The 144179-nt window shown below is 47.8% G+C and overlaps 1 protein-coding gene across 1 annotated transcript; it reads left to right on the plus strand.

Moving 5' to 3' along the window:
* Positions 1 to 18817: 18817 nt before the first annotated feature.
* On the plus strand, positions 18818 to 91536 carry LOC310753820 (inositol polyphosphate 5-phosphatase OCRL-like; the record flags this gene model as incomplete). Its single annotated transcript, XM_083595161.1, has 10 exons — positions 18818 to 18847; positions 80160 to 80213; positions 82201 to 82304; positions 83710 to 83845; positions 84340 to 84423; positions 88954 to 88995; positions 89519 to 89603; positions 90294 to 90421; positions 91239 to 91350; positions 91434 to 91536. Coding segments are annotated over 10 exons (878 nt in total), but the record flags the coding sequence as incomplete, so codon positions are not given.
* Between the last annotated feature and the right edge of the window lie 52643 nt (positions 91537 to 144179).

Raw genomic sequence — 144179 nt, forward strand, 5'->3', positions numbered from 1 at the left:
AATTAATAAAAAAACCTAACAATTTGAAAATAAGACAGGGTATAAAGGTTTTGCAAAAACAATTTGCAATGATAATAAATAAAGAAGTGGAATGGAATATTAAAAAAATGAGACAAAGGAACTTTGAATTCGCTAATAAATCAGGAAAATGGCTGGCGTGGCAGATTAAGAAAAGGAAGGAACAGAATACTGTTAATAAAATCATCATTGAAGGTACAGAAATAGATGATCCGAAAGGGATTAGAAAGGGATTCTTGGACTTTTACAGACATCTATACAAAAGTAGAGAAAAGAATAATATGAGGAAAATAGAAAGATTTTTAAAAGAAAAAGAGGTGCAGAAGATCTCGACAGAAAAAAAAGACAGACTGAACGCCCCAATAGAAGCTGAAGAGATAAAAGAGGCAATAAAAGAACTGAAAAAAGGGAAAGCTCCAGGACCAGATGGATTTACGGCAAGTTACTATAAAGAAATGAAACACATCCTACTTGTACCAATGAAAGAAGTTATGAATAACATTATGAAAGAAAGAGAAATCCCGGAAACCTGGAAAGAAGCCTTTATCACATTTATTCCAAAACAAGATTCCGATTTAACACAAGTTAAAAATTATAGGCCTATTTCATTGTTGAATACAGACTATAAAATCTTTGCAAGTATATTGGCAATGAGGATGAAAAAGGTATTACAAGAAATTATACACAAAGATCAAGCGGGTTTTCTTCCGGGCAGGCAGATGAAAGACAATATAAGAAATATAATTGATATTTTAGAATATTTGACTGCCAGGAATGAGAAACAAGCTATGTTAATATTTGTGGACGCAGAAAAGGCCTTCAATAATATATCATGGCAATTTATGTTAAAAAATTTGGAATTGATGGATGTGGGAAAAGAATTTTTTAATGGAATAAAGGCTATATATACAGAACAGAGAGCAAAGCTGATAGTAAATAATATTACTACAGAAGACATAAGAATAACCAAGGGTACAAGGCAGGGATGTCCTCTTTCCCCATTGTTATTCATCTTGGTACTGGAGGTCTTTCTGAAATCAATAAGGAAAAATGGAGAAATAAAAGGGGTGACAGTAGGTCAAAATGAATATAAGGTTAAAGCTTTTGCCGATGATCTGGTACTAACAGTGGAAGAACCATTGAAAAGTGTAAAAAAAAAAAATATTGGAAGAGATAGAGCAGTTCAGTCAAGTGGCAGGGTTTATACTGAATAAGAAAAAGACTAAAATAATCGCAAAAAATATGAATCAAGAGATGATAGAAACAATGCAACAACAAATAGAGATAGAAGTGGTAAAGAAAATCAAATATTTGGGAATATGGTTAACCCCCAAGAGTATTGATCTGTTTCAGAATAATTATATACCAGTGTGGAATGGAATAAAAAGAGATCTGGAGGTGTGGGGAAGGATGAAGATATCATTTTGGGGGAGAATTTCAACGATAAAGATGAGTGTGCTGCCAAAGATGTTATTTTTGTTTCAGACAATTCCTATAATCAAGGGGGCATCAATACTTAAAGAATGGCAAAGAGTAATCTCAAGGTATATCTGGCAGGGTAAGAAGCCAAGAATTCAATTTAAGTTATTAACGGATGCGAAAGAAAGAGGGGGCTTCGCTCTGCCAGATTTGAAACTATATTATGAAGCATCATGCCTCTGTTGGGTTAAAAGAGTGGATAAAATTAGAAAATGGAGAGTTGTTAGATTTGGAAGGTTTTGACAACAGATTTGGTTGGCACGCATACTTATGGTGTGAAAAGAAGAAAATACATAAAGGTTTTGAAAACCACATTTTCCGTAGATCTCTTATAGAAATATGGGATAGGTATAAAAACCTATTAGAACCAAAACTTCCTCACTGGCTATCTCCATTAGAGGTGATGAGTGTTAAAAAGATCAATATGAGGGGGAGATGGATAACATATGGAGAGTTGATAATTAAAGAAGCAGGGAAATGGAAAATAAAACCATATGAAGAGGTAAAAGAGTATGTATATGATTGGTTGCATTATTATCAGGTTAATGAAATGTTTAAAAAGGATATTAAAGAGTGTGGGTATGTGGAAAAAGATTCAAAATTCCAAGCAGAAATACTAAGTAATGATTATAAAATCTTATCAAAAATGTATAAAATGCTGCTGGAATGGTATACAAAAGACGAAGAAGTTAAATCGGTGATGGTACATTGGGCCAGAGATTTTGGATATAATATACAATTTGATGACTGGACAAAATTATGGAATGAAAGATTAAGATTTACAGCATGTACTGCGTTAAAGGAAAACGTTATGAAAATGGTATATAGATGGTATATCACACCAGTAAAACTTGCAAAAATGTACAAAACGTGTAATAAGTGTTGGAAGTGTAAAGAAAAAGAAGGGACATTTTACCATATGTGGTGGGAATGTAAAAAGGTGAAAGGCTTCTGGGAAATGATTTATAATGAATTGAAAAAGATGTTGAAATATACATTTGTTAAGAAACCGGAGGCCATACTTTTAGGAATTGTAGGAAATGAAATATGTAAAAAAGATTGTAAACTTTTCCAATACGCAGTAACAGTGGCGAGAATACTCATGGCCCAAAAATGGAAACAGGAAGAATTACCGACGGTCGAAGAATGGAGATTGAAATTGACGGACTTTGCAGAACTGGATAAACTAACGGGGAAGATTCGATATTTGCGAGACCAGAAGTTCACCGAGGACTGGGGAAAATTTACAGATTATCTGAAAAGTATATGTGATGAACAGACAACGCTTGTAGGTTTTCAAGATGTTCTGTGAAAATATGAGGAATATTGTCAAAAAGGGAATAAGATTGGGGAGGTTATATTTCAAAGGCAATATTAAAATTAGAAAATGTGTGAATAAATAAAAAAAATGGAAGATTGGCAGAGAAGCTGGGGGAAGTAAAAAAAAAGAAGGTTATGTGATAAATTCTGATATGGGTTATAGAAACTTGTATTTGAAAATGAATAAAAATATTATTGTCAGGGACTCAGGAGCAGGAGCACTGGGGAGAGAGGAAATGGAGAGCGAAGGGGAAGAATCCGAGGGCAGCGTAGGGGAGTATGACAGTGGCCCGAGAGATTCCATGAGCTTCTCCAGCGAATCAGAAGATTCCCAGAAGGGGGCGCCTATGGTCAGGGCAAGGGGGGTCCCAGGGGGGACGCACCAGAAACAAGGAGACAGAGGGGAACCCCAAAGCAGCAGTGGGGGATTGGGACCAGTTTCCCCACCAGAGCGTAGTGGGGGGGAAGAGTCACATGTGTCAGGGCCAGCGTCTCCTCCAGCGGGGAGAGAGAGTGAGTCAGGGCTGACCACGCCTCCAACGGAGGGGAGGTCAGTTGCAGCTAGCCCCCCCAGAGGGGGAAGCAGTGACAGCAGCAGCAGTGAAACGGTCAGGAGAAAGGTTACCGGCTGGGCGCGCGCGCCGAGTTCAAATGTACAGGCACGGGGAACAGCAGGAGACCCGGATGGGGAACCAGCTCCTAAAGCCCGCCGGAGGGAGGGGGAAGGCTCAGGGGACTCAGCGTCAGAAGAGGCTAGAAAGGGCGAGATCCCAACGGCCAGGCGGAATCAGAGGCGGAAGGAACTGAGGAAGAGGTGGAGTAAGGCTAGAATCTTAAATTGGTGTCAGGGGGGAGGAGACTCAGACGGAGCATCGGCGGTCTAACAGTTGAGACGTAGAGCTGCACGCTGCGGCTCTGGAAGTGAAACTGAACTTCAATAAAGACTTTGTACCTAACAACGAAGCAGCGTTGGTCCTTTGTGAGCTGGGACCTTGGGCAGCTCTGACAATTATATATATAAAAAAACAACCCTGCAGAGCAGTTCAGTGTTATCTCGAGTTGCAGAATAGCGAGGCGCGATGCCGAGGCGGGCGCAGGGTGGCCCACCCAAGGAGTTGATGGTAGGGGGACCTAATGAGGCCAAACTCCGTCTTCTGCAGCCTACTCCTGCATATTGTAATAAACAAAAATCTGCCCTTATTCCCTTATGGGGAACACAAGAGCCCTTCTAGAGTCCTTTGTAGGTTCTCCATCGTTCGGAGAAAATAACAGAGGCCAAGCAGAGAAGATTGAGAAGCAAAGCAGCTAGTAAGCGTGATCTTTATTGAACTGTTGCAACAGGGTGCTCCCCCCACAGGCAGGAGGAGGAGGAGGACCCACAACAAAGATGTGCCTGCCCTTATAGAGACATTTTAAATTGCCCGCCTTGGAGTCCAAGACCACCCCCAGAAACATCATACCTACATCACAGAAAGGGCTGTAGCTCAAGACCACCCCCCAGATAAATCGTACCTACATCACAGAAAGGGCGATCTACAACAGACATCTGAGTGCGTTGTTTACCTCCTGTCTGGCAGGTTACCTGCTAGTGCTCACTTGATTGGGTTCCCTGGGGAGCCTGGCCAGTCTTTTGTAATGACAAAGACTTAGTTCCTGAGCCAGGTCACAGGCTCAGCCTATGTAGGAGTGCAAATATCCAGAGATGTAGCGATCAGATGGGATTACTATGAGGAATTATAAAAGACCCTGATGCTGGGAAAGATGGAGGGCACTAGGAGAAGGGGATGACAGAGGACGAGATGGTAGGACAGTGTTCTCGAAGCTACCAACATGAGTTTGACCAAACTGCGGGAGGCAGTGGAAGACAGGAGGGCCTGGCGTGCTCTGGTCCAGGGGGTCACGAAGAGTCGGACACGACTAAACAACAACAACAAAGCTCTCCATTCCTTTTCTGCACCAAACTTGATTATCGGAGGACAGGTAAATACTAGCAAAAGAAAAGGGGAAAAAAGCTGACCTTGTCTTGTGTCTTGTGTCTTTTCTGGAATAAGAAAAAAATGAAGAGACACGAGAATTCTAAGGTGCCAGAACAAGCTTTGCTGGCTACTGGTAGTAAACAAACCAGAAGAGACAGAAGATGACCGACTTTCCATTGAAGAAGCCTTGACCCGTTTGAATAAAGGTAAAAAGAAAGATAGGGCTCAGTGCTTATGCCCCAATCCAGCAGAGAAGAACAAGACATATAAATCAGCTCCAGTACGTTTGTCTCTTGCTGGATCACAAACTGGGAATAAAGCTGGTGCATATTGGAGTGTTAGTACTGAACTGCATTGTTTCCAATATGATGTGCTTCTGAATGGGTACTCCTCTTCATCTTTTAGCTCATCAAGCCATACTTTAAAATGGTGTTTACATGTGACTAGGGTTGGGTAAGGCCCTTACCGTCAGGATGTTAATACTTGGATGCTCAGTTGAGGTTTATCCCCTTCTCTTCAGCTGTTTAAGGACTGCCCCTCTTTCTGATTTACTGCTGCTGAACTTTGTGCCATCTGCAGATTTCAACATGCTTCTACTTAACCTGACCCAAACCACTGGTTGGCTTTCATTGAGTTCTGTGGACACAGTAAAAAAAAGCTGCCATCTGGTTTCTCTCGGGATGTTCGGATTGTGGAACACAGATTTGCTCTCCACCGTAACCATGTCTCTCAGCATACCACTTTATTTCCCCCCAGATAGGTGGCTACTATTCACTTGTAGGAAGATGTGCTTATTTAGATTACAACATTGCAGTGGGAGCAAAAGCCACCTTTCTTCTCTCAAGAGGGTTAGTCGAGTTTCTGTTGTTACGGAAAAATCCAGGTGGGAGGCTGCTCAGAGCCCGTGGGTCCCTGCGGAACAAAGAAGGAGTCCAGCCACCAACCGGAGCAAATAGCGGAGACCAAAGTTTATCGCTGTCAGGGGCTCAGGAGCAGGGCAGCGTAGGGGAGTATGACAGTGGCCCGAGAGATTCCATGAGCTTCTCCAGCGAATCAGAAGATTCCCAGAAGGGGGCGCCTATGGTCAGGGCAAGGGGGGTCCCAGGGGGGACGCACCAGAAACAAGGAGCCAGCGGGGAACCCCAAAGCAGCAGCGGGGGATCAGGACCAGTTTCCCCACCAGAGCGTAGTGGGGGGGAAGAGTCACATGTGTCAGGGCCAGCGTCTCCTCCAGCGGGGAGAGAAAGTGAGTCAGGGCTGACCACGCCTCCAACGGAGGGGAGGTCAGTTGCAGCTAGCCCCCCCAGAGGGGGAAGCAGTGACAGCAGCAGTGAAACGGTCAGGAGGAAAGTTGCTGGCTGGGCGCGCGCGCCAAGTTCAAATGTACAGGCGCGGGGGACAGCAGGAGACCCGGATGGGGAACCAGCTCCTAAAGCCCGCCGGAGGGAGGGGGAAGGCTCAGGGGATTCAGCGTCAGAAGAGTCTAGAAAGGGCGAGACCCCAACGGACAGGCGGAACCAGAGGCGGAAGGAACAGAGGAAGAGGTGGAGTAAGGCTAGAGTCTTAAACTGGTGTCTGGGGGGAGGAGACTCAGACGGAGCATCAGCGGTCTGATAGTTGAGACGTAGAGCTGCACGCTGCGGCTCTGGAAGTGAAACTGAACTTCAATAAAGACTTTTGTACTTAACAACGAAGCAGCGTTGGTCCTTTGTGAGCTGGGACCTCGGGCGGCTCTGACAGTATGCTCCGTCTGCTTTGAATTAACCCTCGCAGCGTGAGTTGGTGCAGCGAGGGGCAAGACTTGGCGTTTTGCGAGCTCACGAAGATAGGCAAAGATGACTACAGAGGACAAGGTGAAAGAACTGCAAAACGCAGTCACGAGGGTGTATGCAGAAGTAGAAGCATCCAGGAAAAGAGAAGAAGAAGCAGCAGCGCTCTGTCGGGATCTACAAACCAGGTGGGAACGTTGGGGCAAAGAGGGGCTGCCAGGACCCAAGCCAGAGGGAGTTGGCCTCGGGAAGAGGGGGGGCAGGATAGTAGCCCACTTTGACGGGAACCTGCAGCAGTACCCTAACTTCAGAGCCGACATAGTTTACGCGCTCAATTTGCTTCGGAAAGACTTTAGAGATGAGGAAGAGAAAGTGGGATTAATAATTACTCATCTGCATGGGGAAGCTAAATCGTGGCTGCGGAATTTGTGGCGCGAAAATGATCCCGCCCTCCAAGATGCCGACGCATTTATCAAAGCTATGGACGCTTGTTTTAAATCAACGGTAGATGTGGATGTGGCCAGGAGGGAAATGCATGGGCTGCAGCAGGGGAAAGCCACGGTGAGACAATATCACTCACGCTTTTTTGCGTTAGTGAACGTGCTGGGCTGGGAGAAAGACTCCGTTGCCGTCAGAAATCTGTTCTGGGAGGGACTGAATGGGGCCGTGAAAGATGAGCTGGCAAGGGGAGAAAGACCTAAAGGCACCACAGAGGTCGTCCAAAGAGCACTGGCGATAGGGGTGCGCCTGGAAGACCGCCCTTGGAGCAGAGAGGAGGGACGTAGGGCAAGCACTCCAGCCAGAACAACTCCCTTCCTACCCAAAGAGACAGGGCGCGCGCTATCCACGCCTCCACTGGGGAGAGGAGAAGAGCCGATGGAGATAGGTGGTGCCAGGGCTCAGACAGCAAGCAGAGCCCAAACACTAGGAGCAGTCAAGGCGAAGACTCATAGAGGGAGCAGGAAGTGTTACATCTGCGACAGTGCACAGCACATGGCCAAAGAGGGTCCCCAGAGGATCCAGAAGCACACTGCAGCCTCAGCAACAGTAAAGGGAGCAGTTCAGCAGCAAGAACAGCTGCAGGGAAAAGAAGAAGCCTGGTTGGAAACGGAAGCACTGGGGCCCAGCCAGGCGAGTCAGTGAAGCAGTCCCCAGAGATTTTACAGCCCACAGACCCCCTCCCACCCAAACCAGTGGTGCAACTCACCGCATCGCTCCAGCTGCCCAATTGGCTCACCCTGGAAGTCCCAATCACCATTGACTCTGGGAGCAACGCAGACTTTGTAGGAGTGGACTTCATCAAGCAACATCGCATAGCACTCCTACCAGCCACGATGCCCCTAAACGTCGTCACGGTCGATGGCAGGAAGATACTGGGAGGAGAGGTGGTACAGCAAACACCGCCTATGGTAATGCAAATTGGAAACCACCGCGAAGTCATCAGCTTCAACGTCACCCACCTGTCGGACACGCCCATAGTGTTGGGTATGAGTTGGCTGGATAGGCACAGCCCGGCATTAGCATGGTACCAGCGGCAATTGACCTTCTGCTCCTCCTACTGCGCAGAACACTGCATCCGGACCAGCCAGGAGGACGAGGGGCAAGAGGATGAACCGCAGTTACACCTAGGCATGGTGCAAGCTGTACCCAACAAGTACAAGGAGTTTTTGGAGGTCTTCTGCGAGAGGGAAGCGGATAAGCTGCCTCCCCACAGGCCCTACGACTGCAAGATTGACCTCCTGCCGGGGGCGACGCTGCCGACTGGAAAACTGTATTCCATGTCTGAGGACGAACAGCAAGAACTCAGGGAGTTCATAGATCACAACTTGAAGCGGGGATTCATCCAAGAATCCAAAGCAGTGGGGGGCAGTCCCGTGTTTTTCGTGAAGAAGAAAGACACGCCCCAACGCAGGCTCGTAGTTGATTATAGGATCATCAATTCCAGGACGAAGCCCACAACATTCCCCATGCCCAAGATCGACGACCTGCTCGCGACGGTGAGGAAGGGACGACTCTTCATCAAGTTGGATCTACAAGGGGCGTACAACCTTATACGCATGCGGGAGGGCGATGAGTGGAAGACGGCCATGTTTACACCTTTAGGCACCTATGAATATCGCGTAATGCCGTTTGGTCTACAAAATGGCTCCCATACATTCCAAGCTTTCATGCATCACGTGTTAGCGGGACTCCTCTACAAGAAGTGCGTCTGCTTCCTGGACGACATCCTGGTCTTCTCGGAATCGCAGGAGGCTCACGAGGGGGACGTCAAGGAGGTCCTGCAGAGGCTACGGGAGAACAGACTTTACGCCAAACTAGAGAAGTGCCAGTTCGACATGACAGAGCTAGATTTCCTGGGCTACAAGCTGTCCGACAAGGGACTCGCCATGGACAGCACCAAGGTCCGCGCGGTGTTGGATTGGAAGAGCCCGCGCAATCGGAAGGAGGTCCAGAAGTTCGTCGGCTTCGCCAACTTTTATCGCAAGTTCATCAAGGGGTTCGCGAAGGAGACGGCGGCCATCACGGACACACTCAGCTCCAAGAAGAAGAAGTTCACCTGGACGGACCAGGCGGAGCAGTCCTTTAGGAGACTCAAGCGTCTCTTCGCGTCCGAAGAACAGCTGCTACACGTAAACCCCAGCATGCCAATGAGGGTTGAGACGGACGCCTCGGACAGAGCGGTGGGGGCGGTCCTGTTGCAGTAAGATCCGCAAGGGAACTGGAGGCCGTGCGCATTCTACTCCAGGAAACTCAGCAAGTCGGAACAGAACTACACCATCTGGGACAGGGAGTTGCTGGCCATTCATGCAGCCTTCAAGGCGTGGCGGTACTTCCTCGTCGGAGCCAGACACACAGTGCAGGTCCGCACGGACCATAAGAACCTGGAGTACTGGCGCACGGCGCGGTTCCTGAACCAGAGACACATCCGCTGGGCGGAGTTCTTTGCGGATTTCGATTTCCGGATAGAATACGTCCCGGGAGACACCAACGTCATGGCGGATGCACTATCCAGGAAGCCGCAGTATCTCAAGGAAGCAGCACCGGTGGCGGCCAAACACATTTTCGCACCGAAAGCGTGGGCGTGCGCCTCAGCCGCAGTGGAACTGGACGCGGTGCGTCGAGTGCTGCAGACGGATTCGTTCGCACAATCCAAGGTGCGAAGAGGCACAGCGAAGGACGACGAGTTCCAGATACGAGACGGACTGCTCATCCGCAAAGGGGCTCTCTACGTGCCCGGAGACGACCTCCGCGCGAAAGTCTTGCAGCAGCTACACGACGCGCCCAGCGCTGGGCACTTCGGCAAGGACAAGACGGCGGAATTGGTAACCAGAGACTTTTGGTGGCCCAAGATGAGAGGAGAAGTCGCGGATTACGTCTCCAGGTGTGACACCTGCCAAAGGGCCAAGCCAGTACACAGGAAGCCGGCGGGTCTGCTAGAACCCCTACAGACGCCGTTCGAACCGTGGGAGAGAGTGGCCCTCACTTTGCCACAGATCTGCCCAGTTCGCGAGGCAAAACAGCCATACTCGTACAAGATCAACTTAGCGTCGGCACGACATCCGCAGACCAACGGACAGGCGGAGAGGGTCAACGCCATCATGCAGCAGTACCTGCGATGCTACGCGAATCAACAACCCTCGACCTGGGTGGACTACCTACCGCTGGCCGAGTTTGCCTACAACAACACGAAGCACGCGTCTACAGGGGTGACACCGTTCTTCGCCAACAATGGGCGTCATCCTAGAACCTTCCTGGGGTTAGAGATGAAGGGGGAGGGGGAGCCACGGGGAGCAGAGCACTTAGCAGCAGAGTTACAGGAGGTCCACGAGCAACTCCGAAGGCACTTGGAACTGGCGAAACACGCCTACAAAATGCAGGCAGACAAGCACAGGAGAGTTGGGGAAGACATCCAGGTGGGGGACTGGGTCTGGTTAGCAGCCCAGGCAGTGCCGGCCAGGACGTTAGCTAAGAGGAAGCTCAAACACAAGCAGCTGGGGCCTTACCAGGTCGCGGCACAAATCAATCCAGTGGCCTTCCGGTTGACACTCCCGGAGGGCTCCAGAATGCATCCAGTCTTTCATAGGTCAGTGCTCACACCCTACAGGGCACCCCACAGGTTTCAGGCGCCAGGGAACGCGCCAGACCCACTTAACGAATCTCCAAAGAGGGAGGGGTCACGGAGGGCGACGCCACTCAACGAGGTCACGGAGATTTTGGACTCAAGGTGGGGGGAAGAGGGGGTGGAATATCTCCTCGCCAGGGAAGGTACCCCAGCCAGCGCCAACAGATGGGTACCGTGCTATGCCGTGGAGGAGCACTACCTCAAAGACGAGTTCCATGCACTCTTCCCACACAGACCTATGCCGGCAGAGTATTTCGACGACTGGCTTTCCACACCCACACTTTCAGCCAGTACGTTCCAGGGTTTTTCATCAGCTGAAGAGACGACGCCGGAAACAAGCTCCCCGGAGGGGTCACTCTCGGGGTTTGCCACAGACCGCTCCTATTGGTGGGACACTCAACCGGAGGTGGGGTGGCGCAGGGAACTGCTGTGGGGACCCTTACACGCAGTGTCACCCGAGGTACCCGGGGGAGGGAAGGACATGGACGTTTTGGGGGAGGATCCTGGATTCGAGCACAACAGCAGAGAGATGGAAGCAGAAGAAATCGACGTCGACGAGCCCATTGCGGTCTGGCCGGATCCCGCGGGCCGGCTGCACACCGGGGGGGAAGACTGGTATCCCGCACTCACACCCACAGCACTGGAGCACCCGGAACCCACACCCAAAGAGGGGGAGCGGGGAAGGGGGGCTTCGAGGGGGGGATGGATGTCAGGGGCTCAGGAGCAGGAGCACAGGGGAGAGAGGAAATGGAGAGCGAAGGGGAAGAATCCGAGGGCAGCGTAGGGGAGTATGACAGTGGCCCGAGAGATTCCATGAGCTTCTCCAGCGAATCAGAAGATTCCCAGAAGGGGGCGCCGACGGTCAGGGCAAGGGGGGTCCCAGGGGGGACGCACCAGAAACAAGGAGCCAGCGGGGAACCCCAAAGCAGCAGCGGGGGATCAGGACCAGTTTTCCCACCAGAGCATAGTGGGGGGGAAGAGTCACATGTGTCAGGGCCAGCGTCTCCTCCAGCGGGGAGAGAGAGTGAGTCAGGGCTGACCACGCCTCCAACGGAGGGGAAGTCAGTTGCAGCTAGCCCCCCCTGAGGGGGAAGCAGTGACAGCAGCAGTGAAACGGTCAGGAGGAAAGTTGCTGGCTGGGTGCGCGCGCCAAGTTCAAATGTACAGGCGCGGGGAACAGCAGGAGACCCGGATGGGGAACCAGCTCCTAAAGCCCGCCGGAGGGAGGGGGAAGGCTCAGGGGATTCAGCGTCAGAAGAGTCTAGAAAGGGCGAGACCCCAACGGACAGGCGGAACCAGAGGAGGAAGGAACAGAGGAAGAGGTGGAGTAAGGCTAGAATCTTAAACTGGTGTCTGGGGGGAGGAGACTCAGACGGAGCATCGGCGGTCTAACAGTTGAGACGTAGAGCTGCACGCTGCGGCTCTGGAAGTGAAACTGAACTTCAATAAAGACTTTTGTACTTAACAACGAAGCAGCATTGGTCCTTTGTGAGCTGGGACCTCGGGCGGCTCTGACAATCGCGCAACAGGTTCAGAGAGGAATTGAACCCCGAGAACGGGGTGACAAGGACTTTTAAAAGTTCCTATCTTATCCCAGCAGACAGTTCGCTAAACATCACCACTCCATCAGAAAAGGGGAGGGTTATACATGGTTAACATAGGAGGAATGTGTTGGGGTAACATGCAAATACAGGATATGTCTTGGGAAATCCGCTCCACTTCCCTGTGGGGAGGAGTTGTGGTGGACCACGTGGCCACCCACTCCCCACCAGGGGTGGGGGACTCTGTCCCCCGTTGCCTATGGGATCCCGGCCACGTCAGAGCCGGGCCAGCCAACCCCCAGAGGACTTCCTCTTTGGCTCGCTTCCTCAATCACCCGCCCTCCCTCCCTATTTTGCAGGTTAGGCAATGGCCTTGCTGTGGACTTTGGTTGGTCGCCTTGGTTGTCCGAGTGGCCTGGTAGGAATTTTACCACTTGGCAAATTGGCACTGGACACTTGGTTTTCGCCTACCTCGTAGCAATCGTCACAACTTTGTTAGGGTTGCGGTTAGGCATTGTTTGACCTTGTGTGGGGGAGGGGAGATGTGGCCATCACCTGCCCCTCCATGCTTAAGAGTATTCTGTTAAAGGAATCCGGGGGTGTTGATCTAGTCTGAAGCCCAGCTGGGGGGCTAAGGCCTTGACACGACCCCGACGGGAACACCAGGGGGAGCTTGAGTTGGTTCGCATCGACAGGGCTCCCCCTACCGGTGGCTTACCCTTACTGGGACTTCCTGCAGGAGTCAGATATAGTCAGGTCCAATCAATGCCTAAGCCAATACCACTCACATTCTTTAATTTCAATAAAGTTGTGGCCAAAATTTGCCCAGTAACATAAACCTAATATCTGTGTCCTTGTGTGAGTCATTTCCAACGAGGGGAGGGGGCTGCGGGGTCTCGACACCCAAGTACATTCTAAGGACCTACTGCAAGAAGACAATAGAACTTAGGTTTGCATAGTCTGCCGCCTGGGTAAGTCCGGAGGAGAGCTTTTGCCCAGCGATTGTCACCTACGGGTAAAGTATCTTCCTGTGAGTAGGTGACCTCCCGCTTGGGGAATTCTGGCAGGGACTGAGGGGTTCCCAAGTCCTTGGCCAACGACGCAGACTGGCGGTGGAATGAAGAGAATCGGTGAAACCAGTGGTTTTCTATGAATTTCCAAGTGTTTTTAGGCTTTTTTAATACAGACGGTTCTTTTCGGAAGTGGCCTGGCCTGACATTGCTACATTGTATCTAGCTGGACCATAAAGAAGGCTGATCGCCGAAGAATTGATGCTTTTGAATTCTGCTGCTGGAGGAGACTCTTGAGAGTCCCATGGACTGCAAAAAGTCAAACCTCTCCATTCTTAAGGAAATCAGCCCTGAGTGCTCACTGGAAGGACAGATCCTGAAGCTGAGGCTCCAAGACTTTGGCCACCTCATGAGAAGAGAAGACTCCCTGGAAAAGACCCTGATGCTGGGAAAGATGGAGGGCGCAAGGAGAAGGGGACAACAGAGGACGAGATGGTTGGATCGTGTTCTCGAAGCTACCAGCATGAGTTTAAGCAAAGTGCGGAAGGCAGTGGAAGACAGGAGGGCCTGGCGTGCTCTGGTCCATGGGGTCACGCAGAGTCGGACACGACTAAACGACTAAACAACATCTAGTTTTGATTGGATTAACAGGGTAACGAGGTTTCGATTGACTCAGTCCGTTGTTTTCGCAGCGGGAGCTGTCATCACCTTGTCAGCGCTCAGTGGAGCGTGCAAAACAGCTGGAGCTGAGCTGCCTCTGCAGAGTCATGGCATTGCTGCGATTGGCTGAAGGGCTACATTCAATGGCATCTGATTGGCTAGAACGTATCCTCATGCAAATACATTGTTCATTCATCAAATACATCGATCGTGTATAGCATCAGGATACGGGGTCAGAAATGGCGCTTTCTTCTCGGGGTTTTGGACTTTTGTGCGGTGCTTGGTACAACGTTGTGACGGGGCGAGGGGAGTCCTAGTGTGGCAGGGTTCCCTTAAAACAAAAACAAAAAATTTTCCTTCCAGTAGCACCTTAAAGACCAACTAAGTTAGTTCTTGGTATGAGCTTTCGTGTGCATGCACACTTCTTCAGATACACTGAAACAGAAGTTGCCAGATCCTTCTATATAGTGAGAAGGTGGGGAGGGGTATTACTCAGAAGGGTGGTGGGAATGGGTGATAGGCAGATAGCTGTGATGAGCCTGTTGACGACTCTTAACGACTGCAATAGGTCTTACAGGAAAAAGCAAGGGGTGAGAAGGTGAAAAATGGCTTTGTCATGTATAATGAGATAAGATCCAATGTCTTTGTTCAGACCAGGTCTCTCCATGGTTTTAAGTTTGGTAATGAGTTGCAATTCAGCAGCTTCCCTTTCCAGTCTATTTCTGAAATTCCTTTGTAGTAATACAGCTACTTTGAGATCTTGTATAGAATGTCCTGGGAGATTGAAGTGTTCTCCTACTGGTTTCTCTGTCTTGTGATTCTTGATGTCCGATTTATGTCCGTTTATTCTTTGGCGTAAGGTTTGGCCTGTTTGTCCAATATAGAGAGCTGAAGGACACTGTTGGCATTTGATGGCATATACAATGTTAGACGATGAGCAATTAAATAGTCCCGAGATGGTATGTGTGATGTTGTTGGGGCCAGTAATGGTGTTGTCCGGGTGTATGTGGCAGCAAAGTTGGCATCTGGGTTTATTGCAGGCTCTGGTGCCAGTGTCCGTGTTACGTCTGGTTGTAGTATTATTGTGGGTTAGGAGTTGTTTAAGATTGGGTGGCTGTCTGTAGGCAATGAAAGGTCTTCCTCCCAGAGCTTGAGAAAGAGAACTGTCATTGTCCAGGAGAGGTTGTAGATCTCTGATGATGCGTTGTACTGTTTTAACTTGGGAGCTGTATGTGATGACTAGAGGTGTTCTGTTATTTTCTTTTTTGGGTCTGTCTTGCAGCAAGTTCTCTCTGGGTATCTGTCTGGCTCTGTTGATCTGTTGTCTAACTTCATCTGCTGGGTATTTTAGTTCTAAAAAGGTTTGCTGTAGATCTCTTAGGTGAGAGTCTCTGTCTGTAGAATTGGAACAGATACGGCTGTAACGTAGTGCCTGGCTATATACAATGGACTGTTTGGTATGTTTGGGATGGTAGCTAGAGGCATGTAGATATGTTTGTCGGTCAGTTGGTTTACGGTATAAGGTGGTGTCTATGCGTCCATCCTGTGTTTTTATAGTAGGGTCCAAAAAATGTATTTCTTGCATAGATTGATTCATTGTTAGGTTGATTGTGGGGTGAAAATCATTGAATTTCTGGTGGAAGGTGTCCAGGGTCTGTTGACCATGTGTCCAGATGATAAAAATATCGTCAATGTATCGCAGGTACAAGAGAGGTTTGAGTGGGTAGGAGTTTAGGAAACGTTGTTCTAAATCTGCCATGAAGATGTTGGCATTCTGTGGGGCCATGCGGGTGCCCATTGCTGTGCCGCTGGTCATCACCGAATTTGAAGTTGTTGTGGGTAAGGACAAATTGGCAGAGTTTGGTGGCAAAGTCCGCTGTGGTTTTATCTGAAATTGTGTTCCTTATAGCTTGTAAACCATCGTTGTGTGGGATGTTGGTATACAGAGATTCCACATCCATAGTAGCTAGTATAGTGTTGTTGGGAAGATTATTTAAAGATTGTATTTTCCTCAGAAAATCTGTGGTGTCACGTACATAGCTGGGAGCACTGATGGCATATGGTTTCAGAACAGAGTCCATATAACCGGAGACACCCACTGTAATAGTGCCAATACCTGAAATGATGGGGCGTCCTGGATTTCCTGGTTTGTGTATTTTAGGTAGAAGATAGAAAGTTCCTGGTCGAGGTTCTGTTGGTGTGTTGGTGAGGATCTGTTCTTGGATGTGTGGGGGTAGCTCCTTAACAATCTTGTTCAGTTCTTTTTTGTATTCTTGTGTGGGGTCTGAGTCCAATTTTATGTAAAAGGCGGTATTGTAAAGTTGTCTGTGAGCCTCCTGAATGTAGTCAGTTTTGTTCATGATGACGACAGCTCCACCTTTGTCTGCTTCTTTAATTATAATGTCTGGGTTGTTTCTGAGATAATCTATGGCTCTCCTTTCAGCATGGTTTAGATTTTGTTGTAAGCGATGGTGTTTTCTGGTCACATCTGTTTGGATTCTGTGGCGGAAGCAGTCAATGTACAAGTCCAGTGTGGTATTGCGTCCATCAGAAGGGGTCCATGTGGAGTCCCTTTTTGTGTAACACTTTTTCGGTGGTAGTTGGTGGTCAGTGTTCTGTTGGGAGGGTGGTTGTTGTTCTCCAGTGGGTTGAGAGGTGTTGTGTTGTGGAGTTGTTGCTTGTTCTGCTTTGTCTTGTTGTTGTGTGTGTTGAAAATACTCCATCAGGCGTAAACGGCGGAAAAATGCTTCCAAGTCCCCGTAGAACTGAATCATGTGTGGGGGATTTGGCAGGGCAGAATGACAGTCCATGTGAAAGGACTGATTCCTCAGCTGGGCTGAGTGCTTGCTGTGAGAGATTGACAATATTGTTGATCTTGTTTTGATTAGTAGCCTGTAGGTTGGAAAGGTTAGAGAGTTTCTTGTTTTTCTGTTTTTTCAGTAGCTCCAGTTGAGAGTGGTAAATGTTTTGTTTTTCCTTTTGGAACTCTTGCCAAGCTTGGTGGTTCCTGATAGAGTTGTCCAATACAAGGAGTTCCTCCTTTATTAGCTTCTGTTTAGAGTAGAGAACGCTGATCAGATGTTTGAGCAGCTTCTTAGAGAAAGTGTTGCATAGTTTTCTTGCATATTCAGTGGGATACGTGGATTGTAGAGGGTTCTTAATTCTAAGACCCTTGGGTATAATGTCCAGGTTCTTGCATTTAGTAAGAAAGAAGATATCAGTCTGTACCTGTGCAAGTTTCTTGGTGAGGTTGATGGACTTCCATTTCATGCGGCTCAATGTGGTGCCTTCCATAGTTCCAGTTACAGATAGGTAGCCGTGTTGGTCTGCCATAGTCAAAACAAAAAAAAATTTTTTTCCTTCCAGTAGCACCTTAAAGACCAACTAAGTTAGTTCTTGGTATGAGCTTTCGTGTGCATGCACACTTCTTCAGATACACTGAAACAGAAGTTGCCAGATCCTTCTATATAGTGAGAAGGTGGGGAGGGGTATTACTCAGAAGGGTGGTGGGAATGGGTGATTGGCCAACACGGCTACCTATCTGTAACTCTTCTTTTGATCTTAATGTTATCAAGCAGTCTCTTGCCTTATTCTTCCTTTGTCTTGTACCAAGCCTAAATGCACTCACTATCTTGAATTCATCCTTCTCTAGGCCCTGTTGCCAAAAGTCCAGAAATTCTTTTGTCAGGAAGTCCGCCAAGTTATCTCTCTCACTTTCCGGAACTGATCTGATCCTTAAGTTTCTCTCTTTTCTTTGCAATTCGATCATAGACAAAGTCAGATCATGATCCTCCAATTTCTTAATGACCGGTGGTATCCTCTCCTGGGTAGCAGCGGCAATTTCCTTTGCTTCCTCAGCAATCTTTCGAGTTGTAGCCGAGTCCTCCAAAAGTCTTACAATAGTCTCTGTATTAGAATTTACCTTCCTTCCCAATTCATCGATACTTTTCGTGTTCAGGTCAATTTTTGCTGAGACCTCAGCCACTTGTTTATTAGTTTCCGCAACTTGTTTACTTGTCTCTGTTCCCTGCTTCGTTAAGTATTCCAAAGATACATTAATTTTGCCAAGTGCCTGTGCCAGAGCATCTTCTGTTGACATAGCTCTTACTTTTGTTTGAGAGGCAGCAGCTGCACCCGTGCCTCCGGATGTTGAAGCTCTCCGCTGGTGGGAAATATCAGTCTTGTATTGTCTACCAGATCTTAAGCTTCTTTCTTCAAATTTCCCCTTTTCTTTATCCATAACACTCTCATTCAGAGCCAAGGTCACGTCCTAAACTTGTACTTTTGTTTTAGAAAGGAAATTTCCACTGGCTCTCACTTCTAGTGGCTTAGTTGTTATTGTTGCAACAAAGTCTCCACTAGGGGGAAAAGTTCCAACTTCACTTTGAAATTTTATAACCAATGTCTCTTTAAAAAACCCCTTTTCTCCAATTAGCCACAGTTTCCAATTTATCTTCAATGCTATTTTATGTAAAAGTCCATCCAAAGACACTGTATCTTTACACAGAGTTACTGCTACAAACAATCCCAATGTGCTGACAGTCCACCATTCAGTTTCCCTGTCAAGGCAGTCCGACTCCAGAGATCAAGGCAGCGGATGTTCTTTTTAAATTCGTTCCTTTCTTACAGGCATAAAAAGTTCAATTTCCACCCCCCTTCGCTCCTGCCAAACGGTGGGGAGAAATGCTCTTCCAAACGATAGATTACTAATTTCAAGAAAATATTCACTCTTAAGTTACAGCTTACAGTCACTTTGCTTTAGATTGTCTACACAACGGGAAGGCAGACTTCCTTTTTGTACCTTTCCCGTGCTAGTGCCAAAATTCTTGTTAATTTAATTTCAATTTAAGTCCGTTAATCCTACTCACGAGTAGTTGCTTTTAAGTCCAAATTCTTGGGAAGAAATCAGCGCTCTCCGATCATGGCGATGCGGCTTCACTCAACAGGCTGGGTAGACGACCCTCAGCACCGCGCCGCTCACCCGCTGCCGCTCCGAAGCCTTTAAAAAGGCTCCTTTGCGGTTTTGGGGGGGCGCAAAAGGTGCCCGCCGGGTCTCCTCGTTCACAGGCTTCCGCGCCTGTGATTTTTAGGGGTCCCTGCTTCGCCGTAGCGGCAGGACCCGAACCCGCTGAGCAGACTTCCCCCGGAGCTCGGGGGAAAATCCGCCATTAATCGCTGGCGCTGACCGGAAGTCTTTGGGGCTGAGGAATTTCAAGGAAGCTTTCGACTTGCCCCTACCTACACCTACCTACCCACTGAACGAAGGAGCAAGAAAGCAAAAGGCAAGTTCAGCATTCCAGAGTTTTCCAAATGCCATGGCATCTCAATGGGGCTCCCTTGCCAATTGATGGTAAAGCAAGCCATTGGACAGGCCATCATGCATGAGGACAGTTTTTTGAATGGATTTGAATCACACTTTGCCTTTTTTCTAATTCAAGATAGTGCCTCACGGAAGCAGGGAGCTTTGCAGAGTCCTTTGGAGACTGTGGAAAAGATTGCGCAAGAGAGAGGCTTGGCACCAGAAGAAATTCATAACTTGCTGAACATCGCACTCAGTGCCAAGCTTGGTAAAGAAAACATGTTTGGGCTTCTCTTTCCCCTCGGCAGCAAAGTATGTCAACGGAGCTGCATTGCCCTGCCTTCTCCCTTAACAAGAACCGGGGCTGCTTCGAGCTTGTGAGAAATTATCAAGAGTGAAGATGTTCAGAATGTTAAGCAGTGTCTTTCAATGTCTTGCAGGCACAGTGATAAGCACTAGGCTAATGAAGACTCTGATTCCCATTTCCGTAATAACAGAGGATTCTCTTCTTTCAGCTGTGTCTTGGCTCTGTGCTCGCAAGTGTTCTAGTGACTTTCAGGTAACTTGGAAAGCATGGTAATGATGTCTTGGTTCTGAAGAATGATATTTCCCCCAGTCTGACTTAGTTATCCTGGTGATGATTCAGCTAGATGTTGTACACGCTGACCATATTCCAGAAAGGGTTTGTTGTCTTGGCCTTGCTTTGGCTTACTGAGATCTGTCTTCTCCCTATAGGTGCTCATTCTAAAATGGATAATTGTAACGTTTGACTTCATTGATCAGAAGGAAAATATGAATGCTCTCTATGGTTTCTTCTTCCGCTTCTTACAATATGAGAAATTGGTAAGATAAAAAGGAATGTGTTATTTTGAAGGAACTCGCTTTTATTCTGACATTAACCCAAATCAAACAATAAAGAGTACTTTCTGACCACACAACAGGACACCATGTGAAAAGTGGGGCCTTAAAAATACCTCTCCCATTTCCTTCCTTTTCCTGTCTTGTTCCTTCCCAATGGGCGCCGGTTGCAGCGCCCCCCGGGTGCACGGCATGTTCAGGCAGGCAGGCAGGCAGGCAGGCAGCTATCCGATGTCGATCCCGCCCGTTCCTCCCTCCACCCCCCTCAAAGACAGCCGCGCAGGCAGCTATCCGATGGAGGGAGGGAGGGAAATCCTGTTCTGCATAGCTATCAATTCGGGTGTGATAGTCTTATGTTTGCATACTTATGGGAAAATAAAACTAAGTTATTCTAGAGCTTGTATTTGTGTGTATTCATGGTATTATTTGTAGACCCAGTAGATGGCAGTGTGGTGTGGAGAGTGTTTTTGGCAGCTCGTGAAAGGATAGAGGGTGGAACGTTGACCGTTCAAAGGCACTATAAGCAAGATATATATATCTCGCCACATTTTCCTAGCTACGTTTCCCCATAAAAGTATACACTCGAATACATTTGTATCAAATACATTTGGAACAAGTGATTGTTACATTTAAGGAACATTCTCTAGGCGATGAGTTTGGGGGGAAATACAAAAACCCATTCGGATACATTTGGATACATTTAGAAAAGTACAGCATTTTGAGGAAAAATACATTCAGATCCATTCTTAAAGTCAATGAGAAAGATACAGCAAAAAGGATACAATACGATACAGCGAAAAAGGATCCATTCCCCAAGGCACCATTGACCTTCTTGTAGGGTGTGAAGGCAGAATATGATCTATTTGATATTGGTAGGGTCCTTCTCCTTCATTCCCCTCTCTGACCCTGACTCTCTTACGACACAGGGACCATCCCAGAGTGTGGGCACAACTTTTGCCGGTCCGGCCTGATCCAGTGCAGCGGGGCAAAAAGGAGGCTGGCTTCCTGTCCTCAAGGCCGAGTTGGAGTCCAGAGAAGGAGCCTCATCCGCAATCGGCAATTGGCTACCTTTGTCGAAGTAGCCAAGACTCTCAGTCTTCCAGAGGGAAAGGAGGAGTCTGTGAGAAGCACCAGGAGCCCCTGAAACTCTTTTGCAAGGAGGATGAAGCCCCCATCTGTGTGGTTTGGGGCAGATCCAAGAAGCACCAACACCACGAGGTGATTCCTCTGGAAGAGGCTGTCGAGGAATACAAGGTACCTTGAGGGGGAGAAATAGCTGTGTATTCTTCTTGGCAGGTTATCTTCTTAATTCTCAGATCCAGAGTAGGCATGGTATTAATTGGTGGTTGTTTATTACCTTAGAAGCAGCCAAGGGGAAGCCTGAGGGCTGCTGGGATGGCTGGGAGGAGGGAGTCAAAGTCTTTCTCTCTGCCAGGGGGGCCAAGGGATCTTCCCTTTGAAATACAGCAGCTTCATGGGACCATGGCAGGGAGAGAAAGGGTTAACCTCATCCACATCCCCCAGCAAGGTTGCTTTGTACATATTTAGAACACTACAAATGTGAATTGCACATACACAACTGTCAGGGGACTGCCATCGGAGCCAGAGGCGGAGGGAAGGCTCCAGAGGGATGCCGGAGAGGGTCCCAGCAGGCAGAGAGGCAGCCCATCTGCTGGGGAAGGAAATCAGCGTAACACCAGTGGAGAAGGGGGGCAGATGGGGGAATCGGAGAGGAGGCTCCAGGACTCTTCACTGGAGACCAGCGGAGAGAGCACGGGTGCTCCGCTGCCCACACCCTCCCTGCACAGAAGACTTCCACGCAGGGAGAGTAGGAGGAGACTTGGCGTCAAAGAACTTCTTTGCTGGAAGAAGTTCAAGAAACGCCCACTGACGAATTCTGCCAGCGACTGAAACAGCCACAAAGTGAAGGGCTGTCCAGACAGAAAGGGTTCAACCAGGTAACCTAGCCAGGAGTGGCGGCAACTTACGCACAAGCAACCCCTATAACCATTACAGCAATCCGTCAGTCCCCGACGTTGCTTGTGCGCAGCTACAGGGAGGCAGCATAATGAGCCAAACCAGAGAAGCCGGAGGGACGGAGCAAGCAGCTGGAGTGCAAAATCTGGTAGAGAGGAACCGAGATTTGGAACAGCATGTGGCTCTCCTGACAGCGCGGCTGGACAAAAGACGGACTCAGGATGCACAGGTCAGACCCACCCCCATCGCAAGGAAGGTAACGGGGGTGGTACACAAGTTTGGGCGGAAGCCCCAGGACTACAACGCGTTCCGAACGGAAATAGAGTACGCTTTGGAACTGCAGCATAATGACTTTTCTGATGATGGGGAAAGGGTGGCCTATATTGTGGGGCATCTAGAGGATGGGGCACGGGAATGGATCAGGCCCCTAATGGCGACGCAAACTGCTGCCTTGAAGGACCTTAGGTAATTTTTCCAAGCAATGGATGCGATGTATTCCAGTGAAGTGGAGCAAAGTGTGACTCGACGGGAATTGATGGGGTGCAAGCAGGGGAGCCAATCAGTTAGAGACTACTGGTCGCGCTTTGTGATGTTGATCCACCGGCTCGGGTGGGATCTGGACTCTGAACCCATTCAAATGTTGTTTGAGGAGGGGTTGTCCCCAACTGTGAAGGACGAGCTGTCCCGCGCGCCCCGCCCGCAGTCGATGGATCAGCTGACCAAGGCTGTGCTTGCGATTGGAGTGCGGCAGGAAGCGCGGGCTCAGGAGAAACGCGAAGTGAGAGGGGAACGTTGCCATGACTACCGCATTCCTGAAATACCGAGACAGCTTTCCCAGGCGGCTGAGCCAATGGAAATAGATGGCACGCGCGCGAGGTTTCAAACTCCAGTGAAGGTCGCAAGAGGGAGGGAAAGGATTGGAAAACCACCAAGAAGTGTTTCCTCTGCCAACGGCCAGGACATTTTGCCAGGGTCTGCCCTCAAAGAAAGGCCTGGCAAGGGATAGTGGGAGCTGCTGGCTGTGAGGAGAAGGGGGGAGAAGGGCAGGCGCAGGGAAACGGCAACGCCTAGCTGCCAACCAGCGGGGCCAGCAGCCAGGCCAGCAACCAATAGAAGTGCCCCAGCCTGACCCTCCCAGGGCAGCTATAGCCATAGAAGTGGTGCTAGAACTCCCGAATGGGCACCCAGTCAAGGTGGAGGGGCCGCTGGATTCAGGCAGCTCCTGCAATTTCTTCAGCAGGGACTTCGCTCTAGAGCACCAACTCCACCTGCTGCCCCTGGATTTTCCCTTGCAAGTGACCACCATCAATGGCAGGGAACTTCTGGGAGGGGAAGTGACACACCAGACCCCACCAATGCGAATGAGGGTTTCCAGGCACATGGAGACCATTGCCTTTCATGTAGCCACACTGGCAGGACCCCCAATAATACTGGGGATGAGCTGGCTGGCACTGCATGATCCAGTAGTGTCATGGCATCAGCGGTCAGTCACCTTTGGGTCAGCTTACTGCTTGGAACACTGTCTGGGGGGGGGGGAGAACCCAAGGATGACAGTGGCCAGGGTGGCTGGGCTGGCTGTGGAGCCAAAAGGGGAGGTGCCACCACAATATGCTGACCTGAAGGAAGTCTTCAGCGAGAAGGAGGCGGATAGACTACCCCCCCCATAGGCCCTTTGACTGCCAAATCAACTTACTCCCAGGGGCTCAGCTGCCGGTGGGTAAGCTGTATGCCATGTCTGACCGGGAGATGCAGGAGTTGCGGCAATTTATTGGCAAGAACCTGAAGAGAGGGTTCATAAGAGAATCAAAGGCGGTGGGGGGCAGTCCGGTGTTCTTTGTGGACAAAAAGGATACTAATCAGCCCAGGCTCGTTGTGGACTACCGGGGCGTCAACCTGGTGTCAGAACCCGTGACCTTCCCAATGCCCAGGATTGACGACATTTTAACACGGGTGAGGCAGGGGAAAATTTTTACCAAGCTGGACCTCAGGGGAGCGTACAATTTGATTAGGATGAGGGAGGGGGACGAATGGAAAACCACCATGTTCACCCCCCTGGGGGCCTTTGAGTACTTAGTTATGCCATTTGGATTACAGTCGGGCTCCGCCTGCTTTCAAGCTTTCATGCACCACGTGTTGGGGTCCCTGCTGTACAAGAACTGCGTAGCCTTTTTGGACGACGTCTTAATCTATTCAGACAATGAGAAGCAACATGTCAGAGACGTCAGGGAAGTGCTAAAGAGACTGCAGAAGCACCAGTTGTGGGTCAAGCTGGAAAAATGCCAATTTCATGCCAGAGAGGTCGAGTTTCTGGGGTACAAGTTGTCAGACAAGGGCCTAGCTATGGACCCAAGCAAAGTACAGGCGGTGCTGGAATGGAAGGCCCCCAAAACCCGGAAGGATGTGCAGAGGTTCCTAGGGTTCAGCAACTTCTACAGGAAGTTCATCAAGAACTTCGCCCACTTGACAGCGCCCATCACAGATTGTCTCAGTAGCAAAAAGAAGTTCGCCTGGACAGAAAGTGCTCAGCAATCCTTTGAAAGACTGAAGAAGGCGTTCGCTTCGGAAGAGCAGCTCCTGCACGTTGATCTGCAGAAGCCCATGAGGCTGGAGACCGACGCGTCAGACCGAGCCATCGGAGCGGTACTATTGCAGCCAGGGGCCCAGCAGGGCTGGAGGCCGTGTGCCTTTTTCTCGAGGAAGCTGAGCAAGTCGGAGCAAAACTACACGGTGTATGACCGTGAACTGCTTGCGATCTATGCAGCGTTTCGCCGATTGAGACATCTGTTAATAGGGGCGCAGCACAAGATCCAGGTTTGTACGGATCACAAGAACTTGGAATACTGGAGGACTGCGCGAGTACTCAACCAGAGACAGATTCGATGAGCACAGGAGTTCTCCAAGTTTTCCTTCGAGATCCGATACGTGCCGGGAGAGGAAAACGTAGGAGCAGATGCTCTCTCCCGGAAGCCGGAGTACATGGAAGGAGAGGGACCGCCGGAGATCCGACACGTGTTCCCCGAGAACCGATGGGTGTGTGGGGGAGCGTTGGTTGGGAAACGAGAACTGGTCGGGCTTACTAGAAACGACGGGTTCGCTCAAACTAAAATCAGGGAACTCCGGGACGGAAGGGGAAACCATGGAGGGTTTGAGGAAAACGAAGTGCTACTGTACTATAAGGGGGCGCTGTACGTACCGGGGGAGACCTTGAGGGGGAAGGTACTCAAACAACTCCACAACAACCCAACAGCGGGGCACTTTGGACAGCACAAAACCATGCTGCTTGTCACCAGGCAGTTCTGGTGGCCAAGGGTGAGGGAAGATGTATGGGAATATGTACGGGGGTGCGACCGCTGCCAGAGGGCAAAGGGAGAGAGGGCGGCCCCCGCAGGGTTACTGGAACCCTTACCCACGCCGGGAAGACCCTGGGAGGTGGTGTCCATCGATTTTATGACAGATTTGCCCAAGTCAAGGGGGAAGACAGCAGTCATGGTAGTAGTCGATCTACTGACGAAAATGTGCCATTTCATAGCTTGCTCACATGTGGTGACGGCAGAGGAAACAGCCAGGTTGTTTGTGGATCACATCTTCAGGCTGTATGGAGCTCCCTCAAGGGTCATCTCAGATCGCGGGTGTCAGAGCTGCCCAAGGTCCCAGCTCACAAAGGACCAACGCTGCTTCGTTGTTAGGTACAAAGTCTTTATTGAAGTTCAGTTTCACTTCCAGAGCCGCAGCGCGCAGCTCTACGTCTCAACTGTTAGACCGCCGATGCTCCGTCTGAGTCTCCTCCCCCCTGACACCAATTTAAGATTCTAGCCTTACTCCACCTCTTCCTCAGTTCCTTCCGCCTCTGATTCCGCCTGGCCGTTGGGATCTCGCCCTTTCAAGCCTCTTCTGACGCTGAGTCCCCTGAGCCTTCCCCCTCCCTCCGGCGGGCTTTAGGAGCTGGTTCCCCATCCGGGTCTCCTGCTGTTCCCCGCGCCTGTACATTTGAACTCGGCGCGCGCGCCCAGCCGGTAACTTTTCTCCTGACCGTTTCACTGCTGCTGCTGTCACTGCTTCCCCCTCTGGGGGGGCTAGCTGCAACTGACCTCCCCTCCGTTGCAGGCGTGGTCAGCCCTGACTCACTCTCTCTCCCCGCTGGAGGAGACGCTGGCCCTGACACATGTGACTCTTCCCCCCCACTACGCTCTGGTGGGGAAACTGGTCCCAATCCCCCACTGCTGCTTTGGGGTTCCCCTCTGTCTCCTTGTTTCTGGTGCGTCCCCCCTGGGACCCCCCTTGCCCTGACCGTCGGCGCCCCCTTCTGGGAATCTTCTGATTCGCTGGAGAAGCTCATGGAATCTCTCGGGCCACTGTCATACTCCCCTACGCTGCCTTCGGATTCTTCCCCTTCGCTCTCCATTTCCTCTGTCCCCAGTGCTCCTGCTCCTGAGTCCCTGACAGCGGGAAACAATTTACTTCCCGGTTCTGGAGGAAGCTCATGAGCTTGCTGCAGGTCGAGGTGGGCTTCTCGATGGCGAGACACCCGGAAACCAACGGGCAAGCAGAAAGAGCGAACAGTATACTCCAGCAATACCTACGCTGCTATGTCAGCGAGAGATAGAACGATTGGGTAGAGAAACTAGCGTTGGCTGAATTTGCATACAATAACGCTGAACATGTGTCCACGGGAATGAGCCCGTTCATGGCCAATTATGGGTGTCACCCCAGGGCCTTCCCGGGGAGGGGGGAGGAAGGATGGAGTGTACCTGCGGCAGAGCAGTTTGTGGAAGAAATGGAAGCCTTGCACCAGCAACTCAAGATGAACTTGGAGCGGGCCAAGGAAGTTTACAAGAGGCAGGCAGACAAGCACCGTCGGGAGGGGGAGGCCATACGGGTGGGAGACCGAGTGTGGTTGTCAACCCAAGGGTTACCCCTTAAGGGGGGGTGCAAGAAGTTGCAGCCGAGGCGGCTGGGACCTTTTGAGGTAACACAGCAGGTGAACCCCGTGGCATTCAAGCTCAAGTTGCCTGACAGCATGAAGATACATCCGGTGTTCCATAGGTCCCTACTCTCACCGTACAGGGAGGGGCGGGAATTTCCAGGGCGGGAGGGAGGAGTCACCACCCACCCGCGGGTAGAGGAGAGGGAACACCACAACCAAGCCATGGAAATACTCGATTCAAGGTGGCGAGGGCGCCAGGTGGAGTACTTGGTAGCTTGGGAGGGAGAACCAAGGTCAGAAAACACGTGGGTTCCCGCTGAGGCAATCAATGACGGGTATCTGGTGGAAGAGTTCCACAGCCTGTTCCCAGATAAACCAAAACCACTAGCGAGATTCTGGGAGGAAGAATTTGGAACCACAGACGACGAAGAGGACTTTGTGGGTTTTCCTGCCTCCGAAGAGGAAGGAGGGGAGGTGTCAGAGGGAGAAGAATCAGACTGGGAGGCCCACCCCGCGGGAAGAGATCGGAGCGGGTGGGAAGCGGGTTTTGAATCCTCAGAGGAGTCGGGCCGGGGGTGGAGGGGGTCCTGGGGGGGAGGTGGATGTCAGGGAACTGCCATCGGAGCCAGAGGCGGAGGGAAGGCTCCAGAGGGATGCCGGAGAGGGTCCCAGCAGGCAGAGAGGCAGCCCATCTGCTGGGGAAGGAAATCTGCGTAACACCAGTGGAGAAGGGGGGCAGATGGGGGAATCGGAGAGGAGGCTCCAGGACTCTTCACTGGAGACCAGCGGGGAGAGCACGGGTGCTCCGCTGCCCACACCCTCCCTGCGCAGAAGACTTCCGCGCAGGGAGAGTAGGAGGAGACTTGGCGTCAAAGAACTTCTTTGCTGGAAGAAGTTCAAGAAACGCCCACTGACGGATTCTGCCAGCGACTGAAACAGCCACGAAGTGAAGGGCTGTCCAGACAGAAAGGGTTCAACCAGGTAACCTAGCCAGGAGTGGCGGCAACTTACACACGAGCAACCCCTATAACCATTACAACAACTAAGTCCATGTCTCCTTTGGCTAGCAGGATGCCTCCTCAATACCCTGCAAAGCAGATAGCAGCAAGGGGTCAGCTGCAAGGGGGTGGGGACTGGTGGCCAGTGTTATAAGGAAAAAACGGCTCCTTTTCCCTTCTGGGGTACCTCAGAGCCCACATAGAGTCCTTTGGTAGCTTCTCTATCGGTAGGAGAAAATAACAGAGGCCAACCAGAGAATACTGAGAAGCAAAGCAGCTAGTAAGCCAGATCTTTATTACCTGTTGCAACAGGGTCTCACCCCCCCCCACGCAGGAGGGAGGAAGAGACCCCAAACCAAGTCCTTCTATAGACATTTGAAATTGCCCACCCTGGAGCCCAAGACCACCCCTCCATACATCATACATACATCACAGAAGGGGCAGCCTAGAACAGACTCCTGTCTGGCAGGAAACCTGTTGATGGGTTTACCTGTCTGTTCATGGGTTTACCTGCATATTCTTTTGTGATGAGAACTACTTACGGTATTTATGTATGTGTTTATATCTTAGACCTTCTAATTCTCCTAACACCAGGAATTGACCAGATGGTGCAGGATGCCCCCCCCCCAGTATCTGTTGGAAGCAGATTTAGGAGTGGGGGGTGGAAGCACCTACTGGTGGGGAGCACACTTCTTCTGGGAATGCTTCCTCCTCCTCCTCTTCCCACTTCTCGCTGGGGCCTCAAGATGAGAAGTCAGGCTGGAAGTCTCCTCGGAGAAGACAAAGGAGCAAGCATGGCTGCCTTTCCTCTTCTCCAGACCAGTTAGTTGGACTAGAAACCTTTCCCATCCCAGTTCTGCAGTGGTTTTCAAGCAGTGTGCTGTGGCAGCTGGGGTGCCTTGAATGATGGTCGGGGTGCCGCGGGAGACACTGGCCTCTGTCCCTCTTTCCTTCCCTCCCTCCTCGGATGCCATCTCTGCCTCCCCAAGGCTTGCCCAGCTGTTCTCCCCCAGAGAATGGTGCCTCTGGGGCTGGCCAGGGGGTGTGGGCTGCCAGGAGCTGAGGCGGCCTCAGAGGAAGCAAGCCAACTGGCGAGGGGCCCTTGCTGTTGGGAATGGACAGGCAAGTCCCAGGCCCCTGGGGGGCAGCGGGGGCAGCTCAGAGACCAAGAGGAGGACTCCTAAGGAGAGGGGAGAGGAGGCTGAGAGAGCACTCCGCAAGGGAGGCTGTTCAAGAAAGGGGGAGGGGAGGCAAGCAAGGGGGGACCTAACTGGTCTCCTGAGCCCCACAGGGGTGCCGCAGAAAGAAGGGAGTTGGTCCAGGGAGCCGTGGACCCCAAAAGGTTGAAAACCTCTGTACTTTTCTTTCCTCCAGTCAATTACTTTCCTATTATAGCAAGGCCACTGGACCCAAGAAGCCAGTAGAATATTCATCTCCTCTCTTTGTCGCCGCCTGGAGATTCGGAGGAAAGCGAGAGGGGAAATTCTGGCCTATCAAGCAGACCTGGACAAGGAAAGCAAAGACCTCCTTGGAAGTGTCCCTCTTGTTACTAGTGAGGGAACAAGCACTTCAAGAAGCAAGTCCGGACTGAGGAGGGAGGGGGAAATCTGCCCATTTCAACTTCTCCCCATTTCATCTTTCTCCATATCAGTTTGTTATTTATTTATTATTCTGAAAATGAATCAAATGCTAGGGTGGCTACCTTCTCGTATAAAGATTTTGATACGTGCTTTACCCTCATAAATTCATTTTTTGTGAACATTACCTGGCTGGGTCAACCTTGAGAAATTCAGAGGTGTGAATTTCAAAAGATTGCTGTTTTGGTCTCCATATTTTTCCAAGAAATGCGAATTAGGTAAGTTCTCCTTTGAATGCAGCTAAATGGAGTTTATTTCCCATTGTTGTTCATTATGTGAAAATAATAATAATAATAATAATAATAATAATAATAATAATAATAATAATAATAATATATTCTTTATACCCCGCCCATCTGGCTGGGCCTCCCCAGCCACTCTGGGCGGCTTCCATAGAAACCAAAAATACAGTAAAATATCACACGTTAAAAACTTCCCTGAACAGGGCTGCCTTAAGATGTCTTCTGAATGTCAGGTAGTTGTTTATCGCTTTGACATCTGCTGGAAGGGCGTTCCACAGGGCGGGCGCCACTACCGAGAAGGCCCTCTGCCTGGTTCCCTGTAGCTTTGCTTCTCGCAATGAGGGAACCGCCAGAAGGCCCTCGGCGCTGGACCTCAGCGTCCGGGCAGAATGATGGGGGTGGAGACGCTCCTTCAGGTATACTGGACCGAGGCCGTTTAGGGCTTTAAAGGTCAGCACCAACACTTTGAATTGTGCTCGGAAACGTACTGGGAGCCAATGTAGGTCTTTCAAGACCGGTGTTATATGGTCTCGGCGGCCGCCCCCAGTCACCAGTCTAGCTGCCACATTCTGGATTAGTTGTAGTTTCCGAGTCACCTTCAAAGGTAGCCCCACGTAGAGTGCATTGCAGTAGTCCAAGCGGGAGATAACCAGAGCATGCACCACTCTGGCGAGACAGTCCGCAGGCAGATAGGGTCTCAGCCTACGTACCAGATGGAGCTGGTAAACAGCTGCCCTGGACACAGATTTGACCTGTGTCTCCATGGACAGCTGTGAGTCCAAAATGACTCCCAGGCTGCGCACCTGGTCCTTCAGGGGCACAGTTGCCCCATTCAGGACCAGGGAATCCTCCACACCTGCCCGCCTCCTGTCCCCCCAAAAACAGTACTTCTGTCTTGTCAGGATTCAACCTCAATCTGTTAGCCGCCATCCATCCTCCAACCGCTTCCAGACACTCACACAGGACCTTCACCGCCCTCACTGGTTCTGATTTAAAAGAGAGGTAGAGCTGGGTATCATCCGCATACTGATGAACACCCAGCCCAAACCTCCTGATGATCTCTCCCAGCGGCTGCATGTAAATGTTGAAAAGCATGGGGGAGAGGACAGAACCCTGAGGCACCCCACAAGTGAGAGCCCAGGGGTCTGAACACTCATCCCCCACCACCACTTTCTGAACACGGCCCAGGAGGAAGGAGCGGAACCACTGTATGACAGTGCCTCCAGCTCCCAGACCCTGAAGACGGTCCAGAAGGATGTTATGGTCGATGGTATCAAACGCCGCTGGGAGATCCAGCAGAACTAGGAAACAGCTCTCACCTTTGTCCCTAGCCCGCCGGAGATCATCAACCAGTGCGACCAAGGCAGTTTCAGTCCCATGATGAGGCCTGAATCCCGACTGGAAGGGATCCAAATGGTCCGCTTCTTCCAGGCGTGCCTGGAGTTGTTCGGCAACCGCTCGCTCAATCACCTTGCCCAAGAATGGAAGATTTGAGACTGGGCGCTAGTTGGCCATCGTGGCCGCATCTAAAGATGGTTTTTTAAGAAGCGGTTTAATAACCGCCTCTTTCAGCGGGTCTGGGAAGGCTCCCTCACGGAGGGCAGCATTCACCACCCCACGAAGCCCATCGCCCAGTCCTTCCCGGCTAGCTTTTATAAGCCAGGATGGGCAAGGATCCAGGAGACAGGTGGTTGGTTTCACTCGTCCAAGCAGCCTGTCCACATCCTAGGAGGTAACAGATTGGAATTGATCCCACTCAACTTGACTAGACAGAACTCTAGCACTCTCCCGCCCCGGCCCTGCTCCCATGGTGGAGTCTACTTCTTCCCGAATCTGAGCGATTTTATCTGCAAAAAACTTTGCAAAATCATTGCAGGAGAACATGTGGCCCGTACTGGGCCCCGATGTTGCAGGTGGTTCCGCTAAATTCTGAACCACCTGAAAAAGTCTCCTGCTGCTGTTTTCTGCAGATGCAGTAGAGGCGGCGAAGATATTCTTCTTCGCCGTCGCTATCGCCACTTGGTAGGCTCGACGTTGAGCTCTAACCTGTGTCCGGTCAGATTCGGAATGAGTTATCCGCCACCGGCGCTCTAGCCGTCTCAACGATTGTTTCATTGCCCTCAGATCCGTGGAAAACCACGGGGCTGTCCGGGCTCCATGCAATCGGAGAGGGCGCTTCGGAGCCAAACAGTCAATAGCCCTGGTTAACTCCACATTCCAGCGGGCCACCAGGGAATCAGCTGAAAGGCCATCAACATGGGATAAAGCATCCCCTACCACTCTCTAGAAACCATTTGGATCCATTAAGTGGCGGGGGTGGACCATCCGAATTGGTCCCACCTCCCTGCAGAGGGGATGGGTCGCAGAGAAGTCCAGTTGCACCAGGAAGTGATCTGACCATGGCACTTCTTTCGTTTCGCTTTTACTTAGTGTCAGATCACCAACATCCATAGAGGTAAACACCAGGTCCAAGGCATGTCCGCGGCTATGGGTTGGGCCAGACTTATTCAGGGACAGCCCCATGGAGGCCATGCTTTCCACGAAGTCCCGAGCGGCCCCTTGTAAGGTTGTGTCGGCATGGATGTTAAAATCCCCTAGGACGACCAAGCTAGGTGTCTCCAGGAGAACATCCGCCACGACCTGAAGCAGCTCGGGCAGGGAATCCTTGGTGCAGCGGGGAGGTCGGTACACCAAAAGGAATCCTGTACTGCCCCTATAGCCCAACTTCCAGAACATGCACTCGGAAAACTGGGTCTTCCCAATAGGACGCCTGGTGCAAACTAATGACTTCCTAAAAATCACTGCAACCCCCCCTCCCCACCCACATGACCTGGGTTGCTGTGCGTAAGAGAAACCTGGTGGACAAGCAGTGGCAAGGACAGGCCCATCTGCTTCATCCAACCAAGTCTCTGTCACACATGCCAGGTCAAATCCTCCATCCATGATCAAGTCATGGATGGCAGTGGTCTTCTGAATCATTGACCTGGCATTGCACAGCAGCACCTTCAGGTCATGTGGGTATCCCTTGCTGATTCTAGTATCCATCCGGTCAGGACCAGACCCGGAGGCAGGAATAGTCCTCAGACAACGACTAAACCTGCCCCCTCTGTAATGACATGGTCTAGTCTTAGCGTAACTCCTCCTCCTACCCGTGATCACTGAGATCGGTTGCCCCAGTGCATCCCCCCCTGCGGGACATGCCCCAGCCATTTTGTGGGCTGGGGCCCACTCCCCGGCAGCCCTGACCCCTACCCCTAACAACAAAATAACACCTTAAACAAACAAATAAAACCAATAAAACAATACAAACAAAAAAATGTAAAAATTACAAAAACATCAAAATAAAAAATAATTCCCCAAGCCCAACCAAACATCCATCCCACCCCCACCCCCCACATACAAAAAATCCAAAAGAATTTTTTTAAAAAAAACATTTAAAAACACTCTGTGCCCCTCCGGCAGTAACAACTGTCCTAGTGAGGCCTGTCAGGCCCCGCCCTGGGCCAGGTGGTAAGTGGCAAGAGCAGGGCCCTCAGGCACTCACTCAGGGGAGTCCTCCTGGGCAGCGGCAGCAAGCAGTCCTTGTGAGGCTTCAGGCCCCACCCTGGGCCAGGTAGGTGGTAAGCGGCAAGAGCAGGGCCCTCAGGCACTCACTCAGGGGAGTCATCCTGGGCAGCAGGCAGCAAGCAGCACGCAGTCCTTATGAGGCTTCAGGCCCCGCCCCAGGCCAGGTGGTAAGTGGCAAGAGCAGGGCCCTCAGGCACTCACTCAGGGGAGTCCTCCCGGGCAGAAAAGCAGTCAAGGAGAACCCTGAGGACTTGTGAGCTGAGAGGGTGGAAACAGTTCAATTCAAATCCTAATTCTCTTGCCGATGTTTTGAAGGCTGACCATCTTCCTCACTCAGACCTGCTCAGAACCGGAGAGGAGACTGTGGAGAAGTTGAGACACCTGCGCCAGTTCCAGGAGGAGGAGGAGGAGGAGGAGGAGGAGGAGGAGGAGGAGGAGGAAGAGGAAGAGGAAGAGGAAGAGGAAGAGGAAGAGGAAGAAGAAGAAGAAGAAGAAGAAGAAGAAGAAGAAGAAGAAGAAAAGCGTCTGCTGAATCATGTGGAAGAGGTGGAGAAGGAGATTGCAGGGAGAAGGGATGAGCAGCTGGCCAGACTCTGCAGGAAACTCTCCTCTCTTGAGAGGATCATCCAGGTGGGGGCCACTAGGTGGCGCATCAGAAGATGGCTGACAATAACATCTCTCCGACCCACACGAGGTAATTTGGAGGCTATGATGGGGGTAATTAGCCTCCTTAACCCCCCCAGGATTGTGGGGGGGACGGCCCTTGCCTGCTGTGCCCTATACCACCCCCGAATTTGTGGGGGTGGGGGCACTAGGCACAAAGCCCTCCTGTGGGATTCCGGCACTCCTGGATGCCGTCCCTGATTCGCGCCGCTAGTTGCAAGCATCTTCAAAAGAAACAATTTGGACGAGATAAATTGCACATGCTTCAAGAAAAAAGGGGAGTAAAGACTGCTGACAGAAGAGATCTCTGATAACAAGACAAGAATAAAATATGAGAAGATACGTCAAGATACGGTATGACAAATGACTGAGGGGGGAGGGGGGGAAACCTGCCTTCCTTTTTCTTATGTGATTTAACAAGAATCCCCTCCCCTAATGAGTCAGAAACTAAGGACTTAAGCTGTGGATTTAAGGCTGTGTGGAGATAAACTTTCGAACCAAAGCAATGTTTCAAGATGAAGCTGGAAAGCTAAGAGTTTTGGAATGACGCAGTTAAAAATGCCGTCGCCATTTTGGGAGGCATTGTTGGAGCTCTTGGGTCTGGGAGGAGAAAGAGAGAAGTAGAGTTGTTTACATATCATGAATCAACTCCTCGGTGGGACTTAAGAGCGACAAATGCCAAATTCATGATGGAAAGAGCGATGCTATCTACGAAGGAGATATATGGAAACCATCTGGACTTAGTGGAGGAACGGGAAATCCACACAGGATTATTATTTTGCTTATCGGCTTAAGGAGACTAACAGAAGAGATCGTAAAGGAAAAATAGAAATTATATGAACAAGATATGATGTGGAATGGGACTGATTTGGACATTAACGCAGTAATAAGAAGATGATTTGAATCCCCCTTTGGATCTTGAAGTATGGGTTCCCCCAACAAAATTTAAAAATTTGGCTTTGTAATTATGTGATGTGATTTAATTTGATGTGATTGGCCAGTTAATAAAAATTATTTAAAAAAAGAGAGAGAGAGAGGATCATCCAGGTGATGGAGGAAAAGGGTCAGCAGCCAGCGAGTGAAATGCTGCAGGTAAGACGGCTCCAGGAAAAGGCTGCCTCCCATCCTTTCTGCGCCCCTTTCATGTACGCAAGGAGTGTAGGGGCTCAGTTGACGGAGCCTCGAGTCAGCTTTGTAATGGACAGGAACACCCCAGAGACCTGGGATGCTGAACTCACCTGAAGGCCGACTAGAGATTCTTCAGTCTTCTTGAGGGAAGGGGAGGGGATTTTCTGCTCCTTGCTGATGATTTGCCTCCGAATGCCTTCCCGCTGGGCAATGCTGCCTTCCTGCCCTGCCCTGGGCTTCGCCAAGGATGCAGTCAGGCCTCCTTCTGACATGAGCCAGTCTCTTGACCAAGCTTCTCTTCCCATTCCCTCCACAACTTCTGGGTGGATCCCCTTCCCCATAGATCCTGATCGGCCCCAAATGGTGCTCGGTCACAGTGATCAAAGAGCAAGACAGAGGGACTCATCCAGACTGCGCCACCTTCTCCACTCACAATCCCATATGGCCAGACGTACAAGTGCTTCTGAACGCCCTCTTTAAGGAGGCGGAGAAAGCTGACATACTGGCAAAGGCAAGAGAAGACCTATTACGGAATGATTGCCAGATGTCCCCGTCTCCCGGGGACAGTCCCTGGATTTACAAATCTGTCCCCAACAGATTGTAGATTTGTAGATTTATTAGTAGGGAAGGAATGTTGCGTGATTGGTTCAACGGCACAAGACACATCATATGGGGACTTATGACTAGGCAAAATGGCGGGTGCCACGGCAATGAGCAGCTCCTGAAGCCAGCCAGAGCCAAGTGCACTACCAGGCTGGCTCCGGGCTGCTGAGACTACCGCTGCCGCTGCCACTGCCGAGGGGGAACCAGGGATGCCCAGCGCGTCAACTGGGGGAACCGCTGACACACACCCCCCGGACCCAAATTGAGGCGGGAGCGAGAGCGCCCGGCCATGTGGCCGACTGCCCAGCGTCGCTCCAGGGCCAGTAAAAACCCCGGAGCCAACCCAGGGAGAAGGAGAAGGAAGAGAGAGAAAGAGGAAGGAGAAAAAAGAGGGGAGCCCCGACCTTGCGGCCGCTGAGGAAGAAAGGTAGGAGAGCACCAGGAGGGCAAGGACACGGGGCCGAGCCAAGGCCCGACCCGAGCCTACTCCAGGGCAGATAGCACTCCAAGAGATCAGGCTGGGGCCCAGAGGAAGGCCACGCGACAGAGGAGACCCAGAAGAGAAGATATTACTTGTTATTTTTTAAAAAAATGATTTTTAAAAAATAACATTTGTTTCTCTTTTGGAAAAAAAAATGTCCCCGGATTCTTTGAAAAAAAATCTGGTAACCTTACCTTAAATCCTAACCTTCTAATTCCAAGTCTCTTCTTTCTCAATATCCCCATTCCGTTAACCGCACCAAGCAACAAGCTGTCAAATACAAGTTTAAAACACAAGCTTTCCTTTGCATCTCGCAGAACTTTAAATGTAATTCGTGGGTTTTTTCACCTGTCCTCCAAACTTAGGTCGTTTTGCCTTCCTTTAAATGGGAAATCAGTAGTCGAGCCATACTTTTTGGTAAAACGTTCGTCTGGATCCCGGAAGTCCTACCTGAGAAGAACAATGGGAGTGTCCGCTAGCGCCAGCCGCTTCTCCTTCTGCAAGCAGCGCCACCCGAATTCCCACCTGGGATGAGCCGCTTGGCGCACTAAACTGAGCCGCCGGAGAAAGACTGGGGCGGGCGGCAAGTGGGAGGGGGAAGTCGTGCGCTTCTGTCCCGTGAGAAAAGTGCTGGGCTCTGTCTCTCCAGTTGCGCTTCCTCGGTTCAGAGGTGGACTATAGCAGCTGGGCTGGGCTGCCACAAAGCCCATCAAGGCCACAGGCTGCTAGCATGACTCATCCCGGCTTTCTCATCTGAGGGGAAAGGGTGCGCGGTCTTAAATGCTGGCCTTGGCAACTTGGCTGAGCTACCTTGGGCCAGTCCTTGGGCCAGCTTAGCCTCCCACCCCAGCCGCTCCAGGATGGGAAGTGCGTCCCGAGGGAAGCGGGATTCAGGCGGAGGAGGACGTCGGGTTGGGTGGGGGTTGCCAGGAGCAGCACGATGTCCCTCCAACCCTCGGCTTCCACTCTCCAGGCAGGCGCCCAACGTGGCCAGCTGGCAAGGGCTCTTTCTTACTCCAGCCTTGGCGTGCAGATCCCGGGTTCAGCCCCAGATCTCTGGAGCGGAAAGGCTCTTGGGCGTGACTATGAAAGGCAGCATCTGTCAGAATAGGTCATACTGAGCCAGTACAGATGAACGTGACTATTGGTTCGCTTCCTCGGCATCCCAGAACTGTGAAGGTTGCCTCAAATGTTGAGCCGCACAGCTAAGCAAGAAGGAGTGGAGTGTCTCCGGGGGGAGCATAGCTCCCATTCCCTTCCAAACACACAGACAGGACAGTGTGGTGGCACCCAGGGAATAGTTGCAGCAGCCGGATGGCTGGCTGAAACACACACCATTGCACTCTTTTTGAATGGGATTCAATCTGAATCAGCCAGTTAGTGAACTTGGTGCTCCTGTGCAACAAACCCACTACAAAATTGCTCTTCCCCACACACTTCCAGGTCCCTCCAGCTGGGCTTTTCGAGTGTGATGGGTTTTTCTCACTCCAGAGCAGTTTGTCTTTAAGCTGAAGGTCAGCAGGAAAGCAAGGGAGACTAAAAATTTTGCATTTGTTGATATAATAAGGTTTTAATAACTCTAATAATGACTAACTGTGTGGAAATGACTGGAAAAAAGAAAAAAAGGGGAAATCAAGGCTTTCGACTCTTGGTTTTCTGGAAGAAGATCAAAAGACTCCCCTGGACTAGAAGAGACATCTCATTAACAACTGGCGAAATGCCAAAGAACTTTGGATATCTGCTTGGGAGGTTTCTGATGCAGTATTAATTTAACAAGGAGCCAGGAGTGAAACCGAAAGTAGACTGACCAGCTAGCTGAATCCAATTATATTGCTATGGGGTGGGGGGGGGGAACCTCTAACATTTTACTTTTCGATACTTGTACTTCCAGGGTGAATTGAATGTATGGAGGGGGGCGGGTTGGAGGAGCGGAGGAAAGAAGAGCTAACTTGTCCGTGGCTAGGGGGCGCAATCTGGACGGTTCTGCCGGGGCGCAAGATCACCTAACTACTGCTCTGCGCCTCTGGACCAGGGGTGGATGGTGCTCATTGGGACTGGGAGGGTGGAAGGCAAGGAAGCCAACAGTAGGTGGCGCCCGAGCCAAGGAGTGGCAGAGCAAATGCGTTCTGTATCTGAGATGGAGTGGGAAGGGGCTGGCAGCCACCGCAGCCATCCCCTGTCTGCCCTCATGGACCGGCCAGAATCCACTGGGCAAATGCTCATCTTGCCAGAGTCTGGGTCTTCTGCTGTTGCTCTCTCAGAAACCGTGCCCAGGTGGGATGTTTCGTTTTTCGTAGCTGCTTCATCCCTGAGGAAGTTGGAGGTGACGCAACTCCTGCATCTCTGACATGGGAAGGTTTGGAGGTATTTCAAATTCCACCCTTCTTCCTTGGCTCCCTGGAAAGAAGGCTTCTTTACATTTTGAGCACATTTCACAGGCCAGGAGCCAAGCACCCCTTCCCGAGGGGGAGAAGAGGCCCAGAAAAGATGAGCCCTTCCCAGCCCAAAGGCGTTCTCCTGAGATTCAGCTTCCGGGCTATGGCTAACCAGGTTAGGAGCAGGAATATTGGGAGCGGGAAGGAACTGATGTCATCTGCCAGAGCAGCTGGCTAATTGAAGGGAATGAGGTGATAACAAGGCTTTCAAATCTGAACTCTTGTTTGCGGCTGATTAGGATAGAGGGAGGTGGAGAACAAGGGCAATCGGAAGCAGACTCTGGGTAGTTGGTTCCTTCTCTTTGTTCGGGTTCCTACGTCACACCAGCAGTTTAAATGGCAACACTCCTTTGCAAGATTGGCCACCTTTTTAATTGTTATGGAAAATCAATAAAATGATAAGTTGCCCCTGCCGAAGGGTTGCATGACATCTGGCTGAAGACTTTTTGTGCTAAAAGTTGAAGCTATGCTGGGGTGTGTGTGTGTGTGTCCATGTGGCCGCTGTGTATTCAACATTCCACCCCCTCCAAAGAATCCTAAGAACCTTAGTTTTCCTTTCACAGTGCTACAATTCCCAGCACCCTTAACAAACCATTGTTCCCAGGACCTTTGGGGTGTGGGTGGGAGGAGATGTGCTTTACGTGTGCGGTGTGCAGGCATCTCCCAGCACATGTGTGGGGGGATTCAAGACTAACTCTTATGCTTTTCTTCCTTAGACCAGCTTGACGTTGAAAAAGAGGTTCTCTGGGTTGAGGAACACACGCAATTTCACAGCGAAGCAGAACATGGGCCGAATGGTCACTCTGCCATTGCATTTGGTGAAGTCAGACTGGCTTTGCAAAGGAGCTTGCCCCTGAAGCCAGTTGGTTGTCTGCCTCTGGCTGGCTGGCGGCTTGGCATCACCAAAACACAAAGAGACAGCCCCATGCAACCTCACACCCAAAGATTTCTGCCCATGCTTCAGACATGCAGCCCTAAGAGCAGCTCTGACTCCCACTCTAGGCCCCTCTGCCCCAGTCTTCCTCCTGATGTAGGCTACAGGATCTGGGAAGTCTGATCCAGCTTTGAGGTGTGGTTCCATATGGCCGTTAGTACTGTTGTGTTTTTGCCAGAGAGCCACGTGGTAAGGAAGATCTCCAAGCACGCTTCCTACGAGGTCCTCTTTAATCCTCAGATGTGCCCACAAAGGCATGATCCAGCACCCTCATGCCACAGCTGCCTCTGGAGTGACCCTCCCTCCGGTAAGAAGCGTGCCTCACAGCTGAGTGCCTGGTTGTTTGTGTAGGGCGGAGGCTGGGAATCTTGTGGGCTCCCAGATATTGCCAGATCCAATGGCCTTCTGCCTCAGCCAGCATGGCCGACGGTCAGGGGTGATGGAATCCAACAACATCTAGAGGGCCGACTCTGGGGTCGCGGCGCTCATCTCGCTTTACTGGCCGAGGGAGCTGCCGTGCAGCTTCTGGGTCATGTGGCCAGCAGGACTAAGCCACTTCTGACGAACCAGAGCAGCACACGGAAACACCGTTTACCTTCCCACCAGAGTGGTACCTATTGATCTACTTGCACTTGGACGTGCTTTCGAACTGCTAGGTTGGCAGGAGCAGGGACCGAGCAACGGGAGCTCACCCCGTCGTGGGGATTCAAACCGCCGACCTTCTGATCTGCAAGTCCTAGGCTCTGTGGTTTAACCCACAGCGCCACCCATGTCCCACTGTTAGTAGTACCCAGTGGCCATTTGTTTTTCATGTCTCCTTTTATGATATGTTTATCAGTATGTGGTTAGCAGCTTCAGATGCTACTGTTTTACAGAGGCTGTTTCGCTTGCTCTTTTTACCCCTTTACTAGACAGGCTGTATTTCTGTGCTGTTTTCAGAGTCGGGAATGCCCATTCCTTCACGGCCAGCATGGAAACACAGAAGGCTGCTTCCGGAGGCGGCACCAACGGCAATGGCGGTCTCCTTCTAACCGGGAGGGAGAAGCTCTGCGGAAAGTGGGTCTGTCCGCTATGGCGAAGCGGAGACCCTTCCAAAAATCACAGACAGGAGAAGCCTGTGAGCGTGGGACTCGGCGGGCACCTTTAGCGCCCCCCGAATTGGCAAAGGAACCCCGTAAGGGGTCCCGGAGCGTAACGGGAGGCGCGGTGCTGAGAGTCGATTGCTACTTCCGTGGGGCGAAGCCACACAGCTGTTGCCGGAGAGCGCTGACCTTTTTCCTGTGACAATTCGGCTGCTAAACAACTACCCGTGAGTAGGTGAAGCTTAAGAAATTGGGACTAAAGGGGAAAAAAAGGGATCAATTTGACACTGAAGCGGGAAGGTGTAAACAGGAAGTCCACCTTCCGTTTTTGTACACAGATCAAAGCAAAGACGTTTCTAAGCTCAGACCTGGAGAGCGGAGCTTTTAAACTTCTAAATCTAAATCTTATAACTCTAAGATCAAAGGAGGAGCGAGATAAAATATTGAACCTGCATTACCAAACAACCCTTCGAATCGAAGATTTTCATATTGAGATCTTCAAAGACATTCCTAAGAGTATTTTGGACGCAAGAGGACACTATAAGGACCTGGTGATATTGCTGAAAAGGAACTACATACCATTCAGGTGGGAGTTTCCCCAAGGCTTGTCTTTTAAATACAAGGGGAAGAAGAGAAGAATAAAGACTGTGAGTGATAAAGACAAGTTCCTGGGAGAACACGAAGAAGACCTACAGAAAGAGACATTTCCAGGACAAGGGCATCCGTCACTGGACACGGACACGGTACCACCGACAGACGAGGAACAAAAACAGGGAGCTGTAGGAGGAAGGAGTAAATAATCCCATCATGGCTCTGCAACTTCTAACCTGGAATTGTAACGGTTTGAACATTCCCAGAAAGAGAAAAAATAGATTTCACGCCTTAAAGAAAGACCAATTGGACTTGATTTGTCTACAAGAGACTCATGTGACAAGAGCACATAGAAAATTATTAATAAACAAAAGATTGGGACAGGAATTTATATCTTCAGACAGAGTAAAAAAGAGAGGAGTGGTGATCTATGCAAAAGAAAAGTTGCAACCGAAACAAATTTTTAAAGATGATCAAGGAAGATATTTGGCAATTGAAATTCAATCTCAAGGAGAGAAGTACTTGATAGTGGGAATCTATGCACCAAATGAAGGGAAAGCTGAATTTTTTATGAAGTTGCATGAAATTTTGATGGACCATATGGATTACAACTTAATTTTGATGGGAGATATGAATGGAGTAGTTTCAACAAATATGGACAAAGCACAAAGACAGGTGTGATGGGATGTTGAGCTGCTTGTGCGTAAAGTTCCTAATCCCTCAGTGTTTGGCTAAGTCCACAAACCACTGTCTGTAACGGAGCGCCATAAGCATGGCTCCGTCAGTCGCTGGCAGAATCCGACAGTGGGCATTTACGGAATTTCTTCCAGCATAACAGCTCCTTAACGGAAACACGTCTTCTGGACTCTCTACGTGACAATTTCCGGCGAGGAGTGGGTGTCCCTAATGGAGGTCCTGAAACCTCCTCGCTGTTCTCGCTGGAATTGTCTCTGAGCCAATCTTCTGACTCGCCTTCCCTTGGAGCTCTTTCTTGCCCCCTGCTGGTTCCCTCCTCCGCTGATAAGTCTCTCTCAACCTCTGGGAGCCCCTCCACCACCTGTTCTTCCGATGACAGTTCCCTGACATCCACCTCCCCTCCAGGGCCCCCTCCACCCCCTCCCCTCCCTTCCTCTGCTGGAGGCGAGGGAGCAAAACCCCTGAAAGAACTTCCCTCATCTTCCGAAGTCTCGAACATTTTCCTCCACCGGTTGCTGTTTTGGGTTTCTAAGTACTCATCCTCCTCGGAATCTATTCCTTCTTCCCACTCTGACCCCGTGAATCCTTCCAATTCCTCCTCCTTGTCGGTGGTGCCAAAGTACTCTCTCCGGAACCTCGCTACTGACTGAGGTTTCCTGGGGAACCTTTGATGGAACGCTTCGAGCAAGACCTCGTCATTGACTTCCTCTGCCATCACCCAGGTGTTTTCTGACTCCGGTTCCCCTTCCCACGCTACCAAATACTCCACCTGATTACCCTTCCACCTGGAGTCGAGGATTTCCGCCACATGGTTGCTGCTTTCCCTCTCTTCTAAGACAGGTCCCTGTGGGAAAACCCCTTCTTCCCCCCCCCCCATACGGTGACAGTAATGACCTGTGGAACACTGGATGCAGTTTCATGTGGTTCGGTAACCGGAGTCTGAAAGCTACGGGGTTAACCTGTTGAATGACCTCAAATGGTCCCAATCTTTTGGGTCTTAATTTCTTGCAACCCCCCTTGAACGGCAGTCCTTGGGTGGACAGCCACACCTGATCCCCCACCCTTATGGTTTCACCTTCCCTTCTGTTCTTGTCTGCCTGCTTCTTATATTGTTCTTTGGCCCTTTCTAAGTTGAGTTGGAGTTGACGATGGATCGCTTCCATTTCTTCTACAAAAAGTTCTGCGGCTGGGACGCTCCATCTCTCCCCTCCTCCCCCTGGAAATGCCCTGGGGTGGCACCCATAATTAGCCAAAAAGGGGCTCATCCCGGTGGACACATTCTCCGCATTATTGTAGGCAAATTCCGCCAGCGCCAACTTTTCCACCCAATCGTTCTCTCTGTCATTGACATAACACCTCAGATATTGTTGGAGGATACCGTTTGCTCTTTCCGCCTGCCCGTTGGTTTCTGGGTGCCGGGCAGTCGAAAAATTGACCTCCACGTGCAGTAAGCTCATGAGCTTCCTCCAGAACCTGGACGTGAATTGTTTGCCCTGGTCTGAGACCACCCTCAAGGGGGCGCCATGCAGTCTAAAAATATGTTCTACAAACAATTTAGCTGTCTCTTCCGCCGTGACTGCATGTGAGCAAGCTACAAAGTGGCCCATCTTAGTTAACAGGTCTACTACTACCAGTATGGCGGTTTTCCCCTTGGATTTCGGCAGATCAGTCATAAAATCTATCGATACCGCCTCCCATGGCCTCTCTGGTGTGGGCAACGGTTCCAACAACCCCGCCGGTGCCCGCCTTTCTCCCTTGGCTCGCTGGCATTGGTCACACCCTCTTACATACTCCCTTACATCTTCCCTCACTCTGGGCCACCAAAATTCCCTGGTAACCAACCACATGGTTTTGTGTTGCCCAAAATGCCCTGCTGTAGGGCTGTCGTGCATCTGTTTGAGTACTCTCCCTCTCAATTCCCCTTCGGGTATATATAGTGCCCCTTTGTAATACAATGCCCCGTTTCTTTCTTCAAAACCTCCGGAGTTTTCTCCCTCCCTCCTTAGACCTTGGAGCTTATTCTGGGCGTATTCATCATTCTGCGTCTCCTCTACCAGTTCCCTTTGCCCCACCAACGCCGCCCCACACACCCAGTGGTCCTCTGGGATGATATGTCTCTCTTCAGGTGCTCCCTCCCCCTCCAAATACTCTGGTTTGCGTGAGAGAGCGTCCGCCCTGACGTTTTCCGGGCCTGGCACATAGCAAATTTCAAAATAAAATTTGGAGAACTCCTGTGCCCATCTCACTTGCCGTTGGTTGAGCACTCGTGCCGTTCTCCAGTACTCTAAATTCTTGTGGTCCGTGCATACTTGCACCTTGTGTTGTGCACCAATTAGTAAGTGTCTCCATTTCCGGAACGCTTCGTGAATGGCGAGTAGTTCTCGGTCATATACCGTGTAGTTCTTCTCGGATTTGTTTAACTTCCGCGAGAAGAAGGCACACGGTCTCCACTCCGACTTATCCTTCCCCGGCTGAAGAAGCACCGCCCCCACCGCCGGATCTGAGGCGTCAGTTTCCACTCTCATGGGTTTTTGTAAATCCACATGCAGGAGCTGTTCTTCCGAAGCGAAGGCCTTTTTCAATTCTTCGAATGCTTGCTCCGCTTCTGCCGTCCAAACAAATTTCTTCTTGCTGCTGAGACAGTCCGTGATGGGAGCCGTTAAATGGGCAAAGTTCTTGATGAACTTCCGATAAAAGTTCCCAAACCCTAAGAATCTTTGCACATCCTTTTTCGTTTTCGGTCTCTTCCATTCCAGTACCGCCTGGACCTTGCCTGGATCCATGGCTAACCCCTTGTCTGACAAGCGGTACCCCAGGAATTCCACCTCCTTGGTGTGAAACTGACACTTCTCTAATTTCACCCACAGTTGGTTTGCTTACAGTCGGCTCAACACTTCTCTGACGTCCTTTACATGCTGCTCCTCATTCTCTGAATAGACCAATACGTCATCTAGGAAGGCCACACAATTCTTGTAGAGCAGAGGCCCCAGCACGTGGTTCATGAACGATTGAAAACATGCTGAGCCTGCTTGTAATCCAAAGGGCATAACGAGATATTCGAAAGCCCCTAGGGGGGTGAACATCGTTGTCTTCCATTCATCCCCCTCCCTTATCCGTATCAGGTTGTATGCCCCCCTTAAGTCCAGTTTAGTGAAAATTTTTCCCTTCCTCACCCGGGTCAAAATGTCATCAATCCTGGGCATGGGAAAGGCCACTGGTTCCGACACTGCATTTATGCTCCGGAAGTCCACTACAAGTCTAGGTTTATTCGTGTTTTTTTTGTCCACAAAAAACACTGGGCTGCCCCCCACCGCTCTGGACTCTCTGATGAAACCTCTCTTCAGGTTTTTGTCAATAAACTCCCTCAACTCCTGCATTTCCCTGTCTGACATGGCATACAGCTTGCCCACAGGGAGCTGGGCTCCAGGGACTAGATTGATCTGGCAGTCAAAGGGTCTATGCGGTGTTAGTTTGTCTGCTTCCCTTTCGCTGAAGACATTGCTCAGGTCAGCGTATTGTTTGGGCACCTTTCCTTTGTCCGTTACTTCTGTTCCTGCTAGAAAGGCCTTTGCCCCTTCTGCAGCCTTGCCCTCTTTGCAATGTTCTAGGCAATGTGCTGACCCAAAGGAGACCACTCTCTGATGCCAACCCACTAGCGGATCATGCAACGCTAGCCAGCTCATCCCCAAAATAATGGGAGCCCCTCCCAAGGTGGCCACATGGAACGCTATTCTTTCGGTGTGCCTGGCTACCCTCATTACCATTGGGACGGTCTGTAAGCTGACTCCTCCTCCCAACAGCTCTCTCCCATCGATCGTGGTCACCTGCAAGGGGTTGCTTAAAGGGATAGTCTGTATCTGGTGTTCTGCTGCAAACTCCTTGCTCATAAAATTACAGGAGCTGCCTGAGTCCAATAGCGCCCTTATCTTTAAGGGATGTCCGTTTGGCAGCTCTAGCAACACCTCTATCACTAGGGCTGGTCTCGGAGGTTCTGGCGTGGGCACTTTTACTGCTCCTTGGCCTGACTGCTGTGCCCTGATGGTGGCAGTCAGGCGCTGGCTTTTACTTGGTCCTGTCCTTCCTCCTCCTTCCCCCCAACAGCTCCTGCCATCCCTTGCCATTCCTTTCTTTGTGGACAGACTCTGGCAAAATGACCTGGCTGCTGGCAGAGATAACATTTCTTGGGGCTCTTCCCCTCCTTCTTCCGCCCTTCACTGGGATTTGAAACTGCCCGCGCGCGCGCTGTTCCAACTTCCATCGGCTCTGCGGGCGGGAAAGCTGGCTCCGGAATCTCTGGAATGCGGAAATCTCTCCAACGCTCCCCTTTCCCTTCCCGCTTTTCCAAGGCTCTGGCCTCCTGGCGTGCTCCAATGGTCAGCGCTGATTTGGTCAGCTGGTCCATAGACTCCGCCCTGGGCGCCCGGGAAAGTTCATCTTTCACAGCCGAGGAAAGTCCCTCTTCGAAAAGCATTTGAATGGGTTCCGCTGACAGATCCCACCCCAATTTGTGTATCAACATAGTAAACTCAGTCCAGTACTCACGGACAGATCGGCTCCCCTGTTTACAAGCCATCAACTGTCTGCGCACCACTCCCTGTTCAATGTCGCTGGAAAACATCAGGTCCATGGCGCGAAAAAACTTCCGTGCGTCTTTCAAGACTTCATTATGCCCTGCCATCAGGGGTCTAACCCAGTCTTTCGCCCCTCCTTCGAGATGGCTAATCACAAACGCCACTCGCGATTCCTCATCGGGAAAGTCATCAAACTGCAGATTAAGAGCATACTGCATCTCTGTCCTAAAGGCTTGATAGTTCCTGGGATCCCCCCCAAACTTCTGCACCAATCCTGGCATCTTTCTTGCTTGTGGGGGGGCCTTTGCCTTTTCTGCATCCTGAGCCCTCCTCTCATCGAGCCTCGCCGTTTGCAGCGCTAGCTGGACCTCCAACACCCGGTACCTTTCTTCGAGGCTTGGACCGGCTCCAGCTCCTCCTGCTTCTCCGGTTCCGGCTGGGTTGCTCATGATGCCTTCTCTGCACAAGCTGCTTTCAGGGACTGTCGGATTGCTGTGATGGGATGTTGAGCTGCTTGTGCGTAAAGTTCCTAATCCCTCAGTGTTTGGCTAAGTCCACAAACCACTGTCTGTAACGGAGCGCCATAAGCATGGCTCCGTCAGTCGCTGGCAGAATCCGACAGTGGGCATTTACGGAATTTCTTCCAGCATAACAGCTCCTTAACGGAAACACGTCTTCTGGACTCTCTACGTGACAATTTCCGGCGAGGAGTGGGTGTCCCTAATGGAGGTCCTGAAACCTCCTCGCTGTTCTCGCTGGAATTGTCTCTGAGCCAATCTTCTGACTCGCCTTCCCTTGGAGCTCTTTCTCGCCCCCTGCTGGTTCCCTCCTCCGCTGATAAGTCTCTCTCAACCTCTGGGAGCCCCTCCACCACCTGTTCTTCCGATGACAGTTCCCTGACAACAGGTAATAACAAAAGATGGAAGACTACCAAAGACTTTTTTTGAAATGACTGACAATATGGACTTGATTGACATTTGGAGAACAAAACACCCATTAGAAAGAGAGGGAACCTTCTTTTCTGAAGCCAAAATGACATGGACAAGGATTGACCAAATTTGGGTGACTAGCAGTATGGCGCCGAACATAAAGAAAGTAGAAATCTGCCCAAAAACTTTCTCCGACCACAATGCAGTAAAGATGGTGATGAGGCAAACAACAACTGGTTCCTTCAGATGGAGAATGAATGACACCTTATTCAGAGATGAGGAGATTTGCAAGAAGGCCCAAAAAACTTTGAAAGACTACTTTGAAATCAACTTAAGGTCTAAAGTAGAAAAAAGAATAGTATGGGACGCAAGCAAAGCCGTGATGAGAGGGTTTTTGATTCAGCAAAATACATTAAAGAAAAGAAAGCAAAATGAGAGGAAGGAGAGAATTTTGGAAAAGATAAAAGAAGGGGAAAAACAATTAAGATCGAAGCCAAAATCCCAAGAGATTTTAAGAGAAATTAAATTTCATCAAACACAATATATGGAACTGATGAATCAAGAAGTAGAGTGGAAAATTAAACAAATGAGACAAAAGACTTTTGAATCTGCTGATAAATGTGGTAAGTTATTGGCTTGGCAAATAAAGAAGAGACAAAAACTCAACACGGTAACAAATATAGAGGTGGAAGGAAAGAATATAAGCAACCCAGTGGAAATTAGGAACTGTTTTCAGAACTACTTTAGACAACTCTACACACAAGGGCCGCAGAATGAAATGGATATACAACAATTCCTCGAGAAAAATGGGCTGAAAAAGGTTTCGCAGGAAAGTAAAACAATTTTAAATCAGGAGATATCAGCACAAGAAATAGAAGATGCCATTCAAGGCATGACGTTGGGCAAATCCCCCGGGCCGGATGGATTGACTTCTAAATATTATAAAGTTTTGAAGGAAGGACTGATACAGCCTTTGAAGGAAGTCTGTAATGAGATTATGGAGGGGAGAAGGGCACCTGATACGTGGAGTGAGGCCTATATCACACTTATACCAAAGACAGAGACTGAAAAGACTCAACTTAAAAACTACCGACCCATCCCGTTATTGAATGTGGATTATAAAATCTTTGCTGATATTTTAGCAAAGAGACTGAAAAGAGTTTTGATGGAGGAGATTCATGGGGACCAAGCGGGCTTTCTCCCGAAAAGGCATTTGTCGGACAATGTAAGGAATATAATTGACATTTTGGAAAAGTTGGAAGTGAATATAAACACTAAGGCGGTTTTGATTTTTGTGGACGCCGAGAAAGCCTTTGATAACATTTCTTGGAGTTTTATGTTGAAGAACCTCCGGGGGATAGGGGTAGGCCAAGGGTTTGAGAATGGTATAGGTGCAATATACTCTGAACAGAAAGCGAAACTAATTGTAAATAATGTGGTTACAGAAGAGTTCAAGATTGAAAAAGGGATACGTCAGGGGTGCCCTATCTCCCCACTACTTTTTATATCGGTCCTGGAGGTTTTGCTTAATATGATTAGGAGGGACCAGTTGGTTAAAGGGATTCAGGTCGGAGCTAAACAATATAAATTGAGAGCATTTGCAGATGATTTAGTACTTACATTGCAAGAGCCAGAAGCTAGCACGAAAAGAGTTTTGGAAATAATCCAAGAGTTTGGTCAAATGGCAGGATTTAAATTGAATAAGTCTAAGACAAAGGTTTTGGAGAAAAACTTGACACAGGTAGAAAAAGAAAGGTTTCAGAACGAGACAGGGTTGACTGTGGTTAAAAAAGTGAAATACTTGGGTATAAATATGACAGCTAAAAATGTGAATCTGTTTAAAGATAATTATGAAAAAACTTGGAGAGAAGTGAAAAAAGATTTGGAGATTTGGTCCAATTTAAAGCTTTCCTTGTTAGGCCGAATTGCAGTTATAAAAATGAATGTATTGCCAAGAATGTTGTTTTTGTTCCAAGCATTGCAAATAATGGATAAAATGGATTGTTTCAAGAAGTGGCAAAAAGACATATCTAAATTTGTCTGGCAGGGCAAAAAGCCCAGAATTAAATTTAAGATATTAACGGATTCAAAGGAAAGAGGGGGGTTTGCCCTGCCAGACTTTAAATTGTACTATGAAGCGGCAGCTTTCTGCTGGCTGAAAGAATGGCTGCTTCTTGAAAACACAGACATTTTGGATTTGGAAGGTTTTAACAATATTTTTGGGTGGCATGCATATTTGTGGTATGACAAGGTTAAAGCACACAAAAGTTTTAAAAACCATATTGTCAGAAAAGCACTATTAAATGTCTGGGTTAGATATAAAGACTTGCTGGAAAATAAAACTCCAAGGTGGCTGTCGCCAATGGAAGCTAAGGCAGTTAAAAAGTTAAATATGGAGTCCAAGTGGCCAAGATACTGGGAAATTTTGGAAAAGGAAGGGGACAAACTGAGATTGCAGAGCTTTGAGAAATTAAAAGGGAAGGTGAGAGATTGGTTGCACTATCATCAAATAAATGAAGCGTTTAAACTGGACAGTAAAATTGGCTTCCAGGTGGAAAAATCAAAATTGGAGACAGAACTGTTAGAACCCAGTACTAAGAACTTGTCAAAAATGTACAATTTGCTGCTGAAATGGAATACACAAGATGAAATGGTTAAATCAGCCATGATTAAATGGGCTCAGGACATTGGTCATAATATTTTGTTTGCTGATTGGGAAAAGTTGTGGACCACCGGGATGAAATTTACGGCATGTAATGCCTTAAGAGAAAATATTATGAAAATGATATATAGGTGGTACATAACCCCAGTCAAGCTTGCAAAGATTTACCATTTGCCTGACAATAAATGTTGGAAATGTAAAGAAACTGAAGGTACATTTTTTCATCTTTGGTGGACTTGCCCGAAGATTAAGGCATTCTGGGAAATGATCTATAATGAACTTAAAAAGGTATTTAAATATACTTTCTCCAAGAAACCAGAGGCCTTTCTCTTGGGTATTGTCGGCCAAGGGGTGTTAAAGACGGATATAACTTTCTTTATGTATGCTACAACAGCAGCTAGAATACTCATTGCGAAGTACTGGAAGACGCAAGAGCTACCCACACTGGAAGAATGGCAGATGAAGGTGATAGACTACATGGGCTTGGCAGAAATGACGAGCAGAATCCGAAACCAGGGAAGAGAAGCAGCGCAAGAAGAATGGAAAAAATTCAAGGACTATTTAAAGAAATATTACAAAGTTAATGAAAGTTAGAATGATGTTGGACTGGAAAGTAAATGGTTACTATTAGCAATGGTTAAGACAAGGAGAATAAGGAAGATTAGTTTAAATCTAAATTAAAATAAGGGAAGATTTGCTGAGTAATCGATAAGAATTTGGAATACAGAAAAGGGAGGCATGAGGAAGTCGGGGAAGAAAGGTACAAGAAATTAGGATATGAAATGGTACATGTTTTTTGTTTTGTTTTTGTCTTTGTATGTTTATGTATGTTATGTTTATATGGAAAAAATTCTCGAATAAAAATATTTTAAAAAAAAAAGAAAAGCTTAATAAAAAATTATAAAACAAAAAAAAAAATAAAATAAAATAAACTTCTAAATCCGGACATTAAAGCGAAAGAACTCCCCCCCCCCCCCAGGATAGTGGAGGGGGGGGAGAGGGGAAAGTGACTTTGTTTCTTCTGGGGAAAATAGAGACAATTGCCTAACTCCTGGGACGGACTGCCAGGTGCATTAGAACTGTTGCATTGAGAGTTGCACTTTCTATGGACATTGTAACTTTTTAATGGTTAACTCTGCAAAGGAGATACTTGTTGAAGGTCTCCTCTGGACTTGAAACTCTTGCTTGCTTTTTCTCTTTTTTCTTGAGGGGGTTTAAGAAAGTTGGAAAAGACTTTTTTACTACTGTAAATTGAAGGACTGCTACAGTATCCCCCTAGAGGAATACTGAAGTTGTACATCCAGCTGGGGGATTTTTCCACTCTGGACTTTGGGGATTTTCCACGGCAAGATCTGTCTGTGGGAACAACCTTGACGCATAGACAGAGGTGGGATGACGGATAGAACAACACGTTCGGGAAAGGCCAGAGTGCAGCAGCCCAGCACAGTTTCCCAGCAACGCAGACCATCTGTTCCTGGCCCTCCTGTGACACAGGGGGAAGACTTTGCACAAGTTGAGCCAAAAGGAATGGCATCAGAAGGGGATTTTACCTCTGTGCTAAATAAAATTTTTGAAAAATTGGAAGGCCTAAGCAAACAAGTTACGGAACAATCAACTAAAATAGACAATTTGGGACAGAAGGTGAATTCTAATACAGAATCTATTGAAAACTGTTGGAAGAATCTGTGTCTAATAGAAAAATAGCTGAGGAAGCAAGAGAAAAAGCAGTGGCTGTAGAGGAAGAAATAAAACCTATGCGTAAACAGATTGGGGATCATCAGTCACTTCTGTCTATGATTGAACTGAGGGAGAAACAGATTAATTTAAGGATCAGGGCAGTACCAGAACTTGAAAAGGATAATTTAAGTGACTATCTTACGCAGGAATTTGGAAAATTTTGGAATTTGGAGTTGGAGAAAGACTTTAAGATAGTAAGTGTGTTTAGACTTGGAAGAGGAGGAAGGAAAAACTGGGTGAGAGACTGTCTGGTTACCCTTCGAACGAAAGAAGAGAGAGATAAAATACTGAGTGCGCACTTCCAGAAGACTTTGGAGATAAACGACTCGAGAGTGGAGATTTTTAAGGATATACCGAAACATCTATTGGACCTTAGATCTAACTACGGTGATCTGGTGACCCTACTGAGAAGAAACAGAATTGTTTTCAGGTGGGAATTCCCCCAGGGATTATCCTTTAACTTGAAAGGGAAAAAGTTCAAAATAAGATCGTTGGAAGATAAGGAAAATTTTTTGAAAGACCACGAAGAAGACCTGCAAAAAGAAGCGATAGAAGAATTAAGAGCTTTAAGAGCAGGAGTACTAGACATAGCACCACCACCTTTGGGACTGGAAAAACAAAAAGAAGTGATACCACCGTCAGAACAAGAAGAACTTTTGGGAGCAGTTGGAGGAAAATAGAATAACTACATCATGTCTCTGCAATTATTAAGTTGGAATATTCATGGATTTAACTCCCCGGAGAAGAGGAAGAAAATCTTTCATTTACTGAAAAAGGAACAATTGGACTTAATTTGTTTACAGGAAACTCATGTGATAAGGCTTCACAGGAAAGTACTGATTAATAAAAGATTGGGTCAAGAGTTTATTTCATCGGACAAGGTTAAAAAGAGAGGAGTTGTTATTTATGCTAAAGAGAGCCTATCACCGAAATTTGTTTTTAAAGATGAACAAGGAAGATGGGGGGCAATTGAAATTCAATCACAAGGAGAAAATTTTTTTTTTTTTTTTTTTATAATATATTTATTAAAGTTTTCAAATAAAACATATCTCAAATAAGCACTTATCGTTGTCCATTTAACATCTTTCAATTGTTACATGGGACTCCCCCACACCTCCCGCATACACTTACATCATTATTAAATTATTTTCAAGCAAATTATCATTTAACTCATCTTAATTAATAATCTTAATTTGGTTTGACATATAATTCGACTTTAAATCTATTTTAATGGTAGACAATTGTCTGCACTGGCATCCTATTCAGCACTCAGCCAGATTACAATATTTTTGTAAATAAGTCTTAAATTTCCTCCAGTCTTCTTCCATCCTTTCTTCTCCCTGGTCTCGAATTCTGCCGGTCATCTCGGCTAGTTGCATATAGTCCATCAGTTGCATCTGCCATTCTTCCACAGTGGGTAGCTCCTGAGTTTTCCAATTCTTGGCAATTAATATTCTTGCTGCTGTTGTTGCGTACAAAAAGAATGTTCTGTCCTCTTTTAACACACTCTGGCCGACAATACCCAGGAGAAAGGCCTCTGCTTTCTTAGTAAAGGTGTATTTAAACACCTTTTTTAATTCATTATATATTTTCTCCCAAAAGGCCTTCACTCTAGGGCAGGTCCACCAGAGGTGAAAAAATGTTCCTTCATTTTCCTTACACTTCCAACATTTGCTATCAGACGAATGGTATATTTTAGCCAGTTTGACAGGGGTCATGTACCATCTATACATCATTTTCATCACATTTTCCTTCAACGCATTACATGCAGTGAAGTTCAGCCCAGAGGTCCACAACCTTTCCCAATCTTCAAACATAATATTATACCCAATATCCTGCGCCCATTTTATCATTGTTGATTTTACCATTTCGTCATGTGTGTTCCATTTCAGCAGCAAGTTATACATTCTTGAAAGTACCTTAGTCTTAGGTTCTAACAGTTCAGTTTCTAACTTTGACTTTTCCACTTGGAATCCTAACTTTTTGTCGTTTTTAAACACTTCTTTAATCTGAGCATAGTGTAACCAGTCTCGCACTTTGTCTCTCATCTTTTCTAAACTCTGCAATTTCCAGTTGTCACCATCCTTTTCTATTATCTCCCAATATTTTGGCCAATTGGCCTCCATATTGGCTCTTTTCCGAGCCTTAGCCTCCAGGGGTGACAGCCACCTCGGAGTTTTATTCTCCAGTAAGTCTTTATATTTTGTCCAGACATTAAAAACTGATTTTCTGACAATATGGTTCTTGAAGGCCTTATTTATCTTAGCTTTATCATACCATAAATATGCATGCCATCCAAACGCATTATTAAAACCTTCCAAATCCAAGACATCCGTATCTTCAAGAAGTAACCAATCTTTTAACCAGCAGAAAGCTGCAGCTTCATAATACAACTTTAAGTCTGGCAGGGCAAAGCCCCCTCTTTCTTTCGCATCTGTTAATATTTTAAATTTGATTCTGGGCTTTTTGCCCTGCCAGACAAATTTAGAGATATCTTTCTGCCACTTCCGGAAGCACTCTGTCTTGTCTACAATCTGCAGTGTCTGAAACAAAAATAACATTTTTGGCAATACATTCATCTTGATGGCAGCTATTCGGCCTAGCAATGAAAGTTTTAATCTTGACCAACTATCCAAGTCTCTCTTAATCTCTGACCAACATTTTTCATAATTATCTTTAAATAAACTCAGATTTTTTGCTGTTATGTTTACCCCTAGGTATTTAACTTTTTTAACCACATTTAGTTCTGTCTCTTTCTGAAGCTGTTCCAACTCAATATCTGTCATGTTTTTCCCCAGAACTTTAGTTTTTTGCTTATTTAACTTAAATCCTGCCACTCGACCAAAGTTTTGAATCAGTTGTAGTACTCTTTTCAAACTAGACTCCGGCTCCTGTAATGTCAGAACTAGGTCATCTGCAAAAGCTTTAAGTTTATATTGTTTCGCTCCGACCTGAATCCCTTCCACCAACCGGTCCCCCCTAATCATATTCAGGAGCACTTCCAGAACCGAAATAAACAGTAATGGGGAAATCGGGCAGCCTTGTCGTGTACCTTTTTCAATTTTAAACTCTTCTGTAACCACATTGTTAACTATCAGTTTAGCCTTTTGTTCTGAATATATTGCCTCAATCCCGTTCTCAAACCCCCGTCCCACTCCCATTTCTTTTAAGTTCCCCTTCATAAATTTCCAAGAAATGTTGTCAAAGGCTTTCTCCGCGTCTATAAAAATTAAAGCTGCTTTGGTGTTTATGTTTGTTTGTAAAAGTTCCAATATGTCTATAATGTTCCTTGTGTTAGTAAACATATGTCTGCCCGGGAGAAAGCCTGCCTGGTCTTTATGGATTATCTCACTTAAAACTTTCTTAAATCTTCGTGCCAAAACATCTGCAAATATTTTGTAATCCACATTTAAAAGGGAGATGGGACGGTAATTCTTAAGTTGTGTCTTTTCAGTTTCTGACTTTGGAATCAATGTGATAAATGCTTCTTTCCACGATTCAGGACAAGGAGAAAATTTTTTGATTGTGCACCAAATGAGGGGAAATCTGAATTTTTTAGGAAATTGCAAGAGACATTGCTTGACTACATGGACTATAATATTATCCTGATGGGAGATATGAATGGAGTGGTATCTACAAATATGGATAAGTCGCAGAGACAAGTTGTAACTAAAGATGGCAGACTACCAAAAACCTTTTTTGAACTGACTGACAATATGGACTTGATTGACATTTGGAGATCCAAGAACCCCCTTGGAAGAGAGGGAACATGTTAGGATATTTCCGTTCCACCTTAAAAGGGAGCAGGATGTTTGTGTCACAGCCTGCGTATTTCCTGCTCACAGGATGTTTATGTTTGTCTGTTCCTTTCGTTTTCTGTCTGTTTTTTGCCTGAGCAGTCGGAGCAGACGGTCATGTCTTCTTTTGTTCTGACCTACGCAAAATAAACTGTAAATATGCTGTCCTGCTGTGCAACTTTTGCTGTGTGAATTCTGCTGTTAGAGTGTGCTCTAAGCCAGAGGCTTAGTGTTGCTAAATTGCTGATACTGCGTGACTACGGGAGGTCGATGGATCGTCCGGCACCGAGCTTGGGGGCTCAGATGGACTCTATCTCCCTGGCAGTATCCCAACAACAGGTTTCGGGCCCAGATTCACGGCACTTGCAGGAGAGTAAGACTGCGACAGACTGCTGAGGTATGTGTGGGAAGAGCAAAAGCAAAGGCTTTTCTGTTTGCCGCGGCAAGAGCTTTTGATGTCCGGCTGGCCTAATTGGCCTGGGAGCCGAGCCAAGCAGGCTTCGTGATTTATGAGAGCCAAGATAAGGAGTCTCTGAAGTGAAGAAGACTCACGGCCAAAGTTAAGAGCTGGAATGGAGTTTTTCGAAGCCTCTGAAGCTGCTGAGTGCCCAAAGTTAAATCGGAACAATTATGAGACCTGGGCAAAATGGTGTGAGAGTTTGCTGCGTCAGTTTGGAGTGTGGCAAACTGTGTGTGAAGCCCCTCCAGTTCCTCTGACAGGGAGATGGGAGGCTCAGAATTCGAGAGCCATAGACGTAATAGTCTTGTCCGTCTCTCTGGGGGAAATTGCTACGCTAGCTGGCAACACGACTGCACGTCAGATGTGGAATGCTTTGAAGATAGCCCATCTGCCAGTCATCCCAGCCCAGAGTTTGACTGCATCGGAGGTCCTGGCTGTTTCCCAGAATGCGAGTGAATGCAGGGATGCCGAGGGCACCGGTTGCAAGCTGCAGGGGGAGCTGACTGTGATGTCATCCCAGGCAGCATTCCAGCCTCCAGGGGGAGCCAAGGAGTCGGCAGCTGAGAGCTCTGTTTCCCATGGGAGCCAAGGTCAACTTTGCAGAGGCCGGAAGGCCAGAAGTAAACAAAGGAAAAAGCCTGCAGATGGCCCGAAGCAGAAGGGGGGTGAAAGGCCCACGCCAGTGGAAAACAAGGCATTGTTTGCTGGCACAGCTTCACCAAAGGCTAAAGGCAAGTCTGATGGCCAGGAGCAGGGGGGCAAGCAGCAAAAGCCCACGCCAGTGGAAAACAAGGTTTTGTTTGCTGGCACTGCTTCACCAAAGGCAAAAGCCAAAGCCAGGTTTATAGTGGATTCAGGGTGCACGCGCCATATCGCCAAAGACCGCCATCTGTTCATCTCCTTCACACCTCAAGATGGAGAGATCCACCTGGCTGATGGAAGGACTTTGCAAGCTGCAGGAGTTGGGACTGTGAAACTTGCAAGTCTGCATACTACCATCAGAGATGTACTTTTTGTTCCAGGAGCTGCGGACAATTTGCTTAGTGTTCCACAGCTCAATGGGCGTGGTTTTGAGATTACCTTCAAGAGGACTGTCTGTGTCATCAGAAAAGGCAAAGAGGACTTTTTGCATGCAAAGTTGTTGGATGGTTTGTTCTGTCTAACTTATGATGACAATGCTGTTATATCTAATGCTGATTCTTGTTGTGTTGCACAAACTAACAAGGTTCTTCATGCAGGATGCATTCACGATGCACATAGAAGATTTTGTCACCTCTCTTGGCAAGCGCTAGCCAAGATGCCTGAGTTGGTTGAAGGTTTGGACATCAAACCTTGTAAATTTCACATGAAATGTGTATCTTGTGCAGAGAACAAGGTGAAGGTTGCTCCAAAAGGCAAGGAGTCTAGCAGGCAGGCTTCCAAACCCTACCAGCTAGTTCACGCAGACCTGGTTGGGCCTCTAGCGCCCTCTTTGGGAGGAGCAAGGTACTTCATGGTTCTAATTGATTCTTTTTCCAGGTACATTCATGTGTTTATGCTCGAGCAGAAATCGCAAGCATTTCCTCGGTTCAAGGCATTCTGTGCTTGGTTGGAGAATGCTCATGGTAAACGTATTGGCTGTCTGTTTACTGATCGGGGCGGGGAGTTCACTTCTCAGCAGTTTGAAGCTTTCCTGACTGAGAAGGGAATCCAGCATGACTTGTCAACGCCTAGATCGCCATGGATGAATGGGCTTGCGGAGAGAGCAAATCAAACGTTGCTGCAAGGAATAAAAACCTTGTTGCATGATGCCAACCTCCCTGAGAAGTTTTGGGGGGAGGCTCTCTCGAATTTTGTTTACTCTTTTAATCGCAGACTGTCATCACCTATTGGCTGCACTCCCTATGAGAAAATGTTTGGTAAGAAACCTAACACCAAGCACTTGAGAATCTTTGATTCTGACATGTGGGTACACACCCCACAAAGCAACAAGCTTGGGAAGCATGGGGCACATGGTTTGTTCATGGGGTACGATAAAGGTGCATACAGAGTATGGATGACTAACTCAAAATCCATAAAGTTCACAAGGAGTGTTGAGTACAATCCTAAGTGGGGGGAAAATGTGGGAATTTTCCAGAGTTACCCAGAGGAGGATGAAGGTGATGTGAAGAAAGCAGATCATGCTAAGAAAGCTGAGGAAACTGAGGATGATGATGATGATCAGAGTTCGGATTCCAGTTCAGTGGGCGGCGCTGCTGCTGCTGTCAGTGACAGTGATGACACAGCAGACTACAAGAGCGCAAAGGCCTCAGTCAGACCATCTGATGCGTCTGACAATGAACTGGAAGAACCACTGTTCACCATTGGTCACTTTTCTCCTAAGAAGGAGGAGATGAGTCCAGAAGACTTGCGTCTAGTTCGCAGGTCTGAAAGGGCGACCAAAGGCAGACCTCCAAAGAGATTTGCTGATGAGTTTGCTAAGACGGCAACTGCTGTTCTTAGTAGCTCAGAGAAGGTGTGGGAACCTTCAAGCTTCAAAGAGGTCCAGGAGTTAACCTCTAAAGATGCTGAGCCTTGGCTTAATGCCATGAAGGCTGAAGTTGATTCCTTGAACAGGAACCAGACTTGGGAGCTGGTACCGGTAGTCCCAGGGATGAGACTGGTTGGCAGCAAATGGGTCTTCAAGGCCAAGACAGACCAGAATGGCAAGGTTGTCAGACACAAAGCCAGATTGGTTGCCAGAGGTTTTTCACAGGTACCAGGGCAGGATTACCACGAGACCTACTCACCCACGGTCAAATATGAGAGCATTCGGCTAATGCTCAAGATCGCTGCGGAGGAGAAACTGCATGTTTCCCATCATGACATAAATACAGCTTTTTTGTACGGGATTTTAGGGGAGGAGCTGTACATGCTTCCACCTGACGGGATGCAGATACAGAAGGGAATGGTCTGTAAACTGCGGAAATCCTTATATGGTCTCAAGCACAGTGCCAGGTGTTGGAACACAAAACTCACTGAAACGTTGCTTTCTCTAGGTTTTCACCAGGGCAAAGCTGATCCGTGTGTGTTTGTCAAGGAGGAGGGGCAAAACAAACTGTATTGTTTATGTTTTGTTGATGATCTTCTGATGTTTTGGAAGAATCAGGCTTTCTACCAAAGCACCCTAGCTCAGCTGAAGGAGCACTTTGACATGAAGGATCTTGGTGAGGTATCCAACTATCTTTCTCTGCAGGTGGAGAGGGACCAAGCAGGTAATTTTCTGGTACACCAAACACAGAAAATTGCTGATGTATTAACCAGGTTGAATTTGGTTGATGCAAACCCAGCAGACACACCGATGGTGACAGGTTACCAGGTAGACAGTACTGCTGAAGCGTTTTCTGACACAACGCTGTACAGATGCATTCTAGGCAAGTTGAATTTCATTGCTAGATGTTCAAGACCTGACATTGCTGTAAGCACTAACCTGCTTAGCAGACATGCTAACAATCCTACTGTTCAGGATTGGAAAGCTCTGAAGCGCATAGCCCGGTATTTGAAAGGGACTATGCACTACAGGCTGAGGTTCACCAGTCAGAAGACTGGAGGTCTTGAAATCTTTGCAGATGCAAGTTTTGGAAGTGACACCACGGATGGTACAAGCACTTCTGGAGTATGCTACATGTACAACCACTGCCTGTTTGACTGGTTGTGCAAAAAGCAGACGACAGTTAGCCTAAGTTCCTGTGAAGCAGAACTCAATGCTCTGTCATTTTCACTCATGGATTGTGAATGGTTGATGCAACTGTTTAAGGACATTGGGGTTTCTGTGAAATGTCCTATACAAGTGTATCAAGACAATAGATCTTGTTTGGCTTTGCTGAACTCGGAGAGTTGCAAGCAAAGGACCAAGTACTTGCAGATTAAGCTACATCGTGCAAGAGAGTGTATTCAAAAAGGACTCATTCAAGTGTCCTACATGCCAGGAAATGAAATTCCTGCTGATCTGTTGTCTAAGGTTGTTAACAGAGAACAACTTAAGGTTTACGTACAAAGGTTGCAATTGGGTTGAACCACAGGTACTACAGGTTACACGGAAAGGGGGAGGATGTTAGGATATTTCCGTTCCACCTTAAAAGGGAGCAGGATGTTTGTGTCACAGCCTGCGTATTTCCTGCTCACAGGATGTTTATGTTTGTCTGTTCCTTTCGTTTTCTGTCTGTTTTTTGCCTGAGCAGTCGGAGCAGACGGTCATGTCTTCTTTTGTTCCGACCTACGCAAAATAAACTGTAAATATGCTGTCCTGCTGTGCAACTTTTGCTGTGTGAATTCTGCTGTTAGAGTGTGCTCTAAGCCAGAGGCTTAGTGTTGCTAAATTGCTGATACTGCGTGACTACGGGAGGTCGATGGATCGTCCGGCACCGAGCTTGGGGGCTCAGATGGACTCTATCTCCCTGGCAGTATCCCAACAGAACATTCTTCTCTGAAGCCAACATGACATGGACAAGAATTGACCAAATATGGATAACTAGAGGACTGGCACCTAAGATTCGAAAAGCGGAAATTTGCCCAAAAACCTGCCACGACCACAATGCAGTGAAGATGGAGATGAAATTAACACCAATCGGTTCCTTCAGATGGAGGATGAATGACACCTTATTTAGAGATCAAGAGGTCACTAAGAAGGCCCAAAAAATCCTGAGAGACTATTTTGAGATAAATTTGAAGACTACGGTTGAAAAAAGAGTAATCTGGGACGCAAGCAAAGCGGTTATGAGAGGGTTTCTGATTCAACAGAATGCATTAAAGAAGAGAATACAAAATGAGAAAAAAGATAAAATCTTGGAAAAAATAAAAGAAGGAGAGAAGAAATTAAGAGCGAAACCAAAGTCGCAAGAGATTCTGAGAGAAATAAAATTATATCAAGTACAATACATGAAAATGATAAATCAGGAAGTTGAATGGAAAATTAAGCAGATGAGACAAAAGACATTTGAATCAGCTAATAAATGTGGGAAACTGCTAGCTTGGCAGATGAAAAAAAGACAAAAATTAAATACTATTACAAATCTGGATGTGGAAGGAAAGAATATACAGAATCCATTGGAGATTAGAAAGTGTTTCCAGAGATATTTTAAACAACTATATACACAAGGGCCACAGAAAGAGACTGATATAGACCAATTTTTAAGAACAAATGGATTACAAAAAATCTCTCAAGAAAATAAGATAATGTAAGGACCAAGCGGGCTTTCTGCCGGGAAGACACATATCTGATAACTTGAGGAATGTAATTGACATCTTGGAAAAGTTAGATGTGAACATAAATACTAAAGCTGTTTTGATATTTGTGGACGCGGAGAAAGCCTTTGACAACATTTCTTGGAGTTTTATGAAAAAGAACTTACAGGGTATGGGGGTAGGCCAAGGTTTTGAAAATGGTATAAGTGCAATATACTCTGAACAAAAGGCTAAATTAATTGTAAATAATGTGGTTACGGAACAATTTAAGATTGAAAAAGGGACACGACAAGGGTGCCCAATCTCCCCTTTACTTTTTATATCGGTCCTGGAGGTTTTGCTGAATATGATTAGAAGGGACCGGTTGGTTAAAGGCATACAGGTCGGAGCTAAACAGTATAAATTGAGAGCATTTGCAGATGATCTAGTCTTGACGTTACAGGAGCCTGAATCTAGTACCAAAAGAGTTTTAGAATTAATTCAAGAATTTGGTCAGGTGGCAGGATTTAAATTGAACAAGACCAAAACTAAGGTTTTAGAGAAAAATATGACATTGTTTGAAAAAGAGAAATTTCAGAATGAAACAGGTCTGTCTGTGGTGAAGAAGGTGAAATATCTGGGGATCAACATGACTTCTAAAAATGGGAACTTATTTAAAAATAATTATGAGAAATGCTGGTCAGAAGTGAAAAAAGATCTCGAAACATGGTCAAATTTGAAGCTTTCCTTGATGGGTCGAATAGCAGCTATAAAGATGAATGTATTGCCTAAAATGTTATTTTTGTTTCAAACATTACAAATTGTGGACAAGATGGACTGTTTTAAGAAGTGGCAGAAAGATATCTCTAAATTTGTCTGGCAGGGCAAGAAGCCCAGGATAAAATATAAGATTTTAACTGACGCAAAAGAAAGGGGTGGCTTTGCCCTGCCAGACTTCAGACTGTACTATGAATCAGCAGCATTCTGCTGGTTGAAAGACTGGCTGCTTCTTGAAAACACGGACATTTTGGATTTAGAAGGTTTTAACAATGTTTTTGGATGGCATGCATATTTGTGGTATGATAAGGTTAAAGCTCACAAAGCATTTAAAAATCATATTGTTAGGAGATCTCTGTTTAATGTTTGGATCAGATACAAGGATTTATTGGAAAATAAGACCCCAAGGTGGTTGTCACCAATGGAAGCGAAAGCTCAGAAAAAGCTCAATATGGAGGCCAATTGGCCAAAATATTGGGAAATTTTGGAACAAGAAGGAGATAAACTGAAACTGCAGAGCTTTGAGAAACTAAAAAATAAAGTCCGAGACTGGCTTCATTATTTTCAGATAATGGAGGCTTACAATTTGGACAGGAAAATTGGCTTCCAGCTGGAAAAATCTAAATTAGAAACAGAAGTGCTAGAACCTAAAACTAAAATTATGTCAAAAATGTATAACTTGCTGCTGAAATGGAACACACAGGATGAAACGGTTAAGTCAGCTATGATTAAATGGGCACAAGATCTTGGACACAACATCATGTTTGCTGACTGGGGACAGTTATGGACCACAGGTATGAAATTTACGGCATGTAATGCCTTAAGAGAGAATATTATGAAAATGATATACAGGTGGTACATGACCCCAGTCAAGCTTGCAAAAATATATCATTTCCCCGATAATAAATGCTGGAAATGTAAGAAGGTTGAAGGTACATTCTTTCACCTTTGGTGGACGTGCCCAAAGATTAAGGCTTTCTGGGAAATGATTTATAATGAAATGAAAAAGGTATTTAAGTATACCTTCCTGAAAAAACCAGAGGCTTTTCTCTTGGGCATAGTCGGCCATTTGGTGCCAAAGAAGGACAGAACTTTTTTTATGTATGCTACAACGACAGCAAGAATACTTATAGCAAAGTACTGGAAGACTCAAGATCTACCCACTCTGGAAGAATGGCAGATGAAGTTGATTGACTGTATGGGACTGGCAGAAATGACCGGCAGAATCCGCGACCAAGGAGAAGAGTCAGCAGAAGAAGATTGGAAGAAATTTAAGGACTATTTACAGAAATACTACAAAATTAATGAACTCTGAAAAGATGTTGGATTGAATTTTTGTGGTCTCTAGCTGTTATGATAAAGATAATAGGGATTAAAATTGTTTAAGTCACTAAATTTAAAAAAGTTGAGTGGAAAATAAGGTGTTATTTTAAAAGGAATGTTAAGAGATTAGGATTTGCTGGATTAACAAGTTGAACTAGAAAACAAGAAGGGGAGGTACGAGGAAGTCAAAGAAACATGTTATTGAAAAATTGTTATGGAAATTGACTTGTTTTTAATATTTTTCTTTTTCTTTTTCTTTTTGTGTTTATATAAAATTGGAAAATCTAATAAATATTTATTGAAAAAAAAGAAAATAAGATAATGTTGAATCACAAAATTACAGAACAGGAGGTTGAAGGTGCCATTCAGAATATGCAGTTGGGCAAATCTCCAGGGCCGGATGGTCTTACCTCCAAATACTATAGATCTCTGAAAGATTGGTTAATTCAGCCACTAAAGGAGGTTTGTAATGAAATTCTGGAGGGGAAAAAGGCGCCAGAGTCGTGGAAGGAAGCTGACATTACACTCATACCGAAAACTGAGTCTGAAAAGACACAACTTAAGAACTACTGTCCCATATCCCTGCTTAATGTGCATTACAAAATTTTTGCTGATATTTTGGCTAACAGATTAAAAAAGGTATTAACTGAAGAGATACATAAAGATCAAGCCGGCTTTCTTCCAGGTAGACATTTGTCTGACAATACGAGGAACATAATTAATATTTTGGAGAAGCTGCAAGTGAATATCAATACCAAAGCAGTTTTAATTTTTATAGATGCGGAAAAAGCTTTTGACAATATTTCTTGGAATTTTATGAAGAAAAATCTTCAGGGAATGGGGGTGGGCCAAGGGTTTGAAAATGGTATAAGTGCAATTTATTCAGAGCAAAAAGCTAAGCTAATAGTCAATAATGTGATGACAGAGGAATTTAAGATAGAGAAAGGGACACGACAAGGCTGCCCAATTTCCCCATTGCTTTTTATTTCGGTCCTGGAGGTTTTGTTAAATATGATTAGAAGGGACCGTCTGATTAAAGGTATTCAGGTTGGAGCCAAACAATACAAACTGAAGGCTTTTGCAGATGACTTAGTTTTGACGTTACAGGAGCCAGAATCTAGTACGAAAAGAGTATTAGAACTGATTCAAGAATTTGGTCATGTGGCAGGATTTAAACTGAACAAGTCAAAAACTAAAGTTCTTGAGAAAAACTTAACACCGATTGAGAAAGAGAGGTTTCAGAAGGAGACTGGTTTGACATTAGCTAAGAAAGTAAAATACTTGGGGGTTAATATGACTGCTAAGAACTTAAACTTATTTAAAGATAACTATGAGAAATGCTGGACAGAAGTGAAAAAAGATTTAGAAATATGGTCAAATTTGAAGCTTTCCTTGTTGGGTCGAATTGCAGCTATAAAGATGAATGTATTGCCAAAAATGTTATTTCTGTTTCAGTCATTGCAAATTTTGGACAAGATGGACTGTTTCAAGAAGTGGCAGAAAGACATTTCTAGATTTGTCTGGCAGGGCAAGAAGCCCAGAATAAAATTTAAAATACTAACTGACGCAAAGGAAAGAGGTGGATTTGCCCTGCCGGACTTTAAATTTTACTATGAATCAGCAGCATTCTGCTGGTTAAAAGATTGGCTGCTTCTTGAGAACACAGACATTTTGGACTTAGAAGGTTTTAATAATGTTTTTGGGTGGCATGCATATTTGTGGTATGACAAGGTTAAAGCACATAAAGCATTTAAAAACCATATTGTCAGGAAAGCATTGTTCAATGTCTGGATAAGATATAAAGACTTATTGGAAAATAAAACCCCAAGGTGGTTGTCACCAATGGAAGCGAAGGCTCAGAAAAAGCTCAATATGGAGGCCAAATGGCCGAAATATTGGGAAATTTTGGAACAAGAAGGAGATAAATTGAAATTGCAGAGTTTTGAGAAATTAAAAGATAAAGTGCGAGACTGGCTTCATTATTATCAAATAAGAGAGGCCTATAATTTGGACAAAAAAATTGGCTTCCAGGTGGAAAAATCAAAATTGGAAACAGAATTGTTAGACCCCAAAACTAAGATACTTTCAAGAATGTATAACTTGCTGTTGAAATGGAATACGCAGGATGAAATGGTTAAATCTGCTATGATTAAATGGGCACAAGATATTGGTCACAACATTATGTTTGAGAGCTTGTAGGGCAGCAGCTGAAGAAGGAACAAAAAGGGTTCTCTTGTGTGAGTTTCTTGTGGCTGATTAGCTGCTTTCTCTGTGCAAAGGTCAGAGGGGGCAGGGCTTCTGTTGAGGTAGGTGATTAGCTGTGGGAGGAGCTTGTCAGAGCTTGTAGGGCAGCAGCTGAAGAAGGAACAAAAAGGGTTTTCTTGTGTGAGTTTCTTGTGGCTGATTAGCTGCTTTCTCTGTGCAAAGGTCAGAGGGGGCAGGGCTTCTGTTGAGGTAGGTGATTAGCTGTGGGAGGAGCTTGTCAGAGCTTGTAGGGCAGCAGCTGAAGAAGGAACAAAAAGGGTTTTCTTGTGTGAGTTTCTTGTGGCTGATTAGCTGCTTTCTCTGTGCAAAGGTCAGAGGGGGCAGGGCTTCTGTTGAGGTAGGTGATAAGCTGTTGGAGGAGCTTGTCAGAGCTTGTAGGGCAGCGGCGCGCGCCTAGTGGCGCGCGCAGTTTGATCCATCTTTTAGATTTAGGGGAGCTAGTCTCAAACGTTTGTTGGGGGAGATATAGGTTTATTTGGGGGGATTTATTTGTCCTGTCTTCACGCTTTTTATGGTGGAGGACCGCTGTAGTCACCCCCAACGACACCTTCTCAAGATGGAGGGTGAGGGAACAGCTGCAGTCGCCTGTGGTTCCTGCGCAATGTTTGCCATCTTGCCAAAGGTTGCAGGCAGCTTTACCTGCAGCAATTGCATGTTGATTGCCCTCTTAAAAGACAAAGTCCAGCAACTGGAGGAACGTGTAGCTACGCTCCAAAGAATTAGAGAGCTGGAGCTCTTCTTGGAAGCAACAGAGCACACCGTCTCCACCAAGGAGGAGACAGGGGACTCCCCTGAGAAGGAGGCTAGTTCACCAACACAGGAGCCAGATATATGGAGAAACGTGACTCAAAGAAGTAGGAGGCCCAGGGTTCGTTCTGATTGTTTAGAAATACGCAATCGCTTTGAGGTCCTTTCCCCTAGCATGGAAGACGAAGAGCAGACTCCATTTGAGGATCTCTCCCTCATTACAGTTGATCAGGTATATGAAGACGAGCAGCAAAGGCAGTCCTCAGGGAATGTGCAGGCGACCTTGGAACGGACAGCTCACGGAAGAACCCCGACCAGACCTAAGAGGAGGCGTGTAGTGGTGATAGGGGATTCCCTACTGAGGGGAACAGAAGCAGTGATCTGTGGGCCTGACAAGATGTCTCGGGAAGTGTGCTGTCTCCCCGGGGCTAAGATCCAAGATGTAACTGAACGACTGCAAGGAATCATAAAACCCACTGACAAATACCCCTTCCTCTTGGTTCATGTGGGAACCAATGACACTGCAAGCAATAGCCTCCAGAAGATCAAAAGAGATTACGAGGCTCTGGGCAGGAAATTGAAGCAATTAAATGCACAAATTGTCATCTCATCTGTCCTCCCAGTTGAACGACGTGGCCCAGGGAGAGAGGGAAAAATAGTGGAAGTGAACAACTGGCTTCGCAAATGGTGTAAACAGGAACGGTTTGGATTCTTAGATCACGGAATGCAGTTTCTTGAAGATGGACTTCCGGCAAGCGATGGGCTGCACCTCACAACGGTTGGGAAGAATGTTTTTGCAAAAAATCTCAGAAACCTCATCAGGAGGGCTTTAAACTGACTAATGTGGGGGAGGGAGACAGTGCTCCTGAAGGTAGGAGTCTATCAATTGATGAAGATGATCATCCAAATGTCATAGACCGAATGGAGCAAACAGCACGCAGACCTAGTGGTGGGAGGAAAAAATCCTTAAATAAGAGACACGGGGGAATGATTAATGGACTTCAATGTCTGTACACTAATGCGCAAAGCATGGGAAATAAACAAGATGAGCTTGAGCTCTTGGTACAGCAAACTAAATATGACATAATAGGAATCACTGAAACCTGGTGGGATAAGTCCCACGATTGGAATGTAATAATGGAGGGATACAATCTATTTCAGAGAAACAGACCAGACAAGAAAGGAGGAGGAGTGGCGTTATATGTCAGGGATAAGAGAGTCTGTGTACTGGTCCAGTAAACGCTTCCGCTGCGCCACCAGCAACAGTTCTCTTTGCAGAGCATTAACTAAGTCCAGTGCAGAGATTCTTGTTGCAGTACAAGCTTCAAAGTCTCAGCAGCAAAGAAATAACAACACAGGGAAGCCTGTCTTTCCAAAGACAGGTTTATTGCAGAAAGATAACAGAAACACCTCCGGAGCTTTCAGACATTTTTGCTTCACGCCCCACAGGCAGAGAAAACAAACACTCTTTATATACTGAGCAACTTAACAACTTAACGAGCTTGACTACTTAAAGTCACATGACATTGCTAACTTGCCAGCGTCTTAGGTTTCACACCTTAACACCCCCTCTCGCTGGCAATACAAAAACAAAATTACTTCAGACCCATTTCTTCACAAAAGTTTTCATGCCGCTGAAACCCAAGCGGTTTCGTAAAACCATCAGCTTGATTTTCATGACTGGGACAGTAATTTAATTTAACAATTCCTGCTTTTACCGTTTGACAAACATTTTGAAAGCGGATATCCAAATGTTTTGTACGACCTTTAAACTGCCCATTTTGTGCTAACTTAAGACACGGTTGATTATCACCCCATACAGTGATTGGAGTGATGGCCTTTTCATACATCTCTTGTGCCAAGCATTTGTAAAATTCTAGATCTCTACATAACTCAGATAAGGCACAGAACTCAGCTTCTGTTGACGACAAAGCAATCAGGTTCTGTTTCTTGGATCTCCACCCAATCAGAGAGTTACCAAATTTTATTACACAGCCAGACACTGATTTTCTATCTTTTAAATTTGCCCAATCACTATCTGCCCAACAAGTAATCTGTGCTTGTCCTTCAGAAGATAATTCAAGGCAAAAATCTTTGGTGTATTGTAAATATCTTAACACTCTTTGAATTCCTTTCCATGCATTTACACTAGGTTTTGAAGCTTCTCTGCTGAGTAAGTTAACAGCGTAAGCAATATCTGGTCTACTCCATTGCGAAAGATGAAGTAAGCTTCCCAGTGCTGACTGAAAGATTTCAGCACGCTTGAATTCAGCACTATCCTTGAACTCATTGTCTTTTACAAAACCCATTTCCATTGGTGTTCTAACACCTGCACACTCCGTCATGCCAAATTTTTTCAACATTTGCAATATCTTGCCTTTTTGATTCAGTAGAAAACTGCCATTTTTGGTCCTATCTATCTGAACACCAAGATAGACCTTCACATCACCAAGATTCTTAACTTTGAAGTGTTTATTTAACTCTTTGGCTAGTTTTTTTACTTGTTCTTGTGTCTTTGAAGTATAAATCAGGTCATCTACATAAACCAGCAAAGATTCTTGAGCATCTCCTGAACCTCTGAAATATAAGCAATTGTCAGCCTTGCTCCTGCTAAAACCAATGCCTACCAAAACGTCATTCAAACACTCATTCCAATTATGAGCAGATTGCTTGAGTCCATAAATAGATTTATGTAGTTTCCATACCTGATTTGATTTACCAACTTTCAATCCTGGCGGTAGCTCCATATAGAGTTCTTCAGCCAAGTCTGAATGAAGATAAGCTGTAGAGACATCAAATTGATTCACTTTGAACCCTTTCTGAGCAGCAACTGCTAATAGTGCCCGTAGGGTTTCACTCCTTGAAGTGGGTGCATAGACTTCGGAATAATGTAACCCCTTTCTTTGCGTAAAACCTCGAGCTACAAGCCTTGCTTTGTACTCTGGTTTCCCCATCGCTGTTGTCTTTATCCTGTACACCCACCTACAACTTACTGCCTTGGTACCTTCTGGCAGTTTGGTGATGGAAAACACACCTAGTTCTTTCATAGAATTCAACTCTTTTTGCATGGCCTCACGCCACCTACTGGCCTCCTCCTGGGGTAATTGCTCAACCTCCTCAAAACTTTCAGGTTCGCAATTTGCCAAACCAGCCCAAACACTAATAGCTTGGTACCTTTCAGGAGGTTTACCTTTGTTGGTACGCTTGGAACGCCTTAACAGTTCCTGCGATGTTCCTTCAGTTTCTCCCTCTGACCCAGAATCACTAGTCGTCACCTGTTTGTCACTAGTAGTTGAAGAACTTTCTGATTCTGACTTTACACGTCTCTCTTGCTGTGCAGGTGAACTTTTAGAGCTAGAAGATTCTGACTTTACAGACTTGGGTGAACTAGACGATTTCTCACCCTCGTCCTTAGACTCAAATTCCTCAGCCTGTTCTGGAACTAATACCTGCCCAGGGGCCTGAGTTTCATTGTTACTGTTCACCACATCAAATAGTATGTCAGGATTTCCATGAATTTTATTCCAACCATCCTGTTCACAAAATTCTGCACTTCTGCTGATTGTGATTTTCGTTTGATTGCCTTCTACATTGACAAATCTCCAACCTTTTGTGTTTGCTTGATAACCACAGAAAAACATTTCTTTAGATCTAGGATCGCCTTTCCTACGTTGTGCCCTAGGCACCAGCACATAAGCACGACATCCAAAAACTCTTAGATGATCAATTTTTGGTTTTTTCCCAAATAGCATGAAGTAAGGAGTGTTGCCTACTGTGCTATTGTATACTCTGTTAAAAGTATAATTCGCATACAGTGCAGCCTCAGCCCAAAAACGCTGTGGAAGTCCAGAATCAAACAGCAAAGCAGCAATGGCTTCCTGTAATGTACGAAATTTTCTTTCGGCAACTGCATTCTCCTGTGGTGAATAGGGATTGGTAAGTCTATGAACTATACCTTTCCTTTTTAACCACGTCTCCAGCGTGTGGTTCACATATTCCCCACCATGATCTGATTGTATTTTACGTACCCTGGTGTCAAATTTACATTCGACTTCTTCAATCCAATCCATCAGGATGGAAGCTGCTTGTGATTTTTCTTTCAGAAAGAAAACCCAACTAGCCCTTGAAAAATCATCCACCAAAATTTGCATAAATCTCGCACCTCCAAGCGATTTGACTGGCATAGGGCCACACACGTCTGTGTGCACAAGTTCAAAGGGTTTTTTGCTTACTCTATCAGATCTAGGATAGTTACATGTCTTAACCTTAGCATGTTTACAAGCACAACAATCCAGAAAATTTGGACAGGGTTTAATGTTACACTCCTCAGCTAAATCTGGCATCTTGCTTACATACTTAAAGCATATATGAGCTAACCTTCTGTGTAGTAGATGTGCACAACCTGTATGAGGAGCCTTATTTACACACTTAGCTTGCGCTTCACCTGTTGAACATCTACCTGCTGCTAACTGCTCTTCATCCAAAACAAAAAGCCCATCCTCACAGGGAATTTTAACTAGCTCCTTCCCCTGTTTCGAAATGGTGCACACATCATTTTCAAACTCAACCTTAAAACCACTTTTTACCAGGCATGACACACTCAAAAGTCCATTCTTCATTCCTGGAAGAACAAAAACAGGAAGGTTAGCTTGCAAACAATTAACATAAATTGTGCCTTTAAGGTTCATTTCTCGTTTACTATTGTCTGCTATAGTCACAGTTTTTGCAACTGGCAATGTCTTGCAGTTCATCAAGCTGCCACTAGATGTCGCTGGAACTAAACTGTGACTTGCTCCACTGTCAATTATCCACTTCAAGGTTTGTTGGCTCCTTTTAGGACTCTGTTGTGCTGCCATTGCAGATAGTCCCTTATCAGCACCTGCTCCCCCTCTGGATCGTTGATTCTTGTAGTTCTCACGTCGTCTTCCCCTGTAGCTCCGGAAACTGGCCTTGGACTGTTGAAATTCCTGTTGCTTTTCTGGACACTTTGCTATCAAATGAAACCTGCTGCCACATCGAAAACATGACTTGCTGGCCATAGCAGACACTTGTGAGGCTTCCTTACAGCTCTGCCTGCTAGTTCCCCCACACTGGGAATTATCTGAACATCCAACCCTTGGGGTATTTGAATTATCAATACGTTTTCGATGATGTTGATATTCTTGCTCACACAATCTACCAGTCACATAATTCATATTCAGCTGGTCCTCTGGCAAAACTTGTAAAGTTAGTACTAAGTTTTCAAACCCTGCATGCAGGCTGCTAAGCAGAGTATAAACTTTAATATTTTCAGGAAAATTCACACCTAGAGATGACAGTCGGTTGAAATACTCAGTCATCTGTGACGTGTGTTCAACCACACTATCCCCTGGCTTCAGTTTCAACTCATACAAAGCACGTATAATGTTCACCTTCTCTCCGGGCGTGGCTCTATGGTGAATTCGCCTAAGAGCTTCCCAAATTTCAAATGCAGACCTTAAATTTTCCACATGAGGTAATTGGGAATCGTCTATCGATACCATCAACATGCACCTAGCTTTAGTGTCCATTTTATCATGTTCCCTGTTCTGAGCATGTGCAGCAGCCTGTTGCTCTGCTGTGGCATCTGCTGCAACAGCCATAAACGGCTTTCGCCTCTGGACATAGTCAGCCCACACTTCTTTGGCTTCCAACCAGACTTGAGCCCTCTTAGACCACTGCACGTAATTAGCAGAGTTCAACTTTGTAAAGGGAACCTGGAAATTTTCCACTGCCATTCTTGGGGTCTGCTGCTACTCCCTCTGTGTGCCCTTGCTTCTCTTTCCCCTTGGGATTTGTTTTACTCACTTTTCAGACACCTCCAGCCTCCTCTGACGCCTTTTAAACTTTTTTCCCTCCGTCTCTTCACTAGCAACCTACCACCGTTCTCTGTTTTTATTAACAAAACAAAAACACAACGGGAGGTCAAGCTAGCCTTTTGCAGCTAATGAAGCTGTAAATCTTCACTTACGCAGCTCTCTCAACTTTCTGCAGCCTCTCAGTTCCTTTAAGAGCTGGATTTACGACCAAGCTGGTCTTCTCTCATCCGAAAGCTGCTTTCACTTTCTCTGCACACAATACAGCTGTAGAAACGTAGAAGGAGCCATAACCTAAGAGAGTCTGTGTACTGGTCCAGTAAACGCTTCCGCTGCGCCACCAGCAACAGTTCTCTTTGCAGAGCATTAACTAAGTCCAGTGCAGAGATTCTTGTTGCAGTACAAGCTTCAAAGTCTCAGCAGCAAAGAAATAACGACACAGGGAAGCCTGTCTTTCCAAAGACAGGTTTATTGCAGAAAGATAACAGAAACACCTCCGGAGCTTTCAGACATTTTTGCTTCACGCCCCACAGGCAGAGAAAACAAACACTCTTTATATACTGAGCAACTTAACAACTTAACGAGCTTGACTACTTAAAGTCACATGACATTGCTAACTTGCCAGCGTCTTAGGTTTCACACCTTAGGTGTATACCTGTGAAGAGATCCAAGGTTTAGAACCTCAAAGCCAAAGTGAGAGCATTTGGGTCAAAATTAAGGGAGAGAAGAATAACAGTGACCTCATTGTGGGAGTTTACTATAGATCCCCAAGCCAAACGGAGGACATAGATGATGCCTTCCTGGAACAGATGGCCAAGCATGCAAAAGGAAGGGAGATAGTAGTAATGGGGGACTTCAATTACCCGGATATTTGTTGGATGTCAAACTCAGCCAAGAGCATAAGGTCAAACAGATTCCTCACTGGCCTTGCAGACAACTTCATTGTCCAGAAAGTGGGAGAAGCAACAAGAGGAACAGCCATTTTAGATCTGGTCCTAACCAATGTTGATGACCTGGTTAGTGGGGTAGAAGTGGAAGGATCATTAGGCGCGAGTGATCATGCTCTTCTGAAGTTTACTATACAGCGGAAAGGAGCAGCCAAGCATACTAGGACTCAATTTCTCGACTTTAAGAAAGCCGACTTCATAAAACTTAGGGAAGTGCTTGGTGAGATCCCATGGACAGTAATACTAAAAGGAAAGGGAGTTCATGATGGCTGGGAGTTTGTTAAGAGGGAGATAGTAAAAGCACAACTTCAGGCAATACCAATGAGACGGAAACATGGAAGGTGCCTAAAGAAGCCAGGGTGGCTATCTAAAGAACTTTTAACTGAGTTAAGATTAAAAAAGGATGTGTACAAAAAATGGAAAAGGGGGGAAACCACCAAAGAGGAATTCAAACAAATAGCCAGCACGTGTAGACACAAAGTCAGAAAAGCTAAAGCACAGAATGAACTCAGGCTTGCTAGAGAGGTTAAAAGCAACAAAAAAGGCTTTTATGGGTATGTTCGTAGCAAAAGGAAGAACAAAGAAACAGTGGGGTCACTCAGAGGAGAAGATGGTGAAATGCAAACAGGGGACACAGAAAGGGCTGAACTCCTCAATGCCTTCTTTGCCTCAGTCTTCTCCGATAAAGAAAACAATGCCCGACCTGAAGAATTTGGAGCAAATGATTCAGCAGAGGAAACACAGCCCAGAATAACTAAGGAGATAGTACAAGAATACTTGGCTAGTCTAGATGTATTCAAGTCTCCAGGGCCAGATGAACTGCATCCAAGAGTATTAAAAGAACTGGCAGATGTGATCTCAGAACCACTGGCAGTCATCTTTGAGAATTCCTGGAGAACAGGCGAAGTCCCGGCAGACTGGAGGAGGGCAAATGTTGTCCCTATTTTCAAAAAGGGGAAAAGAGAGGACCCAAATAATTACCGCCCAGTCAGTCTGACATCAATACCAGGGAAGATTCTGGAGCAGATCATTAAGCAAACAGTCTGTGAGCACCTAGAAAGGAATGCTGTGATCACCAATAGTCAGCATGGATTTCTGAAAAATAAGTCATGTCAGACTAACCTGATCTCGTTTTTTGACAGAATTACAAGCCTGGTAGATGAAGGGAACACAGTGGATGTAGCCTACCTTGATTTCAGCAAGGCATTTGACAAGGTGCCCCATGATATTCTTGTAAAGAAGCTGGTAAAATGCGGTCTTGACTATGCTACCACTCAGTGGATTTGTAACTGGCTGACTGACCGAACCCAAAGGGTGCTCATCAATGGTTCCTCTTCATCCTGGAGAAGAGTGACTAGTGGAGTGCCACAGGGTTCTGTCTTGGGCCCGGTCTTATTCAACATCTTTATCAACGACTTGGATGATGGACTCAAGGGCATCCTGATCAAATTTGCAGATGACACCAAACTGGGAGGGGTGGCTAACACCCCAGAGGACAGGATCATACTTCAAAACGACCTTGACAGATTAGAGAACTGGGCCAAAACAAACAAGATGAATTTTAACAGGGAGAAATGTAAAGTATTGCACTTGGGCAAAAAAAATGAGAGGCACAAATACAAGATGGGTGACACCTGGCTTGAGAGCACTACATGTGAAAAGGATCTAGGAGTCTTGGTTGACCACAAACTTGACATGAGCCAACAGTGTGACGCGGCAGCTAAAAAAGCCAATGCAATTCTGGGCTGCATCAATAGGAGTATAGCATCTAGATCAAGGGAAGTAATAGTGCCACTGTATTCTGCTCTGGTCAGACCTCACCTGGAGTACTGTGTCCAGTTCTGGGCACCACAGTTCAAGAAGGACATTGACAAACTGGAACGTGTCCAGAGGAGGGCAACCAAAATGGTCAAAGGCCTGGAAACGATGCCTTATGAGGAACGGCTAAGGGAGCTGGGCATGTTTAGCCTGGAGAAGAGGAGATTAAGGGGTGATATGATAGCCATGTTCAAATATATAAAAGGATGTCACATAGAGGAGGGAGAAAGGTTGTTTTCTGCTGCTCCAGAGAAGCGGACACGGAGCAATGGATCCAAACTACAAGAAAGAAGATTCCACCTAAACATTAGGAAGAACTTCCTGACAGTAAGAGCTGTTTGACAGTGGAATTTGCTGCCAAGGAGTGTGGTGGAGTCTCCTTCTTTGGAGGTCTTTAAGCAGAGGCTTGACAACCATATGTCAGGAGTGCTCTGATGGTGTTTCCTGCTTGGCAGGGGGTTGGACTCGATGGCCCTTGTGGTCTCTTCCAACTCTATGATTCTATGATTCTATGATTCTATGACTGGGAACAGTTGTGGACCACCGGTATGAAATTTACGGCATGTAATGCCTTAAGAGAGAATATTATGAAAATGATTTACAGGTGGTACATGACCCCAGTCAAGCTTGCGAAAATTTATCATTTGCCCGATAATAAATGTTGGAAATGTAAAGAAAATGAAGGTACATTCTTTCACCTTTGGTGGACGTGCCCAAAGATTAAGGCTTTCTGGGAGATGATATATAATGAAATGAAAAAGGTATTTAAATATACCTTCCTGAAGAAACCAGAGGCCTTTCTCCTGGGCATAGTCGGCCAATTGGTGCCAAAGAAGGATAGAACTTTCTTTTTTTTAATAAAATATTTATTAAGGTTTTAAAAGTTTATATAAAATAGAAAAAACAAAACAAAAAACAAAAACAGTAAAAATACATACAAAACATACAAAACACATACAACAACAAGTATAATTTCAATCCCTTATATTCATAAAACTTACTTTCCCGACCTCCTCATACCTCCCCTTTCTGTATTCCAGTCTCTAATTAATTCAATTCAGCAAATCCTTCCCCTAATTTCTGTATAATTTTTAACCTTTCTTTTCTTAATCACATAATCATTACAGCTTATAACCACTTAATTTCTGAATCAACATCGTTCTAACCTTCAATAATTTTACAATGTTTCCTAAGATAGTCCTTAAATTTCTTCCAATCTTCTTCCGCCGTCTCTTTTCCCTGGTCTCGGATTCTGCCGGTCATTTCTGCCAGTCCCATATAGTCTATAACCTTCATCTGCCATTCTTCCACGGTGGGTAGATCTTCTAAGGATAGAACTTTCTTTATGTATGCAACAACAGCAGCAAGAATACTTATTGCAAAGTATTGGAAGACACAAGAGCTACCCACCCTGGAAGAGTGGCAGATGAAGGTGATGGATTATATGGAATTGGCGGAAATGACTGGCAGAATCCGTGACCTGGGAGAAGAGTTGGTGGAAGAAGACTGGAAGAAATTTAAAGACTATCTTCAGAAACATTGTAAAATTAATGAATCTTAAAATGATGTTGGACTGAAAATAAGTGGCATTAGCAACAAATTTAATAAGAATATGCAAAAATGAATTGATAAATGGATGGAAATATAGAGTTATAATATGTTAAGATATAGAGTTAGGATAAACAAAAGAGGGTAAGGATTTGCTGACTTGATTATTTAAATGGGAATACAAAAAGGGGAGGTGTAAGGAGGCCAAGGAAGTAAGATAACGAGTTAGGGTTACAAAAATGGATTTGTTTTTATTTTCCTTTTCTTACTTTATGTATTTTTCTATGTTTCTTTTATTGTATTTTTTTCTTTTTATATGATCTTTTAAATTTATATCTTTGTAAAACTCCAATAAATATCTTTAAAAAAAATAAATGGAAACACAGAAGGCTAGCCATTTAGGAGGTTTGCAAAGAGGACAAGGGTGTTACGGGGTAATCTTCTAGCAAACAAGCTTGGCACAGCAGATCTGAGAGGTGGGTTTCTGCTCCCGGAAAGCCAGCCTGGAAACCAGGTTGCCAGGTGAAGGAAGAATGGAAAGATCAACCAACTCACTTGCCTTCAAAGAATTTCTGGTTGCCTGTGGCTACTGGGATAGTGCTTAGATATCAGGCTGGCTGACACATCTTAAAAAATACAAGGAAAAGGCTTTTTTTCTTTCATTAGCAAAGCTCCTTTGGGGCCCCGAATAGCTAAGCTGAGGAGGAAGTGGCTGGTATTACTTGTTTGTTCTTGGTCCTGATCTTGCCTGCCCTTGCACACTCCTGTTGTCTTTGCATATTTAACCAGCACGTCTGTTCCGATGGGAGTCCTATTCCTGCAGTTCCACATCCTTCTCTTTGGCACTTGGGCATTCGGTTCCAGGAGCTGGACCTGAGCACAGAGGCTTTCTTCTACTTGGACTCGACAAAGGAGCAAGAGTGGCTGACAGCTGTGGAAAAGGCTTTGCGTTCCAAATCCAAGTACAAGAAAGTAAGTCCAACCCCACCCATTTCTTCAGCAGCCAGACAGCTGTCAGGAGCTGGAGTGAGGAGGAGGAGGAGGTCAGCAAGAAAAAACTCCTGGTGTCAGTGGTGTTTTATTCAAAAGAAGCCAACATTCTTTATTCAAAGAAACCCAAACCGTGCAGGCCTAGTGATCACAGAAACCTTTCCCAACAGGTCTTGCCCCAGTGAGGTAGTTGTGAAGGCTGAAGGTTGCTACCCTCCCACCACTCTCTGAAGTCTCCTCCTCCCCCTGGTCCTTCCCAAGCAACCTGAGACTCTGACACCTTGCCTGTCTTTGCTCCATCCTCTTAATTTCTCTGTGTTCTGGGAGACCAGCAGGGAGGGGAGCTGATCGCAGCAGGATGGGGAGACCCCCTGGCTTCTTCAGCAGCCTGCCTGATCTCTGCCTCTTGACCCCCGCCTCAAGCCTCCACTTCTGCCTCGGATTCTGGACTGCTGTTTGCCGTAGAATCTTCCTGCCCTCCTGCCTCTTCAGTTTCCAACACCTCCTCTTGCTCACAGTCTGCTCCCTCTTCTCCCTCTGACGACCCCCCACCAGTTCCCTGGCTCTGAGCCTTCTTCCCTTGGGGGATCCCCAGTTGGTGCCACCTGCCACTCCTATCTGCATCCAGCCGGCCCAGGACAGCAAGCAATGAACAGAGCTGATAGACATCCCAGTACCTTGCATCTTCTAGGTGCAGCTGGTGCTCATCTTTGTCAGGAAGGACCAGCTCAGCCGCATCAAGGAAGTGATGAGGGAGACAGTGGGCACAGGCATCATGGGGAAGATGGGGAGTAGACCCTGACAGCGGAATTCCCCACGTCTATCTTTCTGTCTGTCTATCTGTTTTTCTAATCTCTGCCAACCAGTTCCCCCCTCTTTCCTGCTTGCTCACTAACAGCCATCTTTGCTCCGCCCCTGCAGGGTAACAAGGGGTGTGTGGACGCGAGGTTTGTCTGCAACAATACCAGCTTCTGCATGGTCAATTCCCACCTTGCTGCCCACGTGGAAGACTTTGAGTGCCGAAACCAGGATTACAAGGATATCTGTGCCCAGATGAGCTTCCTGCCCCCTGACCAGGGTCTGCCGCAGCTGACAATCATGAAAACGAGTGCGTTTTGAGGGCTTGGAGGGAGAGAGCCTTGGCTGATGTAACTGGAGAAGCAAACTGAGTCATGTTTCTGTAACTTTCCTGCCTGTGTGTAGCTCAGGGTAGGCAGCATTTGTTGTTGTTTAGTTGTTTAGTCGTGTCCGCCTCTTCGTGACCCCCTGGACCAGAGCACGCCAGGCCCTCCTATCTTCCACTGCCTCCCGCAGTTTGGTCAAACTCATGCTAGTAGCTTCGAGAACACGGTCCAACCATCTTGTCCTCTGTCGTCCCCTTCTCCTTGTGCCCTCCATCTTTCCCAACATCAAGGTCTTTTCCAGGGAGTCTTCTCTTCTCATGAGGTGGCCAAAGTCTTGGAGCCTCAGCTTCACGATCTGTCCTTCCAGTGAGCACTCAGGGCTGATTTCCTTCAGAATGGAGAGGTTTGATCTTCTTGCAGTCCATGGGACTCTCAAGAGTCTCCTCCGGCACCAGAATTCAAAAGCATCCATTCTTCGGTGATCAGCCTTCTTTATGGCAGGCAGCATAATGCTCTCCAAATGTTGATAGACCAAAATTCCCATAATTGCTAAGAATTGGCCTTGCTGACTGGGGCTCATGAGAGTTCCACTTCAGCAACACCAGGAGGGTGCAGTGTCGGCGATCCCTGCTGCTGCAGCTGCACCACTAAGGTTTCTACTAGAGCAGCCAGTAGAGAGCAACATAAAGCGAGTGGCAGAGATGTATTAGATTAGATTATAGCAAATGTGGGCAACTTCTCCAGTGATCGGGGTGGGAGTTGCAGTTTGTTAAGGGCAGTAAGGCGAAAGCAGAGCGGCCATTTTGCATGGAGAAGGTTCCAGGCTCAGTCACCAGTGTGTGCAGATCGGGCTGGGCATGATCTCTGCCTGAAAGCTGCTGCCAGTCCATGTAGTCAGTCCTGAGCTTGATGGGTCAATGGTCTGCCTCAATATAAGGTAGCTTCCTATGTTCCTGTGTACTACAGCAGGGTTTGGAGGGCCACAAGCGCCCTGCCCATGAATTAACGTACCAGGGGAAATTCGGAAAGTCTTTGCTGAAAGGACATCAAAGCAGGGGCCAGGTGAACCTCTTTGGGAGATTATTCTGAAAGGTCGGGTGCCATGACTGAAAAGGCCCTGCCATGCTTGAAAGAGCAGGAGTTCCCTGGGAAAGGGATTCTAGTCAGTGGAGAGGCAGTGCAAACATAAGTGGGCCTTCTTCTGGTACCCTTTTCCCAAACCTTGAAACACTTGAAAGGCCAAATGGGATGCTCTGAATTGGGCCTGGAAGCAGTTCAAGAGCCAGTCTAGTTCACAGAGCACTAGCCTAATATGATCATACTGCCCAATCCTAGTTATCAGTCTTACTACATATTGCAGGAAGTGGCAGCAGGCTGCCCCCCCGCCCCCCGACCCCGTGAGCTAGCCTGTAGCTGTGGTTGCTTTGCTTTTTTCCAGCATTGTCATCTGATCACTAAAAATGAGCTTCAGAGACTTCTGACCTACGACCAGGTGAGAGACATCTTTGTGTTATATGTGGTGGTTTAGGATATTGCCCTGTTTATTTCCTTTGTCTGGGATACCCCAGCCTAGGCTAGAGAAGCCACTTTCAGGCAGTTAGGAGCAAAGAACATAGGATGACTGCGACGTCTACAAATGCTTTTTAAGGTTGCAGGTTTGTGCAACCTGAATTAGAAGCAAGTCCCAATTAAGTTGGAGGGTTGCCTTGGAATAAGTAGGACTGCTCTGCAGTTTCCCAGTTAGAGGGCTTTCCTAGCTCAGCACACGCTCCAGATGTTGTTGGACTCCCATCAGCCCCAGCATAGCTGCTGTCCAGCAATATCTAAAGGTCTAAGGTTTCCTGCTCTAGGTTTTGCATCTGTCTGGAAAATCTGCGTTGCTCACATGTTCTTATCAGCAGATACTTCCATTAAGTCCAATTAAATTGCTGGTGCTTTTTGTTTTACATTTTTCTCTCCAAGGTTTGTGTGTTCATCATGTTGACGACCTTTCTCCCACTTGGCATAAGGATCATTGGTATTTTGTGTTGAAACAGAGGCCTGATTGCTGCACCTTATGGTGGATTTAAACTCTGTGAGCGTAGTCATGCCTTAGCCCTTTGAGAAGGATGCTGCAAGGAAGGCAAGGGGGGGCAGCCTCAGACTTCCAACATACGCAAAACCATCATAAAACATTAAAAACTTCCCTAAAGGCTGTATAGTTACTTATCTCCTTGACATCTGACGGGAGGGTGTCCCACAGGGCAGGTGCCACTACTCAGAAGGCCCTCTGCCTGCTTCCCTGTAACTTTGCTTCTCACAGTGAGGAAACCGCCAGAAGGCCCTCGGTGCTGGACCCTGATGCCTGGGCTGAACAATGGGGATGGAGACACTCTTTCAGGGCTGAGGCCATTTAGGGCTTTAAAGGTTGGCACCAACACTCAGAATTGTGCTCAGAAACGTCCTGGGAGCCAACGTAGGATGCGAAAGGATGGTTTTGCAGTTGCTCATAGTGTCGGGGTGTATTCTGGTGGTTGTTAACAGTTTGTATGGATTATTGGTACATATAACATTGCATATTGTAGGTATGGCTAACCTGTGGTCTGCCAGATGTTACTGAGCTGCAGTTCCTGTTGGCTCCAGCCATCATGGCCAGTAATCAGGGATGATGGGAATTGTAGTTCTGCAGCATTGTGAGGGCCACGTGTCTGCTGCTCCTGAGTTAGAGGATTTTCCTGTCGTGTGATGCAGCAAAGTAATTTAAGATGACATGGGGCAAAAATGCACAAGCATCCTGTACCTTTAATAATTGTGTATAAGATAGGATTTCAGCAGGTATACCCCTTTTTTTGCACTTGGCTAACCTACTAGTAGGGACGCGGGTGGCGCTGTGGGTTAAACCACAGAGCCTAGGGCTTGACGATCAGAAGGTCGGCAGTTCGAATCCCCGCGACGGGGTGAGCTTCCCTTGCCCGGTCCCTGTTCCTGCCAACCTAGCAGTTCGAAAGCACGTCTAAGTGCAAGTAGATAAATAGGTACCGCTCTGGCGGGAAGGTAAACACCGTTTCTGTGTGCTGCTCTGGTTCACCAGAAGCGGCTTAGTCATGCTGGCCACATGACCCGGAAGCTGTATGCCGGCTCCCTTGGCCAATAAAGCGAGATGAGCGCCGCAACCCTAGAGTCGGTCACAACTGAACCTAATGGTCAGGGGTCCCTTTGTTGTTGTTGTTGTTGTTTAGTCGTTTAGTCGTGTCCGCCTCTTCGTGACCCCATGGACCAGAGCACGCCAGGCACTCCTGTCTTCCACTGCCTCCCGCAGTTTGGTCAGACTCATGTTTGTAGCTTCGAGAACACTGTCCAACCTGGGGTCCCTTTACCTTTAACCTACTAGTACTTCACCTTGGTCTTCCAGCACAACAGTGGCTGTTAATAGATTCCATTGTCAGGCAACAGGGGGTCTTTTGCTTCTCTGCTGATAAGCGATTTCTTTTTGGCTTTAGCTAAACATTCAGCGTACCCAAAAGACAGCTTTTGCTGATTTCACAGAGGGAGAGATCAAGTTCATCCCGACGTACAAATTTGACTCTAAAACAGATCCTGCTTGATAGTTGAGCCTTTGTAAGTAAGTCCTCTCAAACATTCTTCTGCAAGGCTTGTTTGTTTTTCCTAGTCTGCTGAGATGCTAGTAGTGTCCTGCCTTTCCATCCTCCTGAGCAGGCTAGTAAAACATATATTTTAAACATGGCTTTCTGCTAAGCAAGCTGTTGGAGGAGGGCTAGAGTTGAGGGCTGGACGGACTTCCTTTCCTCTGCAGCCAGAATGGACACCAAGCCACAGAGGAAGAGAGAGATCCAGCTCTCCTTCACCTGCTCACTTTGCTTGCATGGAATTCCGGGTTGCCAAAGGCTGCTAGGCGAGTTGTGAAATGCAAGGCTGTGATATGTTGTCTTCCTCAAGCCATCCCTGCTCTGGAAATGTTTTGGCTCCTTTCCCCCACATTTGTCCTGATAACCAGCATCCTCTGTTTCGTGGTGTGTATAAGCGGTGTTGCAGTTCCTTGAAAGGTGCAGCAGGCTGAATGAGAATCCTCTTTGTGTCAAGGAAGTCTGGGAATTAGACTTGGTGCTCTCTCATAAGAGCATGAGAGCAGCCCTGCTGGATCAGGCCATTGGTCCATCTGGCCCAGCGTCCTGTTCTCACATTGGCCAATGAGATGCCTCTTGGGGAGCCCACAAACAGGACCTGGGTGCAACAGCACGCTCCCCTCCTCCAAGCCATACTGCTTCTCTTGGTGGAGTATGTTCTGTGGCCATTATGGCTAGTAGCCATTGAGCCTCACCATCCATGATTTGGCATATTCTTGTGGTTCTTGACAACTGTCAGAAGCCACCTAGGCCTGCTAGTTTCATTGCTCTTGCTGTGGTAATGGGGAAATCAAAAGGACAGGCGGAACATGTAGTGACGAAGCCGGAAAAGGGCAGGCTCCTTTGGGCAGCATTTCAGGTGCCAGAAAGGGTCTTTTGGATCACTGAAAAAATAGTGTCTGAACAAGAATAACGGGGCCCCTTGCTTTGGGGAAGGATCATCATTTGGTGGTGTGCCATATGCTTTGTATGCAGAGTCTCAAGTTGAAAGGCACCTCCACCTGAAAAAGGATTGGGCCACAGAGAGCTGCTGCCAGCCAGAGGAGACTTAATTAATGAATTGTGGGGTTGGAAGGGATCACGAGGGTCATCTAGTCCAACCCCCTGCAATGTAGGAATCCAAACTGGGGGAGGTCAGAAATTCATTCTGACCTGGTAGATGGCAGCTTTTGATTTCCTGACAACTCTCTCCATGAGGCAAAATGCCTGCACACCTGCAAGGTCCGCCCCTTCAGAAGTTGGACTCCCAAGCCCCATCATCTCCAGCTCTTGACCGTGGTCAAGATCACAGGCCGTGTGTGGAGCCAAAGTTGGACTGTGTGAGCCTTGTGTGTTGCCTCAGCCAGTCCAACTGTCTCCTTGCAGTGGGAAGTGCCGTGTGCCAGCATGGTGTGAGCCAATCCTCTGGAGAGGAGGCAGCGTGAATCAGCTCAGCTACCGAAGCCACATGGAATTGAAAAGGAGCGACCACAAGCCCGTCAGCTCCCTCTTCCTCACAGGGGTAAGACCTGCCCTGGCCAGGGCTATCGTCTATTCAGGGTTTTTAGTTGCCTGCTATGTGGCACCTCCTCGAATCTGGGCAGGCCCTGACCAACAACCAGGCCCCTTTCCACAGAGCTCCTCCTTGGCCAATGACTTCCGGTGCAAGGAGTGGGCAGGTTTTGGCTCTGTTAAATCCCTAGGCTTCCATTCTCCACTCTTCTGAGTACACGCTGCTCCTGCAGGCATGGCAGACCACATGGGATGAACTGTATACCTTAACCGTTGGCTCCATTCATGCAATGGAGCTTCTGTGGTACTTGGCTTGGAGCATTTGGCTTCAGCCCATTGGCTCTGGAAGTCACAGCCGCTGCCATCCTGGGGAAGCTCTCAGAGTTACAGTACTTGCCTCTTTCAGGGCTGGGAACAGGGGGGTGCATCAGGCCTTTCTGCTCTTAACTCATGCCCCCCCTTTCAGTCCGTAGCTCCAACAAATGTGCTCTGCCCCCCCCATAGGTGAAGGTTGTGGCTGACCGACGGTACCGGAAAGTGTTTGAGGATATTGTTCAGTTGATGGACAGGATGGAGAACGAATTCCTTCCCTCCCTGGAGGGAGGTAAAGACTAATAGGATCCTCTCCAACCCCTTAAAGAGGGTTTGCTGCAAAAAGACCAGGGGGGAAAGAAGCCCTTGGCCCATCTAGCTCAGTCTTGAGCGGTTCCCCAGGATTTCCGGGTGATCTCTCCCAGCCCTACCTGGAGATGCTGGGGATAGAACCTGGGACCTTTGCATGCAAGGCCGATGCCCTTCCACTGAGCGGCAGCCTCTTCCTCTTCCTCGCAGGCAAAGACTCCAGGGGTAGCCAGCGTGGTGCCCTCCAGATGCTGGACTACAACTCCCATCATCCCCAGCCAACATGGCCAGTGGCAAGTGCAGCAATATCTGGAGAGCCCCACGTGGACCTGTTGCATGTGCAGTCCCCTAAATGAGAGCCCGGGGCCAAGGACAAACTTCCCCCTGGAGCACGTTTCCTTGCCTCTGCTGAAGGCAAGCACTCTCTTTCCTCCCCCCCCCCCCCTTTTGCTCTGCAGTTTCCGTTTGAGAATGTGAAGTTCCGGCAGCTGCAGAAGGAGAAGTTCCAGATCACAAACAACGGGCAGGTCACCCTCCACTTCTCCTTTATCCCCAAGCTCAGTGACAGCCAGTATTGGAAGCCATGGCTTTGCGCTGAGCCCTGCGAGGGATACTTGGAGCCCAGCGCGTCTCTCTCTGGAATCAGAGAACTGTAGAGTTGGAAAGGGACCCCAAGGGTCATCTAGGGAAGGCCTTCCTTTTCTCCCCCTCTTCCCAACCCTCCTCCCTCAAACCTTGGGAGTTTGGTAGAGCAGGGGAGGCTTAACATTTGTGGGCTGCATTGCCCCATGCTCAAGCCTCCAAGGGCCACACGTCAAAGCAGCGGAGCCCAAAGTGTAAAAGTGTGTGTGGCCAGCTTTAAACAAACACACACACACAAATGAATTGAAGCCAAACAATGCTGGAGGGTCCCCAAACACCTTTTGGCATCGCAGGGAACCAGTGAGAGCAGTCCGTCCAAAAATTACTTTTTTAAAACAATGCGTATTTTTATGTTGTGGAGGCACAAAAATATCTTGGGGAACATATAGAACTAGCCAAACTTTTAAAAACTCAATGAAATGTAAACTAAAAAAGAAAGTTACATTGGGGGCGCAAAAATCCTTTCCCTTTTTATATTCTTTTGTTAGGATCACTTTCTCTTACCCTCCAGTATCCTGTCACCATCTTCTGTGCAGCTGCTGCTTTGGAGGACTAGAGAGGAAAGTGGGGGGGGGGGGGACTGAGTCGCTTCTTCTCCTAATTCTTGAAGTTAAGGTTTCCCCCATACACCTGTGAGAACAGGATGCTGTACTAGATGGGCCATTGGCCTGATCCAGCAGGCTCGCATTGTGTCCTTCTGTTCAATTCTTCACTGTCTTCACTTTTAATTTACAGACAAGCAAACCTGGCTGTGCCAAAGAGTGTATCTACCTGACCTCCTCCCGTTTTAGGTGAGACGGTGGACATTTCCCTGGATGTGTACGTCAGCAAGGAAGAGAAGATTGAGGCTATCTTTGTCCTTCACCTTGACCGTGGCAAGGACTATTTCCTCACCATCAGTGGGAGCTACCTACCAAGCTGCTTCGGGACCTCCTTGGAAGCCTTGTGCTGGATGTCTACCCTTCCCACCCTGCTTCCCTGCTTGAAAAACAGCTGCTCTTCCACTCAGAAATGTGGGGGCTGGGGGTCCTCCGCTGCATTCCGCTTCAGCTTCTGTAGCTGTGCATCCGCTTCCTGTGTGCTGTTCATGCCCTTTGTTTGCCTTGACTGAGTCATCCCAGGTTCTGGTCCTCCCACCTGCCCTTTCGCAGGGCCACTGAACCGTGTGCATTTCCCTGCCATCTGCCCAGATACTGTTCAGCCAACGGGCTGTTTCTTTCTCTTCTCAGGGCCTGTGCCATTAACACCCTTGGTTGTCTTTTGCTCTTGCCTTCCTCCTCTGATCTCAGGGAGAAGACAGCTTCCTAGAAAAGGTAACAGTTGGTTTGCTATCCTCTAGATGTTCTTGTAGCGGGCTCAAATCAGGTACAGGCAACGCCCCGTTTACACGGGGGTTGCGTTCCGAGGTACCGTGCGTTTAAATGAAATTGCGTATATTGGGGACAGCATTGGAAAAGCCTGCAAACACCCTCTAAACTTCCGGAAGCCCTTTGGAAAGGCCTTTTGAAAACCAGCAGCCTCCCTGCAAAACTCCTTGCTCCAACTCTCCACAGGCCTGAGAGGTCGGTGCCAAAGCTCCTGGGAGGGAGTCGAGATGCTGTTTCCATGCCACTTTGCCGCTTTTGTGCTCTTGGGGGGGACATTTTTGCCCCTTCAAGTGCCCCTTCCAGCTTTGCGGCAGTGTGCATGTGCCTCGAAGGCACGTAAATGGAGTTGCCCTTGTCAACGATCAGCAGCTGCTCCATGCAGTGGCAGCTGGTCCCTTAGGGCAAACCAGGCACTACCCCACCAACCTCACCTGCCTGCCTTCTGACTCAAATCCAGTCCAGGTGGTGACTCTAGCTCTCTGCGTTTTTCTCTTCCCTAGTCTCAACGTGGCCCTTGTAGAACTCGGCAGAGGAGAACGGAGACGAAACCAGAATTTGCCAGCACTGCTTGTAACTGATTTTGCGCTGCTTGACTCTGGGTCCGCTTGCGATTGGCAGCACGGGAGGCAGAAAGCCCAGTCTCATGATGCAGGCGCCAGCCCCCTCTGGCCCCAAGAGCCAGTTTTCTCCTTGTTTCTGTGCTCAGCCACTGCTGCACAGGCTATGCCACTCTGGCTTACTCTTACCACCTGAGCACTGGCATTTGGGAAGCGGTAGTGGCTGCTTTGGGGTGGCTCAGGGAAATGTCACTCCTCTCGAAATCAGATATACTTGGGTGTATTATCCTAGCCACAAGGAGACAGTGGTGACTGTCAATTTGGACAGCTGTAGACATTGAGAATCATGGAGGATATGTTTATCAGTGGCTACCGGTCAGGGCTATTTCTTGCCACTATTATCACAAACCACATGCTTTTGATTACCAGTTTCTGGGGAACATGATGGACAGAGTGCTCTTGTCCCCGTGTCCCTATGGACTCCCAAGGGCATGTGGTTGGCCATTCTGGGAACAAAATGCTGATCTAACCCAGCAAGGCTCCTGTGTTCTTTAGCATGCACCAGCTACTCTTGCACTAAGACTCTGATACAGTATGTGTCATTCCCCACATCAATACTCTCTCTCTCTCTCTCTCTCTCTCTCTCTCTCTCTCTCTCTCTCTCTCGACAGGGGCGGGGAGTATTGGTGGCGGGGGGGGGGAGGGGAGGGGGGATGAACTGGGTCCTAATCAACAGCTGCCCTGGGGATGAGGGGATCAAATTCTCCATCCTTGTCAACTCCTTTTAGTGATGGGCTGCTTGCCACTGCTGTGCTCCTAAAGCTCTCTTGCTCCCCCCTCCTCTCTTTCTCTTTCTCTTGAATGTGGTAGCTTGAGATAGAACTAACCACCCTGAACATTTCTGGAGAGGAAGATGGGAAGGAGGCAGGAGGCATGGTTCACCAGCTGCTGTGTGCTGCATTGCCCAGACAAAGTCGTGGGCTGGGGCTCCAGCTGTTGCTCAGTTTCTACCACTGCCTCTGCAACGTGCTCTAGACAAGGGGTGGTGAACATGTGACCCCATCATCTCATCATGCTGGCTGGGGCTGCAGCCCATCAACCTATGAAGGCCCATCCATGTTCTGTTGCTGTTTTTGTTACTTATTTCCTGCCCTTCACCCTAAGGTCCCAGGGCAGGTTCCAGCAATTTAAATAAAATGTTAGCCAAACCTCATGTCCACAGCTGCATATTCAGTAAGCTTTTGGGTGAACTGCACATCCGGAGTGGGAGGATTACGAGCTGCATATTAATAGGGGGAGGGGGAGCTTGGATTTGGGGTGCGAGCAATTTGTTTTTTGTTTTCCCCCTTGAGATGCTTGCTGTGGCTAGGGCCGGGCAATACGTCAATATAGATATATTTTCAAATCAGCTTGAAGTCTAGATAGTGAGACTGGTTTCATAATTTCTGACCTGGCAATATATTGCAAATCATGATGTGTGTGTGTACTATGCAAAAAACACCATGTGGGGGGAAACTGTGAAGCCAGACAATGCTTCTCTAGATTCCTGCAGCCCCTGTGGACTCTGCCGGTTCAGCTTTCCCCTGCCCTCCTGCAGGGGGCAGCAGAAATCACAATGCGGGGGAAACCGTGAAGCCAGCGAATGCCTCTACATAGCTCCATCTTATTTCAGACATCGTGATATATTGGTGTATTGCAATGTTTAGCTAGTGATATATCACTGTGTTGAAAGCCAGCTATCACCCAGCCCTAGTTGTGGCCTCAGAGGGCAAGACTTGTCCACCCAGCTGGAGCAAGGAAAGAATGCATACAGGCACACATTCTGTCAGGCTCTCATGCCAGTCCCCCTTGTCATTGGACCTCCAGGAGAAGCAGTTTCTGGATATCGTACCCCAGGATGGTGATGACTCCACTGAGCGGCCAAGGAGATCTGCCTTTTGGTGGACCACCTCTTCAAGAATGCCTGCCACCAGGTGAGCTGAGGGGGACGGTACCATTGAAAGGATGGGTGTGGGCTGGAATCCAGTACCAGTTTTGGGGTGTGCAGGTTCCAAACGTCCCAATTGATTTATATCTTAGCTACCGACTCGCTCTTACAAACTCCTGCTGTGAGTATAGTGGCACCTTGGTGGAGCGGCAGCGGGTGGGACATCCAGCATACGGTCTTCCTTAGAGCGGCTCAGAAGAACCCAAGTGTTCCCAACCATTGTCTGTCTCTCCCTAGCAAAGCGGCTCTCTGAGACTGGCCACTAGAAGAAGCGGGGAATGATTTCACTCTCCCATTGCCCCAAATCAGGAGAAGGGTAGTAGGAATGCTACTGTGGAAAGCAGGCGGGATACAATTCTCAGCCCTTGCGCCAGCTCTCTTGGTGATGGGCTTCTCTCCACTGTGGCATTCCTCGACCTCACATTATGCACCCCAGGGCTGGATTGTTCTTCATGCTATCCAGGATGTACCTCATCCCTTCCGAACGCATGGGTGGTACTCTGCTTCAGGAGGACCTCTTCCAGACCCCGGGGACACAGGACGAGCTGCAGGAGATAACTGAGTGCCTGGACACCAGCATTTCCGAGACGATCCGTATCCTCTCTGGGGGACATTGTTGGGGAGCAGGGCTGCTTGGTGGTTTTCTTTCGCTCTTGGCTGGAGTGGACCTCACTTTTATATACCTGGTGGCTTAGGTTCCTAGGCCAGCCCATCCTTAAGGCTCTGGGACACAGCACAATGAAATGCCCACAGTCAAGTCCAGTCATGCATCCAAACAGCTTCACAGCTTTAACCCCCATTTGAAAACATCAGCCTGGCTAGATAGAGCAGAGGTGGGGAATCTTGACAGGCCCGCAGGCCCCACATCTAGCATCATACGTGGTGTCAAGGTAAAGACATGGCTGCAAAGGAGCTTCAAGGGTGCGTTCAATTGTTCTTTGGCAAGCAGGGTTTGTTGACCGCACTTTTGGAGTTGACCACTAGTATTTGCTGTTTGGATTGAAACCATGCCTGCAGAAGGACATTTCCTCGGCAGATCAGCTTTGCAGGCAGCTTCGTCAAGAGGGGAGGTGTGGGATAATTACAGTGGGGTGGCTCAGTTGGTAGAGCGTGACACTCTTAATCTCAGGGCTGCGGGTTCAAGGTCCACCTTGCGCCAAAAGGGGAAACTTGCAAGGTGGGCCCAGATGTATAAGGACCAAGCTTCTTGCTTTGGACCAGCCTGGGAAGGAGGCAGGCTGCAGGTAACAGGACAGAACATTTCCCTTGCCAGGCTGTCAATAGCTGGCAGTGACCACTCGGTGGCCGAAGCTCTGCTCATCTTCCTGGAGGCAGTGCCAGAACCAGTCCTTTGCTATGAACTGTATCAGCGCTGCCTTGAGTGCTCACATGACAGCCACCTCTGTTGCCAGGTCGGCCCCAGAGCCCCATCTCTTCCTGGCTGGTCTGTGGTGTGTACAGAAGCATAGAATCAGAAGGGATTTCCAAAGTCATCTAGTCCAAATGTTGCCGCGAGTAACAGGAAATCCACTAAAACATCCCTGAAAGCCAGTAAACCGGCACACTGGCAGGAGGGCTAGTCTGGTCTGGGAAGCCTTGTTAACTGCAGAGGTTGCTGATGTCTCCTTTGATAACCATCCCTCTCGGTTGTGGAGGGGGGTGGGGTGCGCACATGTTGCCTTTTTGCTTTCTGACCAGGACTTGTAACAATAGCCCACCTGTTTCAGTGAACCTCGCTTGAATTTCCAACCCAGGAAGCGACCATATACTGGGCCATCTAGCTCAGTATTGTTGAAATTGACAAGCAGTGGCTCTCCAGGATTTCAGACAAGGGATGTTCCCTACCCTCCTGGGAGATGCTGGGGGTGGAGCCTGAGACTTTCTGCATGAAAAGCAGGTGGTTTACTGCAGAGCTATGGCCCTTCCCCCAAGATATCTCAGTTGGTAGAGCATAAGACTCTTCATCTCAGTGTCCTGAGTTCGAGTCCCACCTTAGGCATTGCAGGGGGTTCGATTAGTTAACCCTTGTGGTCCCTTCCGACTCTACAGTTGTATTATTCCCCAAAGTTCCCAGCAGAGTTCTAGTCCGGTTACCATTTTAAACATTCTTTTTTTTTTATGCCAGGTCTAAACCTGCAAACATAACAAGTACACCGTGCTAGTGATCCATGCCCCTCCTCTAGCAAAGCTCTGCACTGAAACTCCAAACCGCCCCTCCCTGTCTTGCAGGTGATCTGCCAGTTGCCGCGGTCGCACCAGAACGTGTTCCGCTTCGTGGTGGCTTTCCTGTGGGAGCTGCTGAAATACTCTGAGAGCAACAATGTCAGTGGCAACATGCTAGGTAAGGCCTGCCTGTCCTGGCTGGGAGCTGGCCTTCCTCCTGCTCCCGCCTCCTCTCATGCAAATGTTTTCGCTTCCCTGCAGCCACCCTCTTCGCCAGCCTCCTGCTACGGCCTCTGCCCAACGTTCTGCCGAGTGCCATCGGCTTCCTCCTGGGCTTCCTGCTGGGGGTGGATGACTGCGAAAGGTGCCAAGCGTGACTGGAGACGAAGTGGGGAGGGAAGAGGCAAGGCCCAGCCTCTGTTCTCTGGTGCCTGCCCTTCCCCTTGTGCCATCTTGCCATGTGCCAGCTCCCTTCCCTGTGCTTTGCCCTTTCCACCTTTTCCTCTTGACTCCTGACACGGTTGCACACTTGGCTTTCCACATGGTTCCAGGGCATTGGCAGCAGGTTCAGGGTGCTTGGGGAGGGACCCTGTTGGAGGACAGTCATTCCCCTGCCCATCCTACTACCACCACTGCTGCTCTCAGTCCCTGCGCAGTAGTCCACGCTCTCCCCTTCTGCTGCAGCTGAGCATGTGCTACTCTTGGTGGGTACCAGGCATAAGGATTCCTGGCCTGTCCTGGGATTGCAGGACCTCTTTCTCTGTCCCCCCAGCCTTGATGCTCATCAAGAAGGGGCAGGGCAGCCACTGTGGCCCACGTACGCCTTAGCCTGCTCTCTATAGTTCAGCTATCTGTCCCCATTCTGCCAAGTAGAGTTCTAGGGTGTTCATTCTTCATGAGACACTAAGCACTGCCTAAAGGGACCAGGGAGGAGGAGGGGGCGCAGGCTGGGAAGCAGGAGGGGAGCTGAGGCAGTGGGTACAGCTGGGTTGGGTTGGGCTCCCCACCCGACCCCAAGTTCTGCAACTTTGTCTTTCTGCTTTTCTGTCCTGGGTTCCTGTACTTGGTGCACACACACTCTTAATTTATTGGGAAGCGGTTGTTTCAAAATGAAAGATCCGTTGTGCAGAGATTGTTCTGGTGTTTGGAGGGGAGCTACACTTGCCTTGGCTGGTTTCTCCACTGCTCTGAAGCTCAGCCAGACTTTCCAAATGTAGCCGCCTTGGGCCCTCGCAGCACACATGAGGGAGAGGCTGTGGAGAGGGGGTGCTGCATGGGGCATCAGGTTGTGCAGATACCATGGAATCTGACTTCGCTCTTCACAACAAGGCTTGCAGGTGCAGAAAGAGGGCTACATTGCTTCCCCAAGGTGTTTCTCAATTGCTTTCCTTCCTCATACTGCTTGCAGCTTGCAAGTTTCAGCCCAGCAGCAGCTGGCTGCGAATTATTGAATAGACTCTTGAGGGGAGGTCTGCCCTCCCCTCTCCCCATTAAGCTTTGTCTCCAGGGCTCAGTGGTAGGAGGGAGAGCAGAGGAAGAAAAAGAACTGGGCTTGGCTTGAGGGGGTTATGAGAGCATATGTGCACCTGGTGCCAAGGGATAAGGCTGCAGAACTGAGCAGAGCACACTTAAGAGCAGGAGGAGCTGAGCCCTGCTCCCGCCACCACCACCAACAGCAACTCCTAGATGTCCACTTGTTCTTCTCAAGGGAGTCCCAAAAATGACCAAAGGAGACTGGAGCTCTGAGAGCAGCTATGGAGACTGCAGAGTCTGGATGGGAGCTCTTTTATTACTTATTTTCATTTGAAGTGGGATGGAGTGGAGGCTAGATGGATCACTTTGAGGGGGGGGAAGCAGGTGCTGAGCAGTGGAACGGGATTGGGAACTTCCCCCTTCCCCACTGAAATAATCCAACTGGGCACCCTAGGAATTGGCAGGGCCAACCTGCGCATGAGGCGTTGCAAGGCCATTGGCTCAAGGGGGGGCAGATCAAGGTCCATAGAGCACCATGCTTGCAGCCATGCCACTATTGTGACCACGGTCAGGCCCTTGTGAGGGTTTCGCCAACACAACCTGCTCCTCTCCAGCCTCCTTTCCTAAAGGAGAAGCAGAGGCAAGGCTCAGGGTGTTTCTGCCTCAAGCAAGAACATCCTCAGCTGGTCCTGGCAGTGGACATTAGAAATTGCTTTCGATATGAAAAAGAGTGGAATGCAGGAAAGTGGGGGGAGGGGAGTGTGTTAAAGGAAAAGGGAGGAGTTTTCCAAACTAAAATGGGGGTTGAAGACAGAGCTCGATTGAGTCACAAAAGGGGCTTCTGCCAGCCCAGTGGAATTTCCGGCTCCCCACATCCCAGTGTCTTAAAACACAAGAAGAGCTTGGGGAGTCAATTTTGTGCATAAGGTAGATGTTTGGCATGGTCTGTCCTTGATGTGAAAAGAGGATCCTTTCAATATTTACTTTGGTGAACTACAGCTCCCACAACAACAACTCTGAAGGTGACGCAGATGTTCAGAGCGGGGTGCTGATAATGCCAAGGTCCTAAGTTTGATCCCTGTATAGGCCAACTGCATTATTCCTGCATTGTAGGGGATTGAACTAGATCAGTGGTTCCTAATTGGCTAATTACTGAGGACCCCTTATTTTTCAAAAGCCAAGCCGCAGACCCCCTACTTTTGAAAAAATTGATAACTCTATGGTAGTTACCTCTGCAAAGCAATTTTTTGAACAAAATGTGGGGTAATAAGCAAAGGATTTTAGGTATACTAAAAACAACAAGACCACCCATAAAATGTATGCTATTGCCATGCCAATATGAGAGAAAATTAGTTGGAGGGAGGCAAGGGATGGGGCCACGGACCCCTGATTGGGAATAACGGAACTAGATGGTCCTCGGTGTCCCTTCCAACTCCACAATTCTATGATCCTGTGTCTTAAACACAAATCTTGAGGAATAGTGTGTGTGTGTCTGTGTGTTTTTCTGTCTGAACTTTCCCAGCCTTTGCTTTATTCTGATTTGCGCTTGCGTCCCTACTCCCCACGTGTAGAATTGCTATACCTTGGGATTTTCCTGGACATTCAAGCGTTTCCTGCATGGACACTTGTTTCCAACGGCCAAATCCCGGCGGATGGCAACCCTACCCACTTGTGCCAGATTGCCTGGCATACGTTACAAGCATCTAGTCACATAGATTCTCCAGAATCCCGGGCCTAGCCCACCTGACGGGAAGAGTCCGCGACCAGAAGGAGGAGGAGTACCAGGAAGAATGGACAAAATTCAAAGATTATTTAGCTAAATATGTCAAGATAACCTAACTGGAAAAGCTTGCAAATATGAGATAGGCTTAGGGTTTAAATATGTAAGGATAGGAATTAAGATGTTTCAAGCTAGATTAGAAAGAATGAAAGATGTGAAGTGATCAAGTTATATATTTTTTTTAAAGAAGATTGATTTTGGAAAACTGTTAAAATGAAATACAATGAAATTCAACCAGGGGGATTTGAGGAAGTCACTTAACAATGTTATCAAGATTGGTTTAATTACAATTAGGATGTATGTTTGTTTGTGTTATGTACTGAGTTCAATAGGATCCAAACTGCAGCAGTCTGATTGGTCCTAGAACAATAGGATTCAGAATGCAGCAGTCTGATTGGTCCTAGAACAATGCAGCAGTATGATTGGTTGGCAGGAACCACCCAATCATGCTCCAGATAGAAGTGAATCCACAACCTGATTGGCTTACAGTAGAATTCCGGAATTAGCCAATCATGTGCAGCCCATTGTGTAAATAATGTATATAAAGCAGATACTTTGAGGAGACATTCATTCATTCCTCCTCACCACTATGAGCTGAATAAAGAGCATGAAATCACTTTGCGACTCTGAGTATATTTCAGTTTGTTTGTTTGTTTGTTTGTCTTAAATTTTTTTTGGAAAATTAATTAAAAAAACTGAAAAGAAAAACACCATAGATTATCCAGAATCCCAAGCAGCGACACTGTGAAACTTTCATAGGAATAAAAGGTAGGGGGAAAGGAGGCACAATGTCAAGCAGGCAGCAGAATAAACCCGAGCACTGTGGGTCTAAAACCGGCCCCTGAATCTCTTGCTCCCCACTCTGCCCTTCTAACAATACCATTTTTTTGCTTGCTGGATGGCTGTGTGCAATGAGACCTCAGTCACTGAGGAAGGGTGCTGGCCCAGTGGTAGAAGTATGTGCTTGGCATGCAGGCGATCCAAAAATCAATTCAAGAGCAAAATTCCAGTTCTCATGTTTTCTGTCGAAATGGCTAATTTAAAGGGGAATAGCATGGTGCCTTCCACAGAGTCAGACCATTGAGCCGCCGAACTCCTTAAGGGAGGACCAGAGCTCACTGGTGATGCAGGTCCCAGAACAGTCTCCAGCATCTCCAGGTGAAACTGAAAACATCACCTGCCTGGAACCTTGTAGAGCCACTGCCAATCAGTACAGACAGTGCTGAGTTAGGTAGCTATGATCCATCCACCATCACCCTTTGCCCGAAGCAAAGGCACATCGCTGGTCCAAATCTTTGAAAGACTTTCCCTGCTCACCAAGCCACCTGCCCTCCTTTATGCATTGCCGATGGCTTATCAAAGGGATCCTCACTGCAAGTCTCATCAAGGCAGACAGCTTGATGAAATCTTGGTGCCCTTTCTTACAAAATGCTAACAGGGACAATGGCACCAGTTGCCCTCTGGACTCACAGAGTGCAGCTTACTTTGGAGCCATCAATTGTACACATTTGGAATGGCCCTTGAGAAAGGATAGTCTGCCTATAGTCAGCAGCTTACCCCCTTGTTGTTTGTTAAAAACTTGAATAAAAAGCATGCTTAAAATAAAACAGGAAAAGTGAAATTTTGCTGGTTTCTTGAGAAAAGAATAATGCCTCATTATTTGTATCTGCTTTTAAATGTTGTTTCTCTTCTCTTTGTAATGAGTTTTACTGGGTCTGTGGTCATTTTAAGTTGCTTACCTTCACTAAAATATATAAATCTACTCGACTGGAAACTTTTATTATCCAAATTCAAACCCACTTTGGATAGCAAAATTCCTGGAGTGGGGAGGAGGGTTCAATGTTCTAATAGATTAGATATGGACAGTCCTTCAGTACAGCAAAACTTGACACTTTGAAACCTTTGAGTCCTTTCCAAAAGGACTTCACCCACTATTTAGGGGGGAAGTATGTCAGAACTGACCTTCTGCAGTACTGATTCCACATTCTTGGACTCCTAATCTTACACGTAAATTAGAGCTGGAACCATCTCAGGCCCTATGGCTCTTGAAATGACCATGACCTATTGAGCAAAACCACAGACTCCACCTCTCTGGTGACTAAACCCCACTTGCGTTTGCAAAATAAATTAACAACAGAAGAAAATCATGGAAGAAATAAAATGGCTTTTGAAATTAACAAAGGCGATTCCTTTTATCCACATGTATTACGGGACATGTTCAAAGCGCCCCTCAGGAGAAATTCTGTAAGCAAAGGTAGCAGATACACAAGGACACATTGCTAAAAGAAACAAAGGGATTTGGAGGGACCATGAGTGAACAGGTAGTACCAGAATGTACAGAATTGTACCTAGAAAAAGGTTACAACTGGATTACCTTTTTGTAAACAAAAACAACAACAACCCCCAAAATAAAACTCGGAAGCAGCAGGACTCCTTAGGAACTCTTCAAAAAACAAAACACAAAACTGCATATCCCTACCTAGTCACCAAATGTGAGGGGAAACGTAAACCAGCGTCTTACACTGCTTTAAATGATAGCCAGATTCTGCAATTTTTTACCACACCAGAAGTAAAAGCACGGGGCATTAATAAGTTTTTGAAAAATCATGCACTTCATTTGTAGGCAAGGGAAAGCTTTCTGAAATGTACAAAATCTTACTAAGACACACAATCTGTTGAAATGACCAAGCAGCGGACAAGATTCGGGGACAGTGGTGTGCCGCCTGGGGAAATGTTCCTTTCCATTCACCTTAAGCAAAGATGTGGTGACCTTGTGCATCCATAAATAACTTTCAGAAATGTATTTCATTACTTCCCAAAGCTTCTCAATGGGCTACCAAATGGCATTTCTTTCTATTTTGGATGAAACTGGGGAAGCAGCTTTAGAAGAAGGGGTTGCTGACATTCACTGGCCTGGAAAACACCTGATGCCAATATGATGGCAAATTGTGGGTGGTGCATTGATGGAGAAACTAAGGCAACAAATGGGGACATGACGCCACCGGTGTTCTAAAGATACATTTCATGTAAAGATTATGATGGGCTTCTTCAAATGCCCATAGCCTCTTACAAGCAGAGGTTTTAGATCAATTTTCTGTAAACCTCTGTCATAAATAGTTGTCACTGAAAATACGACCCAACAATGCAATGCTGGACTCATCCCTCCCGTCAGCGTGCCTGGAAAGCACGGGTCCCGGTAGTTTCCGCCTCACTCTGCTCCTTTCTCTGTGAAAGCCTGCTCTTTAGCTTTCACATCGGAGCAAACCTCAACCCACCCCCTCCCAAAGAAACCTTTTTTATGAGCCCCCCTACTCTGCGTGTGCTTTCTTTGGCTCCTGTCTCAATGTGCAGAAATTGAGCACATGAATTTTCCAGCATCGGGAGTTTCCCCCAAGACAGTGTTGAGATCAGGCGTGTTTGTGTGGCTCCACGCTTGCAGTTATTGGGGCTTTGGCTAAGAGGAGTGCATGCACTTTCAGCAAGACATAGCTAGCTAGCTAGCTAGACAGTTTACCTCCCTTTGCTACAGTTTAAATTTCTGCATGCCATCTGCTGTTGTGGAACAAGTCATCCCCATGATCCCTCTAGCCCAGTGCTCTCTCGGGCGGCCCACAGAAGCTCTCAAGGGTTTCAGACAAAACATTTGTTCACTTCAGCATATAGCAGTCCAAAGAAATGTATGCTCTAGAAGGTCACAGGCTCCCCCGTCTTTGGGGTAGAGGTTTGACGTCTGAGACTAGATCTGCAGGACTCATAAACATTTCACTCTGTAGAGATGAGTAGTCGGCACCGTCCGAGTATAGGAGGAGGGGGGTGGGGGTGGAATACGGGGGTGAGAAATAGAAGAATGCGTTCCATCTCCTACACGAAGTCAGAGCCAATTATGAAGATTGACCAGTTGCTTATAGATCAAATGCCTGGATCATGCAGCTGCAAAGAGGTCTACCCAGCCGCTCCCACAGGCAACATGGAATTCTTCTGTGCAATTTACTGTGTTGTTGTTGTTGTTAAAGATGTAAGACAAGCCTATATTGCACTTCATTAAAAATGCCAGGTCACTTCACAACAATATACTGATGGACTCAGTAGAATCAGCAATCAGTACTGGGGCAGGGGCCTTGGCTGGCACCCTGAAATGCACGGCCCCTGCGCCAGTCCTGAGGAGGCTCAAGGCCAGGGGTCAGCAACCTTTTTCAGCCGTGGGCTGGTCCACCGTCCCTCACAGCATGTGGGGGGCCGGACTATAATTTGGAGAGAGAAAATGAACGAATTCCTATGCCCCACCAAGAACCCAGAGGTGCATTTTAAATGAAAGGACCCATTCTACTCATGGAAAAACACATTGATTCCCGGACTGTCCGTGGGCCGGATTGAGAAGACGATTGGGCCGCATCCGGCCCCCGGGCCTTCGGTTGCCTACCCCTGCTCAAGGCAATCACTTCCTGCACTTCACGTTAACGCAGAAGACGGCCCAGTTGTGCTCAGATGCTCAAAATTCCCTTTTCACCTTTGAACCTTTGGAGGGTCTGTTTCAGTTGGCATCGGGACAGCTCACCTAGCAGTGCAGCTGCCTTTATTGCAGAGGCAGGAAGTTTCCTTCCTTTCATATTCAGGATTTCTGTACTCACATAGAAATAATAAAATGGTTTCTGCTGTTTGTTAAAAGTCATGAATGAACTCTCACAACTCGTTGATAAGGTAGCTTGCTTGTGTTTCGAGAAATCGTATAAGAGGAGCATTCATAGGAAGTTGCACTTGACAGAGTCAATCTAGCTTAGCACTGCCTACACTGACTGGCAGCAGCGCTGCAGGGTTTTCAAACAGGGGGCAGTCCCAGCCCTGTCTGGTGGAGATCCTGGACTGAACCTGGGATCTCCTGCATGCAAAGCAAGGCCTCCCTCAACTCGGGAGGCGTGAGTTCTCTACTGTATTTCAACAAATGCTTTCACTTTATCATTTCATTTTCATCTGTATATTTTGTGCACATATTTTCCTGTATGTTTTAGACAGAGAGGAGTAGCAATAGGGTTAGAGGCAAGGGTCAGAGTTAGTGTTGTGTGAGCATTTTAAAGCAGTTGAGTTTAAACAGGAGGGGATTTCACCTGAAGAGATGGCCAGCATCGTGAATCTGTAAGTAGGATTTCGACTGCTTCTTTTTTGTAATCTTCTGGGGCGAGGGTTTGGGGTCCCCCACACGGCCAGCATCCCCATGGAATTCAACCCCTTCCTGAACAGCTTAACTTCTCTTCCCACCTGCCTTCCCATTCTCCCTCAAATCTCATTGCAGCTCAGCTGGTTAGAGGGAGCTGCAGATAGCACCAAGGTTGCAGGTTCGATTCCCATAAGGTACAGCTGCATATTCCTGCATTGCAGGGGGTTGGACTAGATGATCCCCAGGGTACCTTCCATGATCATTATTTTGGGATGCTTTTTATTACATTCGTAGCCCACTTTTCATCCAAGCAGTTCAAGGTGGCATTTATGGCTTGCCTTTCCCCCTGTTTTCCCCCTCACAACAAACCTGTTAGGCAGGCTAGGATGAGAGTGACTGGACCCAACATCAAACAGTGCACTTCATGACTGAGTGGGGATTTGCACTCGGATCTCCCAGGTCCTCCTAGTCCAGAATTCTAGCCACTATACACCCCCCTCTCTCTACCCCTTCTCCGTTTCTCAACTCTTCAGCCATCAACTGCAACAGACAGGGGTTCTGTCAGTCTTCCTGTCAGTCACTCTGACTCTAAGAGAGTTTTCATTGCATTCTTTGGCTCATCTATGCCTTGATGCTTTGACGACCTTCCTAGCAGCCCCCTTCGCTCTCCAGGCAGGGCTGCTGTCCTAAAAGCATTATGCTGAGGGCTCTTTTAAATGCTGGAAATGCTTCTCTTATCTTTCCTTTGCTGGGGGTGGGGGGAGTGTTGGAATCCCCCCCCCCATACATGAGATGCACCACTGTGTTCCTGTGGAGAGCCGTTTGGGGTCTGTGGGTGCATAAAAAAACAAAAAGAGCCCTATTGCGTGGCGAGTTCCAAAGTGGAAATAAAGACACATGACACAATTATTTCAGGTTAATGGGCTAAATATGGCCACAACTTTATTGGTTACAGGTGATGAGTGGTATTGGCTTAGGCATTGGTCCTAACTGACTATCCGGCTTCAGCCTGTCCGCTTGAAGTCCGGGAAGGGTTAACCACCAGTAGAGGGAGTCCTGCTGATGCACATCAACTCGCAACCCCCCCCCCCCCCAGGTAGGCGAAAAACCAAGTCCGGCAAAAGAGGGAGATCCCCGGCCGCGCCAGCGATAAATAGGGCTGGTCACGCCCCCTGAGCCAGCCAATTCCCTCAGTCGTACTTTCCAGACTAAGGAGAGCCCACTCAGTAGCTGCAGCATCCTTGCTTGATGCAGACCTCCTGGGTCATGTGGCTGTGAAATCCTGCCACAGCACAAAGATGGCCATACTGCAGGCTTGGAAGGAGTCGTTGCCACCAAAGACAGGATCCATAAAGCCTCCTTGTAAATAGGGTGGAATGGGGGCCAGGTCAATTTGGTGAATCAGTAAATGTGGCAGAAATTCATCTCTCTTCTCCTTCATTCTCTTCCAGATGACATAAGACTTGATGTCAGTTTCGATTATGGGGAGAAGACACAAGTTTCAAGACTCAGCGATGATGGAGTGGCAATTTTTGCTTGCTGTTTCATTGTGTGTTGTTGCTAATTGTGATCATTGCTGTTGTTTTAGAATTCTTTCCTATGCAATATTACTTTTTTATTGCTTTTAAATTGTTGCTTTTTAAATTGTCCTTGTAAAGGAAAGTGTTCTGCTAATGTTGATTGTATTCTGAATTGCTTCAAGAAGCCTCATAGCAATGAACACTATTAAGAGTAATAATTATTTTACCTGCCTTAATTATAATAAAGCATTGACATGCATATTTAAAATTAGCGGTTAAGGTCTTAAACTACATATTTTAATAGTTTCACATCTGTATTCTTTACTGTGTTCTAGCTTATAGATTTTAATTTTAACCTCCATATATATGAGAGCCAGTGTGGTGTAGTGGTTAAGAGCGGTAGTCTCGTAATCTGGGGAACCGGGTTCGCGTCTCCGCTCCTCCACATGCAGCTGCTGGGTGACCTTGGGCCAGTCACATTTCTCTGAAGTCTCTCAGCCCCACTCACCTCACAGAGTGTTTGTTGGGGGGGGGGTAGGGAAAGGAGAATGTTAGCCGCTTTGAGACTCCTTAGGGTAGTGATAAAGCGGGATATCAAATCCAAACTCTTCTTCTTCTTCTACATGTTCTCTATCTCTGTATAAGTCCATATTCTGGTTTGTGGCTGTAATAAATTGATTCGTTCATTCAATAAAGCTTCGGTGGTTTTGAAATTCAGTAAATTGTCTCTGCCTCCATTTTTTGGTATTGAGGGAAACGCTCTATAAAATAATCAGAAAACATCAGGGTTGTAGTCAACATCAGTCCTTTCCACAGCAGACCTATTTAAATTGATGGGCACAAATTACGTGGCTGTGTTGATTTTGACGCATCTCTTCTGAGTAAAACTCAGTTGACTACTGTAGGGATAATCGCGGAGTGGGGAGTGGGGTCCAGAGGGAGCACACTCCCCACCAGCAGGCAGCCACAGTCTGCCTGCACGCGTCACCCTGGGGTGCGTAGCATACTCCCCCTCACAGACAAAGTCATGGCTGTCTGGAACATCGTTCCCTCTGTCTGACCTTTTGCGGTCCCAGCAGTCTGCGGTGTCCTGTCTGTAACCTTTGTCCCTGAGACCTTTTGTCTCCTTCGTCATACACTGTGCAAGGGGAAAATGACGCGGTGGAAACAGGTGCCAAAATAACTTTGTACCACCCCACGATCTTGGGACCAAAGGTGTGTAAAGGTCACAGCCCAAAATGTATCTGCCTAGCTTGCATATTTGTCTCAATAAAAGGAGGCTCCACAGGACTGGTCAGCAGCTCGCTTCAGCCCACCTGTACGCAGCTCACATGATGATCAACTCCTGTCTTGTGCCTTCACTTCAGACTACTCCTCACAGGATATCATGGAATTGTAGAGTTGGAAGGGACCACAAGAGTCATCTAGTCCACCCCCTGCAATGCAGGAATATTTTGCCCAACGTGGGGCTCCAACCCACGACCCTGAGATGAAGAGTCTCACACTCTACTGACTGAGCTATGGGCAGATAGCTTGTTTGATAAATGTGTCCCTTGGAAACATTTTGGTTTTATCCTCTCTGCAGGAGTTGCTATGCCTGATCATTCCATCTAGTTCTGTCGAAAGAGAGGTGGGGGTTGTTTTCTGATTTCTTAATTGTGAATATTTGGGGGGGAGGGGAGGCATAGGTGGAAAGGAGATACTCAGATGGACCAGAGTGAAATGGGGCCGAGTGAAATTGGGGCTTCGGGATGGCCTGGGGAAGTCTAAAAGTGTCACATCCAAACCAAAACTCTTGCTTGTTGGATGCCCCTGCCTTCTGTCATCATTTGAGCTTTCCTCTGCTTCCCTTTCAAGCTGCTGTCTGGAAGGAGGCCAAAGCCCACTTAAACATAAGAATAATTATAAGAAAGCATTCAGTCAACAGCCAGAGTTGAATGAAGACGATGTGCTAGGAGGAGAATGAGCTAATTAAACCATTCTGCAACACACACACACACACACACACACACACTGCACTCCGAACCCCAGTGCTGTTATGAGGACAATGGTCACAACCACACATTTCAAGAAGCATTGCACTAAGAGTCACAGATTCACCCAACACATCCTGGGAACCTCTGTTTGCTACAGATCTAACATCTCTCAGCACCCTTGTCAAACTACAGTTCCCAGGATTCTTGAGGGAAAGCCTGGACTCTTTCAAGTGGTGTAAGAGCTTTAAATGTGTGGTGTGGAATTCCTCCAAAATAATTGGGGAACTGTGCAACCCTCTCTCTCTCAGGCTACGGTCCTGCCCCAGGCTCAGGAGGAGGAGGAGGGCTCTTTATTAGATTAGGTTTGTATTCTGCCTTTCTATTTTCATGCTCAAGGCAGCTAAACCGTCAGAACTACATAAATCAATTATAATAATCAATACAATAAGAATAGCATTAAGAATTATTTACCAAATCTAAATAATCTGATAGAAAATTGAGGGAGGGGTGATCTCTCCATCGGCTGCAGTCTTTGGACACAACATTTCAATGAACGTTATTGTTGTTATTATTATTATTATTATTATTATTATTATTATTATTTATTTCATTTCTATAGCGCTTTATATTTTCAAGAAAAAATTCAAAGCAGTTTACAGCATATTAAAACATAAATAAAACAATCTGAAGAATGTCAAATATAGAGTATACAGTTAAAGCAACATAGTTAACCAAAAACTGAAATATTAAAGATTTCAAAATAAAACATTACAAAGGAAGTCAACTACAGAATACATATTTAACACAAAGTTAACAAAAACAAAACAAAAAACTTAAGCATTCCCCCCCCAAAAAAAACAACAACATTGCTAAGTAAAGTCAAATATAAAATGCACATTTAAAACAGCAGAATTCCCAAGAGAATAAAATATGATCATAAGCATGACACGGCTGTTTAGCAGGCACAAAAAGATGGGGCAAAAGAATCCAATAGTTTGGGCTTCTTGTCAGGCCGAGCGATGTCCCTCTGGTCTCACCAGGAGCCTCTTTAGTAGAGCTGGTGTCTGGGCCCTGCCCCCCAGGCCAGGTGGAAAGGGCCTTGCAGGAAGCGGCCTTCACAACTCACAACCGGCCAAGGCCATCATGATGACACACAGTTCAATAGGGCAAGGTTTCTGGCAGGTGGGCATCTAAAGCCTACCAGACTGTCCACGCAGACCTTGTTGGTCCACTTGCAACCTCTCTAGGTGGAGCAAAGTACTTCATGGTATTGATTGATGCTTTTTCCAGGTACATTCATGTGTTCATGCTCAAGCAGAAATCAGAAGCGTTTCCGAGGTTCAAGGAATTCTGTGCTTGGTTGCAAAATGTCCATGGAAAGCAACTGCAAAACCACTGGTTGGCTTTGTGGGAATGTTCAGGGATGCAGGAGAGGATATATTGTGAGATTATATCCTAGTCCAACTTGTGCTAACAAGTTCCCAAAATATCAGCAGAGTTTATAACATTCCCCCTTTTAAGTTCGCAACGGTAACTTCTGCACAGGTTCGCTAGAACCTCTATAATAATTACTCTGGTAATTTCCCCCTTTTGTTTTTTTTGTTTTTAAATAATTTTTTATTAAAGGTTTTTATAACAACAACAGACATATAACAAATACATAAACAGACAAAAACAAAAACAAAACAAAAAACATGTACCATTTCATATCTTAATTTCTTGTACCTTTCTTCCCCGACTTCCTCATGCCTCCCTTTTCTGTATTCCAAATTCTTATCAATTACTCAGCAAATCTTCCCTTATTTTAATTTGAAGTTAATCTAATCTTCCTTATTCTCCTTGTCTTAACCCTTGCTAATAGTAACCATTTACTTTCCAGTCCAACATCATTCTAACTTTCATTAATTTTGTAATATTTCTTTAAATAGTCCTTAAACTTTTTCCATTCTTCTTGCGCTGCTTCTCTTCCCTGGTTTCAGATTCTGCTCGTCATTTCTGCCAGGCCCATGTAGTCTATCACCTTCATCTGCCATTCTTCCAGTGTGGGTAGTTCTTGTGTCTTCCAGTACTTTGCAATAAGTATTCTAGCTGCTGTTGTAGCGTACAAAAAGAAAGTTATATCCATCTTTAACACCCCCTGTCCGACAATACCCAAGAGAAAGGCCTCTGGTTTCTTAGGGAAAGTATATTTAAATACCTTTTTCAGAAGAATCATTTGCTAAGGTACTGGCGAGGATAAACGACTCTTTGGAGGAATTAAAAAAGCAAGGCGCAGAAACTAAAGTACAAGTTGCTGAAACAAATAAGAAAATTGAAGAAATCTCTGGGAAAATTGACTTAAACACAAAAAGTATAACTGACCTTGGGAACAAAGTGAACTCAAACGCAGAAGCAATTGGGAAACTACTGGAAGATTCATCTACAACACGAAAGATAGCTGAGGAAGCTAAAGAAATTGCAACTGCTGCTGAGGAAAAGTTTCCACCAGTGTACAAGAAGCTGGATGAGTATGAGCTGGCACTCTCTATGCAGGATATGCAACGTAAGGAGAGGAACCTAAGGATTAGACTTGTGCCGGAAAAGGAAGGAGACAACCTGGTGGACTACCTGACAAAAGAATTTTCTGACTTTTGGAAGCAGGAGCTGGACAAAGAAGAATTTAAGATAGAAAGCGCATTCAGATTGGGAGCAAGGCAGAGGAAGAACAGACCCAGAGACTGCTTAATAACTCTAAGATCAAAGGAGGAGCGAGACAAAATATTGAACCTGCACTACCAAACAACCCTTCAAATTGAAGATTTTCATATTGAGATTTTTAAAGACATTCCCAAAAGTATTTTGGACGCAAGAGGATTCTACAAAGACTTGGTGACACTGCTGAAAAGGAACTACATACCATTCAGGTGGGAATTTCCCCAAGGCTTGTCTTTCAAATACAAGGGGAAGAAAAGAAGAATAAGGACAGTGAGTGATAAAGACAAGTTCTTGGGAGAACACGAAGAAGACCTACAGAAAGAGACGTTTCCAGGACAAGGGCATCCTTCATTAGATACGGATACGGAACCACCGACAAACGAAGAACAAAAACTGGGAGCTGTAGGAGGAAAGAGTAAATAACCCCATCATGGCTCTGCAACTTCTAACCTGGAATTGTAACGGTTTGAACATTCCCAGGAAAAGAAAAAATATATTTCATGCCTTAAAGAAAGACCAATTGGACTTGATTTGTTTACAAGAGACCCATGTGACAAGAGCACATAGGAAATTATTAATAAATAAAAGATTGGGACAAGAATTTATATCTTCAGACAGAGTAAAAAAGAGAGGAGTGGTGATTTATGCAAAGGAAAAGTTGCAACCGAAACAAATTTTTAAAGATGACCAAGGAAGATATTTGGCAATTGAAATTCAACTCCAAGGAGAAAAGTATCTGATAGTGGGAATCTATGCACCAAATGAAGGGAAAGCGGAATTTTTTAAGAAGTTGCATGAGATTTTGATGGACCATATGGATTACAATTTAATCATGATGGGAGATATGAATGGAGTAGTTTCAACAAATATGGACAAAGCACAAAGACAGGTAGTGACAAAAGATGGAAGACTACCAAAGACCTTTTTTGAAATGACTGACAATATGGACTTGATTGACATTTGGAGAACAAAACACCCATTAGAAAGAGAGGGAACCTTCTTTTCTGAAGCCAAAATGACATGGACAAGGATTGACCAAATTTGGGTGACTAGCAGTATGGCGCCGAACATAAGGAAAGTGGAAATCTGCCCAAAAACCTTCTCCGACCACAACGCAGTAAAGATGGTGATGAGGCAAACAACAACTGGTTCCTTCAGATGGAGAATGAATGACATCTTATTCAGAGACGAGGAGATTTGTAAGAAGGCCCAAAAAACTTTGAAAGACTATTTTGAAATCAACTTAAGGACTAAAGTAGAAAAAAGAATAGTATGGGACGCAAGTAAAGCCGTGATGAGAGGGTTCTTGATACAACAAAATACATTAAAGAAAAGAAAGCAAAACGAAAGGAAGGAAAAAATCCTGGAAAAGATAAAAGAGGGGGAAAAGAAATTAAGATTGAAGCCAAAATCGCAAGAGATTCTAAGAGAAATTAAATTTCATCAAACACAATATATGGAACTGACGAATCAAGAAGTAGAGTGGAAAATTAAGCAAATGAGACAAAAGACCTTTGAATCTGCTGATAAATGTGGCAAGTTACTGGCTTGGCAAATAAAGAAGAGACAAAAACTCAACACGGTAACAAATATAGAAGTGGAAGGAAAGAACATAAGCAACCCAGCGGAAATTAGGAATTGTTTTCAGAACTACTTTAGACAACTTTACACACAAGGGCCGCAGAAAGAAATGGACATACAACAGTTCCTCGAGGAAAATGGGCTGAAAAAGGTTTCGCAAGAAAGTAAGACAATATTGAACCAGGAGATATCAGCACAAGAAATAGAAGATGCCATTCAAGGCATGACGCTGGGCAAATCCCCCGGACCGGATGGACTGACTTCCAAATATTACAAAGTTTTGAAGGAAGGGTTGATACAACCTCTGAAGGAAGTCTGCAATGAGATTATGGAGGGGAAAAGGGCACCCGATACGTGGAGAGAGGCCTACATTACACTTATACCAAAGACAGAGACTGAAAAGACCCAACTTAAAAACTACCGACCCATCTCGTTATTGAATGTGGATTACAAAATCTTTGCTGACATTTTAGCAAAGAGACTGAAAAGAGTTTTGATGGAGGAGATTCACGGGGACCAAGCGGGCTTTCTCCCAAAAAGGCATTTGTCGGATAACGTAAGGAATATAATTGACATTTTGGAAAAGCTGGAAGTGAATATAAACACTAAGGCGGTTTTGATATTTGTGGATGCCGAGAAAGCCTTTGATAACATTTCTTGGAGTTTTATGTTGAAGAACCTCCGGGGGATGGGGGTAGGCCAAGGGTTTGAGAATGGTATAGGTGCAATATACTCTGAACAGAAAGCAAAACTAATTGTAAATAATGTGGTTACAGAAGAGTTCAAGATTGAAAAAGGGACACGTCAGGGGTGCCCTATCTCCCCACTACTTTTTATATCGGTCCTGGAGGTTTTGCTTAATATGATTAGGAGGGACCAGTTGGTTAAAGGGATTCAGGTCGGAGCTAAACAATACAAATTGAGAGCATTTGCAGATGACTTAGTACTTACATTGCAAGAGCCAGAAGCTAGTACGAAAAGAGTTTTGGAAATAATCCAAGAGTTTGGTCAATTGGCAGGATTTAAATTGAATAAGTTAAAGACAAAGGTATTGGAGAAAAATTTAACACAGATTGAAAAAGAAAGGTTTCAGAATGAGACAGGGTTGACCGTGGTTAAAAAAGTGAAATATTTGGGTATAAATATGACAGCTAAGAATGTGAACCTATTTAAAGACAATTATGAAAAAACTTGGACAGAAGTGGAAAAAAGATTTGGAGATTTGGTCAAACTTAAAGCTTTCCTTGTTAGGTCGAATTGCAGTTATAAAAATGAATGTATTGCCAAGAATGTTGTTTTTGTTTCAAGCATTGCAAATAATGGAAAAAATGGACTGTTTCAAGAAGTGGCAAAAAGATATATCTAAATTTGTCTGGCAGGGCAAGAAGCCCAGAATTAAATTTAAGATATTAACGGATTTAAAGGAAAGAGGGGGGTTTGCCCTGCCAGACCTTAAACTCTACTATGAAGCGGCAGCTTTCTGCTGGCTGAAAGAATGGCTGCTTCTTGAAAACACAGACATTTTGGATTTGGAAGGTTTTAATAACATTTTTGGGTGGCATGCATATTTGTGGTATGACAAGGTTAAAGCACACAAAAGTTTCAAAAACCATATTGTCAGAAAAGCACTATTAAATGTTTGGATCAGATATAAAGATTTGCTGGAAAATAAAACTCCAAGGTGGCTGTCGCCAATGGAAGCTAAGGCAGTTAAAAAGTTAAACATGGAGTCGAAGTGGCCAAGATACTGGGAAATTTTGGAAAAGGAAGGGGATAAATTGAGATTGCAGAGTTTTGAAAAATTAAAAGGGAAGGTGAGAGATTGGTTGCACTATCATCAAATAAATGAAGCGTTTAAATTGGACAGTAAAATTGGCTTCCAGGTGGAAAAATCAAAATTGGAGACAGAATTGTTAGAACCCAGTACTAAGAACTTGTCAAAAATGTACAATTTGCTGCTGAAATGGAATACACAAGATGAAACGGTTAAATCAGCTATGATTAAATGGGCTCAGGACATTGGTCATAATATTCTGTTTGCTGATTGGGAAAAGTTGTGGACCACCGGGATGAAATTTACGGCATGTAATGCTCTAAGAGAAAACATTATGAAAATGATATATAGGTGGTACATAACCCCAGTCAAGCTTGCAAAGATTTACCATTTGCCTGATAATAAATGTTGGAAATGTAAAGAAAAGGAGGGTACATTTTTTCACCTTTGGTGGACGTGCCCGAAGATTAAGGCATTCTGGGAAATGATCTGTAATTTCCCCCTTTTGATCCCTCTTAAAATACAAGACACGACACAGTCTTTATAAAAGTATAAAAGAGTTTACTCACGTTCTGTTCACAATATGATCCCAGAAGGCAGACAGGCTTAAAAAGGTAAAATACATTTAGAATCTATCTTATAGGAAGATAATCCTATCCTCCTCTCTTGGCTGAGAGCCAAGAGGGCATCCTGCTTCTTTGAAAGATGAAGATGAGAGAGGCAAGAGGCAAGAGAGAGAGATGGCTGCCTGCCCTGTGCTTTTATCATTTACCTGCACAGGTGAGGCCACACCCACCTCTGGTCACATGCGGAGGAAGTCCGTCCCCAGGACTACCTGCTTGCTGGACAGACATCCCTCCCCATGTTCTAACATGTACACTCTAGGAATGTTGTCACTGACTGCTCCTGTGTTTACATCCCACAGGCTTTCATTGAGTTCTGTGGACACAGTAAAAAAAAGCTTGCCACCTGGTTTCTCTCGGGATGTTCGGATTGTGGAACACAGATTTGCTCTCCACCGTAACCATGTCTCTCAGCATACCACTTTATTTCCCCCCAGATAGGTGGCTACTATTCACTTGTAGGAAGATGTGCTTATTTAGATTACAACATTGCAGCGGGAGCAAAAGCCACCTTTCTTCTCTCAAGAGGGTTAGTCGAGTTTCTGTTGTTACGGAAAAATCCAGATGGGAGGCTGCTCAGAGCCTGTGGGTCCCTGCGGAACAAAGAAGGAGTCCAGCCACCAACCGGAGCAAATAGCGGAGACCAAAGTTTATCGCGCAACAGGTTCAGAGAGGAATTGAACCCCGAGAATGGGGTGACAAGGACTTTTAAAAGTTCCTATCTTATCCCAGCAGACAGTTCGCTAAACATCAGCACTCCACCAGAAAAGGGGAGGGTTATACATGGTTAACATAGGAGGAATGTGTTGGGGTAACATGCAAATACAGGATATGTCTTGGGAAATCCGCTCCACTTCCCGGTGGGGAGGAGTTGCGGTGGACCACGTGGCCACCCACTCCCCACCAGGGGCGGGGGACTCTGTCCCCCGTTGCCTATGGGATCCCGGCCACGTCAGAGCCGGGCCAGCCAACCCCCAGAGAACTTCCTCTTTGGCTCGCTTCCTCAATCACCCGCCCACCCTCCCTATTTTGCAGGTTAGGCAATGGCCTTGCTGTGGACTTTGGTTGGTCGCCTTGGTTGTCCGAGGGGCCTGGTACGAATTTTACCACTTGGCAAATTGGCACTGGACACTTGGTTTTCGCCTACCTCGTAGCAATCGTCACAACTTAGTTAGGGTTGCGGTTAGGCATTGTTTGACCTTGTGTGGGGGAGGGGAGGTGTGGCCATCACCTGCCCCTCCATGCTTAAGGGTATTCCGTTAAAGGAATCCGGGGGTGTTGATCTAGTCTGAAGCCCGGCTGGGGGACTAAGGCCTTGACACGACCCCGACGGGAGCACCAGGGGGAGCTTGAGTTGGTTCGCATCGACAGGGCTCCCCCTACCGGTGGCTTACCCTTACTGGGACTTCCTGCACAATGGGCAGGAGTCAGATATAGTCAGGTCCAATCAATGCCTAAGCCAATACCGCTCACATTCGCCGAAGAATTGATGCTTTTGAATTCTGCTGCTGGAGGAGACTCTTGAGAGTCCCATGGACTGCAAGAAGATCACACCTATCCATTCTGAAGGAAATCAGCCCTGAGTGCTCACTGGAAGGACAGATACTGAAGCTGAGGCTCCAAGACTTTGGCCACCTCAGGAGAAGAGAAGACTCCCTGGAAAAGACCCTGATGTTGGGAAAGATGGGGGGCACTAGGAGAAGGGGACGGCAGAGGACGAGATGGTGGGACAGTGTTCTCGAAGCTACCAGCATGAGTTTGAGCAAAGTGCGGGAGGCAGTGGAAGACAGGAGGGCCTGGCGTGGTGTAGTGGTTAAGAGCGGTAGTCACGTAATCTGGGGAACCGGGTTCGAGTCTCCGCTCCTCCACATGCAGCTGCTGGGTGACCTTGGGCCAGTCACACTTCTTTGTAGTCTCTCAGCCCCACTCACCTCACAGAGTGTTTGTTGTGGGGGAGGAAGGGAAAGGAGATTGTTAGCCGCTTTGAGACTCCTGAAGGGGAGTGAAAGGCGGGATATGAAATCCAAACTCCTCCTCCTCTTCTTCTTCTTCTTCTTCTTCTTCTCTGGTCCAGGGGGTCACGCAGAGTCGGACACGACTAAACGACTAAACAACATCTAGTTTTGATTGGATTAACAGGGTGTTATGTACTGAGTTGAATAGGATCCAAACTGCAGCAGTCTGATTGGTCCTAGAACAATAGGATCCAAAAGGCAGCAGTCTGATTGGTCCTAGAACAATAGGATTCAGAATGCAGCAGTCTGATTGGTCCTAGAACAATGCAGCAGTATGATTGGTTGGCAGGAACCACCCAATCATGCTCCAGATAGAAGTGAATCCACAACTTGATTGGCTTACAGTAGAATTCCGGAATTAGCCAATCATGTGCAGCCCATTGTGTAAATAATGTATATAAAGCAGATACTTTGAGAGGACTTACATTCATTCATTCCTCCTCACCACTATGAGCTGAATAAAGAGCATGAAATCACTTTGCGACTCTGAGTATATTTCACTGGCGACGAGGATGGGATCCCGCTGAGCTGACTGCCACACACAGCACCGCAGCACCGCCACCTGCCGCACCGCTGCCTTGCACCGTGTATCCAGGCTTCAGCTCCGGGACACAAGGAACTCAGAATGGCAACCGACAGCAGCTTCTTGCCGTTCAACCCAGCATCTGGAGACTGGGAAGCGTACGCCTCCCGTTTCACCTTCCTCCTAGAAGCCAAAGGGGTCACCGATGAAGAAGACGCCAAGAAGAGGGCAATATTCTTCAGCATCTGCGGAGAGGAGACGTTTGAAATTGCCCGGGCTCTCCTTGCACCCGAAGACGTCGCTACTGTTCCATACAAAACAATAATGGAACAGCTGAAGGGGCACTTTTCGCCACAGCCCTCTGTGGTGGCTCGTCGAAATGCCTTCTATGCAAAGCGGCAATCCCCTGGGGAAACCATAACTGGGTTTGTGACCTCTCTCCGCCAAGCTGCCCGGTTCTGCAACTTCTCAGAGCTGGAGAACATGCTTCGTGACTGCCTCGTCGGTGGCCTGAAGGATGAGAAGCTGCAACGACGCCTCTACGCTAAGAAGGACCTAACGTTCCAGGTCGCTCTGGAGGAGGCCCTGGCAACGGAAGCTGCCGAGAGGTCGACGCAAGAGGCACGGCCGAGCCAGCCGTCCCAACAGAGGGTCCACCACGAAGACCTCACCGACGACTCAGGATCCAACAGGGAGGAGGTGCACCGAGTACAGCAGCGCACTCAAGCAGCCCACATACCACAGCTGCCTCGACGAGAAGCAGGGAACTGCGCAAGCTGTGGAGACAGTCACGAGAGGAGGACCTGCCATTTCCGCAACACAGAGTGCAGGCAGTGCAGAAAATTGGGACACATCGCCCGGGTGTGTCGAGCTCGGCCCACCCGACGCCAGGCATCAGATGACCAATCCAAGAGCCCCAGATCCCAGGGCCCAACACACCAAGGCAACTCGACGGAGCTCACGGACTTCCAGGTATACCAGTTGCCCCACCCCAACGTAGAGAAAATTTATGTAGAGGTACAGATAGAGGGGGGCCCATGCCGCATGGAGCTTGACACGGGTTCAACTCTATCCATAATCTCGGCAAGGACCTTAAGGAAACTGTGTCCTACTGGGGGTCCCAAACTCAGGCCGGCCCCATTCACCCTCCGGGACTTCCAGAAACGTAAGGTCCCCACAATGGGGGTGGGGACCTTCAGGGTGCAATACCGAGGGCGGACGCGGCAACTGGACTTGCTTGTGGTCAAGGGCCCCTACATTAGCTTACTGGGATTGGCATGGTTTGGACCACTGGGGCTAGCCGTCACCGGGGTGAACCACACGAGCTTACAAGTGGACGTGGACGCCATATGCAAGGAATTTCCGGGGGTTTTTGATGGGAAATTGGGACAGTATACGGGCCCCCCCATTGCTCTACAGCTTGACCCCGCAGTACGACCAGTCAGGCTCAAGGCCCGCCGGGTCCCGTTCGCCCTGAAACCCCGTATAGACGAGGAATTGGACCGACTCGTGGATCAAGGAGTGCTGGAGCCGGTGCCTAATGCCCCCTGGGAAACCCCAATCGTCACACCCGTCAAGCCGAATGGTTCGGTCCGCATCTGCGCAGACTACAAATGTACCATAAACAAGGCCCTCACGGCCCATGCATACCCAGTGCCAGTGGTCAGCCATGTCCTTGCCACCCTGGCTGGGTCGAAAATTTTTGGCAAGCTGGACTTGGCCCAAGCATATCAACAACTGCCAGTAGATGAGGCCACAGCAGAGGCACAGACGATTGTGACGCACAGAGGAGCGTTCAGGGTAAAGCGGCTGCAATTCGGTGTCAGCGTGGCACCAGGCATATTCCAGAATCTAATGGACTCTCTCCTTAAAGGGATTCCTGGCGTCACCCCCTTCTTCGATGATGTGTTGATTGCCGGGCCCACACCAGAGGAGTTTGAGGACCGCCTCCGCACCGTTCTGCACCGTTTCCAGACGGCGGGTCTCAAGGTGAAGCGGGAAAAATGTCTACTAGGAGTGCCTCAGGTGGACTTTCTGGGATTTATGGTGGACGCAGAAGGGGTCCACCCGACTGGGGACAAGGTACGGGCCATTTGTGATGCCCCAGCGCCCAAGAACAAGACTGAACTTCAGGCCTTCTTGGGACTATTGAACTTTTACCATTCCTTCCCCACAAGGCGGTGGTAGCGGAGCCCCTACACAGACTCCTGGACAAGCGGGCCCCTTGGGTGTGGGGCCAGCGCCAGGAGGCCGCATTCCAGGCAGTCAAGGACTTGCTTGTCTCAAACTCGGTCTTGGCACACTTCGACGAGAGGCTGCCGGTGGTGCTAGCATGCGACGCCTCACCCTATGGCATTGGCGCTGTCCTGGGACACCAACTCCTGGATGGAAGAGAGGTACCGGTGGCATACTTTTCCCAGACACTCAACGCAACTGAGCGGAACTACTCGCAAATCGACAAGGAGGGTCTGGCAATCGTGAAGGGAGTAAAAAAATTCCATGATTTCTTGTACGGGCGGCCCTTCACCGTGGTGACTGACCACAAGCCCTTGCTTGGCTTGTTTGCCCCCAAAAAGCAGACCCCCCAAGTGCTGTCTCCTCGTGTCCTCAGGTGGTCAATTTTCCTTGCCAGCTACCAGTATGCACTGATTCACCGCCCTGGGAAGGCGATGGGCCATGCGGACGCCCTCAGCAGGCTACCACTACCGGAAACAGGCCCCGACCCAGCACCTGCACAAGAGGTTATGAGCCTGGAGCTGCTTCCCGACCGCCCCATTCAGGCACAAGAAGTTGCACACCATTCCAAGAAAGATAGGGTCATCTCCCGGGTCCTGGACTGGGTGTGGAGGGGATGGCCCAGCAGCAGCCCCGGGCCAGAATTCGCCGGCTACACAACCCGCAAACATGAACTGTCGGCCCACAAGGGGTGCCTGTTATGGGGAAGCAGGGTCGTTGTTCCCCAGCCCCTCCGCAAAAGGGTCCTCACAGCCCTACACGAGACACACCCAGGGGTAGTAAGAATGAAGGCCCTTGCCAGGAGTTATGTGTGGTGGCCGGGGATCGACGGAGAGATAGAGGCCTGGGTCAAACACTGCCAGGCCTGCCAAGAATCCCGCCCAGATCCCCCAAGGGCCCCAGTCCAGTCCTGGGAGTCCGCCCGAGCACCATGGTCACGCCTGCATGTGGACTTCGCTGGCCCCTTTCAGGGGAAAACATTCTTCATAGTGGTGGACTCCTACACCAAATGGCTGGAAGTCGCACTGGTACCGTCCACTTCTACGTCCGCAGCCATCCGGGTACTACGCAGGCTGTTTGCAACCCACGGGCTCCCTGACACTCTCGTCTCAGACAACGGGACTGCATTTACGTCAGGAGAATTCCAAACTTTCACAGCGCAGAACGCCATCCGCCACATCCGTTCGGCGCCATTCCACCCTGCCACCAATGGCCAAGCAGAACGCATGGTGCGGACCACCAAGGACACCCTTCGCCGCATGACGCAAGGGGATTGGGAGTACCGCCTTGCCACATTCCTCCTAGCACAACACAGCACCCCCAGCTCAACGACTGGCCGGAGCCCCGCTGAACTACTAATGGGTCGGCGCCTTGCAATCAGATTGGACCGCCTTCACCCCGATAGAGCTCAGGATGAGGTAGTGGTGGGGGAAGGCAGGAACCCCCGGACCTTCGAGGCCCAGGACCCAGTGTACGCAAAGAATTTTGGGGCAGGCCCAGCATGGGTACCCGCCACAGTCACCAGGGTCACTGGTCCCGTGTCGTACGAGGTGCTAACGGATGGGGGGCAATGCTGGCGCCGCCACTGCGACCAGATACGGCGACGATTCCCGGGAGAAAACCAGGAGGAGGAAAGGTCAGAGGAGTCCCAAGGGAACAGAGGGGCAGTGAGGCCCATAGAGCAGGAGGGGCCAGCAGGAGAGGCAGAATCAGTAAATACAGAGAGGACCCACGAGGCCGAAAGGACACCGGAACCAGAACCACGACTGAGCGAGCCGGTTGCACCAGACCAAACAGGCCCATCACAGCCAGCATCCTTGGAACATGAGCCAGAACCTGAACCCCGGACCAGGGAACACCCCAGGCCGCAACGCACACGTAGGCCACCGGCGTACCTCGAGGACTATGAATGCGACCTCCCGGGCAGGACTGGAACTTAGAGGGGAGGGGTATTATGTACTGAGTTGAATAGGATCCAAACTGCAGCAGTCTGATTGGTCCTAGAACAATAGGATCCAAAAGGCAGCAGTCTGATTGGTCCTAGAACAATAGGATTCAGAATGCAGCAGTCTGATTGGTCCTAGAACAATGCAGCAGTATGATTGGTTGGCAGGAACCACCCAATCATGCTCCAGATAGAAGTGAATCCACAACTTGATTGGCTTACAGTAGAATTCCGGAATTAGCCAATCATGTGCAGCCCATTGTGTAAATAATGTATATAAAGCAGATACTTTGAGAGGACTTACATTCATTCATTCCTCCTCACCACTATGAGCTGAATAAAGAGCATGAAATCACTTTGCGACTCTGAGTATATTTCACACGGTAAGGAGGTTTCGATTGACTCAGTCCGTTGTTCTCGCAGCGGGAGCTGTCATCACCTTGTCAGCGCTCAGTGGAGCGTGCAAAACAGCTGGAGCTGAGCTGCCTCTGCAGAGCCATGGCATTGCTGCGATTGGCTGAAGGGCTACATTCAACGCCATCTGATTGGCTAGAGCGCATCCTCATGCAAATACATTGTTCATTCATCAAATACATCGATCTGTATAGCATCGGGATACGGGGTCAGAAATGGCGCTTTCTTCTCAGGGTTTTGGACTTTTGTGCGGTGCTTGGTGCAACGTTGTGACGGGGCGAGGGGAGTCCTAGTGTGGCAGGGTTCCCTTGAGGTCATCGCCTCGGGCTCTACGTCTCTTACTCGGGAGTAAGACTTCGTTCATATGCCCCCCCTCCATTCCGTAACACTCTTCAAATGGACTTCATGGAGTGTGCACTCTTGCAGGGTCTGCTTCCAGAAACTACTATTGCAGATGGATATATTTTGGCAGAAATGGTTTACAAATATGCACGATGGCAAGCAGGCAGACAGGAACAGTTACAAAGCAACCTTGGTCCTGCCTAGCCTGCAAGCTGTTTCCAACTAGTGAACTAGAAACCTTTCAGCAACCTTTACAACCATCTACAAACCCCGAAGTTTGTAGGATTCTCTTCTTTCAGCTGTGTCTTGGCTCTGTGCTTGCAAGTGTTCTACTGACTTTCAGGTAACTTGGAAAGCATGGTAATGATGTCTTGGTTCTGAAGAATGATATTTCCCCCAGTCTGACTTAGTTATCCTGGTGATGATTCAGCTAGATGTTGTACACGCTGAGCATATTCCAGAAGGGGTTTGTTGTCTTGGCCTTGCTTTGGCTTACTGAGATCTGTCTTCTCCCTATAGGTGCTCATTCTAAAATGGATAATTGTAACGTTTGACTTCATTGATCAGAAGGAAAATATGAATGCTCTCTATGGTTTCTTCTTCCGCTTCTTACAATATGAGAAATTGGTAAGATAAAAAGGAATGTGTTATTTTGAAGGAACTCGCTTTTATTCTGACATTAACCCAAATCAAACAATAAAGAGTACTTTCCGAACACACAACAGGACACCATGTGAAAAGTGGGGCCTTAAATACATTTGAATCAAATACATTTGGAACAAGTGATTGTTACATTTAAGGAACATTCTCTAGGCGATGAGATTGGGGGGAAATACAAAAACCCATGCGGATACATTTGGATACATTTAGAAAAGTACAGCATTTTTTTTAAAGAAATATTTATTAAGATTTTACAAAAAACAGATATGCAGAAACACATAATAAAAAAACAAGAAAAAAATAAGAATAAACACACACAAAAAAGATACAAAAAATTAAAAACAATTCTTTTTCATAATTTAAAACTCATTTGCTTGTTTCTTTGACTTCCTCACACCTCCCCTTCTTGTATTCCCATTTAAATAATCAAATCAGCAAATCCTTACCCTCTTTCATTTATCTTATCTCTATATCTTGACATTTTATAACTCAGTATTTTCATCCATTATCAATTCATTTTTGCATATTCTTATTAACTTTGTTACTAATACCACTTATTTCCAATCCAACACCATACCCTTCTTCCATATTCTTAAAGCATTACAGCTGGAAACCACTTAATTTCTATCCAACAACCTTCTAACATTCATTAATTTTGCAATATTTCTGTAGATAGTCTTTAAATTTCTTCCAATCTTCTTCCACCGCCTCTTCTCCCTGGTCCCGGATTCTGCCAGTCATTTCTGCCAATCCCATATAGTCCATCATCTTCATCTTCCATTCTTCCAAAGTGGGTAAATCTTGTGTCTTCCAATACTTTGCAATAAGTATTCTTGCTGCTCTTGTAGCGTACATAAAAAAAGTTCTGTCCTTCTTTGGCACCAATTGGCCGACAATGCCCAGAAGAAAGGCCTCTGGTTTCTTCAGGAAGGTATATTTAAATACCTTTTTCATTTCATTATATATCATCTCCCAGAAAGCCTTGATTCTTGGGCACGTCCACCAAAGGTGAAAGAATGTACCTTCATTTTCTTTACATTTCCAACATTTATTATCGGGCAAGTGATATATTTTTGCAAGCTTGACTGGGGTCATGTACCACCTGTATATCATTTTCATAATATTCTCTCTTAAGGCATTACATGCCGTAAATTTCATACCTGTGGTCCACAACTGTTCCCAGTCAGCAAACATAATGTTATGTCCAACATCTTGTGCCCATTTAATCATAGCAGATTTCACCGTTTCATCCTGAGTATTCCATTTCAACAGCAAGTTATACATCCTTGACAAAATCTTAGTTTTGGATTCTAACAGTTCTGTTTCTAATTTTGATTTTTCCACCTGGAAGCCAGTTTTCTTGTCCAAATTATATGCCTCCATTATCTGATAGTAATGAAGCCAATCTCGCACTTTGTTTTTTAGTTTCTGAAAACTCTGCAGTTTTAGTCTATCTCCCTCTTGTTCCAAAATTTCCCAATATTTCGGCCATTTGGCCTCCATACTGAGCTTTTTCTGGGCTTTTGCTTCCATTGGTGACAGCCACCTTGGTGTTTTGTTTTCCAATAGATCCTTATATCTTATCCAAACATTGAACAAAGCTTTCCTGACAATATGGTTCTTAAATGCTTTATGTGCTTTAACCTTGTCATACCACAAATATGCATGCCACCCGAAAACATTGTTAAAACCTTCTAAATCCAAAATGTCTGTGTTCTCAAGAAGCAGCCAGTCTTTCAACCAGCAGAATGCTGCTGATTCATAGTAAAGTTTAAAGTCTGGCAGGGCAAATCCACCCCTTTCCTTTGCATCAGTTAATATCTTAAATTTTATTCTGGGCTTCTTGCCCTGCCAGACAAATCTAGAGATATCTTTCTGCCACTTCTTGAAACAATCCATCTTGTCCACAATTTGCAGTGTTTGAAACAAAAACAGCATTCTAGGCAATACATTCATCTTTATAGCTGCAATTCGACCCAACAAGGAAAGCTTCAAATTTGACCAAGAAAAAGTACAGCATTTTGAGGAAAAATACATTCAGATCCATTCTTAAAGTCAATGAGAAAGATACAGCAAAAAGGATATGATTCGATACAGCGAAAAACGATACATAAATCACAGAAGGGGCGGCCTACAGCAGACTCCTGTCTGGCAGGAAACCTGTTGATGGGTTTACCTGTCTGTTCATGGGTTTACCTGCATATTCTTTTGTGATGAGAACTACTTACGGTATTTATGTATGTGTTTATATCTTAGACCTTCTAATTCTCCTAACACCAGGAATTGACCAGATGGTGCAGGATGCCCCCCCCCCCCCAGTATCTGTTGGAAGCAGATTTAGGAGTGGGGGGTGGAAGCACCTACTGGTGGGGAGCACACTTCTTCTGGGAATGCTTCCTCCTCCTCCTCTTCCCACTTCTCGCTGGGGCCTCAAGATGAGAAGTCAGGCTGGAAGTCTCCTCGGAGAAGACAAAGGAGCAAGCATGGCTGCCTTTCCTCTTCTCCAGACCAGTTAGTTGGACTAGAAACCTTTCCCATCCCAGTTCTGCAGTGGTTTTCAAGCAGTGTGCTGTGGCAGCTGGGGTGCCTTGAATGATGGTCGGGGTGCCGCGGGAGACACTGGCCTCTGTCCCTCTTTCCTTCCCTCCCTCCTCAGATGCCATCTCTGCCTCCCCAAGGCTTGCCCAGCTGTTCTCCCCCAGAGAATGGTGCCTCTGGGGCTGGCCAGGGGGTGTGGGCTGCCAGGAGCTGAGGCGGCCTCAGAGGAAGCAAGCCAACTGGCGAGGGGCCCTTGCTGTTGGGAATGGACAGGCAAGTCCCAGGCCCCTTTAATATATCAATAACAAATCAACACAATGACACTATAATGATACAATCTGAATCATTAGGGGTGCATTGCAGCAGTCAATGCAAATCTCCATGAGTCGCCTGCAGCCAGAAGCTCTGCAGCACAGGTGGTTCTGATGATTCCCCTGTAAGGAAGGCTTACAATGTAGGAGGCTTTGGGGCTTTGCGAGGGGGGGAAAGTGGGGACATCATAGAAGTATGCATGATGTGGGAAAGGTGCAGAGCGATGTTTCCTCCTCATAATATCAGAACCTGGATCTCTTTAAGAAAGCGGAATGATGGCAGATTCAGGCCAGACACAGAGTGCCTAGTGACACTGAAATTTCCTCCTTCCAGAGGCACTGACGGGGATGGCTTTAAGAAAGGATTCGTCAAATTCATGGAGGGTTAGACCATGTTGCACCTCCAGCCGCAGAGGCACTCTACCTCTGCTTACCAGTTGCGGGTGTCCCCAGTGGGGAGAGTGGGGCTGCATTTGGAGTCTGCTTGGGGCTTCCCTTGGACATCTGCTGGGCTGCTGAGAGCTGGACTAGATGGGCCTTGGTCTGATCCTGCAGGGCTGTGACAATAAGAGCCTGGAGCCTGGAGTATGGCTTCGCAAGCAATTCAGGGAACAGTAGTGCAGAGTTGCATCTCCCTGGGAAGGGGCACGTGCTCAGCAAAGCTGTCTCTTGCTTCTGGTCCTAAGAGTTGGGGTGGGGACATGGAGGAAAGGGGTGCAGCCTTCTGTAGAGGCCGGAGTCTCTCCCCTGCCTCTCTCTGCCACCTCTGAGGTGCCCAAAAAGGCAGATAGCAGAGGAAGCGAACCAATAGTCACGTTCATCTGTACTGGCTCAGTATGACCTATTCTGACAGATGCTGCCTTTCATATTCACGCCCAAGAGCCTTTCCGCTCCAGAGATCTGGGGCTGAACCCGGGATCTGCACGCCAAGGCTGGAGTGCCAGCTGGCCACATTGGGTGCCTGCCTGGAGAGTGGAAGCCGGGGGTTCGAAGGACATTGTGCTGCTCCTGGCAACCCCCACCCAACCCGACGTCCTCCTCCGCCTGAATCCCGCTTCCCCTGGGACGCACTTCCCATCCTGGAGCGGCTGGGGTGGGAGCGCTCCCCACCCCCCTTTCCAGACTCTCCTCGTTCTTCTTCTTCATGCCTCGGGTGTTTTCCTGAGTGTATCTTCAGAACAACCTTCTGTGAGGGAGGCTAAGCTGGCCCAGCCAAGTTGCCAAGGCCAGCATTTAAGACCACGCACCCTTTCCCCTCAGATGATAAAGCCGGGATGAGTCATGCTAGCAGTCTGTGGCCTTGACGGGCTTTGAGGCAGCCCAGCCCCCTTTTCTGCAAGCAGGCTGCCTCCGGGGAGGACCAGCACTTTTCTGACGGGACAGAAGCACACAACTTCCCCCTCCCACTTGCCGCCCGCCCCAGTCGTTCTCCGGCGGCTGAGTTTAGCGGCTCATCCCAGGCGGGAATTCGGGTGGCGCTGCTTGCAGAAGGAGAAGTGGCTGGCGCTAGCGGACACTCCTATTGTTCTTCTCAGGTAGGACTTCCGGGATCCAGACGAACATTTTACCAAAAAGTATGGCTTGACTACTGATTTCCCATTTAAAGGATGGCAAAAAGACCGAAGTTTGGAGGACAGGTGAAAAAACCACGAATTACATTTAAAGTTCTGCGAGATGCAAAGGAAAGCTTGCGTTTTAAACTTGCATTTTACAGCTTGTTGCTTGGTGCGGTTAACGGAATGGGGATATTGAGAAAGAAGAGACTTGGAATTAGAAGGTTAGGATTTCAGGGTTAGATGGCTTGGATATTTGTGGTAGATCAAGTCAGAGTAAATGCGCACCTTGAGAACCACTGTATTAGACGTGTGTGGCGTATTAAGAATCTGAAAATAGATATAAAGTTAGTTTATACACAAAGGCTCTGTTTCACCAGAAGACCCTTTTTATAGACAAAAGGGTGACGGATAAAGAGAAATGGTTAATCTACTGAGAGTTCTTAAAGTGGAAACGGGGAGATTGTAAAATTTAAACAAGGGGTTTCTCTTTTACACTTAATAAAAGAGGGTTGGGGTGTTGTTTATGGGTTCTTTTTCCGGGGGGGGGGTTGCTGTTGCTGATGATAATTTTTTATCTCTTTAGTTTGGATTATATGATTTCCATGGAATCTTATTATTTAAGTGGATTTTTTTTCAATTTCGTTGTGTACTTTTTGATATTTTGTTCATTGTTTACGACTAGTTTTGTTATGTTTGCAGTTATGTAATATTTTAATTTTTTTGTAAGCTGCCTTGCACATGGTTTGAAATTTGGAAAGGCAACATACAAATAAATGATTGATTGATTGATTGAGAGATTCTAGTTGGAAATGAAGACTTGGGGTATGGAAGAGTGGAAGACGGGTTTTGAGATACAATTGTGCACATCATGTGATATCAAAAATGTACAAACTTTTGTTGAAATCCTAAATGGAAGAGGAACAGATTAAAAAGTGCATGATTAAAGGGGCAAGATTTTCTCTTTTTTTGGTTATATTGTACCGTTGGAATAGTGGTAACATATGTGGACTAAAGAGTTAAAATAATAATTGAGTTATGACTTAAAATAGACTTTTAAATATATATATATTTCAGTATTGTTGGCATCTAACTCCCGAGAAGTTATTTAGAATACATGTAAACATACCAAATATTTGTTGGAAATGTCAAGAAGATGAAGGGACAGTTTCTCGTGCTTGGTGGACATGTGAAATAGCTTAAAACATATGAGATACAAATACATACATTGTTTTTGAAGGTTCCTATTCAACTGTTGGGACTTACCGATATACAGAAAGCCTTTCCTGACTATAGCGCTGCAGCAGCTCCCAGCCAAGTGCTAGGAAATGTTCCCCAGCAGATGGCATGCTAGGAGGTCCTGCACCACTGGGTTTTTCAGGCATTCAGAGAAATTGTGGATTTTAGGACTTAGAAATGGGTCAGCAGCTTCATTTGGCAATGCCAGAAAAGACTGCCCCTTCAAATTCTGTTTCTAACGCGTATAATAATTTAATAATTATATTTTTTAATTATTTCTACCCGGCCCATCTGGCTGGGTTTCCCTAGCCACTCTGGGTGGCTTCCAGCAAAAGATTAAAAATACATTAAAACATCAGTCATTAAAAGCTTCCCGAAACAGGGCAGCCTTCAGGTGTCTTCTAAATGTCGTATACTTGTTTATTTCTTTGGCATCTGGTGGGAGGGCATTCCACAGGGCGGGCGCCACTACCGAGAAGCCCTCTGCCTGGTTCCCTGTAACTTCGCTTCTCGCAATGAGGGAACCACCAGAAGGCCCTCAGCGCTGGACCTCAGTGTCCGGCCTGACCGATGGGGCTGTATTGAAGCACAATAGGGGGTGGTGTAGGGACTTTGCGCAGGTGATTGATGGTCAAGAAAAGGCAACCTTTGTGCTGTTTTATGTCAGGAGCTGGGAATTCTAGAAGTAGTACTCCTTTTTGCACGTTCTTACTTCCTGTACTGCTTGAATGGAAGAGGAAAACTTCACTTACTAATTAATTATGTTAAGCGAGGCAAATGTTAGGTCAGGAAGCTCAGCGCAGTATACCTGAAGGAGCATCTCCACCCCCATCCTTCAGCCCGGAGGTCCTCCTCCGAGGGTCTTCTGGTGGTTCCCTCCCCGCGAGAAGCGAGGTTGCAGGGAACCAGGCAGAGGGAGGGCCTTCTCGGTGGTGGCAGCCTCTCTGTGGAACGCCCTCCCTACAGGTGACAAGGAGATGAGCAACTATCAAACCTCTGGAAGGCAGCCCTTTATAGGGGGGCTTTGAATGTTTGTTGTTTTAATATGTGTTGGAAGCCGCCCAGAGAGGCTGGGGAAACCCAGTGAGGTGGGTGGGGTACAAATAACACAATTACATTTATAGCCCCCATTTCCTGCAAGGAGGTCCAGTTGGTGTGCAGAGTTCTCCCTCCCCCCCCCATTTTATCCTCACAACAACCCTTTGAGGTAGGTTAGGCTGAGCGTGAGTGCCTGGCCCAGGGTCACCCAGTGAGCTTCAGGGCTGAGTTTGAATGCCTGCCCCCAGCATTCCTCCTCTGCAAGGCCTGCCTCCTCCCATGACAAAGTCTGCTCACACACTCTCAAGCCCCCATGGATGGCTGAGGCAGGTAAGGTTGTGTGTGTTGGAGGAGGGCAGGAGCAGGCAAGGTGAGCCATGCCCCCAAAGGAGGCAGCTGCAGCAGCCCCCTCCTCCTGCTGCCCTCCAGGAACAGGGCGGGGAGGGACCAGCCCCCAGGAAGGACATGTTTGCCTCCCTCTGCAGTGCTCAGAACAAGAGGGGAATGAGGCCACCCAGGCCCTCTGGAGCACAGAAGGGCTCACCATCCTTGACTTTCCCCCTTCAACTGCCTTTTTACCCAATCCCTCATTTTGAGGAAGTCTCCTCTTTTGAAGTCAAATGTGTCTGTTCTGGATTTCCTTAGCAATTGTCCACTTCCATACTGTGTATGTTGAATTTGATAGCACTGTGGTCACTGTTCCCATTTGATTCAACCACACCTACATCTTGTCAGTTGAGAGCATCAGGCAGAGCACCCAGCACCTACCAAATCCTTTTTTTATGCCAGCAGGTCTTTCTAACGGAAGTCTGATGTCTTCAATGTTAACTTTTTCTGCAATGTATTTCTCGTGTGTCACTTCAGAGATGATTATAGTCAAGTGGTGTATAAGCTGTTTAAATAGTAAATGGTTGAATGCAATTTTAAAAATAATAATTGTATAACAAGGGGGAAAGCATACTTGTATCTGACCATATCTTAATGGACACAGACTTTGATAAATAGCATCCTAGCCATAGGCTAATTTTGTGGAGTTTAAAGCTAAGCATACAAGTTCCCAAAGCATGCTTTGAAATCCGTATGAACTCTAGTATGCTGTCGGGGGAAGAGGAAGGATGTGGTCGGCTGAAATGAAGTCCGATCCTGTACAGATAAATCACTAGTGGAAGCGCCAACAGAAACGTGTACAGATTCCACACGATCATGAGGAAGCCTGAATCTGGGCAGGACCTTGTCTCTTTGCCTGTCATTTGTGGCTGCTCCACCCAGGTCTGAGACGCCTTCCGGAGTGAAACAGTGATCGGGGGGGCGGGGGAGGCAAGAGGATGGAAACCCCTCCGCGGGTACTTTGAAAACAGACTCCTTTTGTCTGGATCTTCCCCGCGCAAAGATGGGTCTGTATGCATTTTGAGCAGAGGAGGAGGGTCTGTGGAACTGCCCACCACTGCGGTGTACTGTTCCCAGGATATTAAAAATATATATATATTCAAAGTTATAACAAGACATATTATCCAAAAATATATCCTTAGTCCCCCCCCCATTTTTCCTCCCTCCCCCTTCCCCCTCCCCCCCAGAACCCACCCCCCCACTCCACCTCCCAACTTCCCTCAGTTCCAGTCTTTGATTTCTCTAATATTGCTGTTTTCTGCATGTTACAAAGTTGTATAGATCCTCAAACTGTAGAGCTGATTATTATCAGTAAAAAAAAATTGTGGATGTTTATTCAAAACCTGCCAAGGAGTCCAATTCACTTTGTTGCATCTTCAGAGACTTTGTAAAAGGTTCCCATTCATCCTTAAAGTCACAGTTATCCTTGTCCTGTAGCTTATATGTCAATTTTGCCACTTCTGCATAGTCCATCAACTTTTCTCGTCATGATTCTTTAGTTGGGGTTTCTTCAGTCTTCCATCCTTGTGCAACCAGAACTCTCGCGGCCGTTGTCGCATACATGAAGATGTTTTTCAACTTTTTTGGCAGATCTTTCCCTACAATCCCCAACAAAAATGCCTCGGGTTTTTAAACAAATGTTAAATGGGGCATTTTCTTCAATTCATTGTATATCATTTCCCAAAATGTTTTAATTACCTTACACTCCCACCACATATGATAAAATGTTCCCTCCTTTTCCTTACACTTCCAACATATATTTGAACTAGTTTTGAACATTTTCCCTAACTGCACTGGTGTTGTATACCATCTGTACATCATCTTCATGTAGTTCTTCATGTACTGTTCCCAGGATAGGTAAAGATCATTCAACAGTTTTCAAATTGAAAAACGGTCTTTCATTTTGAGATCCTTTGTAACACCATCCACTTCATTTAAGCACAACCTACGACCCTTGAGGTTTTTACTGAAGCAAAATGATTGATTCCATCCCTGCATCAAACAGCTGTGATTTGAGGATCGTCTGTTTCATAGCAGCTCCTGTGCCCCTTCCCTCTGCTGCATTTGGCATGAAATTGCCGGTGATTTCCCCAGGAGTAAAAAGGCCTACCTACTCTGGGCTTATTCTTGGGCATTACTTTGCAACAAAGAAGAAAGCTTTTCGTCTTCTGTTTCTTTTCATTTTTATGTTTTCAAAATGCTTGATATCTGACACTGTGTTTTCTTTGTTTTTCAAGCTTTCATAAAAAATAGCCTTTGAAACCAGCTGGTACAGTGGTCAGAAGACTTGCCTTCGTGTCCACAGAATGGAGAAGAAAAGTTCGCCCAACAAATCCCTGGGTGCGACCCCAGAGACCTCCGGCTCCCACCTGGCTGAGCCTTCTCATTGCCAGCTCACTTTGATGCCCTCTGTTCCCAGAGATACCACTGGAAGAGCTGCTTCCCTTAGCCAGGAAGAGTCGGGGTCCCAGCAGCCTTCCCAGCAGGCCTCCCACATTTCCTCCTCCTTGGGCAGTGCTCCATTGCAGGTCCCCGAGCAGCTTTCCGAAGAAAGGCCCCATGGCACTGGCCAAAGTGCTTCCCTCCCATCTCTGGATGAGGTTTCTTCTTCCCAGTGCACCACCCAGGGAACGGGTCACCAGCATGCAGCGACATTCTCTAGCCTGCAGTCTGGGAGTAGGAAAAGTGTGATCACCTTTGCGGGGACCCAGGCTGTTTCCTCTACCTCTAAGTCTCCAGAGGGGTCTGTCCCAGCTCCGAGCACAGCTGATCTGGCTAAAGGCGGCCAGGGGCAAGGCCAGGTAAGTCCAGATTGAGAGGTAGGGAAAGGGCTTTGAGGCTGTAATGCCCTCCTTGAGTCTCTCCAGCTGGTTTGGACAACTGCCCCCATCCCTGACCCCTGGCCATACCGCCTGGGCCTGGTGAGAGATGGAGCCCCAGAACACCTGGAGTGCACCAGGCTGGGGAAGGATGTCGTGAGGTGGAAGGCAAAAGGAAGGCAGACAGCCCATCCCGGGGTCGGTCCTTTTCCTCCTGCGTGCCACATTTCCAAAAGGCAGCTTCTAGCTTAATGGCTCACCTGAGCCGCCATCCTTTAAACTGGGGAAGCAGCAGCGGCTCATCAGAACTCACAAGTTAGGAAGTCCTATGTTATAGTCCCCATCTTCTTGTTATGTCCTGTTGGTGGGGAGGATCGTGCCGTTTTCCTGTGGGTGGGCAGCCAGCCAGCAGCAAGCTGGCAGGTGGGCCCAGGGAAATGGCTTTGTTGGGGGAGCCTCAGAACTCGTCCTCTGCATGTTTGTTCCCTGTTGCCCCAAAGTGGGAACTGTCTTGCAATTCAGGCTTGTGGCACACAGGTAGAGAAGGGGAGCCGTTTGTCTCTTCAGATGCCTGGGAGAAGAGAGCAGTGGGTGGGGGCAGCCTCTGCTCCCCCTTCTAGAAAGGAGGCCTTTGCCAACATGGGTGCAATTCTGCTCCATGTGGGGAAAGTGTTTATCCATCATGGATTTGGGGGGATGCTGCTGCCAGCCAATATGGGCTTTGAAGGATATTTTTTTACTGTAGGCCTGTTTATTCTGCTGCATTTCAATGTTTGCCTATTTTCGGACCTAGTTGTAAAGTACCTTGAGATTTCCACATAATAGGTTGCAGGTAAATACTCTAAAAATAATAACTCCCATTCGGAACCGGCGAGACCAGAGATTTACCGAGGACTGGAATAAATTTACAGAGTATATTAAGAATATATGTGAAGGTCAATTAACGTTTGTAGGTTTTCAAGAAGTTCTGTGATAATAATGGAAATATTGTTTTATAATAATTGTTAAGATTAATTTGGTTAAAAAACAAAACAATATAGATGCAAGAAATGTGAATAATTGTGAAAACATGAAAATTTCCAGATAGACTGAAGGAAGTCTGAAAGTGGAAAGATTAGATTTGGATGTATAATTCAAATAGAATGTTCTGTTTTTTTATTATTATTTATTGTTAAATTTGAAAATTTTATAAATAAAAAAATAAAAAAATAATAATAACTCACACCCCCATCATGTCACAAAGTCAATTGACACAGAGCTTAAAATAATGCCAACGAGATCTTCTACCTGGAAGTGCAACATCAGCCCTTCAACACATCAGCATGATGTGCAGTTGTCACACGGCTACGACTCATAAGCCATGAATGCAGGTCTGAATAGTGCCCCTTTGGAAACCCCCACACTCCATGCAGAAAAAGAGCATCTGCCCCTGAAATCCTTTCAGTATAAAGTGTATGAATGACAGGCAGCTAAAAAACTGTCTCCTCGGCTATTTGGCTCATGTGTCTCATAGAACAAACTCCGTGGACGAAAACAGCCTTGCCAGGAATGTGAGCCAACTTTAATCCAGCCTGCCCTGAAATATCTCAGAAGTGAAGCAGGAGAAAGAGGCCCAGTTTATGGCGGTGAGCTGACTTGGTTTTGAGTAGGAGGGTGTGCACTGCAGGGGACTGGTCTGCTTTTGTGAATAGGCTGGACTACAAAATCTCTGGCTGCTCTTATATTCTTTTCCTGCAAGGCTGCAGTTAGGTTAGTGAGTGGCAGGCTATTGCCTATCTTGTGTATCAGCAGCACTGTAGAGTCAGGCCAGATGGCAAATCCTGATAGTTGGGGTCGGGATGCATATGGAATGGGTTCGGGAAAGAGGGGTGGCCACTTCCAATCTACCAGGAAGCATTTTTCTGCTGGAGAAACAGCTTGCACCAGCAGAGGGAGGCAGCACTTCACAGAAAACCTCTCTGTCACACAAGCAGTCCTCTACAAGGAGATCCTTGGGCTGGGAGGGGGCTGGAAGTGACCATATTCCAGATGAGGGGGAGCATGAAGCCAGGCTCTGGGCTTTCGTTTCGTGTTGGAATGGAGATGTAAAATCACTTCTTTTGTATTCAGGTCAGGACAACAGATCCACACCTGGGAGCTTGATGGCAACTGAAGGGGTCCATGGTGATCCAGGGCAAGCTGCACTTGCTGCTCAGGTAAGGCCAGAAGGAGGCTTACCAGGCGTCCCCGGTTGCCAGGGAGAGTCCCCGGATTCAGCAATTTGTCCCCGGCAGAAATTTGTCCCCGGAATGTCCCCGGATTTACGCCTGGGGACTTCCTGCGCTGCAACATGGCTGACGCCATGGCAGCAAGCAGCATCGGAGGTCCCGACTACATCCGGGGACATTAATTAAATCCAGGGACATTCCAGCCAGTTCCAGCCAGCCAATCCGCTGGCTGGGGGGGGGGTGCCCCGACCTTGCTGCAGCCGCCGCCGCTGAGGAGACGGAGAGCCAGACCCGAGAGAGCACACCCAGAGGAAGGTATGTCTGCTTTAATGTCTCATTGCTGAGCAAAAAACAGCGTTCTTGGATGTTCCTGTGGCGTACACCCCTCCCCCCTTTCTCCAGCTGGACGGCTTGTCTTTGGGGCTGTGAGGTAAAGCACAGCAGAGGGGATCCCCTGTCCCCCCCCCCCATTTTGTGGGAGAGCTTGCTTGCAGATAGGGATAGCGCGCGGTTGGAGAGCCTTTTATTTGTAATTGCTCTGGTTGCTTAGAAGGGTAGTTGGCGGATGAAGTGAATCAAGTCAACTTTAATCCTTTAACCTGCCAGAAAAAGGGCCAGTTTGAAACAGAGGCTGCCTAGTTCACAGAGTTCCTGAACAAGCATGCATGGAAACACCGGTTTCTATAATGACTGAAATGTGCTTCATTTGCAACTAAGTAGAGCCTCTCTGCTAATGCAGAGCACAATCCACAGCTTCAGGCAAGGCCATTTATATACCCAGAATCCAGAGCAGCCTTTTCTCATACTCCTCTGAAGTACCACCACTGCAACACCAGCGCTTGGCCTTCTGGCACCTGCAGGCTAGGGAAAGAGCTCTTTAGCACCCTGGGGTGGAGCTCCTTCTCAGCAATAGCACTGTCTGCTCATTCCCAATTTCTTCAACCAGTGCCTCTGTGCCTTCTGTAAATGTCTGGAGTAAATGTCTAACAGGAAGTGTCTGTCCTCTCCAGGATGTTGAAATACTGAAGAAGGCGCCCAATAGCCCTAAGACGGGGGCGGAAACAGTACTTAAGGATGATCAAGCATTGCGTATGAAGGTCCAGGAGCTTGAAGAAAAATTCCAGCCGTTGCCAGCAATACTCCAGGAGCCACAAGGAAGAGGTATTTTTGAGAATCCTGTCTTCACAAATTCCGGGGACATGGCCCTCCCAGTGTTAAGGTGGGGAGGTGGGGTTGGGAGTTTGCAGATTAGAGTCAAAAGTTAAAAATGTAAAGGCTAATGGAATTCTATTTAAAAATCAAAAGTCGCTGTGGTGGTTCAACTTATAGTGTGAGACAAAAGACAAGATGGAAAAGAAAAGATAAGGAAGAGAGAAAAGAGATAGAGAGAAAAAAGAAGAAAGAAAGAAAAAGAAAACACAAAAAATCCTACTGAAAATAGTTTGTTTGTTTGTTTGTTCAGAAAAGAGAAGGAAAAGAAAAAAGCCATTGGAATAAGTAAATAGAAAAAGGGGGGGAGAGGGGATGGAAAAGTATATATATTATATATATTATATATATATATATAATTCTTTAATGAGAAATTAAAAAAAACTTTTTAAAATTTTTAAGTGATAGCAGCTCTTTTGGCTGAGGTGTGGCATGCAGCTGAAACAGTATTTCAGGAAACTCAAGCATTCGGTGTGAATCTCCAGCAGCTTGAAGAGAAACTCCAGGCGTTGCCAGCAACACTCCAGGAGCCGCAAGCCAGAGGTATTTTTGAGAATCCTGTCTTCACAAATTCCGGGGACATGGCCCTCCCAGTGTTAAGGTGGGGAGGTGGGGCTGCGGGTTTGCAGATAACAGTCAAAAGTTAAAAATGTAAAGGCTAATGGAATTCTATTTAAAAATCAGGTCAGGACAACAGATCCACACCTGGGAGCTTGATGGCAGCTGAAGGGATCCACAGTGATCCAGGACAAGCTGCACTTGCTGCTCAGGTAAGGCCAGAAGGAGGCTTACCAGGCGTCCCCGGTTGCCAGGGAGAGTCCCCGGATTCAGCAATCTGTCCCCGGCAGAAATTTGTCCCCGGAATGTCCCCGGATTTACGCCTGGGGACTTCCTGCGCTGCAACATGGCTGACGCCATGGCAGCAAGCAGCATCGGAGGTCCCGACTACATCCGGGGACATTAATTAAATCCGGGGACATTCCAGCCAGTTCCAGCCAGCCAATCCGCTGGCTGGGGGGTTGCCCCACCTTGCTGCAGCCGCCGCCGCTGAGTAGAGGGAGAGCCCAACTCGAGAGAGAAGAGACCCAGAGGAAGGTATGTCTGCTTTAACGCCTCATTGCTGAGCAAAAAACAGCGTTCTTGGCCGTTCCTGTGGCGTACACCCCTCCCCCCTTTTCTCCAGCTGGACGGCTTGTCTTTGGGGCGTTGAGGCAAAGCACAGCAGAGGGGATCCCCTGTCCCCCCCCATTTTGTGGGAGAGCTCGCTTGCAGATAGGGATAGCGCACGGTTGGAGATCCTTTTATTTGTAATTGCTCTGGTTGCTTAGAAGGGTAGTTGGCGGATGAAGTGAATCAAGTCAACTTTAATCCTTTAACCTGCCAGAAAAAGGGCCAGTTTAAAACAGCGGCTGTCTAGTTCACAGAGTTCCTGAACAAGCATGCATGGAAACACCGGTTTCTATAATGACTGAAATGTGCTTCATTTGCAACTAAGTAGAGCCTCTCTGCTAATGCAGAGCACAATCCACAGCTTCAGGCAAGGCCATTTATATACCCAGAATCCAGAGCAGCCTTTTCTCATACTCCTCTGAAGTACCACCACTGCAACACCACTGCTTGGCCTTCTGGCACCTGCAGGCTAGGGAAAGAGCTCTTTAGCACCCTGGGGTGGAGCTCCTTCTCAGCAATAGCACTGTCTGCTCATTCCCAACTTCTTCAACCAGTGCCTCTGTGCCTTCTGTAAATGTCTGGAGTAAATGTCTAGCAGGAAGTATCTGTCCTCTCCAGGATGTTGAAATACTGAAGAAGGCGCCCAATAGCCCTAAGACGGGGGCGGAAACAGTACTTAAAGATGATGAAGCATTGCGTATGAAGGTCCAGGAGCTTGTAGAAAACCTCCAGCCATTGCCTGCAATACTCCAGGAGCCGCAAGCAAGAGGTATTTTAGAGAATTGCGTCCCGCGGCGACCCGGAAGTAACGGAACGGGTTACTTCCAGGTTTCGCTGCTCGCGCATGTACAGACGCTCAGAATGACGTCACGCGCATGTGCAGAAGCGGCAAATCGCGACCCGCAGACGCGGGTTGCGTTCTGCTCATGATGCGAACGGGGCTCCGGGACAGATCCCGTTCGCAACCAGGGGTACCACTGTAGTTGAAATGCCTGGCTTGTTCAATGGCTTGTCCATTTAGGAGCCATTTCTGCTTCCTGGGCTGTGCCCCCAATACTTCGGCTTTTGTCTTGGAATAATTTGTATTCAAATCTTTGTTACGACACAGTCTCCCAAAGTTCTTTAGTAATCGCCTCATACCCACTTGCGTTTGTGCTAACAACACCGTATCGTTGGCATGTAGCAAAATGGATACATTATGGGATAAAACTGAAAGAGGGAAATATCTGGCCATTTGGGTTCCTTATTACATCATTTACATAAATGTTAAAAAGCAGAATTTTAGAAAGTATTTCAAAGTGTTTAAAATGATTTAGGAATTACAACGTTAACTTTTTTAAAAAGATATTAAATTAGTTTTAAAAGCCTTTATGTGTAACTGCTGATGATGTTGGGGGGTGGGGGGTGGCGGCAGCTGTGCTTCTAAGACTCCCTTAAAACTGATTTACAGTGCTGGCTCTTGGGGATTGAAAGGGCACATAAAGAGGCCTTGCTCCAAATTAAAGAAAAACCAACAAACAACCCCAGTCAAACAATTAGAAAAACCAGCCTGTGGAGCTCAGATGAACAAGTCCCACTTTGGTGCAACTTGACCGGAATGACATGCACAGATGCTCCCTTCTTTTTCTCAGTGATAGGAGCTCTTTTGGCTGGGGTGTGGCATGGAGCTGAAACAGTATTTAAGGAAACTCAAACATTCCTTGTGAAGCTCTGGGAGCTTGAAGAGAAGCTCCAGGCGTTGCCAGCAACACTCCAGGAGCCGCAAGCCAGAGGTATTTTTGAGAATCCTGTCTTCACAAGTTGCGGGGACATGGCCCTCCCAGTGTTAAGGTGGGGAGGTGGGGCTGCGAGTTTGCAGATAAGAGTCAAAAGTTAAAAATGTAACACCTAATGGAATTCTATTTAAAAATCAGGTCAGGACAACAGATCCACACCTGGGAGCTTGATGGCAGCTGAAGGGATCCACGGTGATCCAGGACAAGCTGCACTTGCTGCTCAGGTAAGGCCAGAAGGAGGCTTACCAGGCGTCCCCGGTTGCCAGGGAGAGTCCCCGGATTCAGCAATCTGTCCCCGGCAGAAATTTGTCCCCGGAATGTCCCTGGATTTACGCCTGGGGACTTCCTGCGCTGCAACATGGCTGACGCCATGGCAGCAAGCAGCATCGGAGGTCCCGACTACATCCGGGGACATTAATTAAATCCGGGGACATTCCAGCCAGTTCCAGCCAGCCAATCCGCTGGCTGGGGGGGTGCCCCGACCTTGCTGCAGCTGCCGCCGCTGAGGAGAGGGAGAGCCAGACCCGAGAGAGCACACCCAGAGGAAGGTATGTCTGCTTTAACGTCTCATTGCTGAGCAAAAAGCAGCGTTCTTGGCCGTTCCTGTGGCGTACACCCCTCCCCCCTTTTCTCCAGCTGGACGGCTTGTCTTTGGGGCGTTGAGGCAAAGCACAGCAGACGGGATCCCCTGTCCCCCCCCCCCATTTTGTGGGAGAGCTCGCTTGCAGATAGGGATAGCGCACGGTTGGAGATCCTTTTATTTGTAATTGCTCTGGTTGCTTAGAAGGGTAGTTGGCGGATGAAGTGAATCAAGTCAACTTTAATCCTTTAACCTGCCAGAAAAAGGGCCAGTTTAAAACAGCGTCTGTCTAGTTCACAGAGTTCCTGAACAAGCATGCATGGAAACACCGGTTTCTATAATGACTGAAATGTGCTTCATTTGCAACTAAGTAGAGCCTCTCTGCTAATGCAGAGCACAATCCACAGCTTCAGGCGAGGCCATTTATATACCCAGAATCCAGAGCACACTTTTCTCATACTCCTCTGAAGTACCACCACTGCAACACCAGCGCTTGGCCTTCTGGCACCTGCAGGCTAGGGAAAGAGCTCTTTAGCACCCTGGGGTGGAGCTCCTTCTCAGCAATAGCACTGTCTGCTCATTCCCAACTTCTTCAACCAGTGCCTCTGTGCCTTGTGTAAATGTCTGGAGTAAATGTCTAGCAGGAAGTGTCTGTCCTCTCCAGGATGTTGAAATACTGAAGAAGGCGCCCAATAGCCCTAAGACGGGGGAGGAAACAGTACTTAAGGATGATCAAGCATTGCGTATGAAGGTCCAGGAGCTTGAAGAAAAACTCCAGCTGTTGCCAGCAATACTCCAGGATCCGCAAGGAAGAGGTATTTTTGAGAATCCTGTCTTCACAAATTCCGGGGACATGGCCCTCCCAGTGTTAAGGTGGGGAGGTGGAGTTGGGAGTTTGCAGATAATAATAATAATAATAATAATAATAATAATAATAATAATAATAATTTATTATTTGTACCCCGCCCATCTGGCTGGGTTTCCCCAGCCACTCTGGGCAGCTTCCAACAAAGATGAAAGATACACTAAAATGTCACATATTAAAAACTTTCCTGAACAGGGCTGTCTTCAGATGTCTTCTGAATGTCAGGTAGTTGTTTATCGCTTTGACATCTGCTGGAAGGGCGTTCCACAGGGCGGGCGCCACTACTGAGAAGGCCCTCTGCCTGGTTCCCTGTAACTTGGCCTCTCGCAGTGAGGGAACCGCCAGAAGGCCCTCGGAGGTGGACCTCAGTGTCCGGGCAGAACGATGGAGGAGGAGACGCTCCTTCAGATATACTGGACCGAGGCCATTTAAGGCTTTAAAGGTCAGCACCAACACTTTGAATTGTGCTCGGAAATGTACTGGGAGCCAATGTAGGTCTTTCAAGACCGGTGTTATATGGTCTCGGCGGCCGCTCCCAGTCACCAGTCTAGCTGCCGCATTCTAGATTAGTTGTAGTTTCCGGGTCACCTTCAAAGGTAGCCCCACGTAGAGCGCATTGCAGTAGTCCAAGCGGGAGATAACCAGAGCATGTACCACTCTGGCGAGACAGTCTGCAGGCAGATAGGGTCTCAGCCTACATACCAGATGGATCTGGTAAACAGCTGCCCTGGATACAGATTTGACCTGTGCCTCCATGGACAGCTGTGAGTCCAAAATGATTCCCAGGCTGCACACCTGGTCCTTCAGGGGCACAGTTACCCCATTCAGGACCAGGGAATCCTCCACACCTGCCCGCCTCCTGTCCCCCAAAAACAGTACTTCTGTCTTGTCAGGATTCAACCTCAATCTGTTAGCCGCCATCCATCCTCCAACCGCTTCCAGACACTCACACAGGACCTTCACCGCCCTCACTGGTTCTGATTTAAAGGAGAGGTAGAGCTGGGTATCATCCGCATACTGATGAACACCCAGCCCAAACCTCCTGATGATCTCTCCCAGCGGCTGCATGTAAATGTTGAAAAGCATGGGGGAGAGGACAGAACCCTGAGGCACCCCACAAGTGAGAGCCCAGGGGTCTGAACACTCATCCCCCACCACCACTTTCTGAACACGGCCCAGGAGGAAGGAGCGGAACCACTGTATGACAGTGCCCCCAGCTCCCAGCCCCTCAAGACGGTCCAGAAGGATGTTATGGTCGATGGTATCAAACTCCGCTGAGAGATCCAGCAGAACTAGGAAACAGCTCTCACCTTTGTCCCTAGCCCGCCGGAGATCATCAACCAGTGCGACCAAGGCAGTTTCAGTCCCATGATGAGGCCTGAATCCCGACTGGAAGGGATCCAAATGGTCCGCTTCTTCCAGGCGTGCCTGGAGTTGTTCAGCAACCGCTCGCTCAATCACCTTGCCCAAGAATGGAAGATTTGAGACTGGGCGATAATTGGCCATCGTGGCCGCATCTAAAGATGTTTTTTTAAGAAGCGGTTTAATAACCGCCTCTTTCAGCGGGTCTGGGAAGGCTCCCTCACGGAGGGCAGCATTCACCACCCCACGAAGCCCATCGCCCAGTCCTTCCCGGCTAGCTTTTATAAGCCAGGATGGGCAAGGATCCAGGAGACAGGTGGTTGGCTTCACTCGTCCAAGCAGCCTTTCCACATCCTCGGAGGTAACAGATTGGAATTGATCCCACTTAACTTGACTAGACAGAACTCTAGCACTCTCCCGCCCCAGCCCTGCTCCCACGGTGGAGTCTACTTCTTCCCGAATCTGAGCGATTTTATCTGCAAAAAACTTTGCAAAATCATTGCAGGAGATCATGTGGCCCGTACTGGGCCCCGATGTTGCAGGTGGTTCCGCTAAATTGTGAACCACCTGAAAAAGTCTCCTGCTGCTGTTTTCTGCAGATGCAATAGAGGCGGCGAGCATAATTAGAAAAACAATTAGAAAAACGTCTAATTAGAAAAATTAGACATGCACAGATCCTCCCTTCTTTTTCTGAGTTAAAGCAGCGATTTTGGCTGAGGTGTGGCATGCAGCTGAAACAGTATTTAAGGAAGCTGAAGCATTCCGTGTGAAGCTCCAGGAGCTTGAAGAGAAACTCCAGGCATTGCCAGCAACACTCCAGGAGCCGCAAGCCAGAGGTATTTTTGAGAATCCTGTCTTCACATGGCCCTCCCTCCCAATGGGTTTCAAGTCCCATCATCCCTGATGAGCGCTGGCCATGTTGGCTGGGGCTTAGGGGAGTCCCACCACAGTCTGGAGCCCAGTTCAGTGCGCCTTTGTGGGCAGCTGGTAGCCATGCCAGGGTCGCCTTCGCTGCGTGGAAGGGGTGGCCTCCCCCCCACCCCCACCCCATGCGCAGGAGACCAGAGGCCAGTAGCAGACTGCGCATGTGCCTCGGAAGGGCACAAAGGTTTGCTGCCTCCTTGTGTGCCCATTTTGTTGCCAAAAAGAAAAAAAATACAGCATATGGTTGCACATACCAGGCACCAATTTTAATGGTGGTTCTTTGGCTTTTCCTTCAGGTGAGGAACACGAGGAGGAGGAGGAGGAGCAGCAGGAGGAGGAGGAGAAGGAAAAATAAAGAAAATGGGGGGATATATATTTTCCTATATATTTCTATTCTTAGTTCTATGTATTGCTTCTTTATTTAATAAAATTTATTTTAAAAAGCCTGCAAAGTGGTTTACCAAAACAAAAAACAAAAAATCCACCACAGCAGTAAAATCAAGAAAAATCAACAATCCTACTTTAAAACATACAAAAGCTAAAATATTAAAAGAGATGAAAATTTCTTCAACTTCCTAAGCTTCTAGGTATGCTTGCCTAAACAAGAATGCTTTTAGCAGGTGCCTGAAAAGCGTCTAGCAAAGGCACGTTGTCAGGGAATCAGGAGCAGGAGCACTGGGGAGAGAGGAATTGGAGAGCGAAGGGGAAAAATCCGAGGGAAGCGTAGGGGAGTATGACAGTGGCCCAAGAGATTCCATGAGCTTCTCCAGCGAATCAGAAGATTCCCAGAAGGGGGCGCCGATGGTCAGAGCAAGGGGGGTCCCAGAGGGGACGCACCAGAAACAAGGAGCCAGAGGGGAACCCCAAAGCAGCAGTGGGGGATCGGGACCAGTTTCCCCACCAGAGCGTAGTGGGGGGGAAGTGTCACATGTGTCAGGGCCAGCGTCCCCTCCAGCCGGCAGAGGAGGTGAGTCAGGGCTGACCACGCCTCCATCGGAGAGTGGGGGAATGGAGTGCCCGGAGACGACCTCCGCGTGAAAGTCTTGCAGCAGCTACACGACGCGCCCAGCGCTGGGCACTTCGGCAAGGACAAGACGGCGGAATTGGTAACCAGAGACTTTTGGTGGCCCAAGGTGAGGGGAGAAGTCGCGGATTACGTCTCCAGGTGTGACACCTGCCAAAGGGCCAAGCCAGTACACAGGAAGCCGGCGGGTCTACTAGAACCCCTACAGACGCCGCTCGAACCGTGGGAGAAAGTGGCCCTGGACTTTGTCACAGATCTGCCCAGCTCGCGAGGCAAAACAGCGGTGCTCGTGGCCGTAGACATGTTCACCAAGATGGCGCACTTTATTCCGTGCGCGAAGGTGGCCACAGCGGAACAGACCGCCAAGCTGTTCATAGACCACGTGTTCAAAGCTCACGGCTTGCCGCGGTCCATCCTGTCCGACCGGGGTCACCAATTCGTCTCGAGCTTCTGGCAGAAGCTGCTGGGCATCCTGAACGTCAAGATCAACTTAGCGTCGGCACGACACCCGCAGACCAACGGACAAGCGGAGAGGGTCAACGCCATCATGCAGCAGTACCTGCGATGCTACGCCAATCAACAACCCTCGACCTGGGTGGACTACCTACCGCTGGCCGAGTTTGCCTACAACAACACGAAGCACGGGTCTACAGGAGTGACACCGTTCTTTGCCAATAATGGGCGGCATCCCAGAACTTTCCCGGGGTTAGAGACGAAGGGGGAGGGGGAGCCAAGGGGAGCAGAGCACTTAGCAGCAGAGTTACAGGAGGTCCACGAGCAAGTCCGAAGGCAATTGGAACTGGCGAAACACGCCTACAAAATGCAGGCAGACAAGCACAGGAGGGTCGGGGAGGACATCCAGGTGGGGGACTGGGTCTGGTTAGCAGCCCAGGCAGTGCCGGCCAGGACGTTAGCTAAGAGGAAGCTCAAGCACAAGCAGCTGGGACCTTACCAGGTCGCGGCGCAAATCAATCCAGTGGCCTTCCGGTTGACACTCCCGGAGGGCTCCAGAATGCACCCAGTCTTTCATAGGTCAGTGCTCACACCCTACAGGGAACCCCACAGGTTTCAGGCGACAGGGAACGCGCCAGACCCACTTAACGAATCTCCGAAGAGGGAGGGGTCACGGAGGGCGACGCCACTCAACGAGGTCACGGAGATTTTGGACTCGAGGTGGGGGGAAGAGGGGGTGGAATACCTCCCCGCCAGGGAAGCTACCCCAGCCAGTGCCAACAGGTGGGTACCGTGCTATGCCGTGGAGGAGCACTATCTTAAAGACGAGTTCCATGCACTCTTCCCACACAGACCTATGCCGGCAGAGTATTTCGACGACTGGCTCTTCACACCCACACTGTCAGCCAGTACGTTCCAGGGTTTTTCATCAGCTGAAGAGACGACGCCGGACACTAGCTCCTCGGAGGGGTCTCTCTCGGGGTTTGCCACAGACCGCTCCTAATGGTGGGACACTCAACCGGAGGTGGGGTGGCGCAGGGAGCTGCTGCGGGAACCTTTGCAAGCAGTTTCACCAGAGGTACTCGGGGGAGGGGAGGACATGGGCGTGTTGGGGGAGGATCCTGGATTCGAGCACATCAGCAGAGAGATGGAAGCAGAGGAAATCGACGTTGACGAGCCCGTTGCGGTTGGGCCGGATCCAGTGGACCGGCTACACACCAGGGGGGAAGAATGGTATCCCGCACTCACACCCACAGGACTGGAGCACCCGGAACCCACACCCGAAGAGGGGGAGGGGGGAAGGGGGGCTTCGAGGGGGGGATGGATGTCAGGGAATCAGGAGCAGGAGCACTGGGGAGAGAGGATTGGGAGAGCGAAGGGGAAGAATCTGAGGGCAGTGTAGGGGAGTATGACAGTGGCCCGAGAGATTCCATGAGCTTCTCCAGCGAATCAGAAGATTCCCAGAAGGGGGCGCCGATGGTCAGGGCAAGGGGGGTCCCAGGGGGGACGCACCAGAAACAAGGAGCCAGAGGGGAACCCCAAAGCAGCAGTGGAGGATCGGGACCAGTTTCCCCACCAGAGCGTAGTGGGGGGGAAGAGTCACATGTGTCAGGGGCAGTGCCTCCTCCAGAGAGGGAGTCAGGGCTGACCACGCCTCCAACGGAGGGGAGGTCAGTTGCAGCTAGCCCCCCCGAAGGGGGAAGCAGTGACAGCAGCAGTGGAACGGTCAGGAGGAAAGCTGCTGGCTGGGCGCGCGCGCCAAGTTCAAATGTGCAGGCGCGCGGAACAGCAGGAGACCCGGATGGGGAACCAGCTCCTAAAGCCCGCCGGAGGGAGGGAGAAGGCTCAGGGGAATCAGCGGGAGAAGAGGCTAGAAAGGGCGGAACCCCGGCGGGCAGGCGGACCCAGAGGAGGAAGGAGCCGCGGAGAAGGTGGAGCAAGGCAAGAATCTTAAATTGGTGTCTAGGGGGAGGAGACTCAGACGGAGCATCAGTGGTCTGACACTTGAGACGTGGAGCTGCGCGCAGCGGCTCTGGAAGTGAATCTGAACTTCAATAAAGACTTTTATACTTAACAACGAAGCAGCGTTGGTCCTTTGTGAGCTGGGACCTAGGGTAGCTCTGACAGTATGCTCCGTCTCCATAAAAACCTCGCAGCGTGAGTTGGTGCAGCGAGGGGCAAGACTTGGTGTTTTGCGAGTTCACGAAGATAGGCAAAGATGGCTACAGAGAGCCAGGTGAAAGAACTGCAAGAAGCAGTCACGACGCTTTACGCAGAAGTAGCAGCATCCAGGAAAAGAGAAGAGGAAGCAGTAGCGCTCTGCCGGGATCTGCAGGCCCGGTGGGACCGTTGGGGGAAAGAGGGGCTGCCAGGACCCAAACCGGAGGGAGTTGGCCTCGGGAAGAGGGGGGGCAGCCTAGTAGCCCACTTTGATGGGAACCTGCAGCAATACCCTAACTTCAGAGCTGACGTGGTTTACGCGCTCAATTTGCTTCGGAAAGACTTTAGAGATGAGGAAGAGAAAGTGGGATTCATAATCACTCATCTGCATGGGGAAGCAAAAGCGTGGCTGCGGAATTTGTGGCGCGAAGAAGACCCCGCCCTCAAAGATTCCGATGCATTTATCAAAGCTATGCACGCTTGCTTTAAATCTACGGTAGATGTAGATGTTGCTCGGAGGGAAATGCATCGACTACAGCAAGGGAAAGCGACGGTGAGGCAATATCACTCACGCTTTTTTGCCTTACTGAACGTGCTGGGCTGGGAGAAGGACTCTATTGCTGTCAGAGACCTGTTCTGGGAGGGGCTAAGTGGAGAGGTGAAAGATGAGCTGGCAAGAGGGGAACGACCGCAAAGTACCCAAGAAGTTGCCCAAAGAGCGTTGGCGATTGGTGTGCGCCTGGAAGGACGCCCTTGGAGCAGGGAGGAAGGACGTAAGGCAAGCACCCCAGCCAGGACAACCCCTTTCTTTCCCAGAGAGGCGGGGCGGGCGCTGTCCATGCCTCCTTTGGGAAGGGGAGAAGAGCCGATGGAGATTGGTGGTGCCAGGGCTCAGACTGCCAGCAGAGCCCAAAACCGGGAGCAGTCAAGGCGAAGGCTCCTAGAGGGACCAGGAAGTGCTACATCTGCGACAGTGCTCAGCACATGGCCAAAGAGTGTCCCCAGAGGCTCCAGAAGCACACTGCAGCCTCAGCAACAGTAAAGGGAACAATTCAGCAGCCGAAACAGCCGCAGGGGGAAGAAGACGCCTGGTTGGAAACAGAGCCACTGGGGCCCAACCAGGCAAGTCAGTGAAGCAGTCCCCAGAGATTTTACAGCCCACAGACCCCCTCCCACCCAAACCAGTGGTGCAACTCACCGCATCGCTCCAGTTGCCCACTGGGCACACCATGCAAGTACCAATAACCATTGACTCTGGGAGCAACGCAGACTTTATAGGAGTGGACTTTATCAAGCAACATCGCATAGCACTCATGCCAGCCACGATGCCCCTAAACGTCGTCACGGTCAATGGCAGGAAGCTACTGGGAGGAGAGGTGGTACAGCAAACACCACCAATGGTGATGCAAATTGGAAACCACCGCGAAGTCATCAGCTTCAACGTCACCCACCTGTCAGACACGCCCATAGTGTTGGGTATGAGTTGGCTGGATAGGCACAGCCCGGCATTAGCATGGTACCAGCGGCAATTGACCTTCTGCTCCTCCTACTGCGCAGAACACTGCATCCAGCCCCTCCAGGAGGAGGAGGGGCAAGAGGATGAACCGCAGTTACACCTAGGCATGGTGCAAGCGGTACCCAACAAGTACAAGGAGTTTTTGGAGGTCTTCTGCGAGAGGGAAGCGGATAACCTGCCTCCCCACAGGCCTTACGACTGCAAGATTGACCTCCTGCCGGGAGCGACGCTGCCGACTGGGAAACTGTATTCCATGTCTGAAGACGAACTGCAAGAACTCAAGGAGTTCATAGATCACAACTTGAAGCGGGGGTTCATCCAAGAATCTAAAGCAGTGGGGGGCAGTCCCGTGTTTTTCGTGAAGAAGAAGGACACGCCCCAACGCAGGCTCATAGTTGATTATAGGATCATAAATTCCAAAACAAAGCCCGCAGCATTCCCCATGCCCAAGATCGACGACCTGCTCGCGACGGTGAGGAAGGGACGGATCTTCACCAAGTTGAATCTACGAGGGGCGTACAACCTTATACGCATGCGGGAGGGCGATGAGTGGAAGACAGCCATGTTTACACCTTTAGGCACCTATGAATATCGCGTAATGCCTTTTGGTCTGCAAAATGGCTCCCATACCTTCCAAGCTTTCATGCATCACGTGTTAGCGGGACTCCTCTACAAGAAGTGCGTCGGCATCCTGGACGACATCCTGGTCTTCTCGGAATCGCAGGAGGCTCACGAGAGGGACGTCAAGGAGGTCCTGCAGAGGCTACGGGAGCACAGGCTTTACGCCAAATTAGAGAAGTGCCAGTTCGACATGACGGAGGTGGATTTCCTGGGCTACAAGCTGTCCGACAAGGGACTCGCCATGGACAGCACCAAGGTCCGCGCGGTGTTGGACTGGAAGAGCCCGCGCAATCGGAAGGAGGTCCAGAAGTTTGTCGGCTTCGCCAACTTTTATCGCAAGTTCATCAAAGGGTTCGCGAAGGAGACGGCGGCCATCACGGACACCCTCAGCTCCAAGAAGAAGAAATTCACCTGGACGGACCAGGCGGAGCAGTCCTTTCGGAGACTCAAGCGTCTCTTCGCGTCCGAAGAACAGCTGCTACATGTAAACCCCAGCAGACCAATGAGGGTTGAGACGGACGCCTCGGACAGAGCGGTGGGGGCCGTCCT

This window comes from Podarcis filfolensis, assembly GCF_964270895.1.
Source record: "Podarcis filfolensis genome assembly, chromosome: W".
Classification (NCBI taxonomy): domain Eukaryota; kingdom Metazoa; phylum Chordata; class Lepidosauria; order Squamata; family Lacertidae; genus Podarcis; species Podarcis filfolensis.